The sequence below is a fragment of the Tasmannia lanceolata genome, unplaced genomic scaffold (genome assembly GCF_043159265.1).
Source record: "Tasmannia lanceolata isolate RefF3 unplaced genomic scaffold, GAP_Taslan_0.1 ptg000024l, whole genome shotgun sequence".
In the NCBI taxonomy this organism is placed as follows: domain Eukaryota; kingdom Viridiplantae; phylum Streptophyta; class Magnoliopsida; order Canellales; family Winteraceae; genus Tasmannia; species Tasmannia lanceolata.
Window position 1 is genome coordinate 10625474 of NW_027518701.1, and position 144179 is coordinate 10769652.

A 144179-nucleotide genomic window follows, 5' to 3' on the forward strand; every position below is an offset into this window, starting at 1 on the left:
ATTCCAAGTTCTTTGTCCTTCTACCTCGCCTCCTTGTCACCATTTTTCCCACAGGTCTTGCCTCATCCCTAACCTCAGCGTTGAGTATCAACTTCCATGTAGCATCTTCATTCTCTTCGTAGTTTACCCCTAGGGCTTTGCCCAATTCCGCCATAGCTTCCTTGTCTTGAAGAGTCGAACCGGCCACAGAGGCCTCTTCATCCTCTGTACTCGGTACCGACTCGCCAGCTTTCCTCATGGCAACCATAACCTGTTCGTGTAACTCCACTTCAAGAGAATCCTGCATGGATTCCGGGATCACCTCCCCATCTGACTCCACACAACAATTTTCCACGGATTCGGTCCCCACCCTAACATCCGGACACTCATTGTTTAGGGTTGCATCGTTCACCAGGCTCGTAGATTCGATTATCACTTCAGCTAGAGATGGGTCCGCCAGAGGAGGATACGGATTCGTCATTATAGGCCCCCCATAGGAAGGTCCCGGATATGTAAGCTTTCGTCAATCACCGTCCTCCCCTTATCCTTAGACCAGTCAACCACCACCTCCTTCATTGATCTTCTCCACTTCAGATTGAGAAATTCATGCAAGACATCCTCCCTAGATGGGGACTTCACCACTGTCGCATCACGAGAAGACTCCCCACATCCGGCCAACTTTGTGGTCTCTGACCAGAGGTCCTCCAATAGTCTAAGAGGATTTATCCCTCCGATTCTTACGGTAACCGCCACCAGTTCTCTTACTCCTCCTATAGACCGGATGATTTGGTTTTAAGAGTCATTTAGTCAGACTCGCCCTACCGATTCCAGCCGGTGACCAATTCCTTCCCTTCTTTCGATGGACGTGTCTGTCATGCATGACGGGCATTACGTGTGGCTGCGATTTATCCCCACGATCTCCTCTATGATCCATTAGTTTATTCTTCCTCCACATTCACTCCCTTGTTAAATCCAATAGTTTATTCTTCCTAAATACCAAAGAGAGGTTCACAGTTACAAATCCATTTTCATTTTTGCTTGTAGGCATTAGTTTTCAAGTTTATGCAGGTTGGAATTCTCATTTCTAGGTAAGTACTGTTTTATGAGTGGAAGGGTTTTGATGAGGGAACTTGTTTGCTATTTTGAAGTCGTCTTTTTTTAGTACATTTGGAAACAAGTTGGTCATATCTGGAACTTAATCTGAAGTGGGCCATTATTCTAGTTTAATTTTCCCTTTTGGGAGTTTGAATGTGCTCCTTCTTGAAACGGGATATAACATAGATTGTGCCTTGGGTTGGTGATGGGAAGATGGAGACTGAATTGAAACATGTTTGGAGGTCAGTGATCAATGCCGCATAGATCATGAAATTATGACCTCAATGTTGTACACTTGGGTGCACTACCACTAGGTAAAATGCCCAACCTCGTATTTATCTCTTTGTTTGCTAGTAGGCTGCTCCTAGTCGATGTGTTGCTGCCATTTTCAATGCTTACAAGTATTCTTTTTTTACAGATCATCTACTTCTAATATTCATTCACGCTGTGATGGATGCAATTGGTTAGTAGCCTCGTAATAGAAAACCAAGTCAATATGATCCTAAAGATAAGGTTTACTAACTATAACTTAAATCAGTTTGTGGATAAATATATTTCAAGTTGCAATATCATTTTTTGGGTGTTGGAGATGTTATGGTCTTCGGGTGCGTGTTGTTCCTAAGCCGTTAAGAGTTAATATATTTTTTTATCTTTACTGATTCAGTATATGATAATACTGGCAAAAGATACTGCAATCTTGATTATCACCAAAAGATATGGCACACTGAGAATTGTGGAGACTCCCATCCCTAGAGCAAGAAAGATTTTCCTATAATGGGAATCGTAGATGGAATGTTTCTGATGGAGAAAGACAGAGATTACTAGGCAATCCAAATTACAAGAACAATGTCATTAAATTCAGCAGTGAAAGATCCCTTGGCTGTTTTAATGCAACTGCATTTTGATCAAATGGACATACAAATTACAGATGGCTTATTTAAATTTAATGCAAGATCTGGTTATTGGTACAACCATTCCTGCCGATGAGAGAAGCTTAAGCTGTTGGAGAAAGGCATAATTTATCTTTTATACTTTAACACTCCCCCGCACGTGTGGCCCACTTGGCAAACACGTGGCACATGTGGTCCCACTTTGGGCCGACCATCGCATGTGGATTTTGCTATCTGGGAGGTTTGAACTCGAGACCTTTGGCTCTGATGCCATGTTAACTAACCAATTTCTCCAAAAGCTTAAGCTGTTGGAGAAAGGCATTATTTATCTTTTATACTTTAACACAGACTATATAACTGTATCATATTGTAAAACATCTAGATTTCCAAGGAACATAAAGATAGAAAATCAAATAGAATCATGCACATTGTATTCACAGTCCAGTAGTTTCTAAGACAATGAGGAGAGAATGGACTGGAAATCAACAGAAGGTTGAATTCTTACTTTGTTGAGGGGGGAGAGACTTTGGATATGCTTCATCTTTCACATGGAGCATTGACTTGTTGATTTCACCCTGTACCACGTCAATCATTGGTCTGCTAACTGGATTTCCTGCTGCATTGGTGTCATGGAAAACATTCATGGCTTGTGATCTCTGGGTTGTGACTTCGGCCTGAGTGACTGAGAGCTTGTTTTCTTTAAATATGCAGATTACATAAGGCTAAGGCAGTAGGATATCACAATCTTTATTGCAATGTTCCAGACTCGATTCCCGAATTGTGCTCAAAACCTAAGTTAGTAAAAGCCAATATTGATGACAAAATCCAGCATATATTAATCTGTAACCATCTATACCTATGAAGTTCTTTCAATAGGAGCCTCTAGGCACTGAATTATTTGGTGCCTTGCTGATTCCGAATGAACAGGGCACCCATCTACTTGTCTAATGGTATTCCTGCATTGAATACAATAGAGCAGAAATTATCTAAGAGACTACTAACATTTTAGTTATTAACAGTTCTATAAAAAATTTCTTATAATGTCACATGTATAACTGAGATACTACAATATGTTGTTGCTCTGGACAAAATTAAGTTCTGAACGTCACAGTTGCATTTATATGAAAATAGAGACTAATAAAATGCAAGCTTATTTATAAGGTAGCAAAGAAAACCTAAAATTCTTCTGGTCATTCAGCTATGATAGTCATGTGGAAGAGAACACACTGCACATCCACTAAAGTGCAAATGGTATCAATGTGCGAATAAAGTACAAAGACTAATCAAATGAAAGCTTATTTGTAAGGTAGCAAAGAAAACCTGAAATTCTTCTGGTCCTTCAGCTATGATAATCACGTGGAAGATAAGACACTGCATATCCACTAAAGTGCAAATAGTGTCAAGGTGCAGATACAATACAAAGATTAATAAAGCTTATCAGTCTTCTTTTTCTGAAATAGATACCACTATCAAATTTCTTAAATAAAAATGAGGATTACAAGTGCACTTCGGAGGGGGAGTGAGTGCCCCTTAAAGAAAGACTAATAAAGCTTATTAGTCTTTATAAGGCTTATCTATAAGGTAGTAAAGAAAACCTTAAAATCTTCTGGTCCTTTAGCCATAATAGTCATGTGGAAGACAACTCACTGCATATCCACTTAAGTGAAGATAGTATCAAGTAGTAGTTTATGTCTGCCCTTGTCAAAGAAACTGCAGATCCTGTCTCTTCCCATCCAGTTCAATCGATGCATATTCAACAGCAGCCTGGACGTCCATTTATCTTCTCAAAGATTGGACACCAAATGCTCTTGTAGTAAGTGACTGGAATAAGGTGTAACACAGGATGATTTGGGGAGTACTCAATCAAAAAATGGCATACACTAAACAACACAACAACAAATCTAACAGTGCATCAAGCTCAAAGATATGCATAGTTTTAATTATAGAAACTTCGACAAAACAAAACAAAAATCACACTTGGTAGAAAAAATTCTTCTCATATATAAAAAAAATAGCTAACAAAAAATTAAATTAGAAAACTCACCCTCCACTAAATGGTGATCCAAGATTTGTCATTGACTATTAACGCAGCTCGGAAGATTTCATCACAAGTAAAAAGATTGCAAAACCGAGTCACCGCGGCCACAAAATGTACTGTTTTTTTTAAACAAAAAGAGTTGGAAAAAATGTTTACTTTGGTTATTATGACATCACTTTCTCTCAATTGCTGCAATGACTAATGTTTTTGTTTTTTAAGGTATTAATATGCTACTTTTGTTATTAAAACATCACTTTCTCTCAACGTGCTTTCCATTTGCCCTTCTTCATTCTTCATCCCCCATAACCCCCTCTTCTTTGCAACAACAGAATCTGAGGCAATATTTCTTATTTATTCTTAAACAATTAGTAGGATTTATCAAAGAAAAGACAGTTACATAACTGCCATACAAGTGAACCATCCTTGTCCCATCCTGCAATGATAGTGAAATCGTCTTCAACAATATATCTAATTTCCGAGCAGAAAAAAAAAACATGCCAGATTGATGAAATACTAATCCCAAAATCATAAGTAGAAATCTTAATGGATAGCTACTTAGGTGGAATTACATCACATTCCACCCAATGCACATCACGTTGTCTTCGATTCCACATAGAGCAGGTTTTAGGCTTATTGTTAGGTGCTTAAATGACCTTTTAATTAAGTGAAATTTTTTTTAAATAAATCTGAAAAACAATTATGAATAGTTCATGACAATCATTATACCTTGAAAATCTATGTAATTCTTCCAATAATTTGCAATTTTATTTAAAATTTTCCTATATTTCGAAACGAGGATTGACATATCAACCTTATGCATAAAATGGAGAATCCATCTGACCCACAGGGACAAGTGTTGAGTACAAGGTCTGAGAAGTGTAAGTGAATTTCAAACGGTAATTATTCATCACAAATGAGTGTTATTATTTGTCAACAAGTCTTGGCAGTTGTAAAGATCAATTCTGAGTTAAAGTTGTCTAATAACACTAATATAATGCCTAGCTCATTTATATGCCATACTTATGTGTTACCAAGTATGTGCATGCATTCATAATTTCCCATTTTGTACAGAAATTAACAACTTACCTTCAAAAAATACTCATAGAAGGTGTCAATACTTGTTCCTATCCCAGCATCTTGCAATGCAACCAAATACATAAGAATGTAAGAAATGAACAAAGGGCAGAGCCCTTAAATAAAAACTGAGGTATTATCAAAGCATACATGCCTCATATGAAAATAGAATTTCATATGCCACTAATTTACCAATTTAATCAATTTGATAATATACTCTATTAATCTAAGCACGTATTGTTAATTACAGATCATCTGGCTATATAGTAATTCAATTTTAGTGAAAGGATCCAGTCATGTCAAAATTTATTAACAATTTTATCATTTAATTAATTCTGTGAATGTATATTATCTAAATAGCAAGCAAGCAAGAGCATCTCCAAGTTTCAACTTAAATTGGTCTGAAAACTTAAAGTGGTTCCAACAAGTTTCAACTAGTTTTGGAACTGTACACATTAATAATGCCTACTGCCTAAGAATACCATGATAATATATTTTACAAGATACTTTGTTCACCGAAAATGCTCAACCATCTGATAAAGCTACTAAAACATCTTGTCTAGTAATGATCATATTGACATGCAAATGTATAACATGATCACAAAAACTGCCCATGACTTTTTCGTTTGAATATTGTGCGAGAAAAGATTGTTACTAAAGCCAGATCATGACTGTCTAGCAACGGTGGTTCTTTGTATTGGCAAAAGCTTGTGCTTCCAAGGCTCGACGTCATTGATGGGTGACTGATCAAACTTTGTGATCTTCATGGTATATTGTTGGAAAGCAAGAACTTATCAAATTCCTAAGAGAGGTATACTGTTGATTATCTAAACATATGATTTTTTTCTAACACGGAAAGAACACTTCATTCCACCTGGCTTTGTTGTTGGTTTCAAATTTACAATTATTTAGTCTATTAGTTTAGCAACAAAAAATCTGCATTGGTATGCCTTGCTCTAGGAAGAGAAATTTTTGCAGCCACTTTCTAGCATATTTCGGCATCAATAAATTTCATTGTAGGCTACAGTAGAAACCCACTGATTTTCATGACCCCCACATTCTTAAGGCCTCAATTATCTGAAAAAATGCCTACTAACAACCACAAAAAGCAAACTACTACCAAATTTGCAAGCATGAAAAGCAATTAAACAAGTATTGAAAAATAAAAAATACCAGTTCTAAAATGCCAGTTCTAAAATGAAACCCTGATCATTTTGAGGTTGAAAACCCCATATTTCACCATGAGCTCGAACAGGGTCTGGGCTGGATTTTCCAATCCTGAGCGGGGGTGAGGGTTCATCTTTTAGGCCCTGACTCAGGGTCGGGTTGGGTTCAAGGTAATACCTCGGTTCAACCCGACCCAGGCCGACCCTAAGTTTTCTATTATAGAATTGAACCATCTGTGCATGTTTCTTTTGCTAATGTTTTCTATTATCTTGGATTGATGTTTCTTTAAATTATTATTATTAATTGTCTCTGCTGCCCATCTTGTTGCTGAATTCATAGTCTTATTTTGTTCCCTTTCTCCGTTTATTGATCATTTTGTTCTATATGATATGTGGTTGCTTTATTTTTGGCACTCTTAACTGGTATTTGCACTAGGGTCAATTAGGGCCAGCCCGGCCCTGCCCGGCCCAATCAGGGTGGGCCAGGGCTGAACTGAGCCCTGTAGGCCCATTTTGACCGAACCCTTATATACCTTGTTTGAGCAAAATCCTATCAAATCAAAGATTTAGGGTCCTACATTACACCTTAAGGTAGGTTAGGGTCCCAGCTAAGCCCCTTCAAAATTTCGTCGAAATCCATCGAGGTTTGCCTAGCCAACGAGTGTAATTCGGGAGATAGTGTATATATAGTGTAGCAGAAGGGGAATGGTTTATCCAGTTTAAGGGTTGTCCAATTAATATATTTTGCAGTTGGGGGTTGTCCTGGGCAATTAAAAGGCCCGAATTTATCCTTTTAATTTTTACTAAACAATTTTCCCGAGACCATCTGTCAACTAATCGAAACAAGTGTAAATGTAACATAGGGGGGTCTCCAAGACAACTTAAGGGTTAAAAAAATCATGGGATTTTTCTATAAATAAAAGGCAAGGGCCCTCATTCATTTTTGCTAATCTTAGAGAGAGAGAGCAAGAGAGAGAAAGGGAATCTTAAGTTAGAAACCCTCTCCGGTCATCTTCTCCGGCGAGATCGTCGGAGCTCCGGCCGGTGTAATACTTCCGTCCGACCACCACTTTTAGTGTCTTTGTTAACTTCTTCTTCCTTTGATACATATTGGCTGGATGTGTTTTTGGTAAATCTATTTTCTCTAAACCCTAACTTCTTAATTTTCTTTTCTACTTCTTTTTCTCTATTTTTCATCCGTTTACAGCCTATCATCATCTCTGTTCTCAAGTCTAACTTCAATTAGCTACCAGATTGTTTTCACATTCATCTTCCTAGCATAAACAGATTTTAAAACCCTCTTTGCTATCTCTAATTATTACAGAAACCCTAGATCATGACTAATACGTCACCATTGTCTCCAAGCTCTGCTTGCCAAACTTTTGTTGTTGCTAACATCATTGATCATTGCTAGCAATCTGTTGTAATATGATCCGTTGATAATCCCCTTTAACAAACTCCTACAATAGGATCCTGTGATCTTGTTGTCGTCTCTGACCAGCCACATTATTTCTTATCTCCATTCATAGAAATCATAGATTTTGTGAAGAATTTCATAGAGTTTTCTTTTGGGCGGATGATGAAAGATACAAGAATGGAAGAAATAATTCATTTTCTGCTCCTAATTCCTTTTCTCAGTTAAGTTATTTAACTTTAATCTCTGTATGTTGATCGATTTTTTTTTATTACTCGATTTTTTTCCTTGTTGTTGGAAACATCAATATCCATTGATTTAAAAGGGAATTCCTAGATTAGTGCTTTCAATTTATAACATTGCATAGGAGCAGCTTGTTCACTCCATTGGGGATAGTTTGCACAAGTACACAAAAACCAATTGTAGAAGATAGGATTTATATATAATTAGTTTGGGGCAGCGTTTCTTACTGAACAAGTAAATTGTTCTTTCATAATGGGCATGAATTGCAGGTAGATTGATAGCTCAAGCTACATATAATTCATTTCGTTGGTTGTTTATGACTATTTTGTTTTGAAAGGCTATTAATAGTCCGTCATTAAATCTCAGTTTTTTAAGGTCAGTCAACATTAGTAGGATGGACAAAGTCCAAAAACATGGGTGGTGTCCAAGATGGAATGGTTGTGTACATTCCCTATTCATGTGGATTTGATAGAATGGTTGTTTACGAATTAAATAATTTGCAGTTTTTCTTATCATAATAAATTTTGATTCTTGTGCACATAGATGGTTTGTATCTTGGTAGGCTTCTGGGTAGTTAAATTTTTGAAGTGATGTCTTAAATGTTGGCTTGTATATACTATCTTCCCTTTTGGATAATAATGCTATTGTGTGTCATCGCTTATGTTAGTACAATATGATTCATTAGTTAAATAACTACCTAGGCCTAAATCACAATTGCTATGTAGTTCATTTTGTTCTTCTATTCCTAAACTTTGTTAGTTATGGCAGTCAGTTGAAAATTGTAATAAGTGTAATAACTTTTCTTTATGGTTAAAGAAAAATAAGGGTGGAGCTATGGTTGTGATATAGAGGGCCGATGTCCACACTAACTATCTTTGAATGATGACACCCTTGATTTTGTCAGCCCTCACATCCTTATGATAATGGCAGCGCCGCCCCCCCCCCCCCCCCCCCACCCCACATCCTTGATTTTGAAAGCCCACACACACTTTGATATTTACGGCCCTCAATCTTGTGATATTAGCCGCCCTTACACCATTTGTGATAGTGGCAGCCCTCACATAATAGCAGCCCTCACATTTTGATATTGACAAGCCCTCACATATTTATGATATTTGCAGCCCATACCCTTTTGATATTAACAGCCCTTACACTCTTTTTGATAATGACAACCCTCACACCCTTCTGATAATGGGAACTCATAACAGTTGCCTACCTGTTGCCTATCTGTTACCTTTATTGCCTACCTATTGCCTATATGTTTTCTTTATTGCCTGTCTGTTGCACATCTGTTGCCCAAATTCGAATTTAAATCTCTTGCATATGTACTCAGCCGTGTGTGTCACTCTCACTTGTAAATTCTTCAAAGAAATACTCTTGACGTTTGCTCACTGCATATGACATACCCATGTGTAAAAAATTTTAAACCCAATTACTTCTTGTATATTACTGGATTGGTCTGCAAAAATCTTCATAGGAACAGTTAGGATATTCAATTAGTTTTTTTTTGAGAGTGTGACAAGTATAAAGTTGTAAAGATATCACTTCTTGGGTACTGCATTAGAGAGATGTTCTCTGTTGTAAAGAGGAAATTTTTTTGTGAGATTTTACCCTGTATGTATGAAACTAATAAATGTTTATAGAATGGAACATAGAGTCTTTTGGGTCACTATTGTTTAGCTCTTCCTGGTTTCTTATTGCACAAGTGAGAGGTACATAGTCTGCTCTAGAGTTGATTTAATTAATACATTGCTTTCACTAGCAGTTGGATTTTTATCCATGATCTTGATCATACAGTACAAATTGAATGCTTTTAGATTTAAACCTTTATCCATTTCTCTCTCTTCATTTTAGGAAACTCTCTAAGTCTTTTAGACATCCCTTTTAGGCTTTAGATTCCATTGTCATTACAAGGCAAGGGCGATGAAGGCGTTAGCCCAAGCCCATCCTTTAGGGGGACTTACTTAGTCTCGATAGTACCCCCTTCTTTATTCTTCTCTTTATAGAGACTTTTCTAGTCTTTTAGACAGCCCTTAGTCATCATATCCTTTCTCATTGTGAAAAGGGCGATGAAGGCGTTAGCCCAAGCCCATCACTAGGGGACTTGCTCAGTCCAAGTAGCGTTCCCCCCTTGTATTTAGAAGATCTTCTTAACCTTTTTGGTACCCTTGAACAGTAGAATCCCCTCTCATTACAAGGGCAATGAAAGAGCTATCTAGAGCCCTTCTTAGGAGACAGGCCGTGTCTCATTTATCCTAATGGACATCATCCTTTAGGGGAGACAGGCTTTGTCTCTTTTGCTTTACTCGTCACATCTTTTTAGGGAGACATGCTTTGTCTCATTAGATGGTTAATCTCATTTAGGGAGACTCGCCCAGTCTCATCTTTTTCATTTAGGGAGACTCGCCCAGTCTCATCCTTTCTATTAGGAGACTCACCCAGTCTCATTCTCTTGTCCTTCTCTTTTAGGAGACAGGCTATGTCTCATTGATCCTAATGGCCATTTTCATTTGAGAGACAGGCCTTGTCTCATCTGTACACTCTTTCAGAAAAGAGCAGTGTAAGACTTCATTTCTTTTTTTTGAAATAATGTAAGACTTCATTTCTGATTTAGTTTTTCTCCCTTATTTTAGAGTCTAACTCAGTTTTCTTAGGTTTTCACACCTTCTTGGGATTCCTTCCATTCTATCATCTATTTGAGACATGAATTTGCTTGTTTAGAACAACTCTTAGGCTAAAAGGGTTCCGTCTTTTCATCTGACACTTCTCCAGGCTATGGATCACAGGAGTGTTCTTCTCTTTCTGATTGTCTCTTTGTTTCCCCTTTGGCTAGAAGGGAGAATCCTTTAAAAATTCAAAAACACTTGGAAACTTGAAAATTCAAAAACAACAGAAACAGAAAACCATAAAAATATTCCAAAAGTCTTGAGTTATTAGGAGTAGTTAGGAGAGTTTGTTTTGAACTACGTTGGCTTGATCCTCTTCCACGAGGTACGTAGGCAGCCTGGGATCCTTATCCCCAGTTCAGTCAAACCTTCAAAAATAAACATTTAAAACCTTCAAAAAATACAAAAATTCTTCAAAATCTTTTCAAAAAAAAGATCTTCCCCTAGAGTTAGGAGTTTGTCCTAGATGTTTGGGGTGTCTTAGAGTTAGGAGTCTGTCCTGATTGTGTTGATGCTTTGTGTGTCTTGTCGTGTGAGTGTTCCTAGAGTTAAGAGGCCTCGAGTCGTGGTTGGTTAGACACTTAGTCGGGCCGATGGCTAGACTAGGAGACACTTAGTTTACCCATGGTTTTCCTTAAGACACACAGCCTAATTACACATAGGATATATGAATCACCTGCATTAGCTTAAGGTTAACCAACTTGCATTAGTTAGGGCATATAAGGAGTCCTAAAAAGTTACAATTCACTTGAACTTAAGCAATTGTGCAAAAAGCTTTAAAAATTAGTCGGGTCTAGTCGATCGAGTCTATGATAGCGGTCTTAGATGGTTAGGCATCGTAGTTTAGAATAGGTCACCGAACTACGTCGACTCTGATTCTTTCCGAGGCCGGGTTACGTAGAGCAGCTGGGATGGATGGCCATCTTGGTTCGAGTCAAGTATCACATTAAAGTCTAGGGTTTGTCATGTTGAGTCGTGTGTGGAGTCGAGTTGTGCTGTGTGTTTTGTTGTGTTTTCTTACTTTCATGTACAGACCTTATACCTTTAGCTGTAGCATGCATGGGTTTGTCCATCGGAACTTAAACACCAATTAGGTATGACACTCATAACCTAGCTATGTTTAAGTGACATTTCTTTCACTTATCTTTTGTGTGTTCTTGTTATTTTCATCCCCGAGTCATGCATGTTTAGGGAGACATTTTTCTCTAGGATATCCGTTCCCATTTCACATGATTTTCGTCCAAAACTCATCAAAATCACTAAATAAATGGCATAAGAGACCAGGTACTTACACTTGGGCGAATGAGGTGCTCTTCGGACCTTCCAAATTCGTAACTAGGCACAAACCTTTTGTATCTTTGGTTATCCATTGCAACAGAGCATAGTATGGGTTCCAGGGCCGACTTCCCTGGATGACGACTCTTCTTTGTTTAAGGTTATCCATAGAAGGTGATGATATGGAAGGATATTTTTTAATTTCCTACACTTGGTGATGATTATTTTTCTCAAGTTTCCTAAGAATCCATGTGGAAGTTGCCCATGAAAGATTTTCTCCAACTTATCCTTGACACGTAATTCAAATTGTTGCAATCTCCAAAAAGCATTTTGTGGAATCCGATTAGAGTTTTCTACAAAATGGATGAAATGTTCCATTTTAGAGAAATCCCTAAGATAGAGAAACTTCAAGCTATCGAAACCACCACCTTCAACATCTAGGAGGTGTAGAATATTGGAGACACCCTCCCGGCAACCCTCCACCAAGTTAAATAACAATTTGACCCACTTTGACAAAGGGTATGACATTATTTCAATGGATATAGTCTTCTTGTACAGACCATATTTGTCACGATGATACCGGAAGTAGGCAGCCACAATCTCAGTCTCATACATGTAGATGTCAATTTTTTTGAGTTTCTCACAAAAACCAGGGGCATCTAGAGACAAATATTTGACATCATTTACTTTGATACATAGAATGGTCAAGCGAGGCAAAGATGTCACATCATCAAAGCTTGCTTGGCTTCCATCTTCGGTGCTGTCTTTTTTCTTCCTCCTATATGAGCTAGCTTTCATGTACAATTCTTCTAATTTAGACAACTTTGATATTACATTTGGTGGCACCCTTTTAAGACTCCCAGTTTCTCCAAGATCCAAAGGCTTGAGATTTGATAGATTTCGTATTTCTAACGGTAATTCTTCGATCTTAGTTCTTTTTAGGCTAAGTATTTCGAGATTCATCAACCCTCCAAGTAGAGATGTGTAGCAATCATCTAAACATAATGTCCTGAGTTTTGTTAGGCATACGACTGACTGTGGCAGTGATGAAATCTGGGTGTTACTTAGATCCAAAACTAAAAGTTCTTTCATCAGTTGAAAGAAATTATTTGGGATGTCAGATATATGCAGGTTCCTTTGCAATAACAACGTCAGGATTTATGGCCATTCTGGCAGATCAGCTAGTGTTGTAATATTATTGTCCATTAATGACAGCCTCTTACAAACTTTCATCTTCTCCATTGTCGGCCACTCACAAGCTCCTTCACCCGCTCTTATGTGGAATTCGTACTTATGATCATGCTCTGAAGAGATCCATTTGGCCACGTCTCTGATAACATCATGCATTTTTACACATCCTCTTTATCACTTTGTAACAACAAGCAACAAGACTTAAGTTTGTCGATCAAAATATGCATTCTATCGGATGCTTCCTCTAAAGTGTCAGCATCACTAAACAACCCTTCCCCCATACCATATCTTGTTAATAACTGCACATTAATATCATCATCCTCTCGAAACAAGCAACAAAACAAGAAGCACAATTTGGTTTCATCACTTTCTAGGTGGTCAAAACTGAGCTTCAGAGGTAAGAATACCATTCCATACATCTCTTCAATGTGTTGGTAAGGATTTTTGTAATTGTCGCAGTGCATGACTCCACACCAGTGGATCATTCTTATTACATAGGGACCTTCCAAGTGTCACAATTGCTAAAGGAAATCCAGCACACTTGTTAGCAACTTTCCTGGCCGTGTCCCTCAAAGTAGGAGACTCAACTATGTCACCTGCATTCTCTTTGAATAGACTCCATGAATCTTTTTTTGATAAGAGTTCAACTGGGATTATTTTCTGGCTCTTCATCGCATTGCATACCCCTATGCTTCATGTTGTAAGTATGATTTTGCAACCTTTATGGGTATCTCCATAAGGGATACCCACCTCCTCTAAGTCCAATCTTTCCCATAAATCATCCAAGATTACAAGGATTCTCTTCTCCTGCTTCAATCTCTGCACCAACTTATTCGCTCTCACCGATTGACTCTCATCTTTAAGTGGCAGGCCTAATTGATCCGCAATCTCGCGTTGGATGTTTTTCACTAGTGGATTTTGGGACACAGTCACCATTACAAACTAATCATAAAATTTTGCACTCTTAACCTCTTTGCCCACTTCTTTGAACAAGGTAGTCTTCCCCACGCCTCCCATCCCATATACCCCGATGATATTTATTCCCTCGCTATTCAATGAATCCATGACTTTTTTCTTGGCTAATTTGGTGGATCTAAAAACCCTGAAATCCCTATAAGGACTGGTATTCTCTAGAGGCGAAGGAATGCATAAATTACTACTGAAATCCTTATCTATGAGTCCTTTGACAACATCCAACTTGCTTGCTGCTTCTTTACCTAACTGATAACGCAAGCGCCAATCAGGACACCATCGCTTGTTCTCTCTTGCTTCTTCATCTATTCTTCTAACATCCACCCCCATGGAATCGACCTTTTTAAGCCACTCTTTCACTTCCTCTTTGGGTCCTTCTAGTTTCTTTTCACCCTCATCTACCAGCCTCTTTATGTCATCCCTCTTCCTTTTCAAATCCCCACACACTTGGCCTTTGAGGTTATCAACATTCCTCTTATAATGAACAATATAGCCAATCTGACGCCGCGTAATGCCCCATAATTGCTCCCCTACTCCCTTCACAATTTCCACTCCGACAGAAGCCAGAAATTCCATGGCTTTTGGTGATTAGGAAGGTATATATATAGTGTTGGAGCTACAACTATGCTAAAACTAATGAATTCGAGTTTTGCTACTATTAGATTACAGCTCTAAAAAATTAATGGGAACTATAATACTCTTCTTATGTAGCTAGATGAAATAACAAATGGTAAGAGCCAAGGAAGAAAGGTTTTGGAGTACCAGTTTTTGTATGCCTTAGAACATGATATTTAAGAAGAGAAAGACCCGAATTCCAACAGCCATATAATATTAAAACAGTCTCATGAATCCAAATGAATAATGAAGCGCCTTAAGAAGAGTCTTGCAAGATTGAATGATTTGGAAGTAATGGAATGCTTTATATATATATATATATATATATATATATATATATATATATATATATATATATATATATATATAGAGAGAGAGAGAGAGAGAGAGAGAGAGAAAACGGTTCCTACACATATGTGTAGAGAGTTCTCTACACACTAGCTTAAAATACAGTGGGGGCCCACATTGTTTGGGTGATCCAAGCCATCCATTTTAGAGGCCCTCACATAGATAGGGTGTCTACAAAAAATTAGATCCATAGGATCATCCCAATCCTACGATTTGTGGAGGTAAAATGGATGTCTTTAAACCTTCACAAATTAGTCCATTTTTTGCCTCCACAGTTCGAATGGTTAGGATGATCCTATGGATCTGATTTTTTGTGGACATCCTATCTATGTGAGGACCTTAAAAATGAATGGTTTGGATCACCCAAATAATGTGGCCCCCACTGTATTTTAAGCTAGTGTGTAGATAACTTATCTACACATATGTGTAGGAACCGTTTTCTCATTTTGGACACGGTGTGCCCAACAAAACGAAGGGCTAGGATGACCCTTTGGTGCTGATTTTTTGGGCACACCCTATCTATGTTAAGACCTATCAAATGAATGCTTTGGATCATCCAAACAGCGTGGGCCCACAGTATTTTTTTAAAGGGAGGAGTAGATAAGCTTATCTAGGGGACCGAGTAGAAACACTTTCCTCATATATATATATATAGACAAAAGGACTTCATGTGATCCTAAGTCCTAACCATTCATGGGCCTTTTTGCAAAACAAGTCTTTTACTTTCATTAACGCACTGGTAGAGGTCTGCCTAACCCCAACTTACTAATGTTAACACTATCATGTTTTAATAATTACACAAACTCAGGTTGTCTTTTCTTTATTAAACAGTTATTTAAATACTCAAATGTTATTGCAGTTTCCAAAAAGCCCTAAGAAGCCAATTAACAAAGAAAGGACAAGCTGAGTTTATGCAATTATTAGAACATTGTAGTGCCTATATCAATAGCTTATCCTTAAAACACAGATGGATAGAGTTACACCAGATTTTATATGATGTGTGGCGGTAGAGTGCGGTATTTTCAAGGTAATACTATACGGCCCATTTGCTGGTCCAGAACATAAATAGGTTGTGCGCCAAAAATCATTTCCATTGGATGATCCTAACCCTCCAATTTGTAGAGGAATTGCACATTATGGAACTTTCTATAGATTGGAGGATTACAATTATCGTATAGAATTGATATCTGGAGCACAACCTATTTATTTTGTGGCCCGGCAAATGGACGGTTTAGATCATCCTATGGAAGGTGCCGTCCAAAACTTTTGGAAAAAAACACTGAACTACAAGGCCACGCACGATATAAAAACTCGGTCATCCTTAGTATAAAAAACCTTCAAAGGTAGCAAAAACCCAAGGGGCAATAAAGATAAGGATATTGGTACCCACCCTACCGTATTTTGATATCAGCCTATTGACGGTCTGGCCCTACGAATGAACGGTTTGGACGATCCTATAAAGTGGGCCCCACTACTCTTTTAACAAAAATACCGGACTTCACGCACACACATAAAATCTAGACCTAGCCTGTAGAATGAGTTGTCAAAAGCAAGAATTGTAACTGAAAACCCACCGGGAAAAGAGAATATGAATTGATGATATCTGCAAGGAGATGTCAAAAGCAATTATTGTCACCGGAGAAAAGAGGGAATGTGAATTGATATTTGATTGCCTCACCGGAGAAAAGAGGGAATATGAATTGATATTTGCATTCTCACTCATTAGATCTTTACATCCGGGGGACTTCTCGGCGAAAATTCCTTTTATTCAATTTGCTTCTAAACAATTGTTGTACAAATCCATAGGATGATCCAAACCGTCCATTAGATGGGCCACAACCTAAATAGGTTGTGCCCCAAAAATCATTTCCATAGGTTGATCCTAACCCTCCTATCTGAATATTAGAGCATTGATCCTAACCCTCTATAGATCGAAGGGTTAGGGTTAACCTATGGAAATAATTTTTGGGGCACAACGTATTTAGGCTGTGGTCCATCTAATGGACGGTTTCGATCATTCTATGGTGCGGGCCATACCGTACTTTTAATATAGTGAGGAGTGCCGTCATCAAAATACAATAGTGCTGATAACATTTCCTTTCATTTTTTTCCTTATAAAAGCACCTGCGTGTAAGAGTTGTTGTACGATTGGAATTTTTTGAGAAATAGAGTTTTCTGTTTTGCTTTCTTGAATACCAAATTTGCATTACGCATCGTGGATTTGAAGGTCTATTTGATCGAAGTTGATTATGTCGAAATCTGGTTCCACAATCAATGGCTGGTAGAGCCCCAATCTATGATGAATCTGCACTCACAGAAAACACGTTAGCGGTCCCAGAGTTGTGACTCCGAGAAACCACTCCGACACTCAAGTCAGAAACTGGCCCAACGGTCGAGGTCTAACATAGATGCTTCCATCTAAAATTTGCTTTTAAGCGGCACTAGAATGATAGGGAGGATCGGAGATGATGAGACTTGAGATCATATAATTGAGGAGATGATAAGAAGTGGCTAAAAATCAGGTAAAATAAAATTATTTTTGATGAGATTAAATAAAATTATATTTTGTTTAATATATAATCAGCATAGGTTTTAAGACTATTGATATTTGATCCAACAACAGCATAGGTTTTAAGAATCTATTGTTGGCTCAAATATCAAGGGTGCGTTTGGTCTGCAATAATTAAGAATCGGAATCGGCATCCATTCTTTTCTTATTCCAATCTCTTTTAGTTAGCTACTAGGGTCCATCGCAAAAGGCATTTTGCATATGGTCTGCACATGTCAGACCAGCCACCTCGTGAATGATAACAAAATCTGCTGAAAATTAGTGAGTCTTTGTTGCTGGTTTGACATTCGACAAACCATATGTGAAATGCCTTTTGCGATAGGGGTGGTTATTCGGTTATAACCGAACCGAAATAACCGAAATTTGATAACCGAAATAATTTCGGTTATCAAATCTCGGTAACCGAAACCGAACCGAAACCGAACCGATTAAAAATTCGGTTATTTGGTTATAACCAAATAAACCGAATAACCGAATAGTGGGAAAAAAAGAGGGAAAAATGCAAAATCTTGGTTTCGATCGGAGGGCCAGGATCATCCAATCGAAATGATTTTTGGAGCACAACCTAATTAAGTTGTGATCAATCAAATGGACGGTTTTGAGCATCCTTTGGATTGCCCGTATCACACTTTTTTTTTTTAAATAATGATTTTTATCATTATTTCGGTTAACCGATTTTTTTTTGAGATAACCGAAACCGAAATCGAATAACCGAATTACCAAATAAAAACAACCGAAACCGAACCGAAACGGAAAAAAACCGAACCGAACCGACTGAACCAATTCGGTTCGGTTCGGTTCGGTTATTCGGTTATTCGGTTTTAACCGAATAACGAACACCCCTATTTTGCGATGGACCCTAGCAGATACCTAAAGAGTAGTTATAAATACTCTTTCAAAGGGTGGAGAGGAAGAAAATGGGATGAATATATCACTCTCAAAGCATTATTTGCATCTTTGAGAGGCCACAGACAGCCTCGCCTGTTCAATGAACTGTCCAAACTCAAGGTGGCAATTGGGTTGTGCCGGCCCGCGGTACCCCGACACGATTGCTGTAGTGACGTGGACCGTTTCGGCACGGCACGAAGGTGTGGGCCGTGCCGGGCTAGGCTTGCCGGCCCGCCGGCATGAACCGGCATGGCCCGCGGCACGGCACCGCCCACTGGCAATTTTGCCTTTGTTTTTTTTTTAAAGTTTTTTTGAAATATTTTGTGTTTTATCAAAAATACCTCTTAAAGTTAGAAAAAACGGCTAGTGAGGGGCATAATTTCAGAAATTACATTGTGTAATTTCCGAAATTACATTGTGTAATTTCTTGTGTTCCAAAAATACCCTTCCCAACAACTATATTTGGGGGGTACTTTAGGGATTACACATGTTTTTACCAAAATAACCCCCCAACAACTATATTTTGGGGTACTTTAGGGATTGCACATGTTTTTACCAAAATAACCCCCCGACAACTATATTTGTGGGGTACATAAGTGATTTTACTTGTTTTTACCCAAATAACCCCCCTTCCCCCCCCCCCCCCAACAACTATATTTGGAGGTACTTTAGGGATTACACATGTTTTTTACCCAAATAACCCCCATAACAACTCTATTTTTGGGGTATTTTGGTAACTCATTATATTGCAAGTCTTATAAATATCACTCCATCTCTCTTCATTTCTCATCCTCAATTACTTACTTTCTTATTACTCTCACTCTTATTTCTCTCTCTTTCATATTACTCTCTCTAATCTTCTCTCTAATTATATCAAATTCTCTTATTACATCCAATTCTCTAATTCTTCTCTCTTATTACTCTCTCTAATCCTTCTCTCCGTTACGCACTTCAATTAACGATTAATAATTGCACAAACTCAGGTTGTCTTTTCTTTATTAAACAGTTATTAAATACTCAAATGTTATTGCAGTTCCCAAAAAGCCCTAAGAAGCCATTAACAGAAAGAACAAACTGAGTTTATGCAATTATTAGAACATTGTAGTGCCTATATCAGTAGCCTATCCATAAAACACAGATGGATAGAGTTACACCAGATTTTATATGATGTGTGGCGGTAGAGTGCGGTAGTTTCCAAGTAATACTATACGGCCCATTTGCTGGTCCAAAACATAAATAGGTCGTGCCCCAAAAATCGTTTTCATAGGATGATCCTAATCCTCCAATTTGTAAAGGAATTACACATTCCATAGGATGATCCTAACCGTCCAATTTGTAGAGGAATTGCACATTATGGAACTTTCTATAGATCGGAGGGTTACATTTATCCTATAGAATTGATATCTGGAGCACAACCTATTTATTTTGTGCCCGGCAAATGGACGGTTTGAATCATCCTATAGAAGGTGCCGTCCAGAACTTTTGGAAAAAAACACTGGACTACGAGGCCACACCCGAATGAACAGTTTGGATGATCCTATCAAGTGGGCCCACTACTGTTTTAGAAAAAATACCGGACTTCACGCGCACACATAAAATCTAGACCTAGCCTGTAGAATGAGTTGTCAAAAGCAAGAATTGTAACTCTGAAAACCCACCGGTAAAAGAGAACATGAATTGATGATATCTGCAAGGATATGTCAAAAGCAATTATTGTACCTTGAAGTGAATTGATATTTGATTGCCTCACCAGAGAAAAGAGGGAATATGAATTGTACTTATTAGATCTTTACATCCCGGGGACTTCTTGGGGAAACTTCCTTTTATTCAATCTGCTTCTAAACAATTATTCCACTTGCATAGCCCCACCGAGGGTCCAAAACATAAATATGAATTGATATCTGCTTACCCACTTGCATCTTTACATTCTATGGACTTCTCCATGTTCCTAGCAAAACCGGAATTATGCTTTCAAAAAGGAGAAGAAGGTGTCTTCTCGTGGCACGTGCACAAGAGACTAAGAAAAGCGTACAAATCCATAGAAATGCCAAAAACAGATTTCAAACTGGCCAAATCATCGGTCAATTCTACACCCTTTTAGTTAGCTACCAGGGTCCATCGCAAAAGGCATTTTGCAGATGGTCTGCGTATGTCAGGCCAGCCACCTCGTGAATGATAACAAAATCTGCTGAAAATTAGTGAGTCTTTGTTGCTGGTTTGACATTCGACAAACCATATGTGAAATGCCTTTTGAGATGGACCCTATCAGATCCCTGAAGAATAGTTACAAATACTCTTTAAGGCTCTGTATGGTTGCCAGGTTTTTTTTGTTCCCGGGAGTTATGTGGGAGAAAAAAATACCCTGGGAGATAGGTGGGAAAAAAAAAGTCCTGGAAGTATCCTGGTAAAATAAAAATCCCACGTTTGGTTATGTGGGAGAAAAAAATACCCCGGGAGATATGGTGGGAAAAAAAAAAACCTTTGTTTGGTTGCTTGAACTGTTGGGTAGAAAAAAATTCTTCTCAAACTTATTTTTGGTTCCTGAGTTTATTTTTGTTCCTGGGGTTATCTTGGGATGGGATGAAAATGCAATCATTACAAAAGTGGGATTAAAAAATTCACCCCACAAGTAATCATTACAAGAGTGGGATTAAAATAAACCTAGTGCTAAAAGGCAACCAAACATGGGATGGGACCAAAATTTAACTTACTCTCCCACAAAACTCCCAGGAACAAAAAAAACCCGGCAACCAAACAGAGCATAAAGGGTGGAGAGGAAGAAAATGGGATGAGTATATCACTCTCAAAGCATTAATTGCATCGTTGAGAGGCCACAGACAGCCTCGCCTGTTCAATGAGCTGTCCAAACCAATAATTGTACCTTTGTGAGATCCATCGGGAAAAATTGAAAACATAGATTGATATCTTGTTAAGGTCGTGAGTGGGGCCCGCCTAGGTATTAGACTGGGTGGGCCCAGCCTAGTATGGGACAGGTTAAAAGGGCCTTGCGTAATGCGTTCCATCAGCTCTGAAGCTTTTGGCATATTGGTATGCTACCTAACATATATGCAACTGTGGAATGAGCTGTTAGAAGAAGCATAGAGAGAGAGCCTCACCGAGGGTAAAAAGATAATATGAATTGATATCTGCATCCTCACTTGCATCTTTACGTTCTGGGGTTTTAATCTTCCACTGTAAATCACATTTAAGTCACCAACATATCCTGCCCCACATTGCTCTTCTTCTTCTCTATTGCCATTCCCTAGCCTTAGGTTGCCATCTGATCTATGCTGCAAGCATCGGCTGTTGGCATGCCTTATGTCTCAGTTATGTGATCGGATCTGTAGATCGGGATGATCCTAAGCCCTTGTTCCATCAAACCTCATACAGGGTTCCGTGGAGAAAATGATGTGGCCAACTTGTTTCTTATTTTGATGTACCCATGTTTCTTTACAGATCATATAATTGAGGAGATGGTAAGAAGTGGCTAAAAATCCGGGAAAATAAAATTATTTTTGATGCGATTAAATAAAATTATATTTTGATGAGATTTATAGGCTAAGTGAGTGGACCAAGGTTGCTAGGGCGTGAATCAAAAGCGGAATTCGATTCGGGATTCGAAAGCGGGAATCAAAGGCTCCGGGGATGGTTTGAAGCGGGAATCGTGAGTTTGCCAGAGAGTCGATAGAGATTCGCCGGGGAATCGCCGGGAGTCACTGGGGAGTTGGGATTCGCAGGGAATCGCCTGGGAATCAGGGTTCATATAAAGTAGGAATCGGGGTTCCGACGAATCCGAACCCCGATTCCCAATTTTCGGGGATTCAAATCGAATCCCGAATAGGATTCGTGTTCCGGGGAATTGCGAATCCCTGCCTAGAGGAACGAATCCTGCTTCCTTGGGGTGGACATGCTCCTGTTCGAGCTACCACTTTTGATATATGATCCAACAACAGCATAAGTTTTACGAATCTATTGTTGGATCAAATATCAAGGGTGCATTTGGATTGCGGTAATTAAGAATAGGAATCGGCCTCCATTCTTTTCTTATTCCAATCGGCCTCCTTTGCTAACGCGATTATTTTAATTTCACCTTAGGCCCTGTTTGTTTTTAATTTTGAGAAACGAGATTGTCAGTAAAAAACTGATTATTGGGCTGCAATGGGAGATGAATTTTTCACCCCCGCTGTAGGATGATGCGCCCCCCTCTTATCGTTAATTCACGTTAAAAGGGGGGCGCATCATCCTAAGTGGGGGTTGAAAAAATCATAGCCCGGCTGCAATTTATGTTTATCAGTTTTGGATTCACAATCGGTTCTAAATCCCAAACAAACAGGGACTGACTTGTAAACTAGACATTAAAGCCTCTTTGGGGTCACTATTCATTTCTAAACTATTATATTTATTATTTACAAATAATCATATTTTAACTTGAAAATCATTTACTTATAATATTATATTTTTGTAGACCTATCCAAAGAGTTTCTAAATTACTGTAGGTGAAAATAGAATGCATACAAAGAGTTGTATTATACACGCGCTCCTAAATGACTGAGCTAGCTCTATAACAAAAGACCCCGTTTGGATTGCAAAAAAAATATTTCTGACGGAAAGTTCATTCTTGGGAAAATATTTAGGGATAACATCCTAAATCGAAGTTCCCCTTTATAAAAATTGAATAAGGTTGGTTCAAGTTATATTTTTTCGTGTGAAAAAAAAGAAAGAAAACATTTCCCTTCCCAAACTTTTCTTCAAAATTAGTATCATCATGATAAGATTGGTTCAAGTTATAATTTTGAACACAAAAATTAAAATTTCAATGAGCCTAAGATCACGGCATTTGTACTTGATTTGAGCAAGTAATGAGCATTTTACGATATGATATAGGTCAATTACGGGATTTCAATTTTAGGATTATATTAGTCACATTTCTTGCTTTTATTTTTGTTACTTTTGATAGAAGATGGAGAATAATCGTTAGGTTTTATTTTTGTTACTTTTGATAGAAGATGGAGAATAATCGTTAGGCAAGTATTTATGGTTGCTATTCTTAAGTTTTGGCTCTCTATATATTGTAATGGCATGAGGAAAGAAAGATATAGATTGAATAAATTTTATTTTTGGGACATCACTTGTGAAGAAAGCATTGGCTCTTACACATGGGTAAAAGAGCTTTGCTCCTTTCACATGTTATTTGGAGTTTACCGTCGAATCGATTTTCAGTCCCCCACAAGTTTATTTTAGTTGATGCTTGTGTTGATCTCCAACTTGTGTTCCCGCTCGACACTCTCTGCATCAGTTGGTATCATAGCACAGGAGATCTCTGACGCATTCACAACGGGATGAAGGAGTTGTTGCACCTAATATCATACAGCATGATCTAGCTGCACAGAACGAAGAACTCTAACAACAAGTGAAAACATTCACACATAGTTAGCACTACTCGAAGCCCGCATCCATGAGAAGACACCCATGGATCTGAGAGTGCCTTTGAGAGCCCTTTTTCATGGCTAGGCATCATGTAAAGGATCGAGAAAAGATGAAGAAATGAAGAATAAAAGTTTAGTGCAATGTTGAAAATTAGATTTGGATGACGATGGCCTAAACTCAAGGTCAAGTTTTCTACGAGTAGGGGTGAATGATGCAAAACGGCAGTGCGAAACAAATCTTTATTCATTATTTTCTAATTTTTCGTCATTTTATTTGTGTCCCATGTTTTTGGTGTCAAATTTTGCTATTTTTGCTTGATTTTGGTATCTTTAGAAAGGTTTTTCAATTACTTATGTAACTAGCCTAAGATCACGCGATTTGGACTTGATTTGAGCAAGTTATGGGCATTTTTCGGATATGGTATATGCCAATTACGGGATTTATATTTTAGGATTATCTTAGTCATATTTCTTGCTTTTATTTTTGTTACTTTAGATAGAAGATGGAGAATAATTGTTACGCAAGTATTTGGGGTTGCTATTCTTTAGTTTTGAATCTATATATTGTAATGGCAGAAGAAAGAAAGATATAGATTGAATAAAGCTTATTTTTGGGACATCACTTGTGAAGAGAGCATTAGCTCTTTCACATGGGTGAAGGAGCTTTGCTTCACGTGTTAAATTGGAGTTGTTTTTCCAAACGGTGGCATGTGTTTTCAAACCCCCACGAGTTTATTTTAGTTGCCGGTTGTGTTGATCTCCAGCTTGTGTTGCTGCTCGATGCTCCTTGTATCAAGTTGTATGCTTTCAAGAAAGGAATTTGTCTTGAAAAAATGATTTAGCTAGCTAGTTCATTTTGAGTCCTACCAATACTGATTGCACCACATTATTGCAAGCAACCCGAGGGCTTTATAGCCAGTTTTTTCTCACCAGTCACAACATTATAATGCTTTTCTGGATCAAGAATAGCCAAATTACATGAATCGAATGGTTTGTAGAGGGCACTGACTACCTAGACTTACGATAGAAAAATTAGTAGACTTTAACGGTATCAGAAAAGGAGAAAATATAGTGAAATATAATGGGATCTCACATTGTCAAAAGATTGTGGTATCATTTCCCCTTTAGAATTTAAAATAGCTTCTATTTCAACCTTTATGTTGAAAATGGCTTCTCTTACTACAATAATCCTCAGTAGTTTATCCATTTCGTAGCGTAATATAAAATATGACAAATTGTGTTCTCTATTCTAAAAAGTAGTATTAAGAAAGGGGAAGCGATAAAGTCACCCCCTTTTCTTCCCCGGGCCACCCCATATATTCCAATTGTGACCACTCTTTTTACACTAAAGGGGGTACCCCGGGGAAGAAATGGGGACAAATATATCATTTAATTTCCAGAAGAAAAAAATAAGGGAAGTGATATATGGCCACGTAGACTGCTGCTGGGTGTCCAAGTAATCAAAAGGGGCGGATATATCACTACACAAAAAATCAATGTCACAAAAATTCTATGAAGAAAAAAAGCCTGAAAATTAGAAGGGATTTGTCTTCCACTATGAGACTATGAGATATTGAGAATATCCAGTCACACTCAAACGTTAAATGCGGAGGCCAAAAAACATCCACACCCTTGATCTCAGGCTTGCAATAATGCAGTATATGCCCAGTCCCACTCACAACTTGTTTCTTTATACTTTTAGGTTTATTTCTCTATCAATGCTTTACAATACCATAAAAAAGAGAGAAAGTCATGAACTACACCCACTGACTTTTCTATGTTGGGCATTATTGCTATTGTAGGGGTGTAAGTGTAATTTAATCAGTGCCTTAAATGTGTAAGAAAATAGAGTCATCAAGAGAGAAGAAAAGGCGAATGAACTAAGAGAAAAGTACGGAATGGCGTAGTAGTTTCCAGAAATTACGGATTTCAGATACTTTTTAAAACAATCATCAAACACGGGTGATTCTTCAAAATCGGGTGGAAAGAAGACCCCAAGACCCTTTTGACATGATCAGAGTCCTCGTATTTTTCTCCTTCCTGACAAATTCATAACCCAACGTCAATCATTATCTTTAAATTAATATTTTATTATTTATCACCTCTCTTTTGGCTGAGAACGGCTAAGTTATTGAATATTTTATTATTTATCACTTCTCTTTTGGTTGAGAACGGCTAAGTTATTGAATATTTTATTATTTACACATCTCTTTTGGATGAGACGACGACGTTATTGAATATTTTATTATTTCTCACGTCTCTTTTGGCTTAGAACGACGACATTATTGAATATTTTATTATTTCTCACGTCTCTTTTGGCTTAGAACGGCGAAGTTATTGGATATTTTATTATTTCTCACGTCTCTTTTGGCTTAGAATGCAGACGTTATTGAATATTTTATTATTTCTCACGTCTCTTTTGGCTTATGGCTTAGAACGGCGACGTTATTGAATATTTTATTATTTCTCACGTCTCTTTTGGATGAGAACACCGCTGGAATATCAAGTACACTACCTGATTCAAGAAACACCCATCGTTCAAAGATATCAAGTTTGCCGCCGGATTCTAGAGTACGCCGCCGGAATATCAAGGGGTACGCTGGCAGAAATAATGGGTACGCCGGTGGAATCCCATATAGAGAGATGACGGTATTATTAGAAGACACCACCGTTCCATATTGATGTCCACGTGTCGTGGATCCGACCGTCTATGCATATTGGCGACGACCAAGATTTAAACAAACCTAAGGAACTCTAGGTTCAAAGGGAAATTTCAAATCCAAACCAAACTAGCTGTGAATGAAGGCCCCAACGTCCCAAAAAGTTTTTTTTAACAGGTGTCAAGCATCCTTCCGTCTCTAGTTATTTCCGACGACCACGATCCAAGCGAACCCAAGGTTCTATCGGTTCAAATACACATTCAGACGAACCAAAAGAAGCCTCGTGCAGTGTGCCAACTTCAATGGGGTGAGATGCATTAAATACAGAGGGATTTTCTCTCAAAGAAAATACTAAATTAATGAAAAAGTGAATCATGAAGGACCAACATACGAGGACTCCATCTTGGTTCTGATAATGTTAGAAGGGTCTTGGAAACTTTTTACCACCTGATGTTGAAGAATCACCCGTGTTTGATTCTTGTTTTAAAACATATCCGAATCCGTAATTTCTTGAAAGTACTGCCAACATTCCGTACTTTTTCTCATGAACTAAAGCAAAGGACGATTCGCTTTGCTTTACAGCCTAGCAAATGCAAAACATATTATCTCCTTATTTATTTTTTTAGAAAAAAACTTTATATATTGCCATTAAAGCCAGGAAGAGATGTGTATCGCAAAGTTTTAAGGTTATCAGAGTGACTAGCTATTTTTGTCTTTGATAGTTCACACTGGTGAAAATAGGTATTTTCCTTTTTGTGCCCTCTATTTTTTCTTAGATATTAGAGAGTGATTTTGTGGGATTCTGAGGAATCTGTTTTTGGAACTACGAAGATTAGAGGAATGTTCTTGCATGTGTTTTATCTCTTTTCTTTTGAAAATTAAACAATTCAAAAACAAAAGTTGATTCTGCAATTTGGGGTGTGTGTATCTATTTATCTATCTATCTATTACTTATGTGTGTGTATGTTAAAATGTGACGGGAATAATAAAATAGTCTTTATTTATTACAGTGATCAAAGTAGGGACCATTGGACAGGGAGAGTTCATGTTGGTGAAGGTAGGTATGCATGTTTCTTTACTCTCTCTCTTTTTTTACAAAAATATTAAATAGTAATTTAATTGGTGGGTTTATTGAGAATCTCATTTTTTTTCTTAAATATTAAATAGTAATTTAGTGGGTTTGTGGGGAATCTCTTTTTGGAGCAACCAAGATCAGAAAGAAGAGATGCTTAGCTAAGCTTTTGGGCTATTAGAGTGATCAACTATTTTCATCTCTAGGAGAATTCAAGTTGGTGAAAGGAGGTATTTTCCAGCTCTCAATTTTTTCCATAGAAAATATTCAGTGATTTGAGGAAGATTAGAGGAATGCTTTAGTAGTGCAGAATCCTCTATTCTTGGATACGTTCGTCTTTTCTTTTGAAAGTGAGATTTTATACCGTTTAAGCTAGGGGTGGCAATGGTTCGGTTTGACCCCCAAACCGAACCGAAATTTGAATCGGTTTAGTCTAGGCGTGGCAGCGGTTCGGTTTGACCCCCAAACCAAACCGAACTGAACTGAAATTTGAATCGGTTTGGTCTAGGGGTGGCAACGGTTTGGTTTGACCCCCAAACCGAACCGACCCAAAATTTGAATCGGTTTGGTTCTACCAAACCGAAACTGAATTTTCGGTTCGGTTTCGGCTTGGTTTCAGTTCAATTCGGCCAATTTTATCACCCCTTACACATAATCAATGGAAATAGGGGACAACGATTTGGTTTCGGTTCGGTTTGACCCCCAAACCAAACCGAACCAAAATTTGAATCGGTTGGGTTAGCCAAACCGAAACTGAATTTTCGGTTCAGTTTCGATCCGGATCTGCCAATTTTGCCACCCATATTTTAAGCAATTAATGAGTTTTTATATGGTGTAAGCCCTTATAGTCCCGTATTTTTTAAAAAGTACTGTACAGACCATGATATAGCATGATCCAAACCGTCCATCTGATGGGCCGCAATGTAAATAGGTTGTGCTTGAAAAAGCATTTCTATAGGATGATCCCAACCCTCTGATCTAGATAATGTAGACACCCCATTTTGCTCTACCTTAATCGATAAAGAAATTAGGGTTTGTTTTCCGTCGGTTTTCCAATGTCTTTCTTTCCCGCATCCGTTTGTTACATTTCTAAATATTTTTGGTCATTTCCGTCGTGTTTCGCATTTTCCCGCTAAATGTTGAGAAGGATTATTCAGAAAAATCTAAACTAGGGAGAATTTGTACCTGCTAGTGTGGGACCCGCTGGTGTGGGACCCGTTTGTGTGGGACCCGCTGGTGTGGGACCTGCTAGTGTGGGACCTGCTAGTGTGGGACCCGTTTGTGTGGGACCCGCTGATGTGGGACCCGTTTGTGTGGGACCCGCTGATGTGGGACCCGCTTGTGTAGGGCCCGCTGATGTGGGGCCCGCTTGTGCGGAACCCACAAAGTGGGACTCACCATTAGCATGACTTAACTTTCTCTACCATTTCCACTAACTTCATTTTTCCCTTTAAAATAATACCATTATCTCCATTACCATTATATATTCCATTATCCCCACCACCATTATCTCCATTACCATTATATATTCCATTATCCCCACCACCATTCCCACCATTACCATTATATATTCCATTATCCCCACCACCATTCCCACCATTACCATTATATATTCCATTATTCCCACCACCATTCCCACCATTACCATTATATATTCCATTATTCCCACCACCATTCCCACCATTACCATTATATATTCCATTATTCTCCACCACACCCACCATTCTCATTTTTTATTTCCACCTCTCCACTAAGTTTTTCACTATATAAAGAGAGGTGATGAGAGGAAGAAAGGAGGAGAAAAACAACACATTGTTTTTGGATAGTTTTCTCTTTCTCTCCCTCAATATCTCCCTCCCTCAATATCTCTCACTCTCTCACTCTCACACTATCATTATCTACTTTCTCTCCTTATTTGTTTCTCCCCATCTCTCTCCCTTGTTCCATATAAAAAAAAATATAAAAGAAAATAAAACAAAGAAAAAGAGAAAGAAAGCGGAAGCGGATCAAGCGGCGGTGCGATTTTCGAATTTTTTGGCTCTCGGATTCGACGAGGATTTCGATCACAGGTAGGTACTTAATTTTTAGATTTTTCTAGAATTATTTGGTATATTTGCATGATTTTTAGTATTTAATTGGATTTAGTTGAAAATTAAATATGTATGCTCAAAATCATGATCTCCATGAGTGTTTCGAAAATAAAATATATACTAAATGAATTCCAAAATTAATGAAATTTCGTGGGAAACTAATATGATACCAGTACATTCTACCATGAAATTTTGAGAATTTGTAGAATTTGTTTGGTATATTATTTTATGCTTTCTTTGAAATTTATCAGCTTTTGAAGGAATTGTTACTGACATCAGATCACAACTAAAATTCTTAAAATTTTTACAGTAGTCTTCAATCTCACATTTCTAGTTACTGTAAAAGTTTCAAGTGATTTGGATCTGTTTTCATATGGGATGTAGGGTTAATTCATAATCTGGTCTGAAAATTAAAAAATCTGAAACTGATAGTAAATGGTTTCCAAAATTCATGAAAATTTCTCAGTATGTTATTTTTACTTATATCTTATTACTGTAGAAATTTCATTGAATTTAGATTCATATTTCTAGTGGTTTCTGTGTTATTTGTGCAATCTGGTCAATCAATTGTTAAATCGAAATTAAATATGAGCTTAATGTAAAAATCTGTAAAACTCTTTCCGTAAGCTACATTTCATCATATCTTGCTGCTGTAGAAATTTCAACTCATTTCGAATTTGTTTGCAATAATTTCACTTGTAAAATCACTCATATGCTTAAAATTGATAAAATCCATTGAAAATTCGAAATTAATTAAAAATCATTGTGAAAATTTCCAAAGAACCTTAAATTTTGTCACATGTTCACTCCTTAATCCATTGAAACAGAAATTTTAGGATCTTTAGATTTTCCTGGAAAAATGGCCAGTGCATCCATAATCGTATCCCAATTGCAACCGATCTTTGACAATTTGAATACTTAAGCTATAGCATGTTGTTGGCTCCGAGGTTACTGTCCACGGAAATCCTGAGATATGCCAGGCAATAAGATGTTATAACCTAAGTATTAAATTGCGCAAGGAAAGAACGCACGATTCCCTTCCTTGGATGCTATTCTGGGCCGAAATTGGTGAACCCTAGAACCATTGGTAATCCTCAAGTGTCCATAAATCGAAAATCCATGAAATCTGAAATTAATTAACTTCAAGAATTTGAATTGATTTGTCTCGAGTCTTTCGGAACCATTGGATTATGGTTTCCAATCTAAGAACCATTAGAGCCCAATTTAGGAACACTAGTGTTGTGTCGTGTCCTAAATTTTAGGGAGTCCTAGAGTTAGGAGTCCAGCCTCATCACGGACGCTTGCTATGTATAGCAACCGTACCATAGGTCTAGTTACACTAGTCACCCAATCTTTCCTTAAGACAAGCCTAGTAAACTAGGATGTAGGCAAACCTGCATTAGTCTAAGGGACAACTTGCATTCAGATAAGAATCATATAGCATCTTAGATGAAATCCTAAGATAATAAAATCCTCAACTTGAATTAAATAATTCCTCTTAAAACTGTTGAAACAGTCAAATCCGTCTAAGTCGGTGTCCTAGTTGAGTTAGGCATATGTAGCTTAGCTTAGGTGCACCGAACTACGTCGACTCTGATCCCAGTAAGGCTTGGGTACGTAGGCAGCTTGGATGTCTGATGGCATACCACCCGCGAGTCGGCACCACAAACAAATTGTGGTGTTTTGTATATTAATTTTCTTGTAAATACTTAATCAAATCAGTTAGGGTTTTCCATGAAATTAGAATTCTAGGAGAACTTTCACTTAGAATGAATCCAGACAAATTAATAAATCAAGATACACATCTAGGATTCACATTGAAATTAGATTCTAGGATGCATGTCACTTAGTTCGCACATTAACATAGAGTTGAATGAGCCATTTAAAATAAATTTAAAAGAGTTAGCTTTTGGAATCGAAGACCGATTATCGGACAAGAATGGTGCATGTGGTGGATAACTCCCCATACCTTCCATTCTCGTAACCAGGTAGCGAGTCTAGATTTCTGGTTAATTATGGGTCCTAGATCCCACATCTAGGTGGCGACTCTGTCAGTCTCTTTCGTGTGGAATTCGGATTGCCTTAGTGATCCCAAGTTCACAGGAAAGACGAATCAATAATAAAATGCACACGCCAATCGCGTGGGTACGAGAGACCAAGAGAGAGTGCATGGCGGCTCGCGCCCCACCCCTCTCGAGGGATCGGGTCCCACAGTCTGGCGACTCTGCTGGGGACCACCTAACTTCATTAAAATTTCAAAAGATAATTCATTTGAATTTAATTTAACTGGCTCATAAAAACTCTATACTTGTTAGATTAGTTTGTCTCGTTTTATTTTCTCATCACATTTTACTCGAACTTAATTTAACAAAACCTGAAGGCATCATAGATTGCGCGAACTTATTGCACACACTTACATCACTTGCATCTAAACCCTTGCATTTCACATGCACACACGTCCTATTTTAGGAACCCGGAGTGTTATCTAGCATGGTTGACTGGGATTTCATCACCTGGTGCCTCTGTGCTAGAGAAGCATTCCACCCTTAGCCTAGTACCTTTATGGTGCGTAAACGGATCTCTTGTTCACGTACTGATACGCCGGACACTGGTACAGTATATCGAACATGGATTCGCGCTAAGGGGACTCTTGGCCTTACCCCTAGATTAACCCACACATGCATGCAGTATACGAACACATGTGCACCACATGTGTGAGCCTAGTTTAGGATATCTTACCCATTTGTGTCTAGATTAGGCCGTAGTCCATCTTCCAATGGCTACGATCGGTCCTAGGTACACAAACAAAGTCATGAGTCGAGATCCTCTCTCCACTCCGCTAGATTAGGATTAGGGTTGATGCCTTCAGGTAACACTGTTAAAATGTGCGAAGACTAAAAACTTTTCCTTTGGGGTTAGGATATAAATCCCATCATTTCCAAAGATCTCATAGGATTAGTTATTCTTGATCTACCCGTTGAAAGTAATCCTATGCAATCTCACATTTTGATCATGTGTCTATCATTCGTCTCTTGTGGGATTCGATTGTGTCTTCATTGGCGGAAATTGTGTCTCAATCATTTGATCATGCAATCTTGATGATCCAATCTTGCCTGTACCCTTGGTCTCTTCCTCCTCTAGGGGATACCTTTTTCAAGAATATTTCTGCTGAATCCTTCAGAGTTTACTCTCATAATCCTTGAACGAGGGGCATTCCCCGCGTGCTGTTATGTCATCATTGCTGTGTGTATTTGTTTTGAGGAACCATCATTTTACCTCTCGTTCCTTATCTAGTCGTATCATAATTATCATGTCAATCATAGAAAGGAGAAATTCCCTGAATTTCAAGCTCGCATCTCGTGTTTATTGTTCCTATGTCAGGATTGCTCACTGCTGAAAATCCAGGAAAGCTTCTTGGGTTTGAATCTATTCGTGGCCAGTGAAGAAGCTAATTCCCCATTTTCTTTGGAAGTCTCTCTATCCACTTTTTCCTACCGATGGCCGATTCTATGGAAAATTTTCAGCTCTTTCATGTCACAGAAACCCTGGCCCAGCTCGTCCAACTGATGAAGGAATTGAAGGAAGAAAATCAATTCATCAAAGCTCAACTTACTGAGAAATTTGGTCCAACCACTGTTGTCTCTAAGGGCAAAAATCCGAGCCTCTCCATGGTTATGGGTTTGGAAGAACTAATTGTGAATCTCTCTAGACAAATGGCTGCGCTAACAGAAGAAGTTCATCAGATGAAGCAACAAATGCAAACCTGGTATTGTCAGTCCCAAAGTTCGAAGCATTTCGCTGACAAAAATACCAAAGTCCAAGGTGTTGTTACCAGAAACTCTATCTCTCAGCACCAGCAGGATTTTATTGGGCCCTTAATTCTTGAATATAACCAAGAGCCACCATCTGAGACTACTAAAAGAGAATTCACTGACTTGCCGATCTCGCGACCTGATGCTTTGAAATGGTTGCTCAAGGAAAGAATGATAACACTATTGGAATCAGAGCCTGTTCCTAATCCTCTTCCCAGTCCTGGGACCTTCCAAATGAAAGAATTTTGTGATTATCATTTACGTCATGGTCATGCAACTGATAAATGCCTCAGCTTGAAATATGATATTCAAGACCTTATAGACATGGGGCTCCTCGACCCTCAAAATCTTTTGTCAAGCGGCGAAGCTTCATCCTTTCCTGATGACCACAAACCGTGGTTTGAGCAAATGAAGAGAAAGTCTCACGATAATCACGACCAGCAATGTACAGTGATGAGCCCGGTCTCCATAGGTCAGGAAATCAAAGTGGCCACAATACATGGGGTTTATAACAGAGGCAATTTTACTTCGAAAAAAATCAAGGAGTTACAAAACCCTATGGTATTCAAATACAATCAGTTAACAGCAACACCTAAGCAAGCGCTCAAGAAGGAATTTACCCCTCTCCCATTTCCATCATCAGTCATTTTGCAGCAAGGGTTAGCTTCAGGTCACATTACCCTACCCGGCATTAGGGCTCCTCCTAATCCTTTACCAACAAATTGGAGAATGGACCAGTATTGTGAATACCATAGAGGCCCTGGCCACCTTACTGATAATTGCATTGCCTTAAAACTCAGGATCCAAAAGTTGATTGATGAAAAAAAAATTAGCCTACCCGAATCATGCAGTACTGCCGCCAGCCGATCGCAATGCTTAGATAACTGAGGGTTCAAAGAAGCACAGGCCCGGTTGCAATGAAAAGAATCAGAAGTTGAAAGTACCATTTATGAGCCAGCTTTCGCCGAGCCTCCGAAGCTAGACAGTTGCGGCAGTTAAAGTTTTAGTCGTTTATTATTTTATTTTGAGTCAGCCATCATGGTCAGTACAATTGTTGAGTCCGGTTCTACAGTTCAAGGTTAATGCCTAGTCGAGGCAAGTTATCTTTTGCTTTTCTTTTAGAGTTGTGAATCCTGAACATGTTCAGGATAGGTTGTGAGATGTAGTATTTTTTTTCTTTAAATAAAATTTCAGTTCCAATAGTTCACTTGTGTCTATTTCTTAAGTGTGCTTCTGATCTTAAAATAAGACTCCCTCCTCAAATGAGGACAAAATTGACGAAACTCCACTTGAGTCACAACGATTACTTGAACAAGAGGAGGAGCGCCAATCTCAGCCTTTCAAAGATGAAATTAAAGTGGTAAACACTGGCACTGAAACCTTGATCCAGTAAATGCCGATTGAAAATACATTACCCTCTGAAGAGTGTGAAGAATTGGTAAACCTATTTTGAGGATAAAAAGATGGTCCGGTAAGTGTTACCATTAATGCCAAGAGAAAGACCCAGATAGAAGGTTCAAGAAAGAATGAAGTGAATATCATATGCTATGCAAGGGGCATGGAGTGGAAACAACTTTCATATTTCCAATCAATGACCTTGGTTCTCAAATTCATAACATGAAGCCATCAAATTCGAGATAAGAAGTTCAAGAGCAAGCATTGAAAAGTGATCATCAGATATCAAGAGTTACAAATCCATAGATGGAGGATGTCGAAGAACAAGTTTCGCTCTATGAAAGTCGAAGGCACGTATTAGAATCTTGAAAGAAGAAGATTTATTATCTCTTACCTGGAAATGCCGTCAAACTCCGTAAAAAAAAGAAAAAGAAAATAAAAAAATAAATAATCAGTACCAGAGGGACTCTAGTAAACTAGATCGACTCCCAATCTGAACATCGGAAGGCCTCCTTTGGCCGAATAAATCCCAAAATCAGAACCCAACGTCAAAAGAATACTGGTTTGCAAACCCTTCGAACCTAAATGAAATTTTCTTGAAAACCCATCAAACTAGGGGCATTCGCCCCGAACTACGCGAGACCTGATCCCTACACTGGGGTACGTAGGCAGCTCGGTTAAACTGAGTTCGGTCAATTCAAAAAAGAAAAGCAATTCAATCAATCCAAAAAAAAAAAAAGAAATTCAATCCTTTCAGAAAAAAAGGGGACAAGTTCCTAAAGAAGAGAAGTCAATTATTCCAGAAAGAAGAAAAAAAAGAAAAATCAATAAACTTTCGAACAATTTATCTTCAAACTAGGGGCATTCGCCCTGAACTATACACGACCTGATTCCTACCTTGGGATATGTAGGCAACCTATTCACAGGTTCGGTCGAAATCTTTGTTGAACCTTAAGCCATTCTTTGAAAAGCCCTATCCTACCTATAAAGTCCTTCCGGTGTTCAGAACTAATGATCTAGGTCCCGAAACAAAAACAAAAAAATGATGATGAATAAAAAAAAATGGAGTTTGAAGATCTGCTAGACTGAAAACCTGAAAGGGCGGTTTAGGCAAAATTTAAGATCATTCCCCTGTTAAGTTGAAAACCCGAAAGGGCGGCTTAGGCAAAAGCTAAGGGGATAGCCTGCTGAATCGAAAACCTAGAAAGACGGTTCAGGCAAAAGTTAAGGCTACCACGGTCCGCCAAGTTAAAAACCCTGAAGAGGTGACTTGGTCACGGTAAGAGAATCATTATAAGAAGGCTACAGCCAGTATCAAGACTGAAGATCAACTGAAGTTCAAGCAAATTTATAAGAAGGTTACAGCCGGTATCAGGACTGAAGATCAATTGAAGTTCAAACAAATTCAAGTGACATCCTCAAAACTGGGGGCATTGGAGCTAAGCAATCCTAGGAGTTGTAATTAAATCATTGAGGCATTACTGTTTTAAGGAAAAAGTCCAGTGTTTACCAATTGAAAAAAATATTCCTTGAAAGGATAGACTTACCAAATAAAACGTTAACTAAGTCAGAAGCATTACTGTGTCTGTCAGTATAGTTAATCAATCGTTGTTATTCTATGTTCATTCCTTCAGAGCTCCTCAATCCTTTGAGTAGTGTCTTTTATCTAAGTTTTCTCTTTAAAAAGAGTCAATCGTCGTCCTTGTGTCCAAAATGATGCAACTGTCTCGGTGAAGGAGGCCCGGCTTCGTCAGCTCCCTGCGATTGTACCTGAAAGAGCTTGAGAATCCAGTCAAACAGCTTCATTTCAAAGATGATCAACCCAGAAGAATTCAGAAGTAGAAACATCAGAAAGCCCAGCTTCCGTAAAAAGATCATACTCCAGGAAGGCATCTTAAGCTTGGAAGAGCCTCAGATGCAATGATGGTCGAGCCAATTTCTCAGAAAGATGAACCGTTAAAATTCAGAATTTCCTTCCAGTTAGTTAAATACTATCTTGGTCAAGAAATGTTTATCTAAACACCTATCAAGAGGCAAGTCCCACTTTTCCATGATTATATCCAAGAGAGCCGTTGTTCTAGATTACCAATTTCAAGTGTCTTGTTCAAGGTTTCAGTCATCCAAATCCCCAAAGACAAGACCAGCAGTCTCTTTGAGAAAAATCTTGTTGAAGTTTCATAAAAGTGTTTCTAATCCATTCTTGTTAGTAATGGTTCTTTGGTTTGCCGTTTCATCATTCGTCACGGTTTGCCGTTTCATCATTCGTCAAAGTCCTAGTTTCCGATATCTTTGTCAAGCACGATCTGTAACATCCCCGATTTCATTAAGTTCAAAAAATCAAAAATTCATCAAATCCAATCCTATGTCAAATTCAAGTTCATGAAAAATCTCTAAATTCTTCGTTGTTGAATTCATCAATCAAAGCTATCTTGTTTCTTTGAGCCTGTTTGTGAACGGTGCCTCTTTTCTCGAGTCCATTTCTAAATGGTCTCATCTTCTCCTTGAACCCGTTTGTGAACGGTGTCTCATTTTTCTGAGTCCATTTATGGTCTCATGTCCTCCTTGAGCCCGTTTGTGGACGGTGCCTTATTTCTGAAAAATCAAAAATTCATCAAATCCAATCCTATGTCAAATTCAAGTTCATGAAAAAACTCTAAATTCTTCATTGTTGAATTCATCAATCAAAGCTATCTTGTTTCTTTGAGCCCGTTTGTGAACGGTGCCTCGTTTCTCGAGTCCATTTGTGAATGGTCCCGTCTTCTCCTTGAACCCGTTTGTGAACGGTGTCTCATTTTTCTGAGTCCATTTGTGAATGATCTCATGTCCTCCTTGAGCCCGTTTGTGGACGGTGCCTTATTTCTGAAAAATCAAAAATTCATCAAATCCAATCCTACGTCAAATTCAAGTTTATGAAAAATCTCTAAATTCTTCGTTGTTGAAGCTATCTTGTTTCTTTGAGCCCGTTTGTGAACGGTGCCTCATTTCTCGAGTCCATTTATGAATGGTCTCATGTTCTCCTTGAGCCCGTTTATGAACGGTGCCTCGTTTCTCAAGTCCATTTGTGAATGGTCTCGTCTTCTCCTTAAGCCCGTTTGTGAACGGTGCCTCGTTTCTCGAGTCCATTTGTGAATGGTCTCGTCTTCTCCTTGAGCCCGTTTGTGAACGGTACCTCATTTTCTGAGTCCATTTGTGAATGGTCTCTTATTCTCCTTGAGCCCGTTTGTGAACGGTGCCTCGTTTCTCGAGTCCATTTGTGAATGGTCTCGTCTTCTCCTTAAACCCGTTTGTGAACGGTGCCTCGTTTCTCGAGTCCATTTGTGAATGGTCTCGTCTTCTCTTTGAGCCCGTTTGTGAACGGTACCTCATTTTCTGAGTCTATTTGTGAATGGTCTCATGTTCTCCTTGAGCACGTTTGTGAACAGTGCCTCGTTTCTCGAGTCCATTTGTGAATGGTCTCGTCCTCTCCTTAAGCCCGTTTGTGAACGGTACCTCATTTTCTGAGTCCATTTGTGAATGGTCTCATCTTCTTCTTAAGCCCGTTTGTGAACGGTACCTCATTTTCTGAGTCCATTTGTGAATGGTCTCATATCCTCCTTGAGGCCGTTTGTGAACGGTACCTCATTTTCTGAGTCCATTTGTGAATGGTCTCATGTTCTCCTTGAGCCCGTTTGTGAACGGTGCCTCGTTTCTCGAGTCCATTTGTGAATGGTCCCGTGTTCTCTTTGAGCCCGTTTGTAAACGGTACCTAATTTTCTGAGTCCATTTGTGAATGGTCTCTTATCCTCCTTGAGCCCGCTTGTGAAAGATGTCTCATTTTCTTTTAAAAACCGCTTGAGAACGATCTTTGTTCTTTCTCTTCGGAATCCATTCGAAACTGGTATCTCATTCTCTCGTTGCCCGTTTGTGAACGGCACCGCATCAGGATTTCTTATTATGTTCTAATTCTAGGATTTCATTTAGGGTCTTGCATTAGGTAGTAAATGTTTGCGTCTAGGCTCCGTTTTGTGTAGAGTCTTTTGTCGATTAAAGCTACGCAAAATGGCTCTGTCATTTTGACTTTGGTATTCGATGACTACGTCATCTCTACCAAAGAGGGGCATCTGTAGACACCCCATTTTGCTCTACCTTAATCGATAAAGAAATTAGGGTTTGTTTTCCGTCGGTTTTCCAATGTCTTTCTTTCCCGCATCCGTTTGTTACATTTCTAAATATTTTTGGTCATTTCCGTCGTGTTTCGCATTTTCCCGCTAAATGTTGAGAAGGATTATTCAGAAAAATCTAAACTAGGGAGAATTTGTACCTGCTAGTGTGGGACCCGCTGGTGTGGGACCCGTTTGTGTGGGACCCGCTGGTGTGGGACCTGCTAGTGTGGGACCTGCTAGTGTGGGACCCGTTTGTGTGGGACCCGCTGATGTGGGACCCGTTTGTGTGGGACCCGCTGATGTGGGACCCGCTTGTGTAGGGCCCGCTGATGTGGGGCCCGCTTGTGCGGAACCCACAAAGTGGGACTCACCATTAGCATGACTTAACTTTCTCTACCATTTCCACTAACTTCATTTTTCCCTTTAAAATAATACCATTATCTCCATTACCATTATATATTCCATTATCCCCACCACCATTATCTCCATTACCATTATATATTCCATTATCCCCACCACCATTCCCACCATTACCATTATATATTCCATTATCCCCACCACCATTCCCACCATTACCATTATATATTCCATTATTCCCACCACCATTCCCACCATTACCATTATATATTCCATTATTCCCACCACCATTCCCACCATTACCATTATATATTCCATTATTCTCCACCACACCCACCATTCTCATTTTTTATTTCCACCTCTCCACTAAGTTTTTCACTATATAAAGAGAGGTGATGAGAGGAAGAAAGGAGGAGAAAAACAACACATTGTTTTTGGATAGTTTTCTCTTTCTCTCCCTCAATATCTCCCTCCCTCAATATCTCTCACTCTCTCACTCTCACACTATCATTATCTACTTTCTCTCCTTATTTGTTTCTCCCCATCTCTCTCCCTTGTTCCATATAAAAAAAAATATAAAAGAAAATAAAACAAAGAAAAAGAGAAAGAAAGCGGAAGCGGATCAAGCGGCGGTGCGATTTTCGAATTTTTTGGCTCTCGGATTCGACGAGGATTTCGATCACAGGTAGGTACTTAATTTTTAGATTTTTCTAGAATTATTTGGTATATTTGCATGATTTTTAGTATTTAATTGGATTTAGTTGAAAATTAAATATGTATGCTCAAAATCATGATCTCCATGAGTGTTTCGAAAATAAAATATATACTAAATGAATTCCAAAATTAATGAAATTTCGTGGGAAACTAATATGATACCAGTACATTCTACCATGAAATTTTGAGAATTTGTAGAATTTGTTTGGTATATTATTTTATGCTTTCTTTGAAATTTATCAGCTTTTGAAGGAATTGTTACTGACATCAGATCACAACTAAAATTCTTAAAATTTTTACAGTAGTCTTCAATCTCACATTTCTAGTTACTGTAAAAGTTTCAAGTGATTTGGATCTGTTTTCATATGGGATGTAGGGTTAATTCATAATCTGGTCTGAAAATTAAAAAATCTGAAACTGATAGTAAATGGTTTCCAAAATTCATGAAAATTTCTCAGTATGTTATTTTTACTTATATCTTATTACTGTAGAAATTTCATTGAATTTAGATTCATATTTCTAGTGGTTTCTGTGTTATTTGTGCAATCTGGTCAATCAATTGTTAAATCGAAATTAAATATGAGCTTAATGTAAAAATCTGTAAAACTCTTTCCGTAAGCTACATTTCATCATATCTTGCTGCTGTAGAAATTTCAACTCATTTCGAATTTGTTTGCAATAATTTCACTTGTAAAATCACTCATATGCTTAAAATTGATAAAATCCATTGAAAATTCGAAATTAATTAAAAATCATTGTGAAAATTTCCAAAGAACCTTAAATTTTGTCACATGTTCACTCCTTAATCCATTGAAACAGAAATTTTAGGATCTTTAGATTTTCCTGGAAAAATGGCCAGTGCATCCATAATCGTATCCCAATTGCAACCGATCTTTGACAATTTGAATACTTAAGCTATAGCATGTTGTTGGCTCCGAGGTTACTGTCCACGGAAATCCTGAGATATGCCAGGCAATAAGATGTTATAACCTAAGTATTAAATTGCGCAAGGAAAGAACGCACGATTCCCTTCCTTGGATGCTATTCTGGGCCGAAATTGGTGAACCCTAGAACCATTGGTAATCCTCAAGTGTCCATAAATCGAAAATCCATGAAATCTGAAATTAATTAACTTCAAGAATTTGAATTGATTTGTCTCGAGTCTTTCGGAACCATTGGATTATGGTTTCCAATCTAAGAACCATTAGAGCCCAATTTAGGAACACTAGTGTTGTGTCGTGTCCTAAATTTTAGGGAGTCCTAGAGTTAGGAGTCCAGCCTCATCACGGACGCTTGCTATGTATAGCAACCGTACCATAGGTCTAGTTACACTAGTCACCCAATCTTTCCTTAAGACAAGCCTAGTAAACTAGGATGTAGGCAAACCTGCATTAGTCTAAGGGACAACTTGCATTCAGATAAGAATCATATAGCATCTTAGATGAAATCCTAAGATAATAAAATCCTCAACTTGAATTAAATAATTCCTCTTAAAACTGTTGAAACAGTCAAATCCGTCTAAGTCGGTGTCCTAGTTGAGTTAGGCATATGTAGCTTAGCTTAGGTGCACCGAACTACGTCGACTCTGATCCCAGTAAGGCTTGGGTACGTAGGCAGCTTGGATGTCTGATGGCATACCACCCGCGAGTCGGCACCACAAACAAATTGTGGTGTTTTGTATATTAATTTTCTTGTAAATACTTAATCAAATCAGTTAGGGTTTTCCATGAAATTAGAATTCTAGGAGAACTTTCACTTAGAATGAATCCAGACAAATTAATAAATCAAGATACACATCTAGGATTCACATTGAAATTAGATTCTAGGATGCATGTCACTTAGTTCGCACATTAACATAGAGTTGAATGAGCCATTTAAAATAAATTTAAAAGAGTTAGCTTTTGGAATCGAAGACCGATTATCGGACAAGAATGGTGCATGTGGTGGATAACTCCCCATACCTTCCATTCTCGTAACCAGGTAGCGAGTCTAGATTTCTGGTTAATTATGGGTCCTAGATCCCACATCTAGGTGGCGACTCTGTCAGTCTCTTTCGTGTGGAATTCGGATTGCCTTAGTGATCCCAAGTTCACAGGAAAGACGAATCAATAATAAAATGCACACGCCAATCGCGTGGGTACGAGAGACCAAGAGAGAGTGCATGGCGGCTCGCGCCCCACCCCTCTCGAGGGATCGGGTCCCACAGATAAGAACTGCATATTATGGAAACCTCTATAGATCAGACAGCTAGGATCATCCTATGGAAATAATTTTTGTGAAACAGCCTATTTACGTTGTGTTCCATAACATGGACGGTTTGGATCATCCTATGATGTGGTCCGTAGAGTGCTTTTTGGAAAAATAAGGGCCTATAAGGGATTACACCATTTAAAATCTCACAATTCAAAAAAAAAAAGTCCAAATACCAGGTATGAAGCTTGGTTAACTCATGACCAAAGTAATAAAATGACATAAAATAATAAATGGAAGAGATATAAGGGGCGAAGAATTATATAATATAATTGTTCAAACACTCTTTTGTTTATCAGGGCGACCATCTGCATCATCTCTGCATCAAGGTGGAGACTTCGCGTTGGTGAAGGCATGTATGTTTGTTTCTCTGTACTCTTCTTCTTAAATTATATTAAATAGAAATTTTTTAACAAAATTTCAGGGATTCTCTTCCTTAAATATTAAAATTTAGTGAGTTTATGGAATATCTTTTTTAATAACTATTAAATAGCAATTCTATAGTCGGGCACAACCGCTAATTGTAACATAATGAGGTATGCCTAATAACAATACAATACTCGGCTTGTCTCATTGTAAAGGTCACCCCTAACTGAGCATTCCACATGAAGACCAGTAGGAGCCCATTTGGTTGCCATCAAAATAGTATTTTCTTCTGAAAGGAAAGTAAAATTACCTCAGTTTCCCATTCCCAAGGATGTTTGGTGGTTATGCATTGTTCATTCTACTTTCCTTCAGGAAACTAATCAGGCCTCTTCATCCAAATGTGGAATACTAGAAAGAAACTCATTCTTTAATTCATAATCAAAATTGTATGCCTGATTTGTATTCTCATAAAAACATCTTAATTTTTCTCTTATAATCCCCCCCAAAAAACAAGGTTTTAAATTTCGGTTTCGTAAAGCCTTTCGGTACTCAGCGAAACCGAAATTTTCGGCCAAAATCCATGAAACTAATTAAAATAATATTTTATTCAATAGAAAATTTCGTCCGAAATTTCGGATAAGTATTAAATAATTAAAAAAGCTAGATTTTTGGGTGGAATTCCTTAAATTTGGGCTGAAATTTCGGTGGAAGCTAGATTTCGATCGAAATTTCGATCTAAATTTCGATCTAAATTTCGAACGAAATAATATACGGTTTTGCGTATATGCAATTTCGATTTCGTGGTTGACCGAAACCCGAAATTTCAGTGATTTCGGTCAAAATTTAAAACCTTGGTACCAAGGTTTTAAATTTTGGTTTCGGTGTATATTTCAATCCTCGGCGAAAGCGAAATATCAGACGAAATCCCGAAATTTTGGCCGAAATTCGGTAAAGTCCTTCGGAATGTCGGTTTTTTTAGCCGAAATGACTGAAATTTCGCGGCCGAAATTTCGGCTGAAATTTGGTAAAGGATTTAAAAAAAAAAAATTTAGAAATTTTGACGAAATTACCAAAATTCCAGGAATTTTGGCCGAAATCTGGTACATTTCGACAATTTCAGATTTCGCCTCTTTAGGTTTCGGTGTTAACTGAAATCAGAAATTTCGGTTGAAATTTAAAACCATGCTTGCTACAAAATAGGCACATGGAAGGAGAATTTTAACGCCAAAGCTCTATAAACTTGATCCTTAAAGTAGAAAAAGTCCTACAAAATACTATCATTTCTACCTCCTTTTGGAGCAAAAATCTCTCTACTTTTCCTAAAATTAATCTCTATCTTTCGGCCAACTTTAGCTCCACATAAAACTAGACTTCGGCCATTTCCTATGTTATCCGATTAAAAAAATAAGACCTTTAATTCGGCCAATTAAAAAAATAAAATGTGCCTATGCTTCTAATTACTCTTAATACCATCTAGAGCTCTACCCTTCCTGTGAAACTTGTTGTCGTAAACATGGTTTAAAATTTCGGTTCAGGTACCGGTTTCGGACCTATGAAATTTCAAATTTTCGACCGAAATTTCAAATTTTTGGTCGAAATCCTGTACAACAAAGAGAAGTCTATTTTATTCAATATTAAATTTCGGTCAAAATTTCGGTCAAATATTAAAAAAAAAAAAGTTTTTTGGTTGAAAATTCGGAAAAAAATGAAATTTCGCCTGACATTCCAAAATTTAGGCCGAAATAAAATACCGTTTCGGATAAGTGTCATTTCGGTGTCGGTCCCCTTGTCAATTTCATTTACAATTACTTTACAATAGTAATTTAGAAACAAAGATCGATTGTGCCAGAAATATTTATCCACGAACCCGGGCGGCACCTTTAAATTTTATTAATATCAAATATTATAACAAGAAAAGAGGAGTTGAGGAGGACATAGAACCTTGCCTCTAACCCTTTAAAGGAAAGAAAAGAGAAAAAATAAATACAACTTTGAAATTACAATAACTTCTAAATTAAATTTAGCCTTCTTCAATCTTCAGATGATGAGCTTGAGGCTTCCAGTCTTTGTATCCTAGCATCTGCATCAAGCCAGTCCTTCAAGCACAGACATACTTCCAATGTTTTTTATGACATTTTAGTTCTTGTCTTCTAAAACCCTGTTACCCGCACTAAAAGCAGACTCTGATGCTACTGTAGACACCGGGGGGGGGGGTTAGTAGATCACGTGCCATGACGGATATCACTGGATATGTTTTCTCATTTGCTTTCCACCAAGGCAAAATTTCAAAAGTTTCCCATTCTTCGGGATTGCTATAATGTTCATTTTCCAAATACAATGATAACTCATTGCAAGATGCTTCACCAACACTACTAGGTTTTGCTCTTTTTAGGCTTATTAAAGTAAAAATTGAATTATTTTTAGGTCCCGAGCTCGTAGAAGAATTGAGTCTTCTTTGTCCATGTTCCACCTCATATATATGATACATAGACCTTAATAATGATTTGATTTCATTTATACTATACCCTGAATCTTCAGGATCATTACCGAGGTTGTTATTGCACTCTTCTAACAAGACTTCTACCCCTTGTAACTTAAACCTAGGGTCCATTACTATAGTGAAGGAATATAAAGTGGAATTTCATTAAAATATTTTTTAAATTTAACTTCCATGACTTTAATTATTTGTTGATGTCTTTCAGTTCTATTTTTTTTTAAAGTAAGTGTAATGTTATATAAGTTACTTATAATTATGTTTGAGGTTGGTTTGTAAACAGCAGAAAAAGCATTAGTTGCAGTATAAAAAACTTCAAGAAAACTCATGAAACCCTCAACAGTGTTCCAATCTGGGAGACCTACAATGTAACGGAGAGGTTGAGGTATATTTTCATTACCAAATGATTGAATTAAATTTTTATATGGGAGGCAATATTTCAACATGAAATAAGTTGAATTCCACCTATATCTAACATCTAATTTGAGTTTAGAATATTCTTTTTCATAGGTGTTGCATAATTTTGCAAATTCTTGTCTTCTAGACATTAAAGAATTGACAAATGTAATATAAGTTTTAATATTTTCTATTTGTGGGTAAATAAGAGCTAAACCATCTTGCACAGCCAAATTTTAAATATGGCATGCACATCTAATATGAAAAAGTTTTTCACTTAAAATAGGTTTCAATTCAGTTTTTAATAACTCTACTGCAGAAGTATTATTACTAGCATTATCTAGAGTTATAGAAATTTTTTTGTAATATTATATTCACGAGCAGTATTTAATATTTGTTGATATAATATTTTCAGTATGTGGGTAATCAATAAGACTGAAGCTAATAATTCTTTTTTCTAAAAGCCACTTAGAGTTGATATAGTGTGCGGTTACACAAATATATGAATAACCCTTTTTGGTACTCCAAATATCGAAAGTAAGTGCAATTTTCCATTAAATCCTTCAAAATATGAAATCAGTTGTTGTTTACGTTCATTAAAAAGTTTACAACTGTCTGATTTTAGAGTGTTTCTAGGTACCATTTTAAAAGCAAGATTTAAAGCTTGTTTAGCATATTTTTCAAAACGTTTATCTTCTCCTAAAACAAATGGTTGTTCGGAGTGTATAACGTATACGGCTAGTTCTCTTCTATTATTATCATGATAGTAGGAAAATATTCCTATTGAACTAGACGTGCAACTTAGTTGAGTTTGCTTAGGGTCTAATGGGCCATGCTTTTTATCACAAGCGTCAGCATGCCTTTTTAAGTGGCTCGTTCCACTCGAAACATTACAACTAAGATCCCTTTTACAATGTTTACAAATTGCCCTAACTTCTACTTGTCCATCGGGACATCTTATCTCTTCACGAGTGAAGGTAGACCAAACAGTTGAAGTTCTACCCCTTTTAACTTTAGAGCGAGAAGGAGCTTGGCTCCCACTAGCACTAAGGTTGGATTCCTTTTGGACTTCAAATTCAACCTCATCTTCACTCCACTGTCCTTCAAAACAAGGTTCCATTAAGTCATCATTGCCCATGACTTCGTTGCTGTCGTGGCTAATGTTGGGGTAGAAAACTTCTTCCGAATCAGCCATTAAGAAAGGTTTAAAAAAAATTAGTGAAAGGAGAATTACAATTAAATATTTAAATGGGTACCAACCTCAACCTATTTGAGCAAAATCTCGCCCTCTTGTTGATCGCCAATCACCGCCCTCTTGTTGATAGCTAATCGCCGCCCTCGCCACCCTCTTGTTGATAGCTAATCGCCGCCCTCGCCACCCTCTTGATGAGTAGTTAGTGCTACTAAGTAGAGAGAGAGAGAGAAGTAGATTGGAGAGAGAGGGAGAAGTTGATTGGGAGAGAGAGAGGATGAACTTGATTAGGGAGAGACATAAGTTAATTGGAGAGTTTAGATAATAGAGAGAGAGAGTGAGCTTTTGTGAGAAATGAAGGGGGTGGAAAGTTGTATTTATAGGATTGGGTGGGTTATTTTTTGACTTTCCAAAATAACCCCCAAAAAATAGTTGTTGGGGGGTTAATTTGGTAAAAGACATAAAATGACTAAAATATCCACAAAAAAGAGTTGTTAGGGAGGGTATTTAGGGAAGGTAAAACATTTAAATAATAAAAATCCAAAATACCCTCCAAAACTAGTTGTTGGGGGGGTTAATTTGGTAAAAGACATGAAATGACTTAAATATCCACAAAAAAGAGTTGTTGGGGAGGGTATTTAGGGAATGTAAAAGATTTAAAAAATTAAAATCCAAAATACCCGCAAAAACTAGTTGTTGGGGAGTGGTAACTTGGTAAAAAGCTTTTAACTTCCCAAAATACCCCCCAAAAAAGAGTTGTTGGGGGGGTATTTCCAAGATTTTATGAAAATATATGTTTTGGAAGAAAATACCCCCCAAACTAGCCGTTTGAAACAACTTTTGGGGGGTATTTTCGGGTTTTCCTAAAAACATATACATTTTCTAAAGGGGAACCGGGCTCGCGAGCCGGGCCGTGCCGGCCATGCCTCGGCAAACGGGTTGTGTCGTGTCGACTCGCCTGGCCACCCAACCAGGCCCGCGACTTCGTGCCTTGCCGGGCCGCGGGCCGGCATGGCTCGTTTGCCACCTTGAAATTCCCACTCCAAGTCCTTTCTTTATCCATTTAGCTTTATTTCTCTATCAAAGCTTTACAATAGCAATAATGCCCAACATAGAAACATAAAAAGAGAGATAAAGTCATCAACTAGATCCCATGACTTTTCTATGTTAGGCATTATTGCCATTGTAGAGGTGTAAGTGTACAGGTGTAAGTGTAATTTATCAGTCATCAAAAGAGAAGAAAGGACGATGAACTAAATGAAAGGACGATTCCCATTAAAGAAAAACTTTATATTTTGCCATTAAAGCCAGGAAGAGATGTGAGGTTACCAGAGTGACCAGCTATTTTCGTCTTTGAGAGTTTAGACTGGTGAAAATAGGTATTTTCCTTTTTTGTACCCTCTATTTTTCCTTAGATATTAGAAAGTGACTTAGTGGGATTCAGAGGAATCTGTTTTTGGAACTATGAAGATTAGAGGAATACTTTCGTAGTGCACAATCCTCTCTTCTTCCATATGTTTATCTCTTTTCTTTTGAAAATTAAACAAATAAAAAACATAAGTTGATTTTAAAGTTGCTTCTGCAATTTTGTGACATAGAAGTCTAATAGAATGAAATAAAAAATAATAAATGTAAGTGATGGAACACGCGAAGGTGTGTGTATCTATCTATCACTATATCATCTATGTGTCTGTGTTAAAATATTTTGGGAATAATAAAACAGTCTTTATTTTTTACAGTAATCAAAGTAGTGACCATTGGACATGGAGAGGTCATGTTGGTGAAGGCAGGTATGCATGTTTCTTTACTCTCTCTTTTTTCCAAAAATATTAATTAGTAATTTAATGGGTTTGTGGGGAATCTCTTTTTGGAACTACCAAGATCAGAGAGAAGAGATGCTTAGCTAAGCTTTCGAGCTATTAGGGTGACCAGCTATTTTCGTCTCTTAGAGATTTCACGATGGTGAAAGCAGGTATTTTCATGCTCTCATTTTTTTCCTAGAAATTTTACAGTAATTTGAGGAAGATTAGAGGAATGCTTTAGTTGTGCAAAATCCTCAATTCTTGGATACGTTCATCTTTTCTTTTGGAAAGTGAGATTTGATCTCCCTAGATACTTTTGGGCGGAGGCGGTTAGCACCGCTTGCTATATCATAAATAGGGTATATATAAGGTAAATTTCTAAGAAAATACCTTATGAGCTTTGGAAAAACTTGAAACCAAATATAAGCTATTTTAGAGTGTTTTGATGTAAATGCTTCATCTTAAACATTAAAGATAATTTACACAAATTTGATAAGAAGTCGGATGATGGCATATTCTTAGGGTATTCTTCACATAGCAAGGCATATAGAGTATTTAATAGAAGAACCCTAGTTGTAGAAGAATCCATACATGTGACATTTGATGAGAGAGAGCCAACACCTCAAGAAATGCCACATGATGAGGATGAACCTATTGAACATCTCTTACCTAAGACAAATGTTCCTCCCCATGCATCTACAAGTGATACATTACCTAGTGAGGAAGTAGAAAATGAAGATGATGACTCATTACCTAGGGATAGGAGAATATTGGTAGATCATCCTGAATCCCAAATCTTAGGTGATGCCACATCGCCAGTAAGAACTAGATCATACTATCGAAGTGTGAGTAAAAACTTGGCGTTCCTATCCGAATTAGATCCAAAATCCATCAAAGAAGCCAAAAAGGATGAATATTGGTTGATGGCTATGCAAGAAGAGTTGAGTCAATTCGAAAGGAACAAGGTGTGGAGGCTAGTGCCTAGACCTAGTGATCATCCAGTCATTGGCACGAGATGGATGTATAGAAATAAATTGGATGAAAATGGAATTATCACTAGAAATAAAGCTAGGCTTGTAGCCCAAGGGTACAATCAGAGGAGGGAATAGACTATGATGAGACATTTGCTCATGTTGCCCGTATGGAAGCTATTATGATACTCTTGGCATATGCATCTCATAAAGGATTTAAATTATATCAAATGGATGTCAAAAATGCCTTCCTAAATGACTATATCCAAGAGGAAGTGTATGTTGAGCAACCTCTAGGTTTTGAGGACTACAAACATCCAAATCATGTCTTCAGGCTTGATAAAGCTTTATATGGATTAAAGCAAGCTCCTAGAGCTTGGTATGAGAGGCTTTGCACTTTCCTAGTGAAAAAATGATTTGAGATGGAAAAGGTGGATAAAATATTATTTATCAAAAGAGAAAATCAAGATATCCTCCTTGTCCAGATTTATGTGGATGACACCATCTGTGGCTCAACTAATCAAAAAATGTGTGATGAATTTGCAACTCTAATGAAAAATGAATTTGAAATGAGCATGATGGGTGAGTTAACCTACTTCTTAGGACTCCAAATTAAACAATACCAAAATGGGATATTTTTAAATCAAGAAAAATATACGAAGGAGTTATTAAAGAAGTATGACATTGATAGCAGTAAGACATCAAGAATTCCCATGAGTACAACTGCTAAGCTAGAAAATGATGAATTTGGCAAATCTATAGATCAAAAGATGTATAGGGGAATGATATGTAGTTTACTCTACTTGACAGCCAGCAGACCAGACATTATGTTTACTGTCTGTCTCTGTGCTCAATTTCAATTGGATCCAAAAGAGTCTCACCTATCGGCGGTCAAGAAGATCTTCAAGTACTTAAGAGGAACCCAAAGTCCGGGACTATGGTATGAAAGATCTACTGCCTTCACTCTCATTGGATATTCAGATGCAGACTTTGCTGGATGTAGAGTGGATAGAAAAAGCACTAGTGGGACTTGTCAATTCTTGGGCAAATCACTTGTTTCATGGTTTAGCAAGAAACAAAATTCAGTAGCTCTCTCCACAACAGAAGCAGAATATGTGGCAGCTGGAGCTTGCTGTGCACAAGTCCTATGGATGAAAAGCACATTGATGGACTATGCAATTAAAATAAAAAATATTCTCATCCAATGTGACAATACTAGTGCTATAAGCTTAACAAAGAACCCCATACAACACTCTAGAACAAAACATATTGAGATTAGGCACCACTTCATTAGAGATCACTCACAAAAAAGGGATATTTGCTTAAAATATATCAATACTAAGGATCAATTGGCGGATATCTTTACAAAACCCCTTAGTGATGATAGAATATGTTATATCCGAAGTGCCTTAAACATTTGAAGTGCGGATCAAGTTAAAGAAATTGCCAAATAAATACTTTGTGCCTTTCACCAGCTTATCTATATAGTATTTATATATATCATCTTTGTTTGGTAGTATCTGCATGAATGAGATGTCAAATATTAATCTTAAAAATCACTCAGTTGGAACTCTTAGCCTTCTTAGTTTTCTAAGTTGGAGAGGTACCTTCACTTTAATTAAAAATACCTAACAATTTGACTTATGTCATCATCTCGATCATGAACAGGTATATGTGCATTACTTGGTTAAAATATTTTTATACCATAAGCAATTGATTTAGGGGGAGTACCTAACTCAATCTTCATTTACTCCCAAATTACTGTACATTTTAGTTCACCCTTTCTGTCGATAACAAAAGGGGGAGAAGTTTGAAATTGATTATCTATTCAATTGACTATATGCACCATATGCTTTTAATTGTTATAATTTATCTATGTGCATATATTGAGGGGGAGTTCCAGCATTCACTTGCCTACTATGTCACTCCACACACACCTCATAATCAATTTTGTTTGTCATCATCAAAAATGGGGAGATTGTAAGCCCAAGGGTCCACTCTCCTATCTTGTTTTGATGATTCTAAACATAATTGATTGTGTTATTGAATACTAATCAATTTGCCTTAAAGTGTTGTGTTTAAGATAGGATTGATTATTGAAGAAACCAACACACTACATGGTCATGCTTGAAGACGTACCAACACAAGAGTCAAAGGATCTAAGTGGAGCTCACATTATCTCTCAAGCAAGCATACACAAGATGGAAGACCAATTGAAGACCAAGGCTAAAGAGAAGTTGAGGTTTACCTAGAACTCATTGTACATCCTCTCTCTTTAGATTTATAAGTCAAGGCAAGGTTTTTCAGAAGAGTTTTTCAAAAACACTTAAGAACTTAAGATGGTTTAGTGAATGATTGTGTGGTGGACCAATATGTTGGGACTCTAATAAACATTCCAAAATTATCATAGGAGTTGAGTTCCAAAAGCCAAAAATCAAACAAGCAATAAAAACACAAAATCTGCTGATTTTTAGGCTTCTCAGAACTCCGAGATTTTTCTCGGAGCTCCGAGCTCGGAACTCCGAGAAATGGTCCAGTAGAAATTTTCATCTTCTGGCCGTTCTCTCGGAACTCCGAGAATATTTCTCGGAACTCCGAGAACCTCGCGACAACTGAGAATATAGCCGTTGGGATTTAAATCAAAACTTGGTTTTTGATAACAACACCCCCAAACGGTCACATTTTGACAAGAGGCTATATATACAACATCAAGAGGATTATTTCCTCTCTCTTGAACATTTTGAAAAACCCCCTTAAGCATTCAAGTAAACTTGCAACCCTTTCAAGCTTAAGATTTTATTTTTTCCAAACTTGCCTTGCACTTGCAAATCTTTTAAGTTTGGATTTAGAGCTGTCACTTGCAATCACTATTGAAGAGCAATCAAGGGACTTTAAAGAGCATCAAGCTTTCAAGAAAAAGCCAAGCTATTTATCTTCTATTATTGTAAAGGTGGCTAGGGCATCCTTTCTTAATCCCTTAGAGAGCATTCGCTTAGAACTCGGTGAAGAAGGAGAGTCGGTGTAAAGGTGTAAGGGCATCCTTATTTAATATCCCTTGGAAGTGTAATCGCCTCGGAGCCGGGCATCGTGGAGGTCTCCAATAGTGGAAAACCTTAAGGACGATCTTAAGAAGAGTGGAGTAGGGCTTTGCCCGAACCACTATATATCGGTGTGTTCTTTCCTTTTCTTGCACCTTCATTCTTGTTTTTTGGTTTGGTATTTCGTTTGTTTTTAATCTTACTTGCACTAACCAAAAATCTAATCTAAAGAAGAAAATTCAAACTAGGTTCATAATTAATTTTCAAAAGGGATAATTTAGTGATTAAAATTAATTCACCCCCCTCTTGTTTATTTCAATACCATATTCGTAAAATGCTCATAACTTGCTCAAATCAAGTACAAATCGTGAGATCTTGGGCTCGTTAGATAGGTAATCGAAAAACCTTTCTAAAGATACCAAAATCAACCTAAAATAACAAGATTTGATGCTGAAAACATGGGACACAAATAAACTGACAAAAATTAGAAAATAGAGAGTAAAGATTTGTTTTGCACTGCCGTTCTACATCAAAACTAGTTCAAATCTCTCATGACAATTCTCCGTTTTATTATTGGACACGAACTTCATACAAGTATGGCAGTATCCGTAAATAATGATCCTTAAAGTTGCAACTTTTCGCTGAAATTTAGATTTTTGTGCTCAAAATTATAACTTGAACCGATCCTATAATGATGATACTAATTTTTAAGAGAAGTTGGTAAGGGAAATTCTTTCTCTCTTTTTTTCCACATTTAAAAAGATAACTTGAACCAACCTTATTTTATTCAATAAAATTTTTTGGCCAAAATTTCGATAATTCGGTCGAAATTTCGGTAAAATATTTAATTAATTAAAAAAACATGTTTTTGAACAGAGAGAGAAAGAGAGAGAAGGGGGGGGGCACACCTCTTTGAAAGGGATGGGAAAAAGCACATGTATTAACTAAAGATTTTAGTAAGAAAAGAAAAAAAATGCAAGGCTTTCTCTTCTCGAGCTTTGTTGGCGAAAGGAGACGACCAAAATGGCTCTCTAAAAAGCGTACTCCAGCTGCTTAGAGAGGGTCTGTGATAACCTTCAGTCAGACAACTTGGGAAGAGAGACGTATTTGATGGAGATGTGTAAAAAAGTATCTCACATATGAGAGAGAGAGAGAGAGTTTGTCCAAGTCTCAGTGCTACAGATTAGAAGACATTTTTACCCTTGCATATACGAATAGATAGGGATAGCAACTAAGGGTAAATCATAAAAAGAGAGGGAGAGAAAGAGAGACGTGTTAAATAAAAAATATAAAGCCGGGCGTAAGAGGAGGCCAGTACAAGGAAATTTTGGAAAAAACGAAATTTTGACTGAAATTTCCGACGAAATAAAATACTAAATAAAATACTGTTTCGGGTATGGTACATTTCGGTGTCGGTCCGGTCGAAATTTAAAACCATGTTTATCGTTGAAAGAAATTTTTTCCCAAGAATGAACTTTCCGTCAGAAATATTTTTCTTGCAATGCAAACGGGGCCTTTTGTTATAGGGCTAGCTGAGTAATTTAGGAGTGTGTATAATACAACTCTTTGTATGTGTTCCATTTTCACCTACAGTAATTTAGAAACTCTTTGGATAGGTCCAAAAAAATATAATATTTTATATAAATGATTGTGAAGTTAAAATATGATTATTTGTAAATAATAAATATAATAGTTGAGAAATGAATAGTGCCCTCAAAGAGGCTTTAATGTCTAATTTAAAGTCCCTGTTCGTTTGGGAATTAGAGAACCGATTGTGAATTCAAAACTAATAAACATAAATTGCAGCCAGGCAATGTTTTTTCAACCCCTCCTTAGGATGATGCCCCCCCTTTTAACGTGAATTGACGTTAGAAAGCGTCAAGTCTGCCCACAATTCATGATACAGGGGGTGCATCATCCTACAGGGTGTGAAAAAATCATCTCCCATTGTAGCCCAACAATCCGTTTCTTACTGACAATTGTTTCTCAAATTCAAAACAAAGATAGGCCCTTAGGTAACGAAGGTATTTTCTCCTGTTCATTTTAATATGGAAGAAGATGAAGCTATGAGAGCCCCATTATATAAATATTAGAAGCTTGATTCGGGCCCACTCATGATATTAATAGTTAGAAAAATCACTAATCATCCTAGCCATCCAATTAGTAGATGTTAACCATCGATCATTTTTGTTTCTCAGTTTGTTTGATGGCCATTATCTATACATCGACCCAACAAGGCGCACTATCCTAACGATCAAGACTCTGATCAGACATTCCCAAACAGCGGATTTCTAGCTATTCTACTAATTGTATTAGATAATTTTCCTTGGATCTCCCGTCACCACATGGATGTGATCTGGCCCGTTGATCTTTATTTTTCTGAACACATCGGATTGCCATTGGCCCCACCTTGATCAGATGATCATATATAAGGCTTTTTTTTTCTAGTACTGTCAAGAAAGCAAATGATTGTTTTTTCTAGTCGTAAGATAGTCTCTCAGAAGTGCGACCGAGACAACTAGGGCCGTCGATATGGCGGGCCCACCTTAGATTGCCCACGGACAAGAAATTCCACCAATTTTTCGGTGGGGCCCACCTTCAATGGGATAGAGCAAAACAAATTTATCTGATGGCCCAGATTGTCCAAAAATTTACTTGTATGGCCAATAAAAGAAGGGAAATGATATCATCACAACTATGTTTTGATATAGCATTAACCCTTGTCGTTTAGTATTTTAAGAGCTGTCAAAGGTTATTATGGTTCCCAAAAAGCTATCACAAGCCAATTAAAAAAGAAAAGACAAGCCGAGTTTGTGCAATTATTAAACATGGTTGTGCTGATATCATTTCCCTAAAAATAGTTTTTTTAATCTTATATTAGATTTTTTTTACTGAATTAGGATTTCTTCTCTTATCGTAAATTAGGTTGTTTTACTGAACTAGGGTTTCTTCTCTGATGTTTTTTTTGTTTGAATGTTCTCATAATTTGTTTTTCCTTTTCCTTTCCCTCTATTCTGATCTTATGCTAGGTTTTTTTTCCTGAATTAGGGTTTGTTTTCTCTGATATTATGCTGGTTTTATCATAGAAAGTGAAATTCCAAGGGAGGTCCCGAGTACGGCAACTTAAGAGGAGGTAAAAATTAGGTTGCTAACGAGTTTTAACCTTTTGAAAACTTCTAACCCAATTTTGAAGATTAAGAGATCAAGAATGACAATGAAGCACACAAGTTAAATCCTAAGTGCAAATGCAAATTAAGGGCATGAGATAAGAGAGAATGCACCCGAGACTTAAAGTGGTTCGGTCCTCCAACGCGAGGCCTACTCCACTCAACCAACCAAACCCATTGATGGCTTCACTATTTGATCTTCTTAACTTCGGCGAAGATCAATGCCGATTACAATTCCAAATGCCTTTAACCTTGCTGGCAATCTTCACCACGTAGAGTGGGCTCCGCTTCTCCGAACACTCGCCCGAATACAATCTTGATAAAGAAAGAAAGAACTAAAAACAATCCCTCACAAGGGTTTACAAATTGTAGAAGATGTACAAATTTGAGTCTAATGATCCAAATTCTAATCTTAGAGGATGAGAGGCATAAACAAGTTTTAATCACTCTTTGGATGTTCAAATGAAGTTTTTGAGTGTTATGATTGATTATTGGGAAGATTAGAATACCCATATATAAAGAAAAACCTAATATGACCGTTTGACGGGCATTGTCGTAAATCTGGCAAAGTTCCCAACGGTCAAATTTCTTCTCGTTATAGTGTTCTCGGAGTTCCGAGAATTTCTCTCGGAGTTCCGGGAATGCAAACAGAAGTTGGAAAATTTCTACTGGACCAAATCTCGGAGCTCCGAGGATTTCTCGGAGTTCCGAAGCAGATTTTTAATTCTGGTTTTTGGGCTTCCAACTTTACACCAAGTTGGGATTGTTATGAGGGTTCCAAAGTGTTGGAACATCACAAGGACAATCACTTAAGCATTTAGGGTGTGTGAGATTAACTTAATTTATGCCTTTTAAAATCTAAAACTAAGATTGGATCATATACATTCTAATTAGACTTCGATCTTCAATTGATTCTTCAAGTCTTCATTCGTCTTGGATCTCCGATGTCTTTGGCCTTCATAAGCGGTCCAATGAGAGCTTCTTGGCCTCAATCCAAGCAATCTTGTCTTAACACCATTATGATCTACAACTTAGACATTCAAACACATTAGTGATCTTAAATCACTTGTGTATTGGAATCATCAAAATAAGATGGGAATGCCAAGGTCGAAACCATTGGGCTTACAGAAAGTTACTTTTGTGGTTTACTTGTGTTCTTTGGTACTTTTCTATAATGTGAATTTTTGTTAAAAAAATAGTTTTGGCTTAATCTTAAATTTAGATTTATTTTACCGAATTAGGGTTTCTTCACTAATCTTATACATACCTGAATCCAAACACTACCAAACGCTTTGGATTCGGGTATGGGCCCACATTATTTGGATGATCAAAAGCGTTCATTTCATGGGTCTTGACATAGATAGGGTGTGCCCAAAAAATCAGCTCCATCGGATCATCCTAACCCTTCAATCTATGGACGAACCTTCAGCTGAGGGGGCAAACCTTAAACAAAACGAAACTAGAGGGGATGTCTTTGTCACTTTTTAAACTATAGGGGTTGAAGTGGATGTGTCAGAAACTAGAGGGGGTGTAAATGTAATTATCCCTTTTATTTTTTATGTCATTCTATTAGACTTTTATGTCCCCAAGATTCATATCTGGTATTTGGACGTTTTGTTCTTGAATTGTGAGCTTTCATATGGTGTATCCCTTATTTTTCCAAAATGTATTGTACGGACCACATCATAGGATGATCCAATGACGCCAGAGCTATCTTGATGGATCCTCAAACCGAGTCCACTAGGCCCACTAGCCTAGGCCTCAAAATTAAAAGGTACAAAAATAGAGTTGCAGTACATGATTTTAGGTCATCTTTTGGGACAAAACTGAATTTAGTCAGAGCTTTAAACATATCAAGCCATACATGGTTGGAAAGATCTACGAGTTTACTTTCCAACGCAACAAACAGTTCGTAAATCTGAGTTCTGTGGAGGGAGTTAGTGCTATTTTCCTGAGAAGGGTTGAAGCTGCCTGCAACATACGAATTTCAGCAGTTTTGGGTTTCTTTTTACCTGCTGTCCAACCCATTATTCCAAACGTTTTTGGATATGATTTAAGTTATTTTTTATATTATATTTATGCTTTATTAAGTCCCAAAGACCACAATTAAGTTTAGTAAGATAGCCTTAAGTATTAATCAAAGTAACTTTAGTTTTCCTCTCCCTTCTTTCTTGGAACTTGTGTTGTCAAGATAGGAAATGTTGTTCAAGCCTTTGGAGATGCACCTATGGCTGGAGGGTTGTTCCATGCCTACTTAATTGTTTATTTGGGCTGCAGGGAAGAGACTTCTGCAGAGAGTTTGAATCAAGTTTAGCCTTTGGCTTGTGAAGAAGAAGGATTCCTTCTTGTATTATTTGCTCTTATCCCTTGGGTGGATTCCTTTGGTTGGCGGGTTGTTTCATCTTAGTTTTCACTTGCATTTCCTCCTCTCTTCTCCATTTGTTTGGTGTCAACCTAACCGTCCATTAGGGGTGCAACTCGGGTCGGGTCGGGTAGATGCCAACCCGAACCCGACCCCCGTAACCATTTGCTCAACCCGAACTCGATGCAACCCGAGTTCCAACCCGTGTTCAACCCGACCCAACCCGAGAATTTAATCTTAAAATTTTTTAAAATTATTAAAGATGTCGGGTTCACTCGGGTCAGGTTGCCCAAGCCCTCAACCCGAACTTAACCCGGGTTGAGAAAACTTAACCCCGGTTGAGAAAACTCAACCCGAGCCCGAGCCCGAGCCGAACTCAACCCAACCCGAATTTTTACCGGGTTGAACCCGTCGGGTTCAGGTTGAGCCGCCTAAGTTGCACCCCAACCATCCATATTATAGAACACAACGTAAATAGGCTATTCCCCAAAAAATATTTCCATAGGATAATCCTAGCCATGTTGGGGGTAAAATTGGCACTCCCTTTTTATCTTAGACACATGGCATGCACAACAACAAGTGGCAAACATGCTAAAACATGGCATCCACAGGGACACATGAGGGAAACATGTTTCAGAAACGTTTCCAAAATATGATACAAAATTGGAGAAATATTTCTGAAACACATGGGAAACATATGGAAACTTATGTAAATAATGTGTAAACGCGTGATAAACGTATGCAACACTCGTAGAAAACGCAAATGAATTATGTAGGAAACAAGTGTGGAACTTATGAAAGTCATTTTGAAAAAAACACATCATTTACTGAGGCGTTTTTCGTACCACTTTTAATTGTTTCACGTTTCTCGTTTCCCCTAGATTTTTTTCATGCGTTTCCCGTTTCTGTTTCACGTTTCGTTTCCCATTTCCGTTTCCCACCCTGGTAACTACCCTTATATATTAGTTTTTTCTATTGAACTAGGGTTTCTTCTCTGATACTATATTAGTATTAATTGAACTAGGACTTCTTGTCTGATCTTATATTTGTTTTTTTTTCTACTGAGTTAGGGTTCTCTGATCTTATATTAGATTTTTTTCCTACTAAATTAGGGTTTCTTATCTGATCTTATATTTGTTTTTTTACGTAATTAGCGTTTCTTCTCTCTCTCTCTCTCTCTCTCTCTCTCTCTCTCTCTCTCTCTCTCTCTCTCTCTCTCTCTCTCTCTCGCATTCCAACTAAGGAATGGGTCCTTTCCTTTTTCCCGTTTTCCCTTTTCTATTATTTTTTTTTCTTGGGGAGATTGTGAGAAGTTTTTTTTTTGTCTGAATGCTTCCTTTCTTTTCCTTTTTACTCTAATTTGGTTTTGGTTGCTTCTTTGTTTTCTTTTTTTTCTTTCCTTTTTTTCTAATGTGGTTTTTTTTATCATTATAAGCTTCTTTTGATGTTTCCCTATTTTTTCTTTTGCTCCTTTTCTCTATTGTGAAGTTCTATCATGAAAGGAGGTAAGGTTTCATCTTATGTTGGGTTTTTTTTTACTCAATCAGGGTTCTTCTCTGATCTCATGTTAATTTTATCATCGAAAGTTATTTTTATTATTTGCCTATTTTTCTTTTGGTCCTTCTCTCTTATGGCTCTGTTTCTTTCGACATAAAATGGGCATAAAACAAATTTTATGGCTATTTCCCCACTTAAAGATGGGGGCAAACATTTTTTAACACCCATCACATGTTACGTTGAAAGAAATAGAGCCTGTGAAATTTTGTTAGGAAAATAGGTTTGGTATCATCTGATATTGGGTTTTTTTACTGAACTAGAGTTTATTCTCTGATCTTACGTTCGTTTTTAATCGTAGAAAGTTTAATATTTTTTTTGTTTTCTTGTTTTCTTTTCTACTTTTCTTTATAATGTGAATTTTTGTTAGGAAAATAGGTTTGGTTTCATCCGCTATTGGTTTTGTTTTTACTGAATTAGGGTTTCTTCTCTATCTCATGTCAGTTTTTATCATATAATATATCACCAACATGAACTCTCCTCATCGATGCAAAGATAATGCAGATGGTTGCACTGATGCCAATGGTCGCACTGATAAACAAAGAGTGTTTTAATAATTATATTATATATTTCTTCACGCCTTATAGCCCTTCCATTTATTCTTTTATGCCATTTTATTACTTTGGTCAAAGTTAACATAGATTCATACGTGCTATTTGGACTTTTTGTTTTTGAATTGTTTACTTTCCAAAAGAAAAGAGATGAACATATCGAAGAATAAAGGATTCTATACTACTAATGCATTCCACTAATCTTCCTCAAGTCACTGTCTAATTTCTAAGAAAAATTGAGAGCATGAAATTATCTGCTTTCACCAACGTGAATTCTCAAAGAGATGAAAATAGCTGGTCACTCTGATAGCCCCAAAGCTTAGCTAAGCATCTCTTCGCTCTGATCTTGGTATGCAATTTTTTCGTAGGGAGATATCTCACCTTGTGAAACCTGACTGGAGACAATCTTTTCATGTAGACACATTAGCTTTGGTAAAATTTCTTGATCACCATGTTTGTATTTGGCTTACATTTTTTTTTCAATTTTTGATTTGTTGTGGTGATTCTGATGTAAAATGTTTATGGACTTGTATTGACTTGTAGGTCAAACAATTAGAAGCACATGGGATTCCATCGGAGCAAGCGGAGGTGATAACTGCAGTTATCATCAATGCTTTAGATGACTGCTTGGACAATGTAGGTAAATCTTATGGTTTGAAAGCAGAGATGCAGCTGGTAAGTGTTTCTTGTTCAATTTTATTCCATTTGGTTTTTCCAAGTAATCTTGGTTTGTAATGCATATTGTCGAATGCCATTGTTATTATTAGATAGCTTTGAATATACAATGCATATTGTCGGCCAAAAATACTTATCTTTCACTAGCAAAAAAGTTTGTCTCTTCTGAAATGTCCTCCCAAACCTCCCGAATGTAGCTCTTTAATAACATACTCTCTAAGGGAGCATTTTGGAATGCATAAGCGACTCTCCTTAAAGAAAAAAATCATCTTGAAGAAGATAATATTCATGCTTCCCTTCTTTGCAAAGCATCCAAATTTCACCAAAGTCTTCATCGTTAGCATACATGTCTCGAATGCCATCAAACCCTTCAAGTTGCACACTCAAGGAATTAAGAAGAGCTACTCTTCTACTAAGAGCATCCGCCACTTGTTGCATTTTTCACTCTTGTGCTTTAATTACAAAAGTATATTCTTGAAAGAAAGAAATCCACTTTGCATGTCTTCGATTTAGGCTTCCTTGATTATTGATTTGCTTGAGAGCTTCATGATCGGCATTATAAATAAACTCCCTTTGAACAAGATACGATCGATAATGCCGAAGTGCTTGAACAATGGCATAAAATTTCACATCATAAGTAGAGTACTTCTCTGCTTCATTGAGTTTTTCACTAAAGAATGAAATGGGATGTTCCTCTTGGCTAAGTACTCCGCCAATGCCCACAAGAGAGGCATCACAATCAACCTCAAACATCTTCTCAAAGTCTAGCAAAGCAAGCATAGGAGCACTAGACAAATTGCTCTTTATAAGTTGAAAACTTTTTTCAGCCTCCATTATCCACTTGAACCCATCTTTCTTCATGCAATCCGTCAAGGGGCTGATATAGTGCTTAAATTTCTTATGAATCGGCGATAAAATGAGGCCAATCCGTGGAAACTCCTCACTTCTTGCAAGCTCTTTGGAATTGATCATTCTTGGACAACTTTGATCTTCTCATCATCCACTCTAATCCATGTTAAAGTCAAAACAAAGCCTAAAAAAGCTAGGGTAGTTATCATGAAAGAATTTTTGAGGTTTACATAGAGTTTTTCACCTCTAAAGTGGTTAGAACAACCCTCAAATGATCTACATGCTTACTTTTATCATGACTATAAATAAGAATGTCATCAAAATAAACAATAACAAACTTTCCAATGAAAGGGAGAAGGACTTGATTAATTACCCGCATGAAGATACTTGGAGCGTTGGAGAGACCAAATGGCATAATAAGCCACTCATATAAGCCTTCACATGTCTTGAAAGCAGTCTTCCATTCATCACGCAGCTTGATTTGAATTTGATGGTAGCCACTTCTAAGATCAAGCTTGGAAAATATCTTTAGACCGGCAAGCATGTCAAACATATCATCAATTATTGGAATAGAAATCGGTATTTGATAATGATTAGGTTAGTGGAACGACTATCCACACACATACGTTGTGTTCCATCTTTCTTTGGAGTTAGTAAGGCCGGCACCACACAAGGGCTCAAGCATTCTTTGATGTAAGGATCGAACCACTATAATTCTTGGTGTTCATCTTCGTCTACTTCCTCCATCCTTCTCTCCTCTAATTGGTAACATCTTTACTTTGCTTTGCACTTTACTTCAAAGTTAACAATGGTTAGTTATTTTTAATTCTTAATTGTTTGCTAAAATTTTTATAAACCTAATTCACCCCCCTCCCCCACTCTTGGATTGTCTATTAGGAATTAGTATCAGAGCTCAAGGCTCTTACATAGATTTTTTATTTTTGAAAATTATTACAAGAGAAAATGATGGAGCAAACTAAAACCTCTACATCTACACCCATTGCCTCTTCTGGATATGCCAAAGGGCAATCCGTTACTAGATCCCCATTTTTTCATTGTTGAATACAAGAACTGGAATTAAGGAAGCATCCTTAAATTAGACTTATGGATAGTAAAGGAATTTCTTTAATCTAGTTCTTCATAGACAATAATACTCAAAAGCTTGAGATAGACCATACAACGCTTCGCTCTAGGCACCTAAAAGCATGGTCAATCTCTAATCAAATTGATTCTTGAATACGATTAACCGGAATTGAGGAAGCATCCTTCAATTAGATTTATGGATAGTAGAGGAATCTCATTAATCTAGTTGTTAATAGGCATCAATCCTCAAAAGATTGGGATAGACCATATAATGCTTCGCTCTAGGTACCTAGAAGCATGGTCAATCTCTAAATGGATTGTTGAATACAAAGAACCGGAATTAAGGAAGCATCCCTTAATAATGAAAAGGGGAGAGGAGGATTCCCAAACCCTGTAGCTACCTATTACCGGTTTTGTAAAGGAAAGTACAAAAAACTATAAATATACCTAGTTTATAGGTTGGTGCTGCTCCAAATCCTATGACATTCGGCATAACTCCGGCGCTCAGTGGTATATCAGAAGAGATTTCGGCATATATTGGTTAGGATTAGTTTCTGAAATGTCCCCAAGATTTCTCTCTCTAGGGTTTTCTAAAACCAAATGGAAAAGGGGTGTGAATACCAAAGAGGGAGGGGTACTAAGGGCTTAAAGGAGTGTAGATAGCAACTAAATGTTAAAGGGGTATAAATATTAAAGAGGGGGCGTGAAAACCAGAGCAAAAGTGGAGGAGTGAAAAGGAATGAAAATTGAAGGAGGAGAAAGCCTCCTTTTATAGACTTTGGTGGAGCTTATGGGACCACTAAAAAGTGGTTTTTGTTAGCGTATGTCGGGTTTCGGGGTATCGGGAATGGTTTTCGAGTTTCCGGGACTGGATTTCAGATTTTGGGAATGTTGGGTAGTTTCAAAATAGTTGTTTGAACCAGAGCTGATTTCCAGTTGTCGGAAATGGTCCCAAGCAGTAAAAAAAGTAACTTTTGGTAGTTACTTATGATTTTTGGTGACTGAAATGTGGTCAATTGCTCTGGCTTGCTAGTCAGTGGTTTCTGGTTTACAAAGAAATGTCCTTGGTAGCAAGATTTGATCTTTCGTTTCTAAGGAATATTTCTTCATAACCGAGGGTAGTTTCTAGTTCCCATAAAGTGGTTTCTGGTAACCGAAAGTGTTTTATGGGTCCTCGAAATGGGTTTCAGGTCCTTGGAAAGTAGGCTTCAAGTTCTCGATTTTTTGTTTTGGTTTGTGGGTTGCTTGACAAGTAGTTTTTTGCTCTGGGAAGGTTGTTCCTGGTAGCCAAAGTGGTTTCTGGTTACCAAAAGTGGTTATGGTGACCGAAAGGTGGTTCTGGTTCTTAGAAATGGCTTCAGGGAGAGCTTTTCCTTTGTGTTGGTGATTTGATCTTCAGGATGTTGTGTTTGCTATAAAAAGAGGGTGCCAAGCTATCGAGCTTTATTCATGGGACCTTTGTTTGACCAATTCAGGGTTCTTTCAGAAGGTTTTGGTGAACTCGGATGATTCTGGATGTAGGCTTGGTTGTAGGTGGTCTTGGGTATTGGGTGTCTTGGTTGTTTGGGTGACTTTGTGTTCTTGAAAACCTGGAGAAATGTTGAGAGAGACATCGAGGGAAAGACCTAGAGAAGCTTCGGGACTCATCATAGGATTCATCATCGAGAAATGTTGAGAGAGACATCGAGGGAAAGACCTAAAGAAGCTTCAGTACTCATCATAGGATTCATCATCGCAACAAACCTATCATTAGTCATGTCTTGACAAAATGGGGTGTCTACAAATAGCTATAGAAAAAATATAATATCAACTCAACTAAAGAAAAAAAAAACCTAAAGAATCCCACTTGGTCAAAAACTTCTAGAAGAATTAAGATAGACTTAGGTCGGCCCCACTAGTATGAATTACTACTTTGAACATACTATTCGGTGGTTGATCGTCCCTAGATCGTTAGAGGATTGGAGTGGCCTTAAGATTGCCGACCATTGTCGATTTCATATTTATCACAACGAGTTTAACAGGAAGGGTAGAGCTCTAGATGTTTTTAAGAGTAATTAGAAGCATAAGTCACATTTTATTTTGCTTTAATAGGCCGGATGAAAGGTCTTAGTTTTTTAATCGGATAACATAAGAAATGGTTGAAGTCTAGTTTTATGTGGAGTTAAAGTTGGCCGAAAGATAGAGATTAATTTTAAGAAAAGTAGAGAGACTTTTGCTCCAAAAGGAGGCGGAAAAGAGGCGTTAAAATTCTCCTTCCATGTGCCTATTTTGTAGGGGCAATATAAGAGAGAGAATTAAGATGGTTTTATGTAGAATGCAAATCAGACGTACGATTTTGATTATGAATTAAAGAGAGAGTTTCTTTCTAGTATTTCACATTTTGATGAAGAGGCATGATTAGTTTCCTGAAGGACAGGAGAATGAACAATAAATAACCACCAAACATCCTTGGGAATGGGAAACTGAGGTCATTTTACTTTCACAAGAAAATACTATTTTGATGGCAACCAAACGAACTCCTAGTGGTCTTCATTAGAATGCTTAGTTGGGGTGACCTTTACAATGAGACAAGCAGAGTATTATATTGTTAGTAGGCATACTCATTATGTTACAATTAGTGGTTGTGCCCTACTAAAGAATTGCCATTTAATAGTTACGAAAGATGATATTTCCCAAAAACTCGCTAAATTTTGTAATATTTAAGAGAAAAAAGAATCCCGGAAATCTACAAAATTTCAATTTAATATAATTTAAGAAAAAAAAGAGTATAGAGAAACAAGCATACCTGCCTTCACCAACGTGAACTCTCCTCCTCGATGCAAAGATGATGTAGATGATAGCCCTGATAAACAAAGTGTGTTTTAACAATTATATTATATAATTCTTCACGCCTTATATCCCTTCCATTTATTATGTTATGTCATTTTTTTTTACTTTGGTCAAAGTTAACCAAGATTCACACCTGGTATTTGTATTTTTTGTTTTCAAATTGAGATGTTTCATATGGTGTAAGCCCTTATAGTCCCTTATTTTTCCAAAAAGTATTGTACGGCCCACATCATAGGATGATCCAAACCATCCATGTTATGGAACACAACGTAAATAGGCTGTTCCCCAAAAAATATTTCCATAGGATGATCCTAGCCCTCTGATCTATAGAGGTTTCCATAATATGCAATTCTTCTCTAGATTGGAGGGTTGGGATCATCCTATAGAAATGATTTTTTGGGCCAACCTATTTGCATTGTGGCCGATCAGATGGACGGTTTAGATCATGCTATAGTATGGTCTGTACAGTACTTTTCAAAAAATACGGGACTATGAGGGCTTACACCATATAAAAACTCATTAATTGTTTACTTTCCAAAAGAAAAGATGAACGTATCCAAGAATAGAGGATTCTGCACTACTAAAGCATTCCTCTATTCTTCCTCAAATCAATGAATAATTTCTATGAAAAAATTGAGAGCAGGAAAATACCTCCTTTCACCAACGTGAACTCTCCAAGAGACGAAAATAGCTGATCACTTTGATAGCCCCAAAGCTTAGCAAAGCATCTCTTCGCTCTGATCTTGGTAGTTCCAAAATGAAATTCCTCGCAAACCCACTAAATTACTATTTAATATTAAAAAAAATATGAGACTCTCAATAAACCTACCAATGAAATTACTATTTAATATTTTTGGAAAAAGTGAGAGTACAGAAACATGCGTACCTGCCTTCACCAACATGAACTCTCCCTGTCCAATGGTCACTACTTTGATCACTGTAATAAATAAAGAGTGTTTTATTATTCCCAACACATTTTAACACACACACACAGATGATATAGAGATAGATAGATACACACACCTTCGTTTCTTCCATCACTTACATTTTTTATTTTGGGATAATTACATTTACACCCCCTCTAGTTTCTGACACATCCACTTCAACCCCTATAGTTTAAAAAGTGGCAAAGACATCCCCTCTAGTTTCGTTTTGTTTAAGGTTTGCCCCTTCAGCTGAAAGTTCGTCCATAGATTGAATGGTTAGGATGATCCGATGGAGCTAATTTTTTGGGCACACCCTATCTATGTCAGGACCCATCAAATGAACGCTTTGGATCATCCAAATAATGTGGGCCCATACCTGAACCCAAACACTACCAAACGCTTTGGATTCGGGTATGGGCCCACATTATTTGGATGATCCAAAGCGTTCATTTGATGGGTCCTGACATAGATAGGGTGGGCCCCAAAAATCAGCTCCATCGGATCATCCTAACCCTTCAATCTATGGACGAACCTTCAGCTGAGGGGGCAAACCTTAAACAAAATGAAACTAGAGGGGATGTCTTTGTCACTTTTTAAACTATAGGGGTTGAAGTGGATGTGTCAGAAACTAGAGGGGGTGTAAATGTAATTATTCCTTTTATTTTTTATGTCATTCTATTAGACTTTTATGTCCCCAAGATTCATATCTGGTATTTGGACGTTTTGTTCTTGAATTGTGAGCTTTCATATGGTGTATCCCTTATTTTTCCAAAATGTATTGTACGGACCACATCATAGGATGATCCAATGACGCCAGAGCTATCTTGATGGATCCTCAAACCGAGTCCACTAGGCCCACTAGCCTAGGCCTCAAAATTAAAAGGTACAAAAATAGAGTTGTAGTACATGATTTTAGGTCATCTTTTGGGACAAAACTGAATTTACTCAGAGCTTTAAACATATCAAGCCATACATGGTTGGAAAGATCTACGAGTTTACTTTCCAACGCAACAAACGGTTCGTAAATCTGAGTTCTGTGGAGGGAGTTAGTGCTACTTTCCTGAGAAGGGTTGAAGCTGCCTGCAACATACGAATTTCAGCAGTTTTGGGTTTCTTTTTACCTGCTGTCCAACCCATTATTCCAAACGTTTTTGGATATGATTTAAGTTATTTTTTATATTATATTTATGCTTTATTAAGTCTCAAAGACCACAATTAAGTTTAGTAAGATAGCCTTAAGTATTAATCAAAGTAACTTTAGTTTTCCTCTCCCTTCTTTCTTGGAACTTGTGTTGTCAAGATAGGAAATGTTGTTCAAGCCTTTGGAGATGCACCTATGGCTGGAGGGTTGTTCCACGCCTACTTAATTGTTTATTTGGGCTGTAGAGAAGAGACTTCTGCAGAGAATTTGAATCAACTTTAGCCTTTGGCTTGTGAAGAAGAAGGATTCCTTCTTGTATTATTTGCTCTTATCCCTTGGGTGGATTCCTTTGGTTGGCGGGTTGTTTCATCTTAGTTTTCACTTGCATTTCCTCCTCTCTTCTCCATTTGTTTGGTGTCATCCAAACCGTCCATTAGGGGTGCAACTCGGGTCGGGTCGGGTCGGGTAGATGCCAACCCGAACCCGACCCCCGCAACCATTTGCTCAACCCGAACTTGATCCAACCCGAGTTCCAACCCGTGTTCAACCCGACCCAACCCGAGAATTTAAGCTTAAAATTTTTTAAAATTATTAAAAATGTCGGGTTCACTCGGGTCAGGTTGCCCAAGCCCTCAACCCGAACTTAACCCGGGTTGAGAAAACTTATCCCCGGTTGAGAAAACTCAACCCGAGCCCGAGCCCGACCCGAACTCAACCCAACCCGACTTTTTACCGGGTTGAACCCGCGGGTTCAGGTTGAGCCGCCCAAGTTGAACCCCTACCATCCATATTATAGAACACAACGTAAATAGGCTATTCCCTAAAAATTATTTCCATAGGATAATCCTAGCCATGTTGGGGGTAAAATTGGCACTCCCTTTTTATATTAGACACATGGCATGCACAACAACAAGTGGCAAACATGCTAAAACATGGCATCCACAGGGACACATGGCTTATACACCAAAATAAGGTGTAAGAACTCTAAGCCTGTAAAAGGCACCCTCTTGCTCAATGGTAAAGGTGACTCTTCTTCCCCCCATAAGTATTTTTATCTCCAATAGTCTTGCTTAGATATCTGTGATACCAATACCTGACTTGAGCGTCGGAGGGTGCCCCGAGTCCCTACTCCGGGGCCCTTCTAATGTTGTTTTCTATGAGCGCAGACTCCCATGAATAGGAGCTCTACCAACCTAAGCTGTTGGTTTTGCCAATAACTCTCACCCGACCCCCGTATCCGGATTTTGGCATCATCAAGTCCTCTTATCTATAGAGGTTTCCATAATATGCAGTTCTTCTCTCAATCTGAGGGTTCGGATAATCCTATAGAATTGTTTTTTTAAGTGCAACATATTTACATTGTGGCCCATCAGACGGACGGTTTGTGTCATGCTATATTATGGTCAGTACAATACTTTTTAAAAAAATACAGGACTATAAGGGCTTACACCATAAAAAAACTCATTAATTGTTTACTTTCCAAGACAACCTCTACAGCTCGGATGGCTAAGATCATCCTATGGTAATGATTTTTTTGGGCGCAGCCAATTTACGTAATGGCCCATCATATGGACGGTTTGGATCATCCTATAGTGTGGTCCGTACATTAGTTTTTGAAAAATAGTTCTAGCCATTTCTTGGAGGTTCGTTTCTTTCTTTCTACAACCCCATTTTGTTGAGGTGTCCTAGGTGCCGAAAAATTGTGTTTGATGCCATGTTCATTACAGTAAGTGTCAAAATGTATATTTTCAAATTCCGTTCCATGGTCACTCCTAATGTAAGATATGGCAATACCTTTTTTATTTTGTATTTGATTACACAATTTAAGGAAATTTTCATAGATTTCATCTTTATGTGCTAAAAATATGACCCATGTAAATCGTGAGTAGTCATCCACAACTACAAACACGTACCTCTTTCCACCTAGGCTATTTGTCTTCATTGGTCCAAAAAGATCCATATGAAGTAGTTGCAAGGGGTAAGTGGTAAAGATCATATTTTTAGGGGCAAATGAGCTCTTCAATTGTTTGCCTAATTGACAAGTTCTACAAATGTGATCTTTGGTGTATTTGAACTTAGGCAATCCTCTAACAATGTCTTTTGAGGAGAGGGTTGAAATGAGATCCATTCCGGCATGACCCAACCTCCTATGCCACAACCAAGAATCTTCACCAATGGCATTAAGACAAGACACATTTTGGAGTCTAAGGTCATCTAGTCCAATAGTGTAAATATTATTGTCTCTAGAACCTATGAATTTTACTTTTCCATCTATCTTATTTTTAACAATGCATTTGTCAGGGTTGAAGACTACTTCAAAACCATTGTCACACAATTGACTAATGCTAATAAGATTATGGGATAAGCCATCAACAAAAAGTACATCATGAATGGGAGAGGTAGAGTTACCTATGGTGCCTTCTCCTTTGACTTTTCCTTTCTTGTCATCTCCAAAGGTAACATCTCCACCATCCTTGAGTGATAGGGATGCAAATTGAGTGAGGTCTTCGGTCATGTGTCTAGAGCATCCACTATCAAGGTACCATGTGTTCTTCTTGTTATGGCTTTTAAGGCATACCTACATATGAATAGGCAAATGAGATCCCTTAGGTACCCAAATCTTCCTAATCTTGCTATGTTCATTTATTTTCACTTTAGAGTTCAATTTGATTTTATCTTGTTTAGCATGAATGCAAGCAACTTTATAATGACCTTCTAAACCACAATAAGAGCAAGTTTTGGTACTATTAGAAGAAGCCTTTAAAAGTTTGTTTTTATAGTTGGATATTGTAGTATTCTATTTATGTCCAAATCCACTTTTATCATGTGACATTCTTTGAATATTAACAAGCCTATCCAATTTCAATGAACTATGTTCAAATTTTTCAAAAAGTTTCTTCAGTTCATCATATTCAAAAGATAGTTTACTATTTTCATGCTTTAGCTTATTGTTTTCAATAGATAGTTCTTGTCAATTTTCATTTAAGATTTTGATAGTAGCATTTAAATCATGAATTTCAACTTTATATTTTTCATTTTCAATATCTAGAAATTCATGGTCTTTCTTTAGCCAACCAAATTCTTTTGTCATGTTAGCAAAAGAATTTTCAAGTGATGCATTTTTATCAAATTTAATCTCAAGTTCATCATGTGCATTTTGCAAGGAATCTAGAACTTCTTTTAAAACAATGACATCATTTAAAGTATTTACCTCTTTATTGAGGTAGGCTCATTGTTGAGTGGACAATCCGGGCGAATATGTCCAAGCTTCTTGCAACCATAGCATCGGGGTTGAGAAGATCTGTCACCGAGCTCCTCTTTCTTCTTGAATGGAGGATTGGTTCTTCTATTTTTCATGCCTCCCATATTCCTTTACAAGAACTTGATCCTTCTTGTTAGGAGGGCAACTTCATCTTCCATGTCTTCCTTCGCATCTTCATTCTCACCTACATTACAAGCAAAAGCAACACCTTTACCTTTTTCAATTTTAGTTTCAGTTTCAGGTGCTTTTGTTTTGAAAATCATCTCATAGGTTATCAAGGACCCTATTAGTTCATCTAGGTTCAATGTATTCATGTCCTTGGCTTCGGTGATTGCGGAAGTTTTGGATTCCCATGACAAAGGTAGGGATCAAAGGATTTTGGTCACTAAATCTCTATTTGAAAATTGTTTTCCAAGTCCCCTTAATCCATTTACAAAGTTAGTGAATCTAGTGTACATGTCGGTAATTGTTTCATCGGGTGTCATTTGAAAGAGTTCATATTGCCTAAATAGATGATTCATTTTAGATTCTTTGACTTGGTTGGTTCCCTCATGGGTGACTTCTACGATGTCCCAATTTCCTTAGCCGAATTCAAATTTGACACTATTGAATTCTCCGGGAGACAAAGCACAAATTAGGGAATTCATGGCTTTGGCATTGTAGTTTGAGGCTTGTTGTTCGGCTTCGGTCCAATCATTTAGATTTCTAGTGGGTAATATATATTCATTATTAATGGCTCTCCACATTTGGTAATCTTGGGTTAAAAAGATTTTCATTTTGGTTTTCCAAAATCCATAGTTAGTTCCATCAAAGTAGGGTGGCCTAGTGTTTGAGTAACCTTCATGGTGTTGAGGGTAGTTTGCCATTTTTAGAATCTTTACTTTAGACCGGTTAGGGTTTAAAAATAAATTAGAGACGAGGCTTTGATACCAATTGAAATAAACAAGAGGGGGGTGAATTGATTTTAATCACTAAATTATGCCTTTTGAAAATTAATTATGAACCTAGTTTGAATTTTCTTCTTTAGATTAGATTTTTGGTTAGTGCAAGTAAGATTAAAAACAAACGAAATACCAAACCAAAAAACAAGAATGAAGGTGCAAGAAAAGGAAAGAACACACCGATATATAGTGGTTCGGCCAAAGCCCTACTCTACTATTCTTAAGATCGTCCTTAAGGTTTTCCACTATTGGAGACCTCCACGATGCCCGACTCCGAGGCGATTACACTTTCAAGGGATATTAAATAAGGATGCCCTTACACCTTTACACCGACTCTCCTTCTTCGCCGAGTTCTATGCGAATGCTCTCTAGGGGATTAAGAAAGGATGCCCTAGCCACCTTTACAATAATAGAAGATAAATAGCTTGGCTTCTTCTTGCAAGCTTGATGCTCTTTGAAGTCCCTTGATTGCTCTTCAATATTGATTGCAAGTGAAAGCTCTAAATCCAAACTTAAAAGATTTGCAAGTGCAAGGCAAGTTTGGAAAAAATAAAATCTTAAGCTTGAAAGGGTTGCAAGTTTACTTGAATGCTTAAGGGGGTTTTTCAAAATGTTCAAGAAAGAGGAAATAATCCTCTTGATGTTGTATATATAGCCTCTTGTCAAAATGTGACCGTTTGGGGGTGTTGTTATTAAAAACCAAGTTTTAATTTAAATCCCAACAGCTATATTCTCAGCTGTCGCGTGGTTCTCGGAGCTCCGAGAAATTCTCGGAGTTCCGAGAAATATTCTCGGAGTTCCGAGAGAACGGCCAGAAGATGAAAATTTCTACTGGACCATTTCTCGGAGTTCCGAGAAAATGGCCAGAGTCTACTGGACCATTTCTCGGAGTTTCGACCTCGGAGCCGAGAAAAATCTCGGAGTTCCGAGAAGCCTAAAAATCAGCAGATTTTGTGTTTTTATTACTTGTTTGATTTTTGGCTTTTGGAACTCAACTCCTATGATAATTTTGGAATGTTTATTAGGGTCCCAACATGTTGGTCCACCACACAACCATTCACTAAACCATTTTAAGTTCTTAAGTGTTTTTGAAAAACTCTTTTGAAAAACCTTGCCTTGACTTATAAATCTAAAGAGAGAGGATGTACAATGAGTTCTAGGTAAACCTCAACTTCTCTTTAGCCTTGGTCTTCAATTGGTCTTCCATCTTGTGTATGCTTGCTTGAGAGATAATGTGAGCTCCACTTCGCTCCTTTGACTCTTGTGTTGGTACGTCTTCAAGCATGACCATGTAGTGTGTTGGTTTCTTCAATGATCAATCCTATCTTAAACACAACACTTCAGGGCAAATTGATTAGTATTCAATAACACAATCAATTATGTTTAGAATCATCAAAACAAGATAAGAGAGTAGACCCTTGGGCTTACAGGTATATATTAATTACGAGATTTCTATTTTAGGATTATCTTTGTCATATTTCTTGCTTTTAGTTCTGTTGCTTTAGATAGAAGATCGAGAATAATTGTTAGGCAAGATCAGATTGTTGTAGCCATAGAATTGAAGTTTCGAAAGGCTTTAACCAAAAAGTGAAAATTTGGTTGCAATAATTCTTTGTAGCGAGTTTGATGGATTCCCCCTATGGAAGGAGTCCATTTGATCTGACCTTGCGATATTTGGAGTCCGAACGAAGGAGATATGAATTTCTGATGTTTTGGAGAAATTGGGTAAAATCTGAAAATCTCGCGTTGAAACACATCCCGCACTTCGGACTCCTAATTAAGGGTCTTCGGGCGCCCGGGAGTCTGGTTCGGGGCGTCTGAACATGAAGGGAACTGAAACACAAGAGTTGGATTTCCTTCGGAAATTCTCAAAGACGTCCAAAGTGGCTTTCAAAGGGGTGTTCGGGGGTCCAAAGGTTATGTTCGAGCATCCAAACCCGCTGGGAACTGTGAAGTTGTTTTAAGATTTTGGAACTTGAGATTATTGTCTGGGATTACTTTCAAGGGCCCTTAATTGATGAATATGGCCTCTTTGGATTAAGGGGTTTCACTATCAGATTATTTTAGGGAGAAACATTCGACATAAGGTATGTAATAACGTACTATTCTGGGTTAACTGTTAATCCCATTCGATTCAACTACCGTATCATCGAATATTAGATTCGTGTATCTCTGTTTGTTAATATATATTACTTCAGTAACTGTATGGATCTAGCATGACTCTTTTTGTAACCCTATGGACCCTATGACTTCTATATTTATCATTGCTTCGCTTGTTGTTCTTGCATTGTTTTATTTCGATATACATGATATGAACCTCCGAACCTTTGAAACCCCTATGGAACCTTTTGCTGAGCTTTCTCTCTCACATTATGGACTCTTTGATATCATCTGTTGTGGACTTTGGCACTATCAGTTTTGGACACTTCTGTGGGGGTAAATCAATTGGTAACTCTGGACACAGCCGTGGGGGTAGTCCGCGATGACTCTGGACCCTGCCATATGGGGGTAAAATAATTGGCCCTATTGACAGGTATCTGAACTTTAGATGAACTAGTTCTAACAGCGTGGGCAGTCGATGTAAGCAATAACGCGCCTTTTGGGCCAGGTAATTGATGAGCTAGAAGTGGATTTTGTATTCTAGACCTTACACTTTGGATACTTTTGGCACCGACTAACATTCTGACATTGTTTAGTTCCTATTGTACCTTTGTTCCGTATTCTGTATTGATATGCATCTTTGGTTATTGCCTTACCCATTATTTTGTAGGAGAAATCCTTATTCAGTTTTAGTTGCGATTATTTGACCCTTATTGTGCCTTAGCATGCTTAAACCTACACTTAGAGTAGTGCTTTATTATGTACTGAGCTTTTCAGCTGACTGTGGTTAATAATATTTTCTAATTTTGATCCCCGTGAGGCGAACGAGAAAGAGGAGGCTTCGATCTCTGAGGAACTTTGTGTCAGACAAATTAGATACTTTATTTGCTTTATTTTCAATGAGTATTAACACTTTTTTGCTATCATCAACACTTCCAAGCTAATCACTATCACAATAACCTACTAAGCTTGAATCATCAACACTGGTTCAGGTGCGATTTCATGGGCATCAAAGAAGCAATCGGTTGTTCCTCTTTCAATAGCGGAAGAGCAGTGCTTTTCATTATCTTCGGCGTGTTGTCAAGCTCTTTGGCTACGATGAGTGTTTGAAGAACTCAAACACCCGCAAGAAGGTGGTACAAGTTTATTTTGTGATAATAGTTCGGTGATTTCACTCACAAAGAATTCAGTTATTTGAGATTTAGACTTGACTTACCCACATTGAAAATCTCCTTTGTGGGTCTTAATGGCATAGGGACTTAGTTTCTTTGTTTTGGAATTATGTAAGACATTTACTCACGGAGGCTATCTAGGATGAGGTGCCGTGATGTTTGTTATTTGCAGATGACATAGTATTAATTGACAAAACCAAAGTAGTAGTAAATGCAAAGTGAGAGTGATGGAGAACTACTTTCGAATCCAATGGTTTTAGATTGAGTAGGACTAAGACTGGGTATATGGAGTGCAACTTTAGTAATGTAAGGAGGCGGGACGAGGATATAGTAAATATGTCTGGATAGGAGGTACCTTAAACGGATATCTTTCGCTATCTTGTTCTAATTCTACATAAGGACAGATTGAAGAGAATGTTAACCATAGAATAAGAGCAGGTTGGTTGAAGTGGAAGCTTGCACTAGGAATTTTGTGCGACCATAAAATCCCCACCAAGTTGAAGGGGAAGTTTTAAAAGACAGTTGTGAGGCCAGCCATGTTGTACGGCTCAGAATGTTGGGCCACCAAGAACCAACATGTGCATAAGATGAGTGTAGCGGAGATGCGAATGCTTAGATGGATGTGGGGCCACACAAGTTTAGATAGACTTAAAATGAAGACATTCGTAAAAAAGTGGGGGGGCACCAATTGAGTAGAAGATGAGAGAGCACCACTTAAGATGGTTTGGACATATCCAACGTAGGCCTTTGGATGCTCCAGTGAGAGGAGGCGACTCATGCTAAGTTGATGGAGTAAAAAGAGGTAGGGGCAGACCGAAAATAACATGGGTAAAAACAATGAGGAATGACTTGATGGCTAGGAACATAACGGAGAACATAACCTTGGACAGGAGATAATGGAAGAAAATGATCCATGTAGATGAACCCAACTAGTGTCAGGATTAGAGTTAGTCAATTTGAGCAGGATAGATTCTTTCACGTTCGTCATGAAAATTTTCTAAAGGATTCATTAGCTGACCCCAACTGGTTTGGGACAATTGAGTTGAGTTTTGACTTGACTTGCCCACATTGGAAATCTCCTTTGTGGGTGTTAATGGCACAGGGACTTAGTTTCTTTGGAATTATGTAAGACATTTACTCACGGAGGCTATCTAGGATGAGGTGACGTGGTGTTTGTTACTTGCAGATGACATAGTATTAATTGACAAAACCAAAGTAGGAGTAAATGCAAAGTGAGAGTTATGGAGAACTACTTAGGAATCCAATGGTTTTAGATTGAGTAGGACTAAGACTGAGTATATGGAGTGCAACTTTAGTAATGTATGGAGGCGGGACGAGGATATAGTAAATATGTCTGGACAAGAGGTACCTTAGAGGGATATCTTTCGCTATCTTGTTCTAATTCTACATAAGGAATGACAGATTGAAGAAAATGTTAACCATAGAATAAGAGTAGGTTGGTTGAAGTGGAAGCTTGCCCCAGGAATTTTGTGCGACCATAAAATCCTCACCAAGTTGAAGGGGAAGTTTTAAAAGATAGCTGTGAGGCCAGCCATGTTGTACGGCTCAGAATGTTGGGCCACCAAGAACCAACATGTGCATAAGATGAGTGTAGTGGAGATGCGAATGCTTAGATGGATGTGCGGCCACACAAGTTTAGATAGACTTTAAATGAAGACATTCGTAAAAAAGTGAGGGTGGCACCACTTGAGTAGAAGATGAGAGAGCACCGCTAAAGATGGTCTGGACATATCCAGCGTAGGCCTTTGGATGCTCCAGTGAGAGGAGGCGACTCATGTCAAGTTGATGGAGTAAAAAAAGGTAGGGGCGGACCGAAAATAACTTGGGTAGAAACAATGAGGAATGACTTGATGGCTAGGAACATAACAGAGAACATGACCTTGGATAGGAGAGAATGGAAGAAAATGATCCATGTAGATGAACCCAACTAGTGTCAGGATTAGAGTTAGTCAATTTGAGCTGGGTAGATTTTTTCACGTTCGTCATGAAAATTTCTAAATGATTCATTAGCTGACCCCAACTGGTTTGGGACAATTGAGTTGAGTTTTGACTTGACTTGCCCACATTGGAAATCTCCTTTGTGGGTGTTAATGGCACAGGGACTTAGTTTCTTTGTTTTGGAATTATGTAAGACATTTACTGTACCTTTGTTAGTTTGTTAGTGGTACTTAGGGAAACTAAGTTCAGTTAAGAAAAGTTAATCTCGGATTTGAAGTACAGCTTAAATATTAGGCCTTGTGTCTTCTTCATTTAAAATCCATTTTAGTCAAATTTGAAGGCTCTTGAGTAACATGACAACTTGGGCTTCTTTCTTTGTGTGTTTGACATCAAGAGAACAATTTTCTTCTCTTGAAACTCATCTTGTCCCTAAGAATTCAGCTTTTCATGGCAAAAGCAAGCACATAAGGATCAAGTATCATTTTATTCAAGACTTTACTTGACTTGCCCACATAGGAAATCTCCTTTGTGGGTGTCAATGGCACAGTGACTTAATTTTTTTGTTTTGGAATTATGTAAGACATTTTCTTTACCTTTGTTAGTGTGTTTGAAATCCCAATAGGGCAACCCAAGAGGGGGGTGAATTGAGTGGTTTAAAACATTTTGCCTTAATTAAATGGAATATTAAAATCAATTTATCAATTTAAGAAATTTAGATCTAACCCTTGTTAATTAAGCAAGACAATAGTTAGGGTTTAGATATTACGAACCACCAAATGCAAGGAGAGAAGAAGATGCACACCACAATGAAGACACCAAGATTTATAGTGGTTCGGTCTATCAACAAGACCTACTCCACTCTTCCAAGTTTGTCTCTTGGGTACTCCACTAATGGTGAGATTCTACTATAGCCGAATCTCCAAGTCGTACAATCACCTTCTCCGCCTCCGAGGGAACAAACCCTCTGTGCATAACGCCTCTAAGGAGATTAACCCTCTTCGCAAACCATCTCCAAGGGAATAACTCCTCTTTGCAACTCCGGATTCACCTTTCTTAAAGGGCCGAATCGTATACCCTCGATTACAATAAGAAGAAGAATGAAGGACTCTCTTAGCCTCTTGATTAGGCTTGATACAAAGATAATACAAAACTCTCCAAAAGATAACAAAGATAAAAGCCTATGGAGATCCTCTTGGTTAATGTGAAATGTACAAATCAAAGCATAGAAGAGGATAAACCTTGGATTTGAAAGTTTAGGTTCAAATAGATATTAAATGATTTTCCAAAAAGTTGTTTAGAATGTTAAGCCGTGCAAGCCCAAGAGGAAATATGACCATTTGGGGGCATTATCGTAAAAACTGTTAAGAAAAAGTCATGCCGTGCAAGCCCCAACGGCTAGTTTTCCAGATGGGGTCGGTCGACCGGGGTGTCGCGGTCGCCCACCCTTTTGGGCGCTCACTTTTTATTGTAGGAATTCGAACCGCCGCGGTCGACCGAGGGTGTCGCGGTCGCCCACCATGAGCCTTATGGACATTTTATTTTTGGTCCAGAACCCTATCCGCGGTCACCCGACCATGCTGGATTGTTTCTAGATTTCCAGAAACACATCCGCGGTCGACCTCGGTGACTTGGTCGACCGGCTCTATGTTTGGGTAGGTGCTGGATTTCCAGCACACTTCTCGCGGTCTCTCGGGAGACCCCGGTCGACCGCCCCTGTTTACAATTTTGATTTTAAATATTAAAGTCCTAGGGATTTGGACCATGGTCTTTGGGCTTTTGTACAAGGTTTTCAAACACATTTTTGGATGTGTGGGTGGTTTTCAAAGATGTTAAATTTTGTTATGAAAACCATTTGAAAACCATTTGAAAGTGCAAAACATTTGACAAGAGGACTCATATACAATTTATGAAAATGTATGACCTTGAGTCTTCTTGGATTGTCTTGGCTCCTCCGTACTTTCTTGGACATCTTCAACTTATGAGTGAACTCTTCAACTTTCTTTGAGTCTTGTGACTTCCTCCATTCTTTAAACATCTTAAATGGTACATGCGAAGGTCACCAGTGCTAGTTCATCTCCAAGCTTCTCTTGGCACTTTGCTAGGCATGCTTGTGGGATCTTTGAGCTGAGCTCTTGACTTGAACATCTTCCGATGATGATGTCTCCAATGTATGCACAAGCTCGTTGGTTCGTTGTGCATGTTGATCCACAAGCCAAGTGTTGAGTTGTATTGTGCTAGATGTGCTGTCATTGGTTTGATATTTGACTTTTCTGTCTAAGGCACAATACTACAAAGCAACACATTAGTCCATAAAGACTAATCAGTTTGGGTTTGCTAGCATCAAAACAAGAAGGTAAAGGTGAATGGTTAAACCCATGGGAACCCTTGAGCTAACAGTGTTAGTGGTACTTAGGGAAGCTGAGTTTAGTTAAGAAAAGTTAATCTCGGATTTGAAGTGCAGCTTAAATATTAGGCCTTGTATCGTCTTCATTTAAAAGCCATTTTAGTGAAATTTGAAGGCTCTTGAGTAATATAACAACTTGGGCTTCTTTCTTTGTGTGTTTGACATTAAGAGAACAATTTCCTTCTCTTGAAACTCATCTTCTCTCTCCAACTTAGTTGGTTTCATTCCAACAAGAATGACAAACTGGCATCCTTGGCTATCATGAATGGTGTCTATTCAAGATTGACTACTCTCAAAGAATCTAATATGTGAATAAGATCCAAGCAGCACTACTCAGTAGAGAATGACTTTGGCTTCCCTACCACTTGTTGAGTCCAAAGCAGCTAAGATCAAGAAACTCACAGAAATGCACACAGGAGAAAGTGCAAACTCCAGTGTTTTACATACTCGTATCTCCTTTGAGGAAGTATAAGTGCAGACACTCCTCAAAATACAAGTTTAAAAATATAAAAGAACAAAAAAAGAGATGAAAATGGACAAGAATAAGAAGAATTTATTCTAATCTTTTTAAAGTATAAGATGTGAAAACCCCTAAAGAAATGAACAAAGAAAGCTTTTGGCGGCAACATGCTATTGGGTGGTGGTCCCGCTTATGGGGTCAAATCTACACATAGAGAATTTGTATCTCTCTATACTATATTCAAGGGTAAATAAAAACAATTAGCTATATTTTGATCTTACTTGTTGCTGTGGTTTAAAAATTAAGTAATTCAAAGTGGCAGTTAAATTTTCATCATTTGAACTTTTCATTGTGAATTAGAAATATTAAAATTATAATAAGCATTTTCAAATAATAATGAGATCAAAACATATTTTTTCTTTAAAATAATTAAATACTTAAATAAAAATATTAATAAGGAGGCAATAATAATGTTTTATGGCGTAAACAAGTCGCATCTCTCTGTTTTATGCAACATATAATAGCATTCTTAATAGAAAATTATTTTTTCTAACGTGAATGTTGACAAATAACCTGTAAAATTTATTAAAACTGGGCAATTTATGTTATTGTTGAAGTCAATGGAACTGAAGAGAAATAAATTGATGTTTTTACAAATATGTAGAATAAAAAATGAGGGCGAGCCTTGGCGCAACGGTAAGGTTGCTCCATTGTGACCTACAGTGCTCACAGGTTCAAGTCACGGAAACTGCCTCTCTACAAAGCAGGGGTAAGGCTGCGAACATCTAGCCCTCCCTAGACCCTGCAATGGCTGGAACCTCGTGCACTGGGCCGCCCTTTACTAATATGTAGAATAAAAAAGATAATAAATGCCATGTTATCATTAGTCACTCATTGATTTTAGCATGATGATATCTTCTTAGTGGTTTGTGCTCTAGTACTACACAAAAATGACTAGTCCAATATGAAAGGTCAAGAGAAAGCCCGTTTGCAGAGTTTTTGGTTTTTTTATTTGCATCATATAATGCTAAAGACCTAATTTCACAATCAGAAAAAGTATTTCATGTTAACTACGCATTTTTGTTTTCCCTATGTTTCAATTACAAGTCCAATTCATAATAATCTCATACACTTGTTAACTTTTATTTTTGTCATTGTGTTGTCTTTATTTCTTTTGTAGAATTGTTTGTGGTTTATTTGTGTGGAGAAGACTATGAACGCATTGATTCAAGTTCTCGTAGAGATATCAAAGTGTTTGTGGGAACCTGTTAAGAACCAAATGGACTATCTAAATGATTGTGAAGGCAATGTTGAAAATTTAAAAGGCAGTGTAGAAGAACTTGTAGCTAGGAGAAATGATATACAAAGACTTGTAGATGAAAGATGTTTAAATGCTAATGTGGTCCTTGCTGAAGTTCAATTGTGGATGGAAAGAGCAGATAAAATGATATTGGAAGCAAATCAGATAGTCAGTGTAGAGGAAAACATGAGATGCATCATGGGGTGGTGTCCGAATTGGCGTCATCGATATAGATTGAGTAAACTAGCAAAAGAGAAGGCAGACACCATTACCGATCACCATAGTAAAGGAACATTTGAGATTGTGGCAACAGCCCCGCCACCTCGGAGGGTAATGACCATGCCTACTTCTGCCATTGATGGTCTAAAGACAGTAAATTTGTCATTGAATAAAGTCATGGATGCTCTAAAGGATGAAAATATCAGAATGATTGGTGTCTATGGCATGGGTGGAATTGGAAAAACTACTCTTGTGAAAACTGTAAACAATAAATTGAAAGGGACATCAACTTTTGATGCAATTGTGATGGTAACTGTGTCTAAGGATGTAAAATTAAAAATCATCCAAGAAGAAATTGCAAAGAAATTGGGAATGGAACTCAAAGAGGAAATTGAATCCACTAGAGAAAGTGAACTAAGGAGAAAATTAATGCATGTTAAGAAGTTACTCGTAATCTTGGATGATTTGTGGGAGAGATTAGATATAGTCAAGATAGGAATTCCCTATAGTGCTGAAAATAAGGGGTGTAAGATTTTATTAACATCTCGAAGCTTAGATATATGCAGACTAATGGGAAGCCAAGTTCCTATACCAGTAAATTTGTTGTCAGAGGATGAATCCTGGGATTTGTTTTGAGGGAAAGTGGGAGATGTTGTTGATTGTCAAAGCTTGCAAAATGTGGCAAGGGAGGCTGCTAAAGAATGCCACGGTCTGCCACTAGCCCTTGTTACACTTGGGGGAGCACTAAGTGGTAAGGATAACTCATCAGAGTACAACTTGCATAACCGAACTGAAAAGGTCAGACCCGATATATATTGAAGGCATGGAGAAGGAGGTGTATCAATCCCTCAGAATAAGCTTTAGTCATTTGAAAACTGAGGAGCTAAAACAATGTTTCTTGTTCTGTGCTCTATTTCCAGAGGACTTCGAAATTACTGTGGATCGGATGATTAGATACTTGATTGCTGAGGGAATCTTGGAGAAGTTTGAGAATTTAGAGGAAACAATGAATAAAGGACGTGCCTTAATTGGGAAACTCAAGTCTTGCAGCTTGTTGCTAGAGAGTGAAGAAGAAGGGAAGGTAAGGACGCATGATGTGGTACGAGATATGGCCATTTGGATTGCATCTAAAGAAGTTGACTATAGGTTTGTGGTGAAGGCTGGATTAGGACTTGAAGATTGGCCTGAAATGGAGAGGTTACAAGAATGTAAGAGGCTCTCATTGATGAACAACAGAATACGGAAACTTCCAGATAGAGTGGAATGCCCCCAGCTTCTAACATTATTGATGCAAGAAAATAGTAATTTGGCAGAAATACCGGACAAGTTTTTCGAAACCATCAACGATCTTCGTGTTGTGGATATAGGTAGGACGGCTATTGAAAGGATACCTCCATCTCTGGCATGCCTGCAGAACCTTAAGGAACTCTGTCTACAAGATTGTAATATTTCGGCTGGCTTGTCACATGTCGGGGAACTGAAAGCACTAGAATCCCTCGATCTCTCTCTTAACCGTTTCAGCCGACTGCCAATGGAAATTGGAAATTTGACAAACCTAAGGCGTTTGAACTTATCATACAATCGAAATCTTAAAGTCATACCACGAAATGCAGTCATATGTAGGCTGACTCGTTTGGAGGAATTGGATATGGAGAAAAGCTTTGATAGGTGGGAGGTTGAAGGAGGAGTGGGGGAGGCCAGCAACGGCAATGCTATGTTGGAAGAAGTAGCGTGTTTAAGAGGGTTGACTAATTTGAGGGTGGAGATAAAAGATGCCCACCGCTTTACCCAAGATGACTTGTTCAGATCTTGGACACATTTGAAGAAATTTCGCTTCTACCTTCAACTTGGAGCACATGAGAATGCTTTTTTATTTGCAAGAGGTATTCTAGAGCGATCTTTGTGGGAGAATTATTTTATATTTCCAAGAGGTAATCGTGAGATAATCATTAATGGTTCCGCACCAATCCCTATGTGGGTAAAGTTGTTTTTGTTCCCTCAGAGTACTGCCCTAGCCGTAGGATGCCACCGATCTTCAAAGAATCTTTTGGATTTTGGATTTGGATAAGCATGGATTTCAAAGTGTGGTATTTATTTACATGGAGAATTGTGGTGAGATGGAATATCTTATTAGTGGGAAGGATGTTCCCGAATGTGCCCTCCAACATCTGCAGTATTTACGACTTTTTGGACTTAGAAAGTTAGAGAAGGTAGTGTCTGATGATGAATCCCTTCCGCTCCCAACTCTTGCAAACCTCACCGGCATGTCTATTTTGGAATGTGATCGTCTAAAGCATGTACTATTCACGCCCAATTTATTGCAAAGAATGCAGAATCTCGTGGGACTCTCGGTTGGATCGTGTGAGAATGTGGAACACTTGTTTGTGGCGCCAACAGAAAATAAACCAGTGCTTCCTAAACTTCAAAAGTTGGATCTATGGTATCTACTAAAGATGGAAAATATGTGGATTGGATTGCCAACACTACAAAGCCTGACTGAACTCATCATCTCTCAGTGCAATGGGTTGAAAGAAATCTTTTCTTCCGCTCAAGTGAAAGGCCTCCCTAATCTTGCAAAACTCACAGTTAAAGATTGCGGGGAAGTGAAGAAGATAATTTCAGAGTTGGAGGAGGTGGTGGGGGATGAGAATGCAATGCTACCTAAATTGAGATCCTTGGAATTAATATATCTACAAAAGTTGGAGCATTTCTATGTAAGGCCACTTGATTTGCATTCGTTGGAAACCAGTGAAATACAGTTATGTCCAAATTTGAAGAAGCTACCGTTTGGAGGGCCGGATAGCGTGCCGTCTCTGCAACAGATTGAAGTGGAAAGGGAGTGGTGGGAAGGATTGAAATGGGAAGAAGAAGAAGACAGCTTCAAGGCACGTGTCCATCCCATCCTCCTCTAAGGACGAAGAGGAGGAAACAGAAGAAGAGGAGGAGGAGGAAGAAGAAGAAGGCAACGTCAATTAAAGCTGAAAGAGATCAAATAGCGAGGTGTTGGATCATTTAATGGAAAGTCTCTCGGAGCTCACCCAATGGCAAGTCTCTATAGCAGATCCCCTCCTATTCCCTTTATGTGCCTACTCTATTTGTAACTTTGGTGAGTGGCATTCTTCTGTCTTTTCTTTTAAAATTTGTAATTTTATGGACGGGCTTTCTTTTGGTTTTTCCTTTTGAACTCTGTATTGTAATTTTAAGGAGTGCCTTTTTTCTGTTTTTTCTTTTTAATTCTGTACATATATTAAATCTGTAATGTAATTATAGCCACAGGCTTTTGTCTACTTTTTTCTTTAAAATGGATGAGAAGGGCAATCGGTAAGCTTCAACAAGCAACAACATTTACTAAATTAAAATGCAAATTTGTGTGCATGTTGGGGTAAAATTTTCATAGAAAATTATTTCATGAAAAAAAGATTTCAAGGTTTGTTTGTAATCTATAATTGAAAAAATTTCCTAAATAACTAATAACATTTTACCGTGAAGCTCTCGTATAGACCGTTTGTCGAAACCAAGTCTTGCCAAGTAGGAAACTAATTAAATAGTGGATGACAACTCTCTATTCACACCCAATCGGGCCAACTGATCATCTCAGCTTAGTGTATTGCTTATGGGAAGTGATATCTTCACAACGTTTCCTTAAACATTGGCTGTTTCGTGTATTGCTTATGGGAAATGATATCTCCACCCTCTTTTACAGCATTTTACCATCTTATATATATATATATATATATTTCAAAATGACTACATTACCCACCCCTTTTGTTTCTCTTTTTCTTGAAAACGACAAAGAAAGGGATAAAAAATTTAGGGGTGCAACTCGGGCCGTGTTGGATCGCCAAAAGAAATCCGCCGTGTCTAAATCGCATCTGTTAAATCTATTTCGAGCCGCTTACGAGCCCGAGCCAAGCTCTTTAGCTTAGCGAGCCGAGCTGGGCCAAGCTCGGCTCGGCTCATCTCGTTTACACCCCTAGTTGCTCATAGGTGAGTGCTTCATTCGGAATCATTCCCAATTGTTCAACTATTCGGGATCAGCCATCACTCCGGAATGATCCCAACCATTGGATTAGGCCACTTGTGTTTGTTGAATGCCCAGCTGTCTATAGGCCATTTGATTGCTATGGACACAAAAGCCCATCTGTCCATTTGTATCCGGACAATGGAAAGGGAGATGATTATTTTACGCCCTTCAGGATTATGCCCCCCGGCCACACCCTGCTCGCTAAACGTGATTTGACATCAAAAAGCGTTAAAGTCCGCCACAATTCAAGTTAAAGAGGGGGGCGCAAAATCCTACAGAGGTGAAAATATTATCTCCCCAATGGAAATTGAGCATTGAGCTTTTCATGGAAAAAAATAGGGACTAAATTAAAATGAAATTTTATTTGTTTTCTTAGAAAAAATAGGGACTAAATTAAAATGAAATTTTGTTTGTTTTCATAGAAAAAATAGGGACAACAATATACTTGTAAGCATAAGAAGCCCGTTCTATGTCCACCCACGTGACATTAGCATGATCCAAACCCTTCATTTGGTAAGCTCTATTGTTGAGATGACTGCACTGAAAATTCCCATGGATTTGATTATCCCGAGCATCCAATCAACGACTCTCAAATGGACGTACAATTATTCACTGGCCCTTGAAATGAAGGGTTCAGATCATTCAAATTAATCACGTGGTTGAGACCATGACGATTGTGATCGTGCGTTTTGCCTGTATAGTATGAGAGTTCAAGATGCCTACTAGAAAATTTTGTTACATTTTATAAACTTGACTGGGCTCACCACATAATATCAACATGAATTGGATCCTTCATTGAACCACACCTCACCTCAAAATGATAAGAGGTGGGTTATTTTCCTTTTAAAATATTAGCGGGAAAAAGTATAGAAGAGCTTATTTCGTGCCACCCAGTTAGGTGCAAGCAAGGTGGAACAACCTCGTTGAAGCCCCAGTGAAGTAGTCTTAAATGGCTGGAAGGGATGGAAGATAACATAGGTGCAATAGATAATGGTGTTTTGGTCTTCCTATTCAAATATAATTTCTGTGATCACATTTTCCCAAGATGTTGATACAGTAGGCATCTCTCAAGTAGCCATATAATAAGCCATCCAGCTACTTTTCCATTTTATATTTAATCATATGGAAAGCCAATTGAATCTTTAGGTATAGAAAAAATGAGTTCATGAAGTACATATTTTTATATACTAATTCATAGAAAACCAATTTCTTAATAATAACTTTATCTTATTGAAACTGAAATTTCTCCTCATTTCATTACTTTTTATCTTTCTTCTTTATTTTTTATTTAAGGTTTTTTATATTGTTTCTTCTTTAATAAAACATTCATCTAACATCCATTGTAAAGAAAATTTGAATAAGAAAAAGCAGATTTCATCTCCATGAGAAGCGATGGCAAAGATCAAGAATCATTGAGGTTGATCGATTGCTACTTACAGGTCCAAATCAGACAATCCTATCCAACATGGTACTTGAGAACATAGAGAAGGGAACTTTACATATGAAACCTAATATATACGATATGTATTCTAATTAATCATTGAGAAGTATGATTTAGTAAAAAAGTATATCTGTTTGAAAATATATACGATACTTATGTTAACAGATGGTAGAATCGAGTAACTATAAAAAAAAGAGCACTTTTGTTTTAAAAAAAAACATTTTTGAAATGGTAGGATACAATAAGTTTTGACCATAGTGAATTGTTACTGAAAAGTACTACTTTTCAAATGTCTCAAATTTCAAATCTACAACATGAAAGAATCTTAAAATTTGAAACCTTAGATTGGGATTCAATAGTCGGGTCTAGATCAAATTTAATCTTATCTTAAGAGTTGAAGGCTTGAAGTTTTGAAAGATAATGAGAGTATGTGATTTAGGTCTAGGTGAGAGGGTTTTAAAGATTAAGATTAGGACTTAGATTGAGGAATAGATATGGGAGGTTGTGGCTGATTATTAAGGTAGGCAATTTATCTTGCTTAAGCGCGAGTAAGTTTACAAACTACTAACCTGTTATGGCGAGCATAGCACTACTAGATTGTTGTGGCAGTAGAGAATTGTGTTGGCTGTTGCTGTGAATTTGGCCTTAGAGTGAAGTGGCGACTTTAACTTGTCCGGCGAGTTGTGCAACTATGAGGAGGCTTCTTTTGGCTGTCTTTAGGACATTCCAAGTTCGACTACACTGCTCAATATGCGTTCCAAAGTACCAACTTGGGGGGACTGATATCCGGTAACAGGGATGTCTGTCAGCTGCTTAACAAGTCTGTTAATACGTTCTTGAATGACAGTTCAATCAAAAAAATATTCCTTATAGAATTTAAACTAAACCAAATGATGGGAATAACGCAAATGGGGCAGATCTCCGTAATATTTAAACTACAATGTTTTCATATAACAAGAGGCTTAACAAGTCTGTTAATACGTTCTTGAATGACAGTTCAATCAAAAAAATATTCCTTATAGAATTTAGACTAAACCAAATGATGGGAATAAGGCAAATGGGGCAGATCTCCGTAATATTAAACTATAATGTTGTCATATAACAAGAGACATTAAATGGAGATTTTGTATGATTCTTGATAGCAGATAAGTCAGTGAAAAAAATAAATATATAAAGATGTGTGTGTGCAAGTACAGTTACAATATAGCAAATAGGAGTTGAATGGCCCAAATATAATTGGATTAGAGAAGTAGTTCTACCTATAATATGGAGATAAAACAATCCAAAAGGAATAGAAGTCACAGAGTATAGACAGAATCCAATAATGCAAATAGATAAGAGCCAATTTCTTAACTGTCACAAGTTTGAAGCTAGTATTGACAGCAGAGGTCTGCAATTGAGGCAATAAGTCTGATTTTAGTGGTGCAAACTAACAAGAGTCGTGTAAATAATTGGGTCCGTGACAAGGTCTCTGCGAGAAATGAAATAATGATAATAATTTTTATAGGCTTATATTGAGGAAGTATATATGATGTAAATAGACAAAGTCTCAAGGTACTGTAAAAGAAACGACTGCTTACAACCCTCAGCCTAATATGCGATAAATGATAACATAGCTTCAAATGCACACTAGGTCATGAAAAGAGATATTTTCTATCTGTTGCTCACATGAAATAAACAAATCTTAGCAAGTGTTATCCTAGTCTATGCAGACTAAAGAGGAATCTCAGTAGAAGGTATTTAATTGATATGGTTTATAAAAGTACAACCAAAGATAAAGTCAGAATATAGATGAGTTTAAGCTCTTTAATGACCCTTGTTTAAGAGCGAACTAGAAGCTTGCAGATCTAAGAACTCTGTAGGATAGTACAAAAAACAAATCAAAAAACATGCAAATAAGAACAGATTGGAATTGTAAGCATGAGAATAATAAAGTTTAGGCGTTCCCTTGTAGCGTCGGTGTTTGAGGGGATGTTTGAAGACTTTGGAGAAAAAACCCAAGCCGTTGCCTCGGTATAAATGATGGAAAACATTGAAATAAAAGAAAATTTGAAAAAAATGTGAAAGGTTTAAGGGAAGAAAATTGTAGAAAATGAAGAAAGAGAGAGGGAGAGAGCTTAGAAGATTGTAGAGGCGCGAGCATAGAAGCTTGTAGAGGCTTTTGCCTTTGTGAATTTTCGTGATTTAGAGGGTTGGGAGATGGGTTATTTATAGTTGAATGGGAGAAACTATCCTTTTTTAGCGTATCAATCAAAGATAAGCAACGATTAGATTTGGGTATGATTTAAAATCAAAATGGTATGGGAATAAGGTCAAATCGTGATTTTTTGATTGTCAATGCATATTTGGGAGGGATATATCATTTTTGGGAAGAAAACATTGACTTTTTTTTATTTGAAATCAAATTTGTGTTTGGAAGTTTGAGGCTAGTTGATTGAGGCTACACGATTTGGGGTTAGATTTGTGAGGAATACAAGGAAATTTGGTGTAATTTTGGCAAAAATGGGCAAAATACGTTTAAAATGAGAAAAGTCTCGAATTTAGGGCTTAATGGCATGCAAGTGTAAAATTGAATGGTTTTGGATGGTTTTCTAAACTTAAAACAAGAGGGGTATGGCCTGTAAATACTTGGAAAACTAAGGGCATTTTGGCTTTGTTTGGTTTTGAAACACACGTGCTTGCAGTTACCACAGTCAATGTAAAATAATGTACAATGCAATGTAAGTCCAAATATTGAGAGCATGCCATTTCATCAAATAGTAAATACTATTAGCTCCTATTACTACAAAGAAGGAATCTCCCACTTAAGCATAAAATAGTGCTAATATTAACTTAAACCATCATTGTTGGTTCCCTGATTCATGATTCTTAATCAAACACAATCTGAGGAAGTTCTAATTATCAGCTAAAAGTCAATTCAAAGTATCTATATTTGTCATATTTGTTTGTGTTTGCTACATATACGATCCTTTTACCAATTTGCTCTCTGAGGCCAGTCCCTCCTATAAAGCTTCTACACATTGCTCACGCATTTTCGGTCAGTCAATGAACTTTGCAAATGCTCAATTATTGTACGGTTAAAAAGCAAAGACCTTTTGGGAAGTGGGAATTTGTTAAGGGGCTCTACAACTCCTCACTAAAGGAGATTTTTTAACTAGATAAGTTTTTGCCCAAAAATTGACATGTCTCTAGAGACAATCCAAGCTTCAATTCACATTTTTACAATTACTAAAGAGGAAAAAAAACCAACAGGTGTTGCTCCCTAACTTTTAAGAAAATCTCACTGCTACTTGCTTCTAATAGATTTCCTCCTTTTGTAGGTAAATTGAATCCTTGGGTTGGGATGGAGCTTGGGTTGATGACCGCCCTTCCTGGCGATGAGGCTGAGTTGGAAAACTTCCCCCGCAGGGCCCTGGGGGCCCGGTACCTTCATTCTATGTCTTGCGTAAGTATCGCGTAGTTGGCTTTTCCGTTGTCTTTGAGACTGCATGCGGCGATCCTCTAATGGTTCGCTTGTGGTGGGAGCTCTTATAGGTTCAAAGTTATGCCAGGAAGATGCTGCAGTACATGGTTGAGGACGAGTCCGAGATCGGTGCTTTTGAGGAACGTGTCTGCAAGCTAAGCGAGGATCTCGAGAAGGCCCAAGCTGAAAAGGCGGCGCTTGACGACATTGTTTCTCAACTTCGGGGGGAACTCCAGATGTCCGAGAACGGGAGGAACCATGAGAAAAATAACTTGGTGGTGACCCGACAAACGTATGCTGAGGAGCTGGTGAAAGCGCGGGAGGAATGGCAAGGTTCCGAGGAGTTCTTCAAGGCCGCGGCCTCATTCAGCGTTGACATCGAGATAGATGCTTTCGTCGAATGCCGGCGGCGCGTTCGTGATGTCGATCCTTCTTTCCCCTTAGATAAGTTGGTGCACGAAGCCGAGGAAGCCATTCTGGAGGACCTTTTGTGGGGATCAGTGGATATCACGAGACCGGTCGAGGATCCGGTGGCTGCCCCGGATGCCTCTACTGTTATTGAGACCTCTGCAGGGGGTCGGTGAGGTTCGGATGCCTTGGGATTTTCCCCAGACTTTGCTTCTTTTTATGGTTCTATTTGAGGCTAATGTGCTCGGTCTGTAATAACTATTTGAACTCTCTTTTGTTTTCTTCTTCTCCCCCCCCCCCCCCTCTTTTTGTAAGGGCCCTGAAGGGAAGGCTTGCCTGCCTTTCGCATTTTTTTTATATATATAACGCTTCGTGGGCTAGTTGAGCTCTTTGGTAGGTTTCTTTGTGACGGGTTGCTGTTAAATTCGAATTTGGTTGGCGAGAATACCTCTAGTGTGCCTCTGTAGGGCGTCACCTTAGGGTGTCTTGTTCATGGAAGGGCCATCTTCCTCTCAAGTGATGAGCTCGGAGTTGATGGGTCATGCCTGCCCTTTAAAAAGGATAGGTCTTTTTTTTCATGGGGAGCGTTTTAGGGTATTTTCGGGGGGATCAGCCTAGATGCTACCTCTGTCCCACTCCCTGTTTTCTTTCGGTCCTTTATACATCATGGGCCGGAAAGTGGAGATGCGCATAGCCCAGGCGGGAATGCTATTTCATTGATTTGTTAAGGGGAATACATGGCTTTGCGCTGGAAATAACAAAAAGAAGACAAACAAAACATTCGTTATAACTTAAAAGAAAGCACAGCTCTTACCCTTCCTTTTCAGTGGTAAAACTTTCAGAGGTTGTCCATGTTCCAACTTCGAGGGACTGGGGCCCCGTCGAGGTGCTCAAGCTGGTAGGCTCCGGGGCGGAGCGCTCGAACGACCTTGTAGGGCCCTTCCCATTTTGGTGTGAGTTTTTCGGAGCTTCAGGGGTCGGATACCTCCGCTCGCCGTAGTACTAGGTCTCCGGGCTTTACCGTGCGTTTTTTCACGCGGGCGTTGTAGTATCGCGCCACCTTTTGTTGGTAGGAGGCGATTCGGAGGAGGGCTTGCTCTCTTTTTTCTAGCACGAGATCGAGAGCGTTCCGGAGGAGCTCGGAATTTCCATGTTCGTCATAGTTCTCCGTGCGGAAGCTGGAGAGGCCAATTTCCAATGGAATGACCGCTTCGGCCCCGAAAGTCAAACTAAAAGGGGACTCCCCAGTTGCGGCCCGGGGCGTTGTCCGGTAGACCCAGAGGACACTGGGGAGTGCTTCTACCCAGCACTTTTCGGCTTCTCCCAACCGCTTCTTAAGGCTTTAGAGTAGGATCCTGTTAGTTACCTCCACTTGCCCGTTGGCCGGCGTGTGCGCTACGAAGGCAAAACGGTGTTCAATGCTCATATTATCACAAAACCTGCCGAACTCAGCACTTGCGAACTGGGGTCCGTTGTCTGTTACGAGTATTCTCGGAATGCCGAAACGGCAGACCAGGTCATGATAGAAAATCTTTTCTGTTGCCTTCGAATTAGGCATCGCCACGGCTTTAACTTTGACCCACTTGGTGAAGTAATCGATGGCGACGTACAACATCGTGTGCCCCCCCCCCCCCCCCGGGGCCTTTGGGAACGGCCCGAGCAGGTCCATGCCCCACATGGCGAAAGGCAGTGGCCCCGCCACTGAGGTGTATGGGGTGGCCGGTCGACGGGGGGTGGTAGCGAACTTCTGGCACAGGCTGCATTTTTTGACAAATTCCTAGGAGTTCCTGAGGATTGTAGGCCAAAAATAGTCATGCCTTACGATCTTCTGGGCTAGGGTCCTCCCGCCTCCGTGGTCTCCGTAGATTCCCTCGTGTACCTCTCGCAGTGCGTACTCCAACTCGGAGGGTACCAGGCATCAAAGGTATGGCCATGTGTACGACCGTTTGTACAGCCTGGGTCCGTGGAGTACATAGTGGGCGGCCTTTGTGGTTAGGCCTCGGGCTTCCAGCTTATCCTCGGGCAGTATTCCGTCTTCCAGATACCGCATTATGGGGTCCATCCAGTTTGGTCCTAGTGGAATTTCCAAGACTTGTACCTCGTTGATGCTGGGGTGGAGCAGCATCTCTGTGAGCACGGTACCGAAGTCATGGGTTTCTTCAGAGGCCATTTTTGACAAAGCATCCGCTCGATTGTTCATGCGTCGCGGAACCTGGAGAATCTCAACTTCCCCCATTCTTTTCAGCTTCTCTTTTACCTTCTAGAGGTATCTTTTCATCCTGAGTCCCTTTGCCTCGTATGCCCCGTTTACTTGCTCGACGACCAGCTGTGAATCGCTATAGACCTTCAACTTTCTTGCGCCGAGCTCCGTGGCTAGACTTAGCCCTGCCAATAAGGCTTCGTACTCAGCCTCATTGTTGGAAGCTCTGAAGTCTAGCCGGAGGGCGTACTTTACTGTGAATCCGTCGGGGCCATGGAGGACCACTCCTGCCCCGCGTCCTGCTTTACCTGCTGAGCCATCCACGTGCAGGGTCTAGTGAATCTCGCAGCTCTATTCCGGCGGGTCGGGCCCCATGTCTTCGTGAGCCGTTTGCCCGGTGGGGGCCCTGGTCTTCTCCATTACTGCTGGTTCCATGGCAGGGGCTGTGAATTCCACTATAAAGTCGGTGAGGACCTGGGATTTAATGGCCGGCCTTGGTCGGACCGGTATGTCGAATTCTCCTAACTCGACGGCCCAGCTTACCATTCTACCCGAGGTCTCCGGTTTTTGGAGAATCTTCCTGAGGGATTGATCAGTCAAAAGTATTATGGGATGGGCCTGGAAGTAGGGGCGGAGCTTCCGGGCGGCGCTGACAACTGCGAGGGTGAATTTTTCTATGTTCAAGTACCGGACCTCCGCACCGTGAAGGGTCTTGCTTACATAGTACACCGGGTGTTCCCTCTTGTCGCTCTGCTTGACCAGTACCGCACTCACCGCCGTAGGGCTGATGGCTAGATACAAAAATAATTCTTCCCCAGGCTTGGATTTGGCTAGTACGGGCGGTGTTTGAAGGTATTGTTTCAAGGCGTCGAAAGCTTCTTGACATTCTGGGGTCCATTCGAATTCTCGTATGTTTTTTAGCTGCTTAAAGAAGGGTTGACACTTCTCCGCCGACTTCGGCATGAAACGGCCGAGGGCGGTGATCCTTCCCGTGAGCCGCTGCACTTCTACCGCCGTTGCCGGGGGGCTCCATGTCCAGGATGGCCTGGATCTTTTCAGGGTTGGCCTCGATGCTTCTCTGGCTAACCATGAATCCTAAGAACTTCCCGGAAGTTACCCCAAAGGCGCATTTTGCGGGATTCAGTTTCATCCGGGCTCGTCGTAGGGTGTCAAAGGTTTCTTGAAGGTCGGAGATGTGTTTGGAGGCCTGTAAGCTTTTTACCAGCATGTCATCTACATATACCTCCACATTTCTACCTATCTGCTTCCGGAATAGTTTGTTTACGAGCCGCTAGTATGTGGCCCCCGCGTTTTTCAACCCGAAGAGCATGATAGTATAGCAGTAAACGCCTTGATCGGTGATGAATGCAATTTTCAGGATGTCTGGTTCTTGCATCTTTATCTGATTGTAACTGGAGAAGGCATCTAGGAAGGTGAGGAGCTCGTGCCCGGATGTGGCATCGATGAGCTGGTCTATACGCGGGAGGGGGTAAGGGTCTTTTGGGCAGGCTCGGTTTAGGTCTGTAAAGTCTATACAGGCCCGCCAACCCCCACTGGTCTTTTTGACCATGACCACATTGGACAGCCACTCGGGGTACCGGATCTCTCTGATAAATCCGGCTTGCAGCAGTTTCTCCACTTCAGCTTTTATGTGAGTTTGGCGTTCTACTGCGAAGTTCCTCTTTTTTTGCTGGACGGGTTTGAAGGTCGGATTTACGTTCAACCTGTGAACGGCCATTTCCGGGGGTATACCGGGCATGTCCTGAGCGGACCATGCCAACACGTCTATGTTGGCTCTGAGGAAACTGATCATTCGGTCTCGCAAGGTGCCTTTTAGCAAGGAACTAATCCGGACTTGCTTCTCTGGTTGGTCTTCGTCTATAGGGATGGAGTCTAGTTCTTTGGTGGGCTCCCCTCTAATAGTACGGGCCCGCTCTCGGGGGTCTTCACTCCCGATCGTGAAGTTTTCGGCCGGGGCATTGCTCCCTCTCAAGCTTGCCACGTAGCATTGGCGTGCCGTCATCTGCTGCCCCCGAACTTCTCCTATCCCGGTTCGAGTGGGGAACTTCAGTTGGAGGTGGGGGGTGGAAACTACTGCTTCCAAGTCTCTCAGAGCAGGGCGTCCTATGATGGCGTTGTAGGCGAAAGGTATGTCCACGACCATAAAGGTGGTCAAAATGGTCTTTTGGAGGGGGTACATTCCAAAGGTTACAGGTAAGTCGATTTTGCCACTGACCCGCACCGATGCCCCGGAGAATCCGTAGATGGAGTACTCCGCGGGTCCTAGTTTTCCCTCGCCCAGCTTCATCTCTTCAAAGGTTCCGAGGTGCAGCACATTGACGGAGCTTCCTATGTCCACCAAAAATTTTCCTATGTCAAAGTTGGCGACGATTAGCCTAACTACCAGTGCGTCGTCGTGTGGAACTTGTAGCCCGTTGAGGTCTTCGGAGGAGAAAGTGATGATCTGATCCTCGTGGGGAGGATTCGTTCGGGCCTTTTTGGAAGGTATTTCTAGGGAGAACACCCGCTCCGCGTACGCTCGCCGACTAGCTGTTGTTGGTCCCCCTGCCGCGGGTCCACCCGCGATGATGTTGATTTTTCCGACAATGGTAGACGGCTGTTCATGGGCCGGCGGCCGTTCAGGGGGCTCTCCTCTCTTGAGGCGCTGGTGGGGGCGTGTGCCGTGTCTGCTGCGGGATCGGTGTCTACTCCGGGAGCGATACCTGCTGGGGGATCGGCATCAGCTACGGGACCGGTGCCTGCTACGAGACCGGCGCCTGCTTCTTGGTCTGTCGGCAGGGTGATGGGCTTCGTGCGAGTTTTCGACGGGGCTTCTGAGGTACTGATTTAGATGTCCCTCCTTGGCCAGCTTTTCTAACTGGAGCCTGAGGTAGAAACAATGGTCGGTTTCGTGGCCGTGATCCCCGTGGAAATAGCAGAACTTCACGGTGGAGCGCTTCTTCGGGTCCGTGCTCCTTTTCCTGGGAGGGGTCAGGAGACCCTGATCTCTGATAGCGAGCAGGACATGGGAGAGGGGAACCTTCAGGGGGGCGCTTCCTAGCCTTTCGAAGATGGGGACGGGGTTCCGGCTTGCCTGTCTTTCTTCGGCTCATTGCCTCATGGCCCCTCGGCCATCTTCCCTTTTTCTTTCCTCGTGCACATACTTCTTCCGCTCGTACGAATTTGTTAGCCTTGGATTCAAGTTCTTGCAGGTCCCGTGGTGGCTTGAGGGTGAGGTGCAGTTTGAGATTCGGGTCGGTGGAGCATGCTTCAGTGCCGCGACCACTATTTGGACGTCGATGTTGGAAAGTTGGGCTAGCTCGGCATTGAATTTCAACATGAAGTCTCTTAGGATCTCGTTTCTTCCTTGCCGGAGGGCTAAGAGGGCATCTGACGGGTCGTGGCGGAGGCGGTTGTTGGCGAACCTTGTGCTGAACTTCCTCCCAAATTCGTGGAAGGATGTGATGGAGTCTGGCTCCAGCCGCATGTACCAGTCGTTGGCGGTCTTTCTTAACAGGGAGGCAAAGGCTCTGCACATAAATCCGTCTGACGCGCCCCGGAGTGCCATTACCCTTTTGAAAGTTTGGAGGAACTCAAGAGGGTCTCTGCTCCCATCGTAAAAACTGAAACGGGAGAGGTCTACTCCTGCTTCCACGGGGGTTTTTAAGATTTCCGAGGTGAATGGGGACGCCGTTTCCCTTTCCCATTCATCGAGGATGTCGTGGGCGTAAGGTATTTTCATTTCCCGTTTTGCTTCTCGGATTTGCCTTTGCAGGTCGGCTAGCGGGTCCAGCCCGGGGGGCTGTGCTGAGGTTGCTACCTCTTCTGTCCGAGTTGGAGGTAGTTCCTGGAATCGAGCCGTCCGGGTAGGGGGAGCGCGGCTTAGCATAGCTTGCTTTCCGTTATTTTGCCGGTGCCCCCTAGCTGTGGGAGGCAAAGGGCTATTTGTCGAAGGGGAGGGCGTCCGTCGGGCCGGTACTCGCCTTCGCCGGGGATGACACTCCCCCGGCGGTTCCTTGTCACCTTCGTCACAGGCTTCCGTCTGATCATGCATTGCCAGGGGCCTCCCCGGGGCCGGAGGTTCCGACGGAGGCAAACGTTGGAGTAGCTCTTGGCGGAGTTCGTTAAACATTTCCATGGTCGGGACCATTTGTGGTGTGCTGGAGGCGGGCTGATGTTGGCCCGAGAGCGGTGAGTTTGGCTCCCGGGAATTTGAGGCGTGGGTTTGTACGTGCTGGGCCTGGCTCCTAGTCATTACCCCTGTTTCTTGCTGTTGGGTGTGGTTTCTCATCGTTATAAGGCGTTCAATACTCAACGAGTCCCACGGATGGCGCCAATATGATGACGTCGGACTTCGGGTCTGCGATCGCGCGATGGGTAGAGAGCCTCCGCGGGGTCTGCAATCACAAACAGGGGGGTCAGCGGGGTCCGGGGTGGGTCCCGGACGACCACTTCGACACCCAAGTCAGATTCTGGACCAACAGTATAAAGAACAGCAAGAAAAGGCGGAGGATTAAACATGTCACATGAATGCTCTGAACCATGTCCTAAACATTAGGTAATGAGGCTTCAAACCCAGTATCTTAAAGTTCCAAAATCAAGGTAAATAGTATGTGGTCACAGTCAAACCAACATACTTACCGGTCACACCTATTCTGGTGCAACATAGCCCTATGTTCCACAACCTAGTAAAAAAATGTGTTTTGTCACCTTGTGGCCCTGCTTTTCCCATCCACCATCCGAAAGCTTTGCATTATATTCTTATAGAAGGAAGCTTTAATGAATCCATCGTACCCATTCCTAATTTTCTCCTTGTCTAATTCTACGCAATATTAAAACTCCTCGGATACTAGTACTTAGAACCTAAAGACTAAGCCTAGGCTCTGATATCACTTTAACTATCATGCCCCTAACCGTATTCTTAGGCTGGTGCCCGTAACAGCCGCCGCAATGTCCGTAGAGTTACCCCCACGAACACGCAAGGCTCAACTTCCAACAATTCAGCAATTTACTCATACTAGATTCACTTTAAAAACGGTAGACCTTTCAAAGCATTTACCAACTAGTGCAGAAGCTAAATGTACTTAATTAAAAAAATATAACATCTCAAATACAAAAGTCATAATAAGTCTTCTAAATAATTCAACATCAAATCCCCTCACCTCGTTAAATACTAAATTACAAAATAAAAGACTAAAGTAAAATCTCACTATCAACGGTGCGGCAAATCTCTACAGCTCAACAGATCTACAGGTAATCCTCGGGGTCTGAAAATACTAATCAACGTAATGAGCACAACGACCCAACAGATAAACCAAACCGACCAGCTAGTACACATTCACACCCCCCCGCGCGCACACACACACACATATATATAATACGATGCAATGTTTGAAATCTTGACTTAAGCAAATAGGGTAAATGACATGGTTTTTCATGTTTCCAATCAATAATATTTCAAAGAAAAATTATTTTGAGAGCTACTTGTAAAACAAAGTACATTATGAAGTTTTCAAATCCATAACTTATTTAAAATCATGATCTTTGGGGTTTCTCAGTCTTCTCTGAGGCCAATGTCACACCTCATTGGCAAGCAAGTACCCAAATGAACGAGGCCACACCATATTGACCAACGTTCACGGAACCGTAGTCCCAAGTGTGCGCAAATTTATAATCAATCGTCCTCACCCCGAAATCCATCAGTGGTAGCTTGCAAAATCCATCGTCTATCCAAACGACACAAATAACCCAGCGAAATCCATCACTAGGGCCCAAGCAATGTTACGAGCTCCATCTCAACCATGGTCTACGTGATCATGAAATCCAAAGAGTGGCTCGGTTTGGCAACTTAGAGGAGGGGGGGTGAATAGGATGTTTATAAAACCTTTGCATTTTAAAACTTTTCATAAGATTTCACCCAAGACTTATCCCTTGTTAAATTAAGTTTAAAATAGTTGAACTTAAATAATATTATAAATTTATATAAGTTCAAAAAAATTTTTGATTAGCAAACTTAATTGGGTGATTTATAGCCTAGTTAGCAAGGTATAATTATTCAATTAAAACCAAAATACTAACTACTCACTCAATTCTAAATACGTAAAAAATGCAAGAACAAATAATAGAGTGAGAGGGTGAGAGAGAAATGGAAATACCAACACAAGTGACACAAGGATTTATAGTGGTTCAGTAAACGGCCTACTTCACTCTTCTCAAGGTCGCACTTGAGGATTTCCACTAATGAGACCTCCACGACGCCCGGCTCCGAGGCTTTTACAACCCAAGGAAATTAAACAAGGATGCCCTTGCCACCTTTACAATGTCTCTCCTATATAACTGAGAACTAAGCCCTTCACCTAAGGGAATTAACACAGGATGCCTTTCCACCTTTCTTGTCTCTCCTGCACCGCCAAGATCTAAGCGCTTTTCGAAGAAGAAGATAGCTTTGCCTCTAAGTAGGCTACAATGCACAATGAAGCTCTCACAATGTTCTCTAAAAAATACTTACAATTTAAAGCCTAAACCAATCTCAAATGTTTTTTCTCAAATCAAGGCACAATGAGTTTGGTGAGAGAGAAAATAACCCAAAAATAGTTGCAAGTGTGTTTCTAGGATTCTTTAGAGTTGGAACATATTCTCCTTGATGTTTTGAAACCATACAATATGTATATATAGGTTCCCAACTCAATATTACCGTTTCAGGGGCAAACTGGTAATTTTCGGATTAAAAAGCCCACTAGTTATTGTAGCCGCAACGGCTATATTTTTTAACTTCTTACCATTCTCGAAATTCCGAGAATTTTCTCGTAGTTCTGAGAAATCATCTCGGAGTTCCGAGAAAACAGCCAGATAGTGAATTTTCACTTCCTAGACCATTTCTCGGAGTTCCGAGAAAAGGTCCAGAGTATGAATTATACTCCCTGGACCATTTCTCGGAGTTCCGAGGGAACTCAAAGAGTTCCAAGCTCGGAGCTCCAAGAAGGCTATGAACAACAGATTTTCCTGTTTTTGTTTCTGAATTCTTTTAGGCTTTTGGAACTCATTTTCTATAAAGATTGGAATGTCATGACGGTCCCACAATGATAGAACACCACATGGTCATTCACTAATCCAATTAGGCTCTAAGGGTTTGTTGTAGTCTCCTTTGGAAAATATTATTTTTCACTAGTTTTAAGGGTTTAAATAATGTGCCTTGACAAGAGAAAATGCAAGAGACATAGAAATACAGTCTATCCTTTCTGTCACTCTCTTGAACTCTTCTCTTGAGCTGGGATCTTCTATAGTTGAGCTTCCATGCTTGACATCTTCAAGTTGTGGTACAAGGTCCTTGGTCCTTTGTATTGGTTCTTGATCCTCCAGCTTTGGCCTTTATGATCTTCTATGTATGTTCAATGCTTTGAGATGATTGTTGAGCTTCTCCTTGGTAGATCCTCCAAGGTGTGGTTTATCCAAGTATGCTCTAGTTCTTTTGTCCATTGGTTGGTTCATCTTCAAGCATAGGCCAACATGGTGTGTGCTAGAATGATTTGACTTGTGTAGGACTTGTCTAAAGCACAACACTCAAGGCAAATGATCAGTCCATAAGCGACTTATCAATTTGTGTTTGTTAATCATCAAAACAGGGTGATTGAATGAACCCATGGAGAACCCTTGGGCTTACAATCTCCCCCTTTTTTATGATGACAAACCAAATTGATTAGATTGGTGGGAGGAACATCTTATGAGGATTAAAAAATAATTTAATCATTACTATTCCCCTTCATCATATGCATGAGTTATATTTAACAAGTTATAATACAAGAATACATATGATAATGGATTTAATCAATTATACAAATTCTCCCCCTTTTGGCATTAGCAAAAAGGCAGGAGTAAGCATTTAAGCACAATACATAAAGCATCAAAGATATTCAGTGAGACTAGATGCTCCCCCTAACTTCTTATCATGATTTATCAATTTAAAATCAAAGTATATAGGGCATGATAAGAGCAATAACAACATAGTTAACGAATAAACTAATACAAATCAAGCCTATGTTGGAAAAATAAAAAGACATTCTAATTTTAGCATAAATTTTTAGGATATATCATAGTATATAAATAAAACCAATATTAATTTACCCTATAACCCGTAATACAATAATAGATTAGCAAGTTAAAGCTTATATTTTACTTATCATGCAAGAATACTTATCATGAAAGAAAACAAGCAAGTTTAAAGTTTAGCATGATAAGCCCTTTTATTTTTTAAATTCCTATTAGAATCTTATCATTAGGGATGTGTAGTTATAGACTCATCATGATAAGCAAGAATATATATTTTTCAAGTTAAAAATATTCTTTTAAATTGTCATGCATTGAAATGGACATTTGATCCTAATATGGCTAACTATTAGGATATATGGCATGACAGCGAGCTCTATCATGGATACATGGATAGCCAAGTGGAAATAAACATGATGAGCACTCAAATTCATAGAAATTAAGATTAGCAAGTATAATTTTCTCCTATGAATGTAGATCTAAAAAGATATGCAAGTTTTAGCTTTGGTTTAAAAGGATAAATCATGTAAGCTCTAATTTTTATTTTTTTTATTTTTTTTAAGATATTCATTTTTTTGCACAATTAGTGGGAAAATGTTTAAATGTATAGTGTAAGCATCTTACAATGATCCATATAAACATATAGATAGCAACAATTAGCTCTCCCCCTTAGTATTTGTCATTGGCCTTAGATAAACCTAAGATTTAAAGCATGACATAACACAATAAGCCAAAGATATGACAATGGAAAACTTGGCCACCAAACATTATTCTTGGAATAGATGATATCATATTAGATCATCCAAGATAAGTCAAAAAGCCTAGAAGAATATGGCACTAAGACCTAGGCTATGGGCTTCTTGTCTTAAACTAAAAAACATATATAAAAGCACAAGACAAGCCCGAACAACCCATATGGAGCAACCATGCTCCAAATGAGTGTACTTATCATATGTGAGGTGATAACCACATTAGAAATCATATGATAAGTAACTGAGAACAAATTTACCTTTAAGCACCCCCTTTGAAAATGAATCATGCAATGCATGAATTCAAAGGGATGTCCTTACATGGACTCTAAAGGTTTTTGGATATATTTTTCAAAAGATGACATGTTAGACTCAACCCTTGGGCTACAATGACACTTACTCACCAAGTGTCGATTTATTATGATAAAATGATAGCCATAGTCTAGCTCATCATGATAAATAAGCATAGCACAAAAGATTTACAATTTTTTTGCTCATGCTCCCCTTAAATGTGATATCGTATTTTCAAATTCACGCTTTACTTCCCTAAGTATGTAACATACATAACTAGCTAGGGAGATCACATATAAATGTATACCTATTCATGTTTGAGATGTTGGCACAAGGCCACATGATTAAGTATTTTAATTAAGGTGAATGCACCGTTTCCCTCTTAAAAACTAAGAAGGCTAAGGGTACCAATTGAGTGACTTTTAAGATAAAGGTTTAACATCTCATATGTGTAGATTTTTTTAAACAATGGGTGATAACTATAGACTATATATATACTAATTTGAGTTCAATTCTATAGGACTAAGGCATAGTAAGAATGGTCAATAAAATACCATGTCTTAGAGAGACATCCGTGATTCATGAAGGTGAGAGTATACATTATGAGAAAGATATGATCCATATCAAGACCTTCATGAATAGTCAATCATGTTTGGACAAGGTGAACATGATAAATGAAGTACAAAGTCCAAACAACTACTTCCTACATTCACATACTACATATGTAAAGATAAGGCATTAAGCACATAGTGCATAAGCCCATTGAAAACCAAAATGTATGGGAGACATGTGTTCCTATCACAATGTATTGTGTGCAACTACTATATGAGTTTCAATTTTACTCAAGTGAGTAAATGCCCAAAGATGATACTACATTCTAATGAAAATTTCAATTTAACTCAAATGAGTGTCATACATTGAATCTAGATTCATGATTTAACTATTCTATATAATATATATTATTTTTTGAATTCAGGGAAGGATCCAAGGATTTTAGGATATATATATATATATATATATATATATATATATATATATATATATATATCAAATGATGGTTCATCTTAGTCATGAGATTATATATATATATATATATATATATATATATATATATATATCAAATGATGGTTCATCTTAGTCATGAGATTATCCAATTAAAGCTCTTAGAAATACACTAATTTTTAACCCATTTATGCTTCTGATTACATTTGATGAAAATCATTAAGTATGTAATAGAATGGATTTGATAGGACAACTAGGTGCAAAGTATTAAACATGTTTGTTTACCTAGGGCACAAAAAGATGTCTAAAAAAGAATTTGAAGTGATTTCTTAGACATAGCATCTAATATCTTAGTTTTGCTAGAAATAATATTTTAAAATAATTTAAGTATATAATTATCTAGCAAGTGCCATATTTATCCAAAAATAGAGTTTAAAGAATGATACTTTCGCTTTTTCTCAAATTTTTGTTCAAGTATTATTTGATTGCAAAAAATTTCGATTTAGGTTCAAGTCTTTAAACCTATGGGTTTTTTTTCATTTAGTTTTGCTAGAATGATGTGATCATTTAACCTAACTCCTAGCAACTACCAAAATGTTCAATTTAGGTTCAAATTTCGAGGATATACGTGTAGATTCAATTTGAACACATGCGCAAGAGGTGTGGTTGAATATCTTATAAGCACAATTTATGATTTTCACAACCTAAACTCTTTTTTAATACTAGCAATATGATTTTTTAAGTTTGAATTCTTGGCTAGTTGATCCTTAAGTTTCTTATCCAAATCTTAAAATGCAATATTTAGTTCTTCAAAGGTGAAATCAACATTTTTAATATTGTCATTTGGTTTATCAAGTATTCCGGTTAAGCATAGGATTTCACTTTGACTAACCTTTTCAATTTTGTTCAAAATCACTTTCGCATTTGTACAAGATGATACTTTTTCATAAATGGTAGGAGGTAAAGAACAAAAAATTGCAATTAGGGCTTTAGTGTTTAGTAAAGATAATTTTTTGTTATATTAAGCTTTTAGATTTAGCATTTAGAACAAAATCATTTTCTATTATCGTTACCATATCTTTATCTAGACTTTTAAGATAAGTCTTCATATGGATCAACCATGGTCCATAATCAGAACCATTAAGACAAGGTAGTATAGATCCCATTTTGATTGCCAAAGGTTTGATCTTTTAGCTCTTAACTAGTTAGGGTCTTAATCAAGAGCCCTAGCTCAGATACCAATTGAAATCCAAAGAGTGACTCGGTTTGGCAACCTAGGGGGTGAATAGGATGTTTATAAAACCTTTGCCTTTTAAAAACTTTTCCTAAGATTTCACCCAAGATTTATCCCTTGTTAAATTAAGTTTAAAATAGTTGAACTTATACAATATTATAAATTTATATAAGTTCAAAAAATCTTTTGATTAGCAAACTTAATTGGGTGATTTATAGCCTAGTTAGCAAGGTATAATTATTCAATTAAAACCAAAATGCTAACTACTCACTCAATTCTAAATACGTAAAAAATGCAAGCACAAATAATAGAGTGAGGGGTTGAGAGAGAAAGAGAAATACCAACATAAGTGACACAAGGATTTATAGTGGTTCAGTAAACGGCCTACTCCACTCTTCTCAAGGTCGCACTTGAGGATTTCCACTAATGAGACCTCCACGACGCCCGGCTCCGAGGCTTTTACAACCCAAGGGAATTAAACAAGGATTCCCTTGCCACCTTTACAATGTCTCTCCTATACGGCTGAGAACTAAGCCCGTCACCTAAGGGAATTAACACAGGATGCCTTTCCACCTTTCTTATCTCTCCTGCATCACCAAGATCTAAGCGCTTTCCGAAGAAGAAAATAGATTTGCCTCTAAGTAGGCTACAATGCACAATGAAGCTCTCACAATGTTCTCTAAAAAATACTTACAATTTAAAGCCTAAACCAATCTCAAATGTTTTTCTCAAATCAAGGCACAATGAGTTTGGTGAGAGAGAAAATAACCCAAAAATAGTTGCAAGTGTGTTTCTAGGATTCTTTAGAGTTGGAACATGTTCTCCGTGATGTTTTGAAACCATACAACATGTATATATAGGTTCCCAACTCAATATTACCGTTTCAGGGGCAAACTGGTAATTTTCGGGTCAAAGAGTCCACTGGCCGTTGTAGTCGCAACGACTATATTTTTTGACTTTTTACCATTCTCGGAGTTCCGAGAAAACAGCCAGATAGTGAATTTTCACTTCCTGGACCATTTCTCGGAGGCATTGCTCTGGAATGTTTTTGTTAAGAATATTTGCTTATGGCATTTCTAGTTCTGGAGATTTTTCTCCAGTAACTGTATATTTTTTACTAAGGAATGATAACCTAGCTTCATCTTTTTCACAACTTCAATTAGAGGTGCCCAACCTCATTGTAATTCAATTACACACACCCATTGTTACTGTTGAGAAAATCCGTCGGGCAATCCGATCCGATCATGCATAAATCTAATGGAAAAGTAAAATAAAACAAGCCACAAGATGAACACCAAGATTTTACGTGGTTCGGCCAAGCCTACTCCACGGGTGAGAAACACGATCTTTGATGCAAGCCTCTCCTAGACTTCTTGGACTAAGGATCGGGAGACTAATAAACAAACACTCAATTGGTCAAGAATTCGGATTCAAGAAAACAGATTTACGCAAGCTCGGTAAAATGAGGATATCTCCCTTGATATAGGTCGGAATGACTTGATTAAAAAGCCCAAATTTCAAGGAATCAAAGATCTACAACTTTACTGACAAAAGTTTTCTCAGCAAAACACGGGAAATAGCTCGAAACGGTGATGGAAGTTGATGAAAGCGAATAGACATGTTTCTGGAAATAGAGTGGGGCAAAATAGGGAAAGATAACTTCAATGGCTACTCTTCTAGGTTGCCAAGGAAGATAGGTAACATCAATTCTTCTAAATTGATGGTTGTAACTCTTCAAGGATGCAAACAATAGCGGAAAGCTCCTACTCTTCAAGGAAGGAGTGAAACTCTTCTAGGTTTCAAGGAAGAACTCCTCAAGGTTCAAGGGAAAATGTACTAAGCAAATTTTCATTCAAATATTCAACTAACTCAATTACATATGTTTGATACTCTTTAAGTAGAGAAATACATGAGAAAATTCGTTCAAACTAGTCCACTAACTAGTTTAGCGAGTCACATACATCATTAATAGCTTATGTACTCTAAACACATTAACTAGTCAAAGCTAGCAAACACAGTCTACCAAAATAGTCATAACTCTTCAACTACTGGACTAAATTAAGACCATGAATATCCATTAGAAAGATAATTCAAAGACCTACAACTTATTAGTTAAGTATTTTCTCTGATTCGTCCATCTAGAAGTCCAACAACGTGCTTCAAAACGGACCAGAATCATTATGACGAAAATACAACTGGATTAGGCCTGAATTGGAGTGTCCATGATCTTGGGCTGGAATTGGCCTTTATGCTTTGTGGATTCAAGTTGGGCTTGGGCTTTGTATTGGGCTTGAATGCGAGCTGATTTTCTCACTTGCTTGGGATGGTTCATGTGTGCTTCAAATTTGTAGGTCACATGAGTTGGGGTTGCATCATTCCCCCCTTGTTTGAAAGAATTCGTCTTTGAATTCGAGGTATCATCATCAGTGGAATCTCCCATATAAAGTGTCAAATGGCAGACATTAAACACATCATGTATCTTCATATGGGAAGGAAGCTCGAGACGATACGCATTGGGATTGATGCATTCAAGTACTTCAAGTGGACCAAGCTTTCTATCACTAAGCTTGTTGTAGCTTCCAACGGGGTGACGTTCCTGTGGCAAGTAAGCCCAAACAAAATCTCTGGGTTCAAATATGTCTTCACGACGCCTCTTATCAACAGCCTTCTTTTAGGTCTCAGATTTACTTTTCAGCTTACGATGAACATCTTCATGTATAAGCTTCATTTGAGATACAAAATCTTCAACTTGGGCAATGGGCTTTTCAGCAAATGGAATAGGTGCAAGATCTAGTGCTGACTTGGGTTGTCGCCCATAGATAACCAAGAAAGGGCTGCAACTTGTAGAACGGTTCATCGATCTGTTGTAGGCAAATTCTCCAAGTGATAGGCGATCTTCCCAAGAACGGGGATTGTCATCGATCAAGGTTCTCAACAAATTTCCCAATGATCGGTTTACAACTTCGGTTTGCCCATCAGTTTGAGGGTGGAACACAGTACTATACTGCAGTGTGGTCCCAATACTCTTCCATAATTGACGCCAAAAGTAACTAAGGAACGTTGTGTCTCTGTCGGAAGTGATGGTATTTGGTACTCTATGCATTCTGAAGATTTCTTTGAAAAATAAGCTAGAAATGCGCGAGGCATCCATAGTCTTTCGGCAAGGTATGAAATGTGCCATTTTGGAAAATCTATCAACGACCACAAATATGGAATCCATTCCTCGATGGGTCCGGGGTAGTCCAAGGACAAAATCCATAGATATATCCTCCCATGGTGCATGTGGTATAGGCAAGGGCAAGTAGAGACTGGCATTTGTAGTAGAGACCGGCATTTGTAGTTTGTCCCTTACCAATTTGGCAATTTCGGCATCTCATAACATAGCGATGTACATCTCGTTTCTGATGTGGCCAAAAGTACTTTGCTGAAACAAGTTGGAGAGTTTTGTCACGACCGAAATGACCTTCATTTCCCACCAATCACCTTTTGCCGAAGAGAGCAATCCGGTACACATAAGCGATTTCCTTTGAAGAGAAAACCATCACATAAGGTGAAATCAGCAAGCTTCTTATCTTGAGCATCTGATATGAGTTTGGAAAAGTATTCATCCTCCATGTATAGCTGTTGGAAGGGGTCAAAGCCGAGCACAGTAGTGCGCATGGTATTGAGCAAGCTTTTCTTTCGGCTAAGAGCATCAGCAACCTGATTTTGTACACCGGCTTTGTGCTTGATGTTGAAGGTGAAATCTTGAAGATATTCCGCCCATTTTGCACGCTGAGAATTTAGCTTTTGTTGACCTGAAATGTACTTCAATGCTTCATGGTCAGTGTACAAAATAAATTCTCTATGGATTAGGTATTGCCTCCAATGCTCAAGTATGCGAAACAAGGCATAAAACTCCAAATCATAGGTACTATATTTGAGTTTGGCACCATTCAACTTCTCACTGAAGAATGCAATGGGACGTCCTCCTTGACTTAGAACTCCTTCTATGCCGGTTCCGGATGCATCACAATGAACCTAAAAAATGAGATCGAAGTTGGGAAGCGCAAGGATCAGGGCTGTACATAACTTTTTCTTGAGCTGTTCAAAGCTTCTTTGGGCTTCAATGGTCCACTCAAAAACACCAATCTTCATACAAGAAGTGAGTGGGGCAGCAATAGAACTGAAGTGTGCAATGAATCGTCGGTAGAAGGAAGCTAGGCCATGAAAACTTTGAACTTCATACACATTTGTTGGGGTTGGCCATTCTTGGATCACCTTGATCTTGGCATCATCAACCGAAATCCCTTCTCTTGAAATGTTAAATCCATGGAATAGGATTTGTGGCACCATGAAGTAACACTTTTCAGGGGCTGCAAATAAGCGTGCTTGCCTTAGCAAGCGTAACACATCTTGAAGGTGCTGCAAGTGCTCATTAGTAGTCTTACTAAAAATCAAAATATCATCAAAATAAACAACCACAAAACGTCCAAGATACGGCTAGACTTCTTGGACTAAGGATCGGGAGAGTGACAAACAAACACACAATTGCTCAAGAATTCGGATTCAAGAAAACAGATTTGCGCAAGCTCGGTAAAATGGGCGTATCTCCCTCGATATAGGTCGGAATGACTTGATTCAAAAGCCAAAATTTCAAGGACTCAAAGATCTACAACTTTACTGACAAAAGTTTGCTCAGAAAAATACTGAAAATAGCTCGAAATGGTGATGGAAGTGGATGAAAGCAAATGGACTGGCTTCTGGAAATAGAGTGGGGCAAAATAGGGAAATATAACTTCAATGGCTACTCTTCTAGGTTGCCAAGGAAGATAGGTAACATCAATTCTTCTAGATTGATGGTTGCAACTCTTCAAGGATGCAAACAATAGGGGAAAGCTCCTACTTTTCAAGGAAAACAATATACAAGGATTACAATGGATTTAACCCAAAACCCAAAACCCGCAACCCTTTCCTTGCTTCACAAACCCAAGATCGTACCCAAGAGTAACCCGAGAGAAACCCACAAGAGAAATACGAAGGAGAACCCAAGAAGAATACGCTCTTCTTTCTCTCTTTCTTTCTCTTCCCTTCTCTTTCTTTATCTCCCTCTCTTCCTTGGTCAAGAGGTAGACGACACACCTCCAAGCCAAGACTCTTGCCGCTATCCACAAGAGAAACGCCACTATCTCTTTTTGCAGTCGTTTTTTTTTCTCATGCCTGTAAGCCCAATGGTTCCCACCTTGGCATTCCCATCTTATTTTGATGATTCCAATACACAAGTGATTTTATATCACTAATGTGTGTGCTTGTCTAAGTTGTAGATCTTGATTATCCTAAGACAAGATTGCTTTGATTGAGGACAAGAAGCACTCATTTGATCACATTCGGAAGGCCAAAGTCGTCGGAAATCCAAGACTCTAGAAGACTTGAAGCATTGCAAGTGAAGGCCATTTTAAGTCTTTTTTAGTTTGTATTGATCCAATCCTAGCTTAAGTTTAAGAGGCATAAATTAAGTTAATCTCACACACCCTAAATGTTTAAGTGATTATCTTTGTGGTGTTCCAACACTTTGGAACCCTCATAACAATCCCAACTTTGTGTAGAGTTGGAAGCCCATAAACAGAATTGAAAATCTGCTGAAAGATAGGCTTCTTGGAACTCCGAGATAATTCTCGGCGCTCCGAGCTCGGAACTTCGAGAAATCCTCGGAGCTCCGAGATTTGGTCCAGTAGAATTTTTCCAACTTCTGTTTGTATTCCTGGAACTCCGAGATCAATTCTCGGAACTCTGAGAAAATTTCTCGGAACTCCGAGAACACTATAACGGGAAGAATTATATCCGTTGGTGTTTTTGCCAGAATTACCACTATGCCACCAAACGGTCGTATTTGGGTTTTTCTATATATATGGGTATTCCCAACTTCCAAATTATCAATCCTAACACTTAAAAACTCTATTTGAACATCCAAAGAGTGATTCAAGCTTGTTTATGCCTCTCATCCTCTAAGATTAGGATTTGGATCATTAGGCTCAAATTTGTACATCTTCTACAAATTGTAAACCCTTGTGAGGGATTTTTTGTTTCCTTCTTTCTTATTCAAGAACATTGTATTTGGGCGAGTGTTCGGAGAAGCGGAGCCCACTCTCCGTGGTGAGGATTGCCACCAAGGTTAAAGCAATTGGAATTGTAATAGGCACCGATCTTCGCCGGAGTTAAGAAGATCAAATAGTGAAGCCATCAACGGGTTTGGTTGGTGGAGTGGAGTAGGCCTCGTGTTTTGAGGACCGAACCACTTTAAATCTCGGGTGCACTCTCTCTTAAACTCTTGCTTTACATTTGCATTGCACTTAGGATTTAACTCGTGAGCTTATTTTTCATTCTTGATCTCTTAATCTTCAAAATTGGGTTAGAAGTTTTCAAAAGGTTAAAACTTGTTAGGAACCTAATTTTACCTCCTCATAAGTTGCCGTACTCGGGACCACCCTTGGATTTTCACTTGGTATCAGAGCCTTGGCTCTTAAAAAAATTTCTTTTCTTAAAATCTTTGGTAAATATTTTTAAAAAAATTTTAACAAGGGAAAGATCATAAGATCTTTGGCAACTTTGTAATTGTGAAATGGCAAATATAAATGGAACCGGACTTCTGGAAGGCCATTCCACAACTAGACCTCCTTTCTTTAATGGGTCCAACTATGGACATTGGAAGACAAGGATGCGCATCTATCTTCTTTCGATAGATGTGGAACTTTCGCATATTGTTGAAAATGGATACATTTTGCCTTCCAAGCCATTTGAAGAATGGAATGTTGAAGAGAAAAGGCATGCAAATTTAAATTACAAAGCTATAAACTCTTTATTTTGTGCCTTATCTACGGAGGAATTTAATAGAGTAGCTCTTTTTGACTCCGCCAAGCTTATTTGGGATACACTTGCCATTACCCATGAGGGAACATCACAAGTCAAAGCTTCCAAAATAAACTTGTTAAAGAGCAAATATGAAATGTTTAGAATGGGTCAAAATGAAAGTATTTCCGATATGTATACCCGATTTTCTAAAATTTCCAATGAATTAGCTAATCTTGGTAAATCTTATCCTACTGATGAGCTTGTGAGTAAGTTGCTTAGGTCACTTCCTCCTTATTGGGATCCAAAAGTCACAGCAATACAAGAATCCAAGGATCTCAAGACGCTAACTATGGAAGAGCTTGTAGGATCTCTTATCACCCATGAGATGCTCCTCACTAGCCGACAAGAGGAGAAGAAGCCAAAGGAGAAAGAAAAAGAGAGTAGATCTCTAGCTCTAAAGGCCTCCAAGATGGACTCATCATCCTCAAATGAAGCGGATAGTGATGAGGAAGAAGCTTTGAGAAAATTCAAAAGCCTATGGAGAAAGCAACACAAAAAGGATAAAAATAAGAAGAAAGAAGAAAATGTAGTAGAAGGAGGATTAAGGTGTTATAATTGCAAGAAGACGGGACACAAGAGACCGGAGTGTCCACTTCTCAAGTCATCTTCCTCGAAGTACAAGGGAAAGAAAGATTGGAAGAAGCATAAGGGACTCGTCGCCGCTTAGGATGCTTCAAGCACGTCGGGCAAAAGTTCAAGCGAAGGGGAAGATAAAAAAGATGATATTTGCTTCATGACATTCACCCATGAAGATGAGGTAAATTCTAACCCCTCTTGTAGTGATAGTGAAAAAATATCTTATGATGAATTATGCATAACTTTGCATTCTCAAATTTCAAAAAATAAAGTTCAAAAGAAATTTATTTCAAAATTAGAAAATGAACTTAATATTTTGATAAATGAATCTTCTTCTTCCAAATCTCAAGCACTACTTGAAAATTTTAAACTTGAGATTGAAACCCTTAAGGGTATTTTGGATGAGAAAACTTGCCAATTAGCACAATTTCAAAATGTGCCAAGCTCCTCCAAATCTTATGAAGATGAATTTAATAATTCTTTAAATCAATTAACACATCTTCATAATGAAAATGAAATATTAAGATTATGTCTCCATGGGTTCCTAAATGGTGACAAAATTATTGACATAATCTTGAAGAAGACTAGTCATAGACCTAATCATGCATTTTATGATAGGACTAGTCTATCTAACCCTCATGTTAGACGTCATTATTGTGGAATTAATGGTCATTACCAATTCCAATGTGCATCTAAGATTAGGGATTGTGGAGGAACCAAGAAATCTTGGGTTCCCAAAGCCCCCATATGATTCTCTTCATATGTTCTTAGATTAGGGGCTTATGCTTAAAATTGAATATCTTTTTATGGTTAATTAAATATCCCCTCTTGTGTTGAATAAAAACTCTAAATAGGGGGAGTTCATTGCTTGTCTTTTTCCTTGAAAAATGGGGAGCTTGAAAATTGAAAATTTTATCCCTTTGTTTTTCTTTTACCCCAATCTTTTTGATAGATGCCAAAGGGGGAGAGAAATCTAGTTAAGGAAATATATGTTTGCTTTTATTGGAAAATCTCGTGTGCTTGTCATCATCAAAAATGGGGAGATTGTAAGCCCAATGGTTCTCACCTTGGCATTCCCATCTGTGGACCCCGATCCGAGAGAGAGGCGGTGAGGGAGACGGGCCCCCACGTGAACAGTCTCAGGATCATCCACGTGAATGGAGAGCTCTACCAAGGAACTCTCGAAAGAAGAAATGCCTCTCACAGCATGAGTGGCGATACAAAGATAGATACCTCTCGATTCGGGGACTAGCCCAGATTCGAGGCGTACCTTAAACAAAGAAGAGTCGCCATCCAAGGAAGTGGGCCAAGGATCCCATACTATGCTCTGTTGCAACGGATAACCAGATATATAAAAGGGGGTTTGTGCCTGGTTACGAATTCAGAAGGTCTGAAGAGCACCTCATCCGCCCAAGTGCAAGCACCTGGTCTCTTATGCCATTTACTTAATAATTTTGAAGAGTTTTAGGCGAAAGTCATATGAAATGGGAACGGATATCTCCGAGAAGACGTCTATCTAATCATCCATGTCTCGGAGATGAATAATAAGCACACATAAAAGAAATAAAAGAAGTGTCGCCTAAGAATGACTAGGTTATGAGTGTCATACCTAATTGGTGTCTGAGTTCTGGTGTGCAAACACATGCATGTTACCGCTAAATGTATAGGATCTGTACATGAAAGTAAGAAAACACAGCAAAAACATACAACACAAATCAACTCTATACCTGACTGGACAAAATGAGTCCTAACTCTAATGCGACTTGACTCGGACCAAGATGGCCGTCCATCCCAGCTGCTCTACGTATCCCGGCCTCGGGAAGAATCGGAGTCAACGTAGTTCGATGACATGTTCTAAGACTACGATGCCTAACCATCTAGAACCGCTATCCTAGACTCAATCCGCTAGACCCGACTGATTTTTAAAGTTTTTGCACGATTTATTTAAATTCAAGTGAATTGTAATTTTTAGGACTCTCTCTATATGCCTTAACTAATGCAAGTTGATTAGCCTTAAACTAATGCAGGTGGGCCCTACATCCTATGGGTATCTAGGCTGTGCAACCTAAGGAAAACTATGGGCTGACTATATGCTTCCTAGTCTAGCCATCGGTTCGACTAAATGTCTAACCGATCGACTCGAGGCCTCCTAACTCTAGGGACACTCACACGACAGGACACACCATATCAACAAATCAGGACAGACTCCTAACTCTAAAACACCTTAAATAGCTAAGACAGACTCCTAACTCTAGGGGAAGATCTTTTTCAAAAAGGTTTTGAAGAATTTTTTTTGTATTTTTGGAAAGGTTTGAAATGTTTATTTTTTTTAAAGGTTTGGCTTGACCTGGGATATGAATCCCAAGCTGCACTACGTACCCTGTTGAAAGGGATCAAGCCAACGTAGTTCGGAAACGAATTCCTAACTACTCTCCTAATGACTCAAGATTTTTGAGATTTTTGGTTTTTTATATGTTTTCTATATGTTTTTTATGTTTTTGACACAAGAGGACAGAATCCTATCATCATAAGGGGAGGACAGACTCCTGAAATCCCGCAAAGGTTGGACAGCATCCTATGCTTTGCTGGGGAAAAAGACAGAAACACAACTCTGCAAGGGTTGGACAGCATCATATACCTTGCAAGAGCGGATAGAAGAACATGATCTGATGAAAGGTTGGATAAAATCCTAACCCCTATGATGATAGAATTTGATTCCTGAACAAGAGGACTGACTCTCTAGACTAAGGATGGATTCCTATGCTAGTGGACTATCAAACTAAGATAAAGCCCACAAGTAATAAGGAAAAAGAGACCTTGTGCATATTTGGCAAAGGTAAAACACCCAGCCGGGCCGGACAGCTACCTAGCCCTAGGGTGCAACAAATGTGCAACCCAATACCCATAAGGGTAGGGGTATGATGCCAAGCCGAGTAGGGTGTTCTCCCAAAACCAAAAGACGCACAAAGAGGAGGTTTAGTAAGAGAATGAGACTGGGTAAGTCTCTTAGACACAGAGGTAGGATAGAGAAAAATGCTAACAAGGAAAAAGAGACCTTGTGCATATTTGGCAAAGGTAAAACACCCAGCCGGGCCGGACAACTACCTAGCCCTAGGGTGCAACAAATGTGCAACCCAATACCCATAAGGGTAGGGGTATGATGCCAAGCCGAGTAGGGTGTTCTCCCAAAACCAAAAGACGCACAAAGAGGAGGTTTAGCAAGAAAATGAGACTGGGTAAGTCTCTTAGACACAGAGGTAGGATAGAGAAAAATGCTAACAAGACTGGGCAAGTCTCTTAGGATGGGCTTGGGCTATCACCTTCATCGCCCTTGCAATGAGAGGGGATTCTAGTATCTAAAGAATTTTAACAGAAATCTATAAGACTGTGTTAGTCTATCAAAGAGAGAAGAAAAGGCTACCTGATAATCGCAAATTCCATTCTAAAAATAAATCAAGTGCTAAGCAAAGAAGAATTTTCAATAAAAAGAATACACAATCTATAGCAATCATAAAATGATAAATAACATTAATTAGTCCAGACCAGCCGCTGGATAGCCTAATAAAGTAAAAGAAAGCAATATCAAACACTTCTATGCCCAACCACAAACACCACCCCAATATGGGGATGAAATCAGATGATGCTAAAGTAATCATCTGATATCATTTACATATGATAATATTTCTATATCCCGCCTTGAAATCAGACAGTACTCATGTCGATAATATCGAATAGAGTAGTCATCTGATCTCCTTCTTCCTATTAAACAATTTATTTAAATAAAAAAAGAATGAGTATAATAAGCTTTGAGATAATCTCACCTGAACAATCCATTCAATGGAGAAATAAGACAAATGTAATATAATGATAAAACAATTATAGATAGGGGCATCTATGAGATACAACTAAATAAATCCTTTTGCCCATCCACTTTAATGACACATACATCATATTTCAATGAATATTATTCGAATGCAATCAACCTGACCCAACTTAACTTAACTCAATTTGATAGTGCTAATAGTAAACCAGCTCAATATCTATACTTGAGCTAAATAATCTTCAATTGAACTCAAGCTATCCTTTTCCAGATATTTCCAAAATTAAACCAGGTGAGCTGTCCTAGAATCAAAGTTTGACCCTCAAACCATTAATCATATGAAATTTCAAGAAATTATAAATGTAACCTCTACTCATAGTAATCGATTACAACACTGTGATCATCCAGAGTCTACTATAAACTTTTTAAAGCAATGAATAGAGTAGAATCAATGAAAGCATGGACAGAAGACCCAAAGTCATTTTCAACATTTTACATTAATTTCCAAAAGAGGTCCCAAAGATCAATTTTTTGAAAAAGGAACAAGTGCTAAGTATATGAGAGTATATGGCATTTGGTAATATAACCATGCCCTTTAAAAAAAAAATCAAAATCACTTTTTCTAACCTCATTACCACCATCAACTACAATTCCAATCAGAACAGACACGTCTTTGAACAATGCACAGTTCGATTCAACACATTCATTCAAGCTTGAATCCCCTTTTACATGGGATTAACAAATATCAATATCTTACATCTTGGAAAAATAATAAGAGGTCTGTGCATCAGAAATTTCATTTATAAACATTCAATATAATCAAGAGTAATTTCAGATTATGATGGAAATTTGAATGAGATTTGACTTCTAGATATTTGACTTCAAGATAAAAGTAAAAAATAAATAAAAATAAATAAAAAATAATGAAATGAAACAACAGATTAATCAAAATTTGAAACTGTTCTACAAACTTGGGAGGATAGAATAGACGAAGAATACCTGCAAGATGTGATCTCCCTCACCTTTCCCCCTTTCTCTTGTTCAATGCTCGGAATGAATGTCCCTCGATGCCTCGCCACCGGAATTAAGTAGATCTGTCAAATTCCACAGACTCGAAAGTTGCAGATTTCGCCGGAGAAGAAGACTTTTGGCAGAGCCTTACCGGATCCACCGGAGAAGAAGAAAGAGAAGATGAAACCCCGAAATATTATTCTCTCTTTGTCTGAGATTTTGAAAAAATGAAAACCCCCTCCAATCTCCTACTCTTTCTCCTTCTCTCTCTCTCTGGAACGAGATCTCTCTCTTTTTCTTCCTCTACGCTCAGCTTTTTTTCAGAAAATGTGAAAACCCCCTTCTCTTTTGCAGATCTGAGAATTCGAAGAGAAGAAGATTAGAATCTGATAGATCTCACCAGAAATTATAGTGATTCATCAAATGTGATGAAGTAATATCAAGATCGGAGCTGGAACTCGCCGGAGAAGAATGAAATTGATCGGAAATTTTTGGATTTCGGTGAGATCTGGTTCTCTCTCTATCTCTGCGAATTTTTCTTTCTTTTCTTCAGATCGGAGATAAAGGAATGGTGGCTAACCGGAAGAATGCCCGGATTCTAGCCGGATTTAATGAAAAAGACGATCGGAAAATCTCGATCGGAAATCTCTCTCTGCGAAAATCTTTTTCTTCTCTCCCTCCTCCTTTAAAAAAAAATGAGAAAATCGATATTTAAAGAAAATTCGAAGGATGATATCCGCACTCCAATTGGATAAAGCGCGCGATTATTTTGATGAGCGCACCCGCAAATCTTGTCTTATTGGCATCGGGCACGTCCCATCCAGGATAATCCACCCCCCTTATGCGCATTTACACTACAGCAAAGCTTCGGTCTGTTCGCTAGGCAAATGAGCTCGGATTTCGACGAAATTTTGCAGGGGCCTTGGCGGAACCCTAAGCTAGCTCGGGGTGAAATTTGGGACCCTAGTTGATTGATTTGGTTGGGTTTTTGCTCAAACATGGGAGGCTCAAGGTACGGTCAAAATGGGGTGTCTACACCATCTTATTTTGATGATTCCAATACACAAGTGATTTTATATCACTAATGTGTGTGCTTGTCTAAGTTGTAGATCTTGATTGTGCTAAGACAAGATTGCTTGGATTGAGGACAAGAAGCACTCATTTGATCACATTCGGAAGGCCAAAGTCGTCGGAAATCCAAGACTTTAGAAGACTTGAAGCATTGCAAGTGAAGACCGTTTTAAGTCTTTTTTAGTTTGTATTGATCTAATCCTAGCTTAAGTTTAAGAGGCATAAATTAAGTTAATCTCACACACCCTAAATGTTTAAGTGATTGTCTTTGTGGTGTTCCAACACTTTGGAACCCTCATAACAATCCCAACTTTGTGTAGAGTTGGAAGCCCATAAACAGAATTGAAAATCTACTGAAAGATAGGCTTCTTGGAACTCCGAGATAATTCTTAGAGCTCCGGGCTCGGAACTCCGAGAAATCCTCGGAGCTCCGGGCTCGGAACTCCGAGAAATCCTCGGAGCTCCGAGATTTGGTCCAGTAGAATTTTTCCAACTTCTGTTTGTATTCCCGGAACTCCGAGATCAATTCTCGGAACTCCGAGAACACTATAACGGGAAGAATTATATCCGTTGGTATTTTTGCCGGAATTACCACTATGCCACCAAACGGTCCTATTTGGGTTTTTCTATATATATGGGTATTCACAACTTCCAAATTATCAATCCTAACACTCAAAAACTCTATTTGAACATCCAAAGAGTGATTCAAGCTTGCTTATGCCTCTCATCCTCTAAGATTAGGATTTAGATCATTAGGCTCAAATTTGTACATCTTCTACAAATTGTAAACCCTTGTGAGGGATTTTTTGTTTCCTTCTTTCTTATTCAAGAACATTGTATTTGGGCGAGTGTTCGGAGAAGCGGAGCCCACTCTCCGTGGTGAGGATTGCCACCAAGGTTAAAGCAATTGGAATTGTAATCGGCACCGATCTTCGCTGAAGTTAAGAAGATCAAATAGTGAAGCCATCAACAGGTTTGGTTGGTGGAGTGGAGTAGGCCTCGCGTTTTGAGGACCAAACCACTTTAAATCTCGGGTGCACTCTCTCTTAAACTCTTACTTTACATTTGCATTGCACTTAGGATTTAACTCGTGAGCTTATTTTTCATTCTTGATCTATTAATCTTCAAAATTGGGTTAGAAGTTTTCAAAAGGTTAAAACTTGTTAGGAACCTAATTTTCCCTCCTCATAAGTTGTCGTACTCGGGACCACCCTTGGATTTTCACTTGGGTTTTTAGAAAACCTAAAAACCCAATTTAGAGGCTTTCTTATTTTTGCTTATGCCTTTCCCACCACACCACACAACGGTGGTGGAAAATAAGGCAACTTTCCCAACAATCTCCACCTTGGCTTATTTCCTAGCCACCTGAAGATTTTCCGTTGATGTCGCCACCGGTCCGCTATTACCGCAAACCACCATTGGCCTTTTAAGGTACCAGCTACACACCCTAGAATCACCTTGGTTCTGACTCCTCCTGATTCGGTCAACACGGCCAATGCACATGTGTAGCTGCCAACCAGTTGATTCATTCAGTCAACCTTGGAGAGGGATCTTGATCCACCCTCCCCAACGCAGCTACTATCATCCTCTCACCATCGTCTGCAATCCGGAAATCTGTCTCTGCACAAACTATGAAAGAGACCCTATGCGTACGCACGCCATTACCCTGTTTCCATCTAGCTATCAAGATTTATGAACACTGGTCACCATGTCCCCAACCAGACAATTTAATCACTACACTTCTCTCCTTTCATCAGAACCATACAGCCGCGTGTGATTTTCATGGATCCACCTGCAGCTGAAAACCTGCAACCCCTGGAGTCCAACTGACCAAGAGATACTAGATTCTTCCGTATCTTTGGAACATACGTCACACCACCCAAAGTACGAACCACTCCATCGAACATCTTGATCTTCATCGTGCCAACTCCTGTGACATCACAAGTAGACCATAAAACATTAGTCACCATCATGTCTAGGATAACAACCCAAATCAACAAGCATTATGCATAACAATTTGATAACTCATAACAAACAAAATTTATAGATTTTACACAACATATATTGTATAGGTAAATGGAGTTTCATGATCAATTCATAACGAAAATTGAGGTAAGATAACAGAACATACCTGATTCTTTCACCTTCCCTTCATTACTATGATTATCTTCTCCTTCTTTTTTTAACTCCTCAATGGAGCGTAATAGAGCTTGGATGTGGTGGAGACAGAAAGCACAAATGCCATTGCTGAGAGATTTCACCGGATCTGGATAGAAGATGTGTGGTCCAGAGATGTGGTGTTCAACCCTCTCTTCTTTCCCTCTAAAAACTCTCTCTATTCTTCTCTCAACTTCTTCAATTTCAGATCTTTGATTTAGCTAGGTTTTTCTTACCCCAAAACTAGAAAGCTCTCTCTTCTTTTGCTTCTTCTAGCTCTTCAAATCAAGGATAATAAAAAAGAATCTCAAAGAGATTGAGAAATCTAAGCCATGGACCGGAAAGAGTGGCCGGAGAATACCGTGGGATCTCTGGGGGCTGAGATAGATCCTGAAATTTGAGTGGTAGAAGTAGGGTTTTGATGATGATAACATGAATGAGGGAAAATCTGGTTGAGGGATAGCTAATGACGATGGCCAATTGCAAGAAGATGATGCTCGGCCGGAGCTTGGCGGAGTTCCGGTAGATTCGGCCGGAAATAATGACCGGAGAAGAAGGAATCGAGTTTAGGGTTTAGAAATGAAAGAAAACTAAAAGTATGAAAATCTGATGAGGACAAGCTTGCAAAGATCGAAATCAAGTAGCTTGGGGAAAATCGCCGGCCGGATCTTGACCAAAATTTTGTCGGATTTTGATCGGAGAAGAGGATCTTTAAAAAAGTGAGCACAAAGTTAGGGTTTCGGTGAGCTCTCTCTCTCTCTCTCTCTCTCTCTCTCTCTCTCTCTCTCTCTCTCTCTCTCTCTCTCTCTTTGAGGAACTCTAGATCTGAAATGGACGAGATCCCCCTTGCAAATGAGTTTTTTCTGATTTTTATAAGAAAATAGGGTGCGGATATTAACACTACTGAGATGGATGGGCGCGCAGTTGCGCAGAAACTGATAAGCGCACAAACGAATCGTGTCTTATTCAGACCTGATTTAGCCCTCTCCAGGAGAATTCACCCCCCTGTTCTGGTTACACTACACACACTGTGATTCTTCTTCATCTCGTTTGCTAAGTAAACGCGCTCGAATTTCAACGAAATTTTATGGGGATCTTGGTGGGACCTTAATCTAGCTTAGGGTGAAGTTTGGGACTCTAATTCATTCATTTGATGGGGTTTTACATAAAATTGGAAGGTTTAGGGCACGGTCAAAATGGGGTGTCTACACCTATTTATGTTGTGTTCCATCACATGGACGGTTTAGATCAACCTATGATGTGGACTGTACGATTCTTTGTCGGCTCGTGCATCGCACGGGGTTTTTTGCTAGTATATATATATATATATATATATATATATATATATATATATATAATCTAACATAAGATAGCTAGATGGGGGTTTCACTATTCACTGCTGACGTGGCAGCGTGAGAAAAGGGGTGGATTTTTTGAATTTTTTTAAAATCCTTTTTTTTTTACTTTTCATTTTTCTCTGAGATTTACAGCATTGCTCTTTTACCATTAACCCCTTTACTAATATCTAAGATCTATCTATGAGAAATTATTTGAGGGTAAAATCGTAATATACATACGAAAAGTACCAACCCAGGATACCTGTCTATGACAATTACGAAAAAAAAAACTACCAAGGAGAGGTAAGGACATATGACAATAACAAAAGAACTACTTTATATTACGCATGCAAGACACTTGCAAAATATTGACGGATTCCGGGCACCTGGAGAGGAACAACAATTGTGGAAACCTCTATCGATCGGAGGGCTAGGATCAGCCTATCGATTGGAGGGCTAGGATCAACCTATGGAAATGATTTTACGGGCACAACCTTATGATGTGGTCTGTACAATTCTTTCTCGGCCCATGCATCGCACAGTGTTTTTTGCTAGATGGGGGTTTCACTATTCACTGCTGAGGTGGCAACAGGAGAGAAAAGGGAAGGATTTTATGAATTTTTGGAAATTCTTTTTTTGACTTTTTTAAACAAAGGCACCCATTCAACCCACATATTTTCAATCCTACCCCTCCTTTATGCTTTTTAACAAAGGCACCCATTAGAGCCACATAATTTCAATCCTACACCCCTCCTTTATGCTTTTTAAATAAAATAAATCTAATGGGTGATCTTAACCATCGGATTTAAGAGTTACAACATATTATGCAAACCTCTATAGATTAGAGGGCTAGGATCAGCCTATGGAAATGATTTTTGGGGCACAACCTATTGAAGTTGTGTTCCATCACATGGACGGTTTGGATCAACCTATGATGTGGTCTGTACAGTTCTTGGGCCAGGTACGGGTCCAAGATTCGTGACCCGTAAATTTCCCCGTGTCACCCGGACCCTTACGGGTTGGGTCAAACCCTCCCATTTTTTTCAAAATCCTTCAGAGGAACAACATATTATGCAAACCTCTATAGATTGGAGGGCTAGGATCAGCCTATGGAAATGATTTTACAGGCACAACGTATTTACAGGCACAACGTATTGATGTTGTGTTCCATCACATGGACGGTTTGGATCAACCTATGATGTAGTCCGTACAGTTCTTGGGCCGGGTACGGGTCCAACATTGGTGACCCGTAAATTTTCCCGGATCATTTTTACCTCGCCCGTGTCAGCCGGACCCGTACGGTTCGAGTCAAACCTTACCATATTTTTCAAAATCTTTTTCATGGGCCCGAATATTAATTTCTTCAAATCTTTGAACTGGTCTAACCCCCCACAGTTCGTTGGCCTAAAAATTAATTTCTTCAAATCTTTGAACAAGGTAGGCCCCACCTGTATTTTTCAAAATTAATTGTACGCACCACCCCATGATCCAAACCCTCCATTTCATAATCCTAGCCGTCCAATCTAAATAAAAACTGCATATTACGAAAACCTCTATAGATTGGAGAGTTGTGATCATCCCATGGAAATGATTTTTGGGCCACAGCCTATTTACATTGTGGCCCATCAAATTAATGGTTTCAATCATCCTATGGTGTGGGTCGTGCATTAACATTAAGGCCAAATTTTAGGCCCCACCCATTTTTTCAAATGAAGTTTGCAATCAATGCCATAGGATAATCCAGGTCGTCCATTTGATGGGCCGCAACGCAAATAGGTTGTGCCCCCAAAATCATTTCGATGGGATGATCGCAACCCTCCGATCTATAAGGTTTCCGTAATATGGAGTTTCTCTATTGTCTATCATGAAAAGTTAAGTATAATTTTTCCCCACTCCTCGTGCATCGCACGAGGTGTCCCACTAGTTATTATTATTATTATATATATATATATATAGCAGAAGAGAAAAGGAGAGAATTTTTTTAATTTCTCCCAAAATTCTATGAGAATTACACATCACTTTTTTTGATTTTTTTAACAAAGGTACCCATTCAACCCACATATTTTCAATCCTACCCCCTCCTTTATGCTTTTTAACAAAGACACCCATTAAAGCCACATCATTTCAATCCTACCCCACTCATTTATGCTTTGGTAATAAAACAAATGGACGTTTGTTCTTTGTAAAAATACGGATTAAGTGCATATGTTACATATTACTACGGATTTTTGTTAACATATTACATAATATTACGACTTCGGGACACGTTTATAAAAATTGACGAATTGCGGGCACCTTCAGAGGACAAACAATTATGGAAACCTCTATAGATTGGAGGGCTAGGATCAGCCTATGGAAATGATTTTATGGGCACAACCTATTTATGTTGTGTTCCATCACATGGACGGTTTGGGTCAACCTATGATGTGGTTCTTTGGGAGCCATTAACTGGTCATTTATATACCTATTATATTCATTTGATAGCAAAAACCTATTATATCCATTACTTACAAACGATCATATTTTAATTCTAAATCATTTACATATAATATCATATGCAATTTTTACTAGACCTACGCAAAGATTTACTAAATTACTTGTAGGCAAAGATGGAATACCTCCAAAGAATTGCATTATACACACTTCTAGATGACCGAGCTGGCCCTAGAACTAATGCCCTGTTTGGATTTCATGAAAAATATTTTTGATTGAATTTTTTTTTCTTTTGATTTTTTTCTTTCCACAATTTAGAGGAAATGATAGGATTTGGGTTAATTTAGAGGAATATGATCATAAATTGAAGGTCCCCTCTTAAGTAAAAATTGAATAGGATCGGTTCAAGTTATATCTTTTGCTTGTAAAAAATGTAGGCAATCTTAGAAACAAATTTACTTTCCAAGCATTTCCTAATTAGTCCTGCGATTCAAACAGAGCCTAAATTACACCCATCACAACAAAAGATGCACCCAGATACAATATCATTATAATGAAAAGTCAACACAAAAATCAAAATTACACTGAAAAGTCAACACTTCTCAAAGGATCTTTGTTTCTGAAGACTGCCTTACTAATATGAAGTTTTTTGTCCTATATCAGAAGAGAAAATTGTCATGAGAGATTTGAGCTAGTTCTATGTTTTCAATAGAGGAATTTATATTGAAAAAACAATTTTTGAGTCCCACCAAAACTGATTGCACCACATTAACTCAATTGAAACACCCCTATTGCTTTGGACATGTTTTAGTAAGGAGTTTTAAAGAACAAAATTTCACGACAGTATAGCATTCACAAGTTAAACGGATTTTGAGCCTGAAGAACAACTACTGTTGCTGCATTTGTTGATGATGCCAATACAATGACTACATGCACATATTATAGAAAAGTTACTTGACTTAAAATGGCACCAGAAATGGAGAAAACATAGTGATATCGCATCTGTGAAGTATACTCCTTTTCAAAGTACAGAAAGTTCTTTGTGAGAATTTGGATCTATACTTCTTTTAGCTACTGAAGGGAATTCAAAATGCCAAGAGTTTATCAAACGAAATGGGAGTGATAGGTGGAAAGAGAGAAACAACACTTACAGCAAAAATAATTTTTAGTGAACCTGAAATTTATGTCTTAGAAATAGAATTAAGAGTAACTCTCTAAGGCTCTCCTCTTCTGATAGATCTAAGTTAGGTGAACTTTCGGGAGAAGTTTAGGGATCAGATAGGAGGGAATTTGATCAAGAAATGAAGCTACTCAGGCGGACACACAGGTAGGGCAGCAAAGTGCACTTGCTGTCATATGAATACCATCTCTTGCTAAAAGATTCAATAACTTATCCCACTGGTCAGATATGAATTAAGTTCAATCATTTCATGGAAGTTTGATACTAGATCATAGAAGAAAACAACATTAGAATCATAGAGATGAAGAAACAAAGCAAGGAAATTTAGTTGAATACGCGACTGAATACAGTTTATACAAAATAAGAAATGTATATCCAAGAACTCGCCATAGAGAAAAAGAGATTTCTTCGAGAAAAAAATGCCCACACTAGGACTGCACACTCAGAAATTTATTCCATCTCCAAAACCCCCAAAGTGTTGTTTCCTCTTCTCTATTTATTGAGAATGATGAAGACTCTAGAAGAAGCCAGCTCAACCAACCACTTGGCAAGTAACTCTACTTGGCAACTACCAACTGTTTTGGGCAGTAACAAGCCCAACCAACCACTTCCTTGCCCACACACATGCACTTGCACACATGCCACTTTCTACTCACTCGCATTTCCTCACACCTCATATACATTGACACCCCTACCATTACACCTACTTACATGTTGAACACACACTCGAATGAAGAAAAGAAACAGCTATCCTAGCCTAAAATAAGCCCATACTCTAAGGCCGTCCTTGTGTCCACATCATCACCCCATCAAAACATGAGGTGTAAAATAGTGGGCCCATCCTATGCATGGGTTTGCAAGGAGATGGTTGGACCCACCTTATCAAAACAGGTAGAAGATGAGTAGCAAGAGGCCGGGTGAATGCTAGGCACTGGAGAACATCATTGGCATAACAGTTGTAGGCATTGCCAAACTGTTTTATTAAATAAATTACATTCAAGTAATGAGATTACATCGAGGGAAAATAAAAATTAAACATATCACTCCCAACCATGCATTTTTTGTTTGGATGCCTATTCCTCAAACAATAGAGTGCCAGTGCATTCTTCAACAGAGGGCCAAAACCACCTCCTAATCCCCGTCAACCAGGCACACCAAGTGTGAGATCACATCTTCACAACTCGACATCTGAGTTGAGAAACTCTTCTTTACTAGTCCCATTTGGAAGTTTCCCTCTTCTTTATCATTGGTTATCAACATAAAAGTCCATGATTTCATGTGCGGGAACCTTTGAGTCGAAATTTAGTCCTTGCTATGTGTTCTCTTTAGTGTCAGTCCTTAGTACGAAGACCAAATTGCACAATGCATGGAATACCCACAATAAGCTTATTCTTTCTCGAGAAATGCCAAATGCCATCTAGTCTAATATAAACCTCTCCTCATTGCCTCATCTTGTCTCCTTATAGAAAAAACAAAGCTGCATCAGGTGGTACAAATCTCCACAGCTGGTTCTAAGAAGAGTAGCAAATAAGCGCTAAATGAACAAATGCCCTGATACATCAAGGGTTGACAAGTGAACCAGAATCAAATCAGGGAATAGAAGAAATGAATGGGGATCAAGTGGATAACATACAAAGAAGGGCCCAGCGTAAACCCATGTGGATGGGAGACTATGTAATGAACCAGCTTAAGTAATAATAGAGTCCTTAGTTGGTAGTTATCTGTTAAATGCAATTTCAATTGTAATTAGTTGTAAAAGGGAACATATTCCTATTTAAGGGAGTAAGCCCTAGCAGAAAAGGTATGAATGAAAAATATCTTTTGTCTCCTTGCTCTTCTTCTTCTCTCATCTCTTCTCTTCTGTGTTCTTATTTTTCCTTCTCTGAACGGTCTCTCCATTTCTCTTTTCTGATACTCTGTTATGGGTGTGAGCTACAGATCTCTAAACAAAGTTCATATCCATAGCCATAGAATACATCCCTAATCAGAATGTATGCCTCGGTCTCATAAATTTTAGTGATGGTGAGAAACTGAGAATAGAGATTTGTGAGCAACCAGAATAACCAGTGAATCACAACTCCATTGTAGCTGGAATAGAGTTGGGAAATAAGACAAAAACTAGAGGGCCAAAAGAAGTTTGTTTCAAGTAGGGCCTATGCTATGTGTGCCACGAAAAAACTATTCTTATTTGCAAATAAGCTTATTTTAAGTATATCTTATAAGCGAATGAGACAATAAGATTGCTTTGGAAGCCAATAACTATATAATTTACCTAGACAATTTAACCTCTCATCGTACTTATTCGCGCAAAACCAAAGCGGGTTCTTGCAGGGGTGCAACTTGGATGGGGCCCAAACCGGACTTCAACGGGTTTAACTGTTTAACCCAATATTGGCTAAGGTTGAGTTGGCCTTTCTCGGGTTGGGGTGGGTTAGGCTTGGGAAAAACCAACCTGATTTGAATCAGAGAGAGGTTAGACATCGTCCAGTGCAAGAGATGTTTGGCCTATAACTACTGTATGGCCAAGCGATGAATGGTGTCGATCACCATCACCAAATTGTCGGACTCGTTAGTTTTTACTACAAGACATCCCTACTGGACACTTTACTACGTTTGGTTGTTGGATTTTTTTTTATTCTTGGGACTTTTGTGGATTTTTGGTAGAAAACTCACGTTTGGTTGATGGGCCCAAAATAATCCCATGAACCAAAATAACGCTGCACGAAACCCCAGGAAGAGGAAAAAAATACTCACAGCATTCATTTCATCCATGAAAACAGGGTCTCAAGGTTAAAAGTTTGATGATCAATGAAAGGGGAGGACCATTTCAGCCTTACCATCATTGTTTGTAAGGGTTTATTGAGCATTCCATTTCCATCTGCCGGTGCATGATCATTTCCTTCATGGTGATTGGCCTCAACAGTATCAATAGATGCTTCCTGTGCAACAACAACCACCACTTCTTCAACTTCATTCTTTATATCGAACTTTTTAACAGCGAGAAGCTCCTCACTTTCACTAGAGGAAACATCATCCACCAACGGTACATTATTTTCCTCAATAAGGCTGCTGCGATCCTCTGACGGCATTCTACTCCCCGCCTGGTTCATCAATGTTTTCCCGTACTGCAGAGGTTGCCATCCCTCTTTCCCTTCTTCTGTCTCTGTTTCTTTTCCTAATTTTGCATTTTATTTTTATTGGGTTTCTTCTCAGCTTGTCGTTGTATCTCTATGTTTTTGGGAAGAGATCTAAGTCTAATCTGCCATGGAAGAGATCTAACCGATGCAATTTATGAAGGAATAATTACGAGAGAATAGATTTTCATTACATCTAATCTGGGAGGGAGTGATCACTTCACTACGACCAGGTTACAACACTCAGTTAGACACCCACGTAAGCATAAACCTGCACCTTTTCTTGATTTGATTCAATCTCATTCTCAATGCACATGCTCAAAACAGGAATGATTGGATATCATTAATTATATCAAATTCTCTCTGAAAGTGATTCTCATAAATAATTGTTCTGGCCTTTCCATTTGAGATTGGAGTCAAATTTGTCGCATTCTACATGTCAAATTTGAGATTGGAGTCAAATTTATCCCCTCATTTTTACAGTCCCAAATTACCTTTTTGCTGAACAACTACGCTCAATTTTATACTTGCAAAACAACCGTCCACACATTATATGCCGTTACCTTCTGCAATTCATACATTTATGTAGGTTAAAATTTTGTTCTTTCTTCTTTAAATATAAAGATCATTTTAAAAATTATATTAAAATGTAAGGACTTGGTTACAATTTTTTACTTTAAGGCTAAGGGGATGTTATTATGTTGAAGGTTCATGGGGATTTCGTTTAGAAAACAATTTCATCTTTATGAAATTTCCATTGAATAAAATTGTACATGAAAATCCCCTATTAAAAGAAAATATTATCTTCCTTACTGGAAGTATTGTCATCCTGAAATTAAGGTTGGTTTGGAGTTTTCCTTAACAAAATGAAGGTTTCATGTGCACCATCCCGTGCATCCCATGGATGGTCCCCCTAGTATATGTAAAATGGAATGTCAGATAACAACCTCTATACACGCAACTTCTGTGTATGTGACTCCCTGCTTTGGTGGCAGCTTACCAGCAAAATTTGTTCTGATGGCAGAAATCTTACCCTAGACGAGTTTATCTTTAAGGTCCTTTTTGACTAATGGAGTGAACTGGCGATCCAATGATCTTGCCGCAACCAACCATGCTAGAACAATAACCAGCAACATGCCTCCAAGATATGGTGTTGAATTTGCAAGAGAGACAAAGGTTAGGATGAGAAATTGTTGAATCAAGGCACCTCCAGATTTCCCAAAAAGAAGGCAAACAACATCAATTGGTGCTTTCCCATTCAACTTTGTGTCTTCATCCAACGGGATGTAGGTAATCTTTTTGCAGGGATCAAATAAGTTGTATTTTTGAACTCTTACTGAAAATTTTCTGAATAGCTCCAACATAAATGACTGCAAGAAGTGGAGTTAACCCTTCTCGCCAGCATTGGAGACAGTGGATCACTTAATAGAACCAGTGAGAAAAATCCAACTCCCGTGAGAAGTAAAAACAGTGGGGGTGGGTCATGGTAGCTGCTACACCCAAATTTCCCCAGCATTGACCTGCCAACATTCTGTTCATAATGGAATCATTTACTTCTTGGTAATAAGAATGACAAGTCATACACAGGAAGTCCAAAAGAACTGCGAGATTTTTATGAATTGTCCACTCAAGTATTTTACCAGTATTCTCAATGCAGTAAAGATTGGTTGATTAGAAAAATTTCTCAGGCTAACTGACAGTGAATTCAGTGGGAAGCCTTCCATGACCAAGGCTGCAAACATGAAGGTCCATAAACACCAAGGATAGAACTGTAAGAAAAAACAAAAACAAAACATGTGTTGTAAAATTATGATCCCCACACTTGCTCTGCATGGGATGTAAAAAAATCCACATAAAAGAAAATGAATGAGAAAGGATAGAAACATGTTTAGTATGTATTATAGAAAAGTTAACACTGTATCTTGCAAAAGATCGAGGTATTTTTTTCATATACATAACTCAGTGAGCAACCACTGCTCCTTCCTGCCTGTACTTTCACTTACAAACTTGGGTTTTAAAATACACAAAAATTTTAGTCACCCCTGTTTATTGTAATATACATCAAAATTAAGCAGTATCGTGCAAAATTGTTGGAAATCCATTTGTTTCCGTGTTCTGATAATTCTCCTACTATTTGAGTTTAAAATATTGTATCTCCAGTCACCAATTTCAAACATCCCATTTCCTGAGAAACATTCACTCATTGAGAACCCAAGCACTCCAGTTCCTCGCTCCCTGAATAGAAATCCGAGAAACTTAGCAAGTTTCCATTATTCTGGCAGTAGTCTGTCTCTATGCTTGTTGGAAGACCCATGCCAAGATATTTAGACGTTTCAAAGCCTATGCCAAAAGAGATGGGGTCCTCAAAATCAGTGCTATCACCTGAATGTGTAAAAGCTGAGAAACATTCAACCGTTGGCATCAAGCCCTCTCCAGTTCTAGTCCCTAAATATGAGCTTGAGTAACATGACGAAGAGTTTCCATTACTTGGCCAATAGTTTCCATTACTTGGCCAATAGTCCTCAAAATCAGTGCCATCTGAACGTGTAAAACAAGAGAAACAATCACCTGGTGACACCAAGCCCTCTTCAGTCCCTGTCCCTAAATATGTGCTTGAGTAACTTGACGAAGAGTTCCCATTATTTGGCCAATAGTCCTCATAATCAGTGATATAGCCTGAGGGTGTAAAACCAGAGAAACATCCACCCATTGACACCAAGCTCTCCATTGTCCCAGTTGCTAAATATGTGCTTGAGCAACTTGAAGACAAGTTTCCATTATTTTGACAGTAGCAGGGCTCCACATTTGTTGGAAGGCCCATGCCAAGATAACTAGACATTTCAAAGCCAATGCCTAAAGAAACAGGGTCCTCAAAATCAGTGCTATCACATGAAGGTGTAAAACCGAAGAAGCATTCAACCGCTGACACCACGCTCTCCGGAGTCCCAGTCCCTAAATATGTGCTTGAGGGGTTTCCATTATTCAGCCAATAGTCAGATGTCACTTCTGTTGGAAATCCCGAGTCAAAATAACAAGGACATGCATTGTAAATGCTGTCATCCAATGTTATATGATCAGATAGAGGGAGGGGAATGGGAGGTGCATTGTAGTCATCTTCAATTACGTGTCCATCTTCCTTTTCCTTATTATTTAGTAGATTTAAGCATCTCAAATCTTTTCTTCACTATCTCAATCTCTTTCAGCGAGTCTTGTGAAAAGTTGTCCAAACGGTCATCCCGTGAAGGATAGAGCAGACCAGCATTCTCAATTCGCTTCTGATAAAGCTTTTGCTGCAGATTCTTGATCTTTTTCTCATACAAGCTCGCAATATCTTCATTATTCTTTGCACTTTCTTTCTTTTCCTTGTATCTTTTAATGATGCGGACGACCTCTGATTGGTTGTCGGGCCAAGTTTCAATGTGGTCCCCATCTGAACTGACACACACCATGACTGCATCTGTACCGCATAGAGTTGAGAGCTCAAAGATCTTCTTCTTCAACCCTTTCAGTCTATTTGTAACGACCCGATTTCCGTCAAGTCGTTACGAGCAAAAGAACGCAAAAATCATGGAAATATTTTTTTTTTTTTATAATCAGCAACCACGATAAAATTTTATTCCAAATTAAATATGTCTTACCATAACAATTTCAATACTCATACTTCAAAAGAAAAGTAAAGTTTTAAATTACCAAAGTCCAAACTAAATAAACTCTTGATAGAAATAAAAATGATAAATGACGCAAGACGTCAAAATGCAAAAATCCCAGAAGCGAACTCTCTGATCACACAGTCCCTTATCCCATGGTTCCTTCATTTGCAAATGCTCCGCCATCTAACGCCTCAACCCCTGTGGTGGAGTAAACAACGTCAGAGCAGGGTCCTCCAGAGACCGAGCAGAGTAAGAGAGACAATATAAAAAGTACAGGCAATATAATCCAGATCCTCAGCAATATATAGCAACAATAATAAACATTGGAAAGGAATTACGCTATTGATTGCAATATAAATAACAGGAGTGACAATAATCCAAATTTATACTATGTATGCAACGATTATATAAATTGAGACAGCACATTCCCCAGGTACATCCGGCTTTTTCCCAGTTTATTTTTCTGTCAGTTCTTTTCTGACTTTCCCATTTTTTTTATTTTTTCTTTTTTTCTTTTTGCCGGTGTCCTTGCCGCACGACTACCCACTACCCTTGTCTAAAGGTAGTGGCGTTATGGACTCGGATTTCGGTCTCGCATTTAATGCCGAGCCGTTTCGGGGATACTATCCATTTTTTATGGTTTGCCAATGAAAGGCTGTACACGCTTCTCGCGTTGGCCTTTGGACCTTAGGTCCCAGGATGATACCACCACACCCTTAATTTCCCCTTCACTCTCCCCAATGTATGATATGCAATTAAGAATTTAAGTACATTACCTTTGCCTTCCTTCCTGCATTACTTCGCATAAGATTTTAGAACAAATCATTTTTCATTTCAATTCATTTGATTCCAGCCAAGCAAGTATAAATTAACTAAGCAGGTATTAATAAGGCAAAATTTATAAGTAGAGCTACATTGCATAGACAAGTTATATTGAAAACTATTACAAGGCAAGGTCTAGCTGTCACCTGCCTTCTTTTATTTTTTTAAACCCGGAGATGTGTGAGATTAAGATGGCCCCTTTATGTGGGAGAGGGAAGTAGTATGCCTGTAGATCAATTATTTAAAAAAATATTATAAACGTCACTGATGAGATCTTAACCCTACATAAAATTTGTACTAAGAGGGCTGCTAGCGTAGAATTGATTTATTGAAAATTATACAAGAAAAGTCATTTTGTAGAATTTATTAGGAACTGATAAAACTGTGTATTACCACTTTTTAGGAAATTAAAAGTCCTTTATATAGGTTTTATTTGTGACCAAAAGAACAAAAATGCAGGAACAGACGTATGTCTTTTTTTTTTTTTTAAAAACAACGAATAAACAAATAGGGGGGGTGTCCCAAGGTAAAAACAAGGGCATAAGCATGTACATATTTCGTTCTTTCTTTTCTCTTTCTGTCTTGCTTTATTCGATTACAGCATCTCTAATTTCATTTTAACGAAGATAAGGGTTTTTGCAGGTGATTAAATCGTGAGATTTGGCACGGAAAAATCGTGGAATCGATATGGGTAATGTATAAATCATTTTATTTATTTTATTTTTCCTTTTTGCATCTGCTTCTTTGGTTTGCAGAAACCCTATTTCCATTTTTAACGAGATGAGGTTTTGCAGGTTTTGGAGTGCGATAGAGGGCATGGAAGAAATCGAAAATGAAATGGGTAAGGATATATCACTTTATTTATTTTTTTCTTTTTGTATCTTGTTTTCTTAGTTGCAGAAACCCTAATTTATTTTAACGTGGATGCGGTTTTCTGCAGGTTTTTGGAGCTTGAGATATAGGGCATGGCAAAATCGTGAAATTGAAATGGGTTTTACAGAATAACAAGAAGGGTTTCATCGCATATATGGTTTAGGGGTTCCGTTCCATGGTTTCAAAAATAATAGAAGAAGAAGAAGAAGTTGTCATGGGATTTCAAGAACTAAAAAGAAGCATACCTTTCTGCTGGTGAATGAGGAAGTTGAAGAATCGAGATGGGTTTCCCGGCCAAGAACGAGGATGATGCAACCAAGCCTCTCTCTTTCTTCTCCTCTCTCTCACTGTATTCTTTCCCCTATTCTCCTCTTGATTTTGATCTTAACAATGAGGTATGTAATTGATTTGGGTGGAATTTTTAAGGTTTTCTAAGCAAGAATGGGTGATTCCACAGACTAAACGATCTATATAGAAATTTTCCTTTTTTTTTTTTTAACGTTACTAGTCTTCTTACTTTAATCCTCAATTAATCCTAATTACTTTCCTTAACTATGAATATTGAATGGCTTTAAAAACATTAGATCAATTTGATAACAGACTTACTATAAAGATGGATCTTTTAAAAAAATAGGAAAGTTCACACGTTTTTCCCACAAGAGGGAAAACGTGGAACTCTCTTAATTGCCATTTATTCTTCATTTTTAACTTGATTTTCCATATACAAGAATTTCCAAGAAAATCTTATAATTAGCAGCCATTTCATGAATTTATTGAATTAAATTCTAATTTTATAGATTTAACGAGGATAGTCTTTACACTATTCGAAAATACACTCTTTCCACGTCTTTTGCACTCGATTGGTTTCATCTCAGAACGACTCGTGCTGACAGTTGATCAATAAGCTTTGACTTTCAATTGTAAGGAAACTGCTAAAATCATATAAGATAAAAAAGAAAATTAGAACATAATAACTATGATTTTAATTGGGAACAAGCAGAAAAATTCACTCTTGTTTCCCTTTTTGGAGCATTGCGAAAAATTGATGATGCGGATTTTCATGATATGTTATTTTGTATGATAAAAACAATCATATGCTCAGAGAAGAAACCCTAATTTAGTATAAAATTAACATAAGATGAAACCTAACCAATTTTCCTAAGAGAAAAGGAGCAAAAGAAAAACAGGGAATCAAAAAATAGCACTCTATGATAGAAGCCAACATAAGATCAGAGAAGAAACCCTAATCCAGTAAAAGAAATCAATTTAAGATGAAACTAAACCTATTTTCCTAGGAGAATAAGGAGCAAAAGAAAAACATGGGAAAGAAAAAAATAGCACTCAATGATAGAAAGCAAAATATGATCAGAGAAGAAACCCTAATTCAGTAAAAAAACCAACATAAGATGAAACCAGACTTATTTTCCTAACAAAATTTCACATTAAATACAAGGAGCAAAAGAAAAACAGGGAAACAACAAAATGACTTTCTATGATAAAAACAAACATAAGATAAGAGAAGAAACCCTAATTGGGTGAAAAAAAATAACCAACATAAGAGATAAAACCAAATGAATATCTAACAAAGACTCACATTAGAGAAAACGAACAAAAGAAAATTAGGGAAACAACAAAAACGACTTTCAATAATAAAAACAAAACATAAGATCTGAGAAGAAACCCTAATTGGGTAAAAAAACCATCATAAGATGAAACCAAAATTCCAATTAGAGAAAAGGAACAATAAAAAACACAAGGAAACAAGAAAAATAGCTTTTTCAGATGAAATGCACATTAGGAAAAAGGAAAGTAGAGAAGTAGCCAAACCCATTTTCTCCATTAAAATTTCAAAGGAAGCAATCAGGCAATGAAAAACTCTTCACAATCTTTGTAAGAAGAAGAAAAAGTAACAGAAAAGGCAAAAAAAGGAAAAAAATGAAAAGAACCCATACCTTAGTTTCAATGCGAGAGAGAGAGAGAGATCTTCTGAGAGAGAGAGAGAGAGAGAGAGAGAGAGAGAGAGAGGAGAGTGTAGAGAGAGAGAGAGTGGAGTTACCCTCTACTTTCTAAATTCTGTCCGAAATAAACATCTCCCGAGAGAAATAGCCGTTGTATACTGTCAAAAGTCAAAACTAAGCACGAGCTTTGGAGCGATCTTTAAAAGAATATTGGCCGTTCATTTGTAGTGGGCCCTATTGTGATGGTTTATAAAACAAAAAATGCTTCAATTTTACAATCTTAAACGTCCATAATGGCCTTCAAATGAGCATAAGTCTATCGTTGATGGTTGTTCTTAATTGGGACATAATGTGATTATGTTTAATTTGGAGGGATATATTATCATAAATTGAAGTTGAGGGTGCAACTCGGGTCGGGCTCAATCCGAACCCGTCGAGTTCAACCTGAGTTCAACCCAAAAGAAAGTCGGGTTGGGTCAGGTTGAACTCAGGTCGGGTTCGGGTTCAACCCGAAAGAAAGTTGGGTTGGGTAAGGTTGAACTCAAGTCAGGTTTGGGTTCGGGTTGAGTTTTCCCAATCCGGTTTGAGTTCGGGTTGGTTTTGGGTTGTGGGCTTGGGCAACCCGACTCGAATGTAACCCGACATTTTATATCATTTTTTTAAAAGAAAGCTTAAAAATTCGGGTTGAGTCGGGTTGGGTTGGGAAAAAGGATTCCTCAGGTCGGGTTGGGTTGAACCTCATCGGGTTGGAACTCGGGTCGGGTAAATGGTTCCTCGGGTTGGGTTCGGGATAGCCTCAATCCGACCGAACCTGACCCGAGTTGCACTCCTTATTGACCCGAGTTGCACTCCTTATTGAAATTCCCTCTAATTAAAAATTGAATAAGGTTGGTTCAAGTTATCTTTTCTGTTGTGTAAAAAATGTAAGAAATTTTAGAAATATTTTCTTTCCAAACTTTTCCATAAAAATCCTGCAATCCAAACAGAGCAGTAGAGAAACCAATCCTAGGGCTTGTTCAAGATAAATATTTTCATGCAGGATTGTCAATCTCTATAACTGGACCTGGAAAAAAGTGACCCGGACCCGCGGGTCCACCCAGCCCACCCTTAATTTATGGGTCTGAGTCACTAAATTAGTGACACGGCCCATATGGGTCACGTCAAAACTGGACCTGGCTGGGTGTAAGCCCTTATAGTCCGGTATTTTTTCAGAAAGTACTGTACGGGCCACATTAAGGATGATCTAAACTGTCACGTAAATAGGTTGTGCCCAAAAATCATTTCCATTAATAGTAATATGCAACTCCGCCATAGATCATAGGGCTAGGATCATCCTAAGGAAATGATTTTTTGAAGCACAACCTACTTACGTCATGGCCTATCACATGGACGATTTGGATCATCCTAATATAGTGTGAGAATACAAAAAAAAAAAAAAAAGGTGACCCGTGGGTCCACCCGGCCCTTACGGGTAGCGTTCGGATTCACCAAAATTGTAACCCACTTCCAGGTCATTTATGACCTGGCCCGTACGGGTTGCGTGAAACCCAGCCCGGCCCACCTATTTGCCAAGTCTACTTATAACTGCTTATCCAAGAATTTCTATCCCTTTAGGAATTTGTTTGATCAATGTGATTATCATATCGCTCTCGGTGCGTTCGGATTACTAGAATCACGTGCTGGAATCGATATCTTATTCTGATTCCAGCAGATTCTTGGAGGAAAAAGATGAAATCTGTTTCCCTCGCCAAGAGGTGGTATGCTAATTCCTCCCCGATTGGAATGAAATTTTAACTAATTTTTTTAATCTAATTTAATTTTTCCTATTTCGATTCCAAGGAATCAAAATAGGAATTGATATACTATGATGATGATTCCTGTTATAGATTGATAGCGGCAATCCAAATGCAGAGTTGTTAGGCACATGATGGATGTTAGAGGTAAGTATCCATGCCTAGAGCGGTTGGCAACCAAGTCCCTATAATTTTCACATTATTTCCCAATTAGTAAATGAAAATTATGAAATGGCCAAAAAGATTAACTTTTTGAAAAATATTGCTGGGATTCCCCAACTAATACACCAAAACTTTGTTGATTAAAATATCCTTCAATGACTTTTAAAATCATTATTTTTTATTTTTATAAATTTTCATATTAAAAAAGGGAAATGATATCAGCACAACCTTGTTTTGATATTTTCACTAATTAATGTTGTCTTTTAGTGTTTAAAGAGCTGTCAAATCATTATTACAGTTCCCAAAAAGCTCTCCCAGGCCAATTAAAAAAGAAAACACAAGCTGGTTTATGCAAAAAACATGGTTATGCTGATATAATTTTCCTAAAAATTGTATTATTCATAAGGATACATGACAATAATTTTAGGGCAAGGAAATTGTGCCTACAGGGTTACTTAAAGGGCATTTCTGTAAGGAAAATTAGTATCTAATGCATGTTAACAACTCAACATAAGTATTATTTAAGGGATTATTAGAAAAATTGTTTAAAAGTTAAGTTTTTTGAAAAATCATGATTAACAGTGACTATTTGGCAAAAATGAGTACAAATTTATTGGGAATAATCTCCTACTTTGTAATTGGCAAAAATGAGTACAGAATAATTGGGAATAATATCCTTTTGCTCTATATAATATCTTCTTTGTTGAGAAAAACTGCCGGGCAAATAAGATATGATCGTGCACAGATAAACGGAAAAGTAAAAAATAAACACAAGCCACAAGATGAACACAAATATTTACGTGGTTCGGCCAAGCCTACATCCACGGATGAGAAACATGGTCTTCCACTATGAGAAAACAATATGCAAGGATTACAATGGACTAATGCAAAAAAACCCACAACCTGCAACGCTTTCCTTGCGCCTCTCACCCAAGACTATATACAAGAGAGCAACTAAAGAAAAATCCGAAGAGAGAATACAAGAGAAAAACCCAAGAAAGAACCTTGAAAGAAAACCCTTTCTATACTCTTCTCTTTCTCTTTCCTTCTCTCTTTCTCTCTTCCTTTCACTCTCCCCTTGGGGTACTCGACACACCCCAAGCCTTGAGCCTCTCACACCATAATCATATGAGAAGGAAACCTTTTATAGGTAGGTTTTCCAAAACTTAAACAAAAAAACTTTCTATTTTGCCTCTTGCTTCTATTACTGTTTCCCACCACTAGTAGGAAACAAGGCAACTTTCCAACAATCTCTACCATGGCTTGTTTCTTAGCCACTTGAAAAATTTTCATTGATGTCGCCATCGGTCCACTGTCACCGCAAGCTGCCATTAGCCTTCGAAAGTAACAGCTACAAAACCTCGAATCATACTGGTTGTGACCCTTCCCGATTCGATCAACACGGCCAATGCACATGTGTAGCTACCAACCTGTTGACTCACCAAGTTAACCCTGGAGAGGGATCTTGATCCATCATCTCCAACGCAGCAACTGTCATCTTTTCATCGTCTGCAACCTGGAAACCTGTCTCTGCACCAACTGCGAAAGAGACCCTGCGTGTGCACATACCATCACTAGCCATCGAGATCTTAGGAACACTAGCCACCGTGTCCCGACCAGACGATATAATCTATCACACTTCTCTCCTTTCATTAGAATCATACAGTCGCGTGCAATTTTCATGGCTCCACATTAAACTGAAAAACCTGGAACCCTTGGAGTTAAACCGGCCAAGCGATACTAGATTCCTTCAAATATTTGGAACAAATGTCACACCACCCAAAGTACGAACCATGCCATCGAATGTCTTAATCTTTGCCGTCCAAACTCCCGTGACATCACAAGTAAACCCGTCACCTAAGGACACAACACTTGCCCTTGTCTCTTGGAATGTATCAAAATATTCTCTCCTGGAGCATACATGAGCACAACACCCCAAATCTAGAATCCACTGATCATTAGAAGTGTTATTATTTGTGGAGACTATGAGAACGTCTCCAACCTCTTTGCTCTGCTCCTCCGTTATCGCCTCCATAGTAGTCATAGCACTATTGTCCGCCTTGTTAGCTCGCTTTGGACAATTCCGCTTGATGTAGCTATAATTCCTTGCAACACTAACAGTGCCCGCCCTTTCTGCTGACCTTGATCTTGACCAGCCTTTTTCTGATCCCCTTTTAGACGAACTTTCTCTTTGATTCCTACCATGAACAACCAACCCATGCTCTTGATTCCTATCAAGAACATGCGTCTTCCGTGTCTTATTGGATAAGAGCTACGTCGTGACTTCCTCCAACTTTACCGTATCCTTACCATGCAATAAAGTCGTCACCAGATTGTCATACAAATCAAAGTGCAAAGTAAGACGTAATAGGGCCTTGTATTCTTCCTTCAACTTTTCATCAACCTTGTAGAGTGATCGACATGCCCACTCAACACCGTAATGTATTCCAGAAGATTTCCACTTTCCTGCATATTTAACCCATACAATTGCCACTTCAGATACAAACGGTTGGCCAAGTTTTTTGACATGTAAAGCTTTTCCAACTTCTCCCATAATTTAAGTGATTCTTCATCTTCCATAACGTTATCTTCCAGGCATAGTTGAATCGTGCTGACCACCTTCGACTCAATGTCTTCCCAGTCAGCATCTGTCATCTTTTTCTGCTTACAAGCCTTACCCTTCAATGCCTTAGACAGGTCCTACTGAATTAGGATGTCGTTCACCCTCATCTGTCATAAGGTGAAACTACCCTTTCTGTCTGTCAAACCTGTCGATGTTGAACTGCGTAGAGCTTGATTTTACCGCCATCTCAGATTACTTAGCACTTCCTGGTATAGCGCTCCACCTGGACAATCTTTCCACTTTCAAAGATCGCTCTAACCGCGATCCAACCACAGCACCCACGATCACTCCACCCGGTCACAACGACCACACAAACCTGAGCTATGATACCGTTTGTTTAAAATCCGCCTAGCAAATCTAATCTGATCATGCATAAATTAATGGAAAAGTAGAAAATAAAACAAGCAACACGATGAACACTAAGATTTTACGTGGTTCGGCCAAGCTTCCATCCACGGGCAAGAACATGATCTTCCACTATGAGAAAAACAATATGCAAGGATTAAAATGGATTAACCCAAAAAGCCACAATCCCGTAACCCTTTCCTTGTCCTCTCAACCCAAGACCGTACACACGAGATAACCTCGAGAAAATTCCCAAGAGAAAACCAAAGAAGATATCCAAAGAGGAACTGAGAAGAAAACACGAAGAAGAAAACTTATCTCTCTCTCTCTTTCCTTCTCCCTCTCCTTTTCTCACTTCTTGGAGTAGCCGACACACTCCAAGCCTCTTATGCAGCCACACACAAGCGAGAACCGAATGTTCTTTTATAACTAGGTTTTCTAAAAGAACATAATGACAAAAATTTCATATTTGCCTCTTGCCTTCCCACAATGGTGGGCGATAAGGAAACTTTCCCAACACTTTTCTTTCATAAGAACCATACAGCTGCTTGTGATTTTCATGGCTCCACCTGCAGCTGAAACCCTACAACTCCTGGAGTCCACTCGACCAAGTGACACTAGATTCTTTCGCATCTTTGGAACATATGCCTCACCACCCAAAGTACAAATCACTCCATCGTTCATCTTAATATTAACCGTTCCAACTCCCGTGACGTCACAAGTAGACCCGTCACCCAAGGACACAACACCTACCCTTGTCTCTTGGAACATATCAAAATATTCCCTCATCAAGCATACGTGAACAGAGCACTCTAAATCTAGAATCCACTCATCATTAGAAGTGTGATTACTTGTCAAAACTATGAGAACATCTCCAACCTCTTTGCTTTGCTCATTCATTACCACCACCAGAGTATTCGTAGCACCATTATCCTCCTGATCAGCATGCTTCAGATAATCTCGATTGATGTTCCCATATTCCTTGCAACGGTAACATTGCAGGCCCTTTCCGCTGACCTTGGATCTTGACCTGCCTTTTCCTGATCCCCTATCAAATGACCTTCCTCCTTGATTCCCACCATGAACAACCAACCTATGCTCTTGACTTCCATCAAGAACATGCTTCTTCCGCATCTCATTCGATAAGAGTGACGTCGTGAGTTCCTCTAACTTCATCATATCTTTATTATACAATAAAGTCGTCGTAACCAGGTTGTCATAAGAATTAGGAAGCAAAGTAAGAAGCAAAAGGGCCTTGTCTTCTTCCTTCAACTTTTCATCAACCTTGTGGAGCAGATCCACAAGTCCGTCGAACACCGTAATGTGTTCAAGAAGATTCCCGCCTTTCTGAATCTTTAGCCCGTACATTTGCCACTTCAAATACAACCAGTTGGCCATGCTTTTTGGCCTGTGAATCTTTTCCAACTCCTCCCATAACTGAGGCGTATCTTCTTCTTCCATAACATTAAACATAACATTATTTATCAGACATAGTTGAATCGTGCTGATCGCCTTTAACTCCATGTCTTCCCACTCAGCATCTGTCATTTTCTCTGGCTTCCTAACATTTTCCTTCAACGCCTTAGCCATTCCCTGTTGAATTAGGATCTCATTCACCCTCATTTGCCATAGGGTGAAACTGCCCTTTCCGCCAAACTTATCGGTGGAATTGGGAAGAACTCGATTTTACTGTTTTCTCATATTACTTTGTACTTCTCGATGTAGTGCCCCATCTCGAACATGAATGTTTCTTGGACAATCTTCCCACTCCCAAAGATCACTCTAGATCCAACCACAACACCCACGATCACTCCACCAAGCCTCGATGATTGCTCTCTGATACCACTTGTTGAGAAAACTCGTTGGATCCGATCGTGCACAAATGAATGGAAAAGTAAAAATAAACACAAGCCATAAGATGAGCACTGATATTTATGTGGTTCGGCCAAGCCTACAACCCCGCGCGATATACACGATCGTGCACTACGAGAAAACAATATACAAGGATTACAATGGATTAAACTCAACATTCGTAAATGAGTGCAAGTTGTGTTATTGTCGATATCAGAGTGTAAATCATCTCCTGGGCAAAAGCAAAAAAAAGAGTTCCATATAGATCCTTTGACATCCTTCGAAACTGGTGGGCGATCATATGTGACTGAACTACTCGGACGAACCCGATGCTAAAATGGAAGCCACCTCCCTCAGGATGGGTCAAACTAAACTTTGACGGGAGTTCCATAGGTAATCCAGGAAAGGCTGGGAGGTGGCGAGTTGAAATTCCAAGGGTAGGACCAAGTGCCAACCTAAAAGGAGATTAGGTTGATACAAATAATATTTACCTTTTGAAAGTTTAACCTAAAATATTTAAACTCTCCAATGAAGGATTAAGAGATCAAAGAATAAAACAATTGCAAGTGAGTTAAATCTAAAGTGCAATGCAAATATAAAGCAAGAGACAAGAAAGAGTGCACCCGAGATTTAAAGTAGTTCGGTCCTCAAACACACAAGGCCTACTCCACTCCACCAATCAAACCCGTTGATGGCTTCACTACGGATTCCTTTAATGGCGAGGAATCAACCCAATTACAATTTGGTTCGGCTCCGCCTCGCAAGACTTGCCACGAACCGGAGAAAGCTCCGCATCTCCTTACACTTGCTCTTGGGATGGCTCCGCGTCCCTTCGCACTCACCCTTGGGATGGCTCCGCGTCCCTTCGCACTCGCCCAAATACAATCAAAGAAAATAGAAAAATACAACTCCCTCTTGAAGGGTAGACAGCTCTCAAGCTTACACAAATTCCACTCTTGAAATGATGTACAAATTCAAGCCTAGATCTAATCCCTTTAGATATCCCAAATTGAGGCACAAGGGTGATTACCACTCTCTAATGTGTTTAGAACATGTTTAGGAATGAGAGAGATGTGTTCTAAGGCATAGAGAACACATATATATAGAGAAAACCCAAATATGACCGTTTGGGGGCATAGTCGTAATTCTGGCAAAGTTCCCCAACGGATATTTTTTTTTCCGACATAGTGGTCTCGGAGTTCCGAGAATTTCTCTTGGAGTTCCGAGAATATAAACAGAATTTGGAAGAATGCTACTGGACCAAATCTCGGAGCTTCGAGGAATATTCTCGGAGTTCCGAGAAGCCTAAATCAGCAGATTTTCAAGATTTTTTATACTGATAACTTTTGGGCTTCAAGGGCTTCCAAATTACACATAGATGGGATTGTTATTCCAATTAGGGTCAGTTGTTTGGTGACTCCATTATGCCTCAAGGTGGGGTACCTAATTGGGATTAGATGTACAATCTAACACAAGACTTAAGCCTTCAAATCTTCTACTTTTGAAGCACATCTTCAAGTCTTGAACTCTTGCATGGATCACCTCCATTTCTTTGGCTCTTCAAGATCTCTCCTTGAATGCTCCAAGCCATCATCATCATTTGGCTTCAAATGATGTTCAAGGATGTACAACCCTCGATCAATGCCATTTTCCTTGATCTAAGTGTTTGAAATGTTTGAATCTTCAATACATGCACTTAAACATCAAACACGTTAGAAATACAACACATTTCAACTTGTGTTTGGAATCATCAAAACATAGAAGATTTCCAAGGTGAGAATCATTGGGCTTACACGAGTGATAAGGGATGAAAGGGAACTTACCATCATGCCATGCTCAGGACCGGTTGGAGAGTGTGATGCTAATGAGGCACAAGTAAGAGCCCTTCCTTTTGTCCTACGATGGGCTTTTGAACATGATTTGAGACATATAATTGTGGAAGGGGACTCAACTAATGCAATCACTTGGGCTTCGAACGCTTCCAGGGGTCCTTGGCGGATTCAAGGCCTAATTGCTGAAATCTTGGACCTTAAAAGAATTTTGGAACCCAGGATTGAAATTGAAGAAGATCGTCTAATGAGCCAGC

General features: G+C 38.6%; 4 protein-coding genes and 3 long non-coding RNA genes across 26 annotated transcripts; 2 read left to right on the forward strand and 5 right to left on the reverse strand.

The window, feature by feature from the left end:
* Positions 1–13189: 13189 nt before the first annotated feature.
* On the reverse strand, positions 13190–13967 carry LOC143857015 (disease resistance protein At4g27190-like). Its single transcript, XM_077367288.1, has 2 exons — positions 13751–13967; positions 13190–13533 (listed from the first exon to the last, which is right to left on the reverse strand). Exons 1-2 carry the CDS (start codon positions 13965–13967, stop codon positions 13190–13192), a joined length of 561 nt encoding a protein of 186 aa, XP_077223403.1.
* Positions 13968–13973: 6 nt separating this feature from the next.
* LOC143857017 (putative disease resistance protein At1g12290) lies at positions 13974–14579 on the reverse strand. The gene has a single exon (XM_077367289.1). It carries the CDS (start codon positions 14577–14579, stop codon positions 13974–13976), a length of 606 nt encoding a protein of 201 aa, XP_077223404.1.
* A 12558-nt stretch (positions 14580–27137) lies between these two features.
* LOC143857162 (putative disease resistance protein At1g61190) lies at positions 27138–84841 on the forward strand. Of its 15 annotated transcripts, none has more exons than XM_077367536.1 (7): positions 27180–27250; positions 27520–27566; positions 27677–27811; positions 42641–42697; positions 60603–60666; positions 60778–60909; positions 81216–84841. In XM_077367536.1, coding segments are annotated over exons 4-7 (1173 nt in total). In that variant the 5' UTR covers positions 27180–27250; positions 27520–27566; positions 27677–27811; positions 42641–42695; the 3' UTR covers positions 82191–84841. The 15 variants fall into 15 exon arrangements, 10 of the variants coding, with proteins under 10 accessions (XP_077223657.1, XP_077223651.1, XP_077223650.1 ...); XM_077367535.1 differs by having other exon boundaries at positions 27183–27250; positions 27520–27570; XM_077367538.1 differs by having other exon boundaries at positions 27198–27250; positions 27721–27811.
* On the reverse strand, positions 58575–66652 carry LOC143857163 (uncharacterized). Of its 2 annotated transcripts, none has more exons than XR_013238492.1 (4): positions 66557–66652; positions 66322–66456; positions 65627–65683; positions 58575–62284 (listed from the first exon to the last, which is right to left on the reverse strand). It is a non-coding gene; the product is annotated as an uncharacterized LOC143857163 (long non-coding RNA). The 2 variants fall into 2 exon arrangements; XR_013238491.1 differs by having other exon boundaries at positions 66322–66448; positions 66557–66630.
* Positions 84842–94381: 9540 nt separating the features above from the next.
* Positions 94382–95398, reverse strand: LOC143857018 (uncharacterized). The gene has a single exon (XM_077367290.1). The coding sequence runs from the start codon at positions 95396–95398 to the stop codon at positions 94382–94384; it is 1017 nt and encodes a 338-aa protein (XP_077223405.1).
* A 33617-nt stretch (positions 95399–129015) lies between these two features.
* LOC143857250 (uncharacterized) lies at positions 129016–133919 on the forward strand. The gene is made up of 4 exons (XR_013238556.1): positions 129016–129306; positions 133131–133179; positions 133283–133329; positions 133429–133919. It is a non-coding gene; the product is annotated as an uncharacterized LOC143857250 (long non-coding RNA).
* On the reverse strand, positions 129904–135467 carry LOC143857249 (uncharacterized). 5 transcript variants are annotated; one of them, XR_013238552.1, is made up of 4 exons: positions 135314–135467; positions 134181–134290; positions 132639–132714; positions 129904–131864 (listed from the first exon to the last, which is right to left on the reverse strand). It is a non-coding gene; the product is annotated as an uncharacterized LOC143857249 (long non-coding RNA). The 5 variants fall into 5 exon arrangements; XR_013238551.1 differs by having other exon boundaries at positions 133607–134290; XR_013238553.1 differs by having other exon boundaries at positions 134181–134293.
* Positions 135468–144179: the final 8712 nt, after the last annotated feature.

What these genes read in the sequence shown, in the direction of transcription:
- LOC143857015 (XM_077367288.1), bottom strand. Translation starts at nt 13,967, where the DNA reads ATGGTGACTGTGTCCCAAAATCCACTAGTGAAAAACATCCAACGCGAG. An exon ending in TTATGGAGATACCCATAAAG is followed by an intron (nt 13,534 to 13,750) that starts GTTGCAAAATCA and finishes GACACTTGGAAG; the next exon opens with GTCCCTATGTAATAAGAATG.
- LOC143857017 (XM_077367289.1), bottom strand. Translation starts at nt 14,579, where the DNA reads ATGGAATTTCTGGCTTCTGTCGGAGTGGAAATTGTGAAGGGAGTAGGG.
- LOC143857162 (XM_077367536.1), top strand. An exon ending in ATGTAGACACATTAGCTTTG is followed by an intron (nt 60,667 to 60,777) that starts GTAAAATTTCTT and finishes ATTGACTTGTAG; the next exon opens with GTCAAACAATTAGAAGCACA. An exon ending in TGAAAGCAGAGATGCAGCTG is followed by an intron (nt 60,910 to 81,215) that starts GTAAGTGTTTCT and finishes TTTCTTTTGTAG; the next exon opens with AATTGTTTGTGGTTTATTTG.
- LOC143857018 (XM_077367290.1), bottom strand. Translation starts at nt 95,398, where the DNA reads ATGAAGCTGGGCGAGGGAAAACTAGGACCCGCGGAGTACTCCATCTAC.